Below are 130,283 nucleotides of genomic sequence, written 5' to 3'. Positions count from 1 at the left end.
ACCAGAGAGAGGAGAGAGAGAGTGGGGAGGACCAGAGAGAGGAGAGTGGGAGGACCCAGAGAGAGAGATGAGCGAGAGTGGGAGGACCAGAGAGAGAGAGAGAGAGAGTGGGAGGACCAGAGAGAGAGAGAGTGGGAGGACCAGAGAGAGGGACGAGAGAGAGTGGGAGGACCAGAGAGAGAGAGAGAGAGTGGGAGGACCGAGAGGAGAGAGAGAGAGTGGGAGGACCAGAGAGAGAGAGAGAGAGAGTGGGAGGACCAGAGAGAGAGAGAGAGAGTGGGAGGACCAGAGAGAGAGAGAGAGAGTGGGAGGACCAGAGAGAGAGAGAGAGAGAGTGGGAGGACCAGAAGAGAGAGAGAGAGAGAGTGGGAGGACCAGAGAGAGAGAGAGAGAGTGGGAGGACCAGAGAGAGAGAGAGAGAGTGGGAGGACCAGAGAGAGAGAGAGAGAGAGTGGGAGGACCAGAGAGAGAGAGAGAGTGGGAGGACCAGAGAGAGAGAGAGAGAGTGGGAGGACCAGAGAGAGAGACGAGAGAGAGTGGGAGGGACCAGAGAGAGAGAGAGAGTGGGAGGACAGAGAGAGAGAGAGAGAGTGGGAGGACCAGAGAGAGAGAGAGAGACAGAGTGGGAGGACCAGAGAGAGAGAGAGAGAGTGGGAGAACCAGGAGAGAGAGAGAGTGGGAGGACCAGAGAGAGAGAGAGAGAGAGTGGGAGGACCACTGAGAGAGAGAGAGAGTGGGGAGGACCAGAGAGAGAGAGAGAAAGTGGGAGGACCAGAGAGAGAGAGAGAGAGTGGGAGAACCAGGGAGAGAGAGAGAGTGGGAGCCCAGAGAGAGAGAGAGAGAGAGTGGGAGGACCAGAGAGAGAGAGAGAGGTGGGAGGACCAGAGAGAGAGAGAGAGAGTGGGAGGACCAGAGAGAGAGAGAGAGAGTGGGAGGACCAGAGAGAGAGAGAGAGTGGGAGGACCAGAGAGAGAGAGAGAGAGAGAGTGGGAGGTCCAGAGAGAGAGGGAGAGAGAGTGGGAGGACCAGAGAGAGAGAGGGAGAGAGTGGGAGGACCAGAGAGAGAGAGAGAGAGTGGGAGGACCAGAGAGAGAGAGAGAGAGAGTGGGAGGACCACTGAGAGAGAGAGAGAGAGTGGGAGGACCAGAGAGAGAGAGAGAGAGTGGGAGGACCAGAGAGAGAGAGAGAGAGAGTGGGGAGGACCAGTGAGAGAGAGAGAGTGGAGGACCAGAGAGAGAGAGAGAGAGTGGGAGGACCAGAGAGAGAGAGAGAGAGTGGGAGGACCAGAGAGAGATGGAGAGAGAGAGTGGGAGGTCCAGAGAGAGAGGGAGAGAGAGTGCGAGGACCAGAGAGAGAGAGGGAGAGAGTGGGAGGACCAGAGAGAGAGAGAGAGAGTGGGAGGACCAGAGAGAGAGAGAGAGAGAGTGGGAGGACCACTGAGAGAGAGAGAGAGTGGGAGGACCAGAGAGAGAGAGGAGAGAGTGGGAGGACCAGAGAGAGAGAGAGAGAGTGGGAGGACCAGAGAGAGAGAGAGAGAGTGGGAGGACCAGAGAGAGAGAGAGAGAGAGTGGGAGGACCAGAGAGAGAGAGAGAGAGAGTGGGAGGACCAGAGAGAGAGAGAGAGAGAGTGGGAGGACCAGAGAGAGAGAGAGAGAGTGGGAGGACCAGAGAGAGAGAGAGTGGGAGGACCAGAGAGAGAGAGAGAGAGTGGGAGGACCAGAGAGAGAGAGAGAGAGTGGGAGGACCAGAGAGAGAGAGAGAGAGTGGGAGACCAGAGAGAGAGAGAGAGAGAGTGGGAGGACCAGAGAGAGAGAGAGAGTGGGAGGACCAGAGAGAGAGAGAGAGAGTGGGAGGACCAGAGAGAGAGAGAGAGAGAGTGGGAGGACCAGAGAGAGAGAGAGAGAGTGGGAGGACCACAGAGAGAGAGAGAGAGAGTGGGAGGACCAGAGAGAGAGAGAGAGTGGGAGGACCAGAGAGAGAGCGAGAGAGAGTGGGAGGACCAGAGAGAGAGAGAGAGAGAGTGGGAGGACCAGAGAGAGAGAGAGAGAGTGGGAGGACCAGAGAGAGGGAGAGAGAGTGGGAGGACCCAGTGAGAGAGAGAGAGTGGGAGGACCAGAGAGAGAGAGTTAGAGTGGGAGCACCAGAGAGAGAGAGAGAGTGGGAGGACCAGAGAGAGAGAGAGAGAGTGGGAGAACCAGGGAGAGAGAGAGAGTGGGAGCCCCAGAGAGAGAGAGAGAGAGAGTGGGAGGACCAGAGAGAGAGAGAGAGAGTGGGAGGACCAGAGAGAGAGAGAGAGAGTGGGAGGACCAGAGAGAGAGAGAGAGAGTGGGAGGACCAGAGAGAGAGAGAGAGAGTGGGAGGACCAGAGAGAGAGAGAGAGAGAGAGTGGGAGGTCCAGAGAGAGAGGGAGAGAGAGTGGGAGGACCAGAGAGAGAGAGGGAGAGAGTGGGAGGACCAGAGAGAGAGAGAGAGAGTGGGAGGACCAGAGAGAGAGAGAGAGAGAGTGGGAGGACCACTGAGAGAGAGAGAGAGAGTGGGAGGACCAGAGAGAGAGAGAGAGAGTGGGAGGACCAGAGAGAGAGAGAGAGAGAGTGGGAGGACCAGTGAGAGAGAGAGAGTGGGAGGACCAGAGAGAGAGAGAGAGAGTGGGAGGACCAGAGAGAGAGAGAGAGAGTGGGAGGACCAGAGAGAGAGAGAGAGAGAGAGTGGGAGGTCCAGAGAGAGAGGGAGAGAGAGTGCGAGGACCAGAGAGAGAGAGGGAGAGAGTGGGAGGACCAGAGAGAGAGAGAGAGAGTGGGAGGACCAGAGAGAGAGAGAGAGAGAGTGGGAGGACCACTGAGAGAGAGAGAGAGTGGGAGGACCAGAGAGAGAGAGGAAGAGAGTGGGAGGACCAGAGAGAGAGAGAGAGTGGGAGGACCAGAGAGAGAGAGAGAGAGAGTGGGAGGACCAGAGAGAGAGAGAGAGAGAGTGGGAGGACCAGAGAGAGAGAGAGAGAGAGTGGGAGGACCAGAGAGAGAGAGAGAGAGTGGGAGGACAGAGAGAGAGAGAGTGGGAGGACCAGAGAGAGAGAGAGAGAGTGGGAGGACCAGAGAGAGAGAGAGAGAGAGTGGGAGGACCAGAGAGAGAGAGAGAGAGTGGGAGGACCAGAGAGAGAGAGAGAGAGAGTGGGAGGACCAGAGAGAGAGAGAGAGTGGGAGGACCAGAGAGAGAGAGAGAGAGTGGGAGGACCAGAGAGAGAGAGAGAGAGAGTGGGAGGACCAGAGAGAGAGAGAGAGAGTGGGAGGACCACAGAGAGAGAGAAAGAGAGTGGGAGGACCAGAGAGAGAGAGAGAGTGGGAGGACCAGAGAGAGAGAGAGAGAGAGTGGGAGGACCAGAGAGAGAGAGAGAGAGAGTGGGAGGACCAGAGAGAGAGAGAGAGAGTGGGAGGACCAGAGAGAGGAGAGAGAGTGGGAGGACCAGTGAGAGAGAGAGAGTGGGAGGACCAGAGAGAGAGAGAGAGAGTGGGAGGACCAGAGAGAGAGAGAGAGAGTGGGAGGACCAGAGAGAGAGAGAGAGAGTGGGAGGACCAGTGAGAGAGAGAGAGAGGGAGGACCAGAGAGAGAGCGAGAGAGAGTGGGAGGACCAGAGAGAGAGAGGGAGAGAGTGGGAGGACCAGAGAGAGAGAGTTAGAGTGGGACACCAGAGAGAGAGAGAGAGTGGGAGGACCAGAGAGAGAGAGACAGAGAGTGGGAGGAGCAGAGAGAGAGACAGTGGAGGACCAGAGAGAGAGAGAGTGGGAGGACCAGAGAGAGAGGGAGAGAGTGGGAGGACCAGAGAGAGAGAGCGAGAGAGTGGGAGGACCATTTAGAGAGAGACAGTGGGAGGACCAGAGAGAGAGAGAGAGAGTGGGAGGACCAGTGAGAGAGAGAGAGAGTGGGAGGACCAGACAGAATGAGAGAGAGAGTGGGAGGACCAGAGAGAGAGAGAGAGAGAGTGGGAGGACCAGAGAGAGAGAGAGAGAGAGTGGGAGGACCAGAGAGAGAGAGAGAGAGTGGGAGGACCAGAGAGAGAGAGAGAGAGAGTGGGAGGACCAGAGAGAGAGAGAGAGAGAGAGAGTGGGAGGACCAGAGAGAGAGAGAGAGAGTGGGAGGACCAGTGAGAGAGAGAGAGAGTGGGAGGGGCGGGGAGGGGGGGGGACAGGGGGAGGGGGGAGAAGAGGGAGGGGGAGAAGAGGGAGGGGGGAGGGGGACGTGAGGGAGGGTAGGGGATGGGGGGGAGGGGGAGGGGAGGGGGGGGGGAGGGGAGGGGGGGAGGGGGGAGGGGAGGGGGGGAGGGGGAGGGGAGGAGGGGGAGGGGGAGGAGGGGGGAGGGGAGGAGGGGGGAGAGGAGGAGGGGGGAGGGTGGGTGGAGGGTGGGGAGGGAGGCGAGGGGGGAGGAGGAAGGAGAGGGAGGGGGGAGGAGAAGGAGGGGGAGGGGGGAGGAGGGGCAGGGGGAGGAGGAGTGAGGGGGGAGAGGGTGGGGGGAGGGGGTGGGGGTAGGGGAGGGAGTATGGGGGGAGGGGGGAAGGATGGGAGGGGAGGGGGGTCAGGGAGGAGGGGGGTTGGTGTGGTGGGGGAGTGGGGATGGTGGAGGAGGAGGGGTGGAGGGAGAGGGGGGGGTGTAGGAGGAAGAGTGTGGGTGGAGGAGGAGGAGGGGGTGGAGGAAGAAGGGGGGTGAAGGAAGAGGGGGGTGGACGAGGGGGCTGGGAGGAGGAGGGGGCTGGAGGAGGAGGGGGCTGGAGGAGGAGGAGGGTGTGGAGGAGGATGGGGGGGTGGAGGAGGAGGGGGTGGAGGAGGAGGGGGTGGTGGAGGAGGAGGGGTTGGTGGAGGGGGTGGAGGAGGAGGAGGAGGTGGAGGAGGAGGGGGTGGAGGAACAGGGGCGTGGAGGAGGAGGGGGGTGGAGGGAGGAGGGGGGTGGAGGGAGGGGGGAGGTGGAGAAGGGGGTGGAGGAGGAGGACCGGGTGGAGGAGGAGGGAGTGGTGGAGGACGGGGTGGTAGGGTGGAGGAGGGGGCGGGGGGGTGGAGGAGGGCGCGGGGGGGTGGAGGAGGGGGCGGGGGGGTGGAGGAGGGGGCGGGGGGGGTGGAGGAGGGCGCGGGGGGGTGGAGGAGGGGGCGGGGGGGGTGGAGGAGGGGGCGGGGGGGTGGAGGAGGGGGCGGGGGGGTGGAGGAGGCGCGGGGGGGTGGAGGAGGGGTGCGTGTGTGGAGGGGCGAGGGTGTGTGTGGAGTGTGAGGGGGGCGGGGGGGAGGTAGGAGGGGGAGGGGAGGAGGGGAGGGGGGGGAGTGGTGGGGGGGGGGGGAAGAGTTGAGGCAGGGGTGGGAATGCTGGCTTATTGCTGAGTATCGAGAGGCTGATCACATCGATCGTTCGTCAGGATAGAATTCCAGCTGTCAGAAGTATATCAGTGAGCAACAAAATACCCTGACACCAATTGAACTGAATGATTGAAGCTGATTTGCTCTCCCTGCAGAGGCAATGCAATACATTTGGCAGAATATCCAAAAACCACTCAAACCATGATAGGCACCAAGCGTATGAGTGATTAATGATTTAATTTGATTGGATTTGATTTAATATTGTCACATGTATCAGTACACAGTGAAAAGTGTTGTTTCTTGCATGCTGTACAAACAATGCACACCGTACATAGGGAAGGAAGGAGAGACTGCAGAATATAATGTTACAGTTATAGCAAGGTGTAGAGAAAAGATCAACTTAATACGAGGTAGGTCCATTCAAAAGTCTGATGGCAGTCGGCAAGAAGCTGTTCTTGAGTCGGTTGGTACGTGACCTCAAACTTTGGCATCTTTTTCCTGACGGAAGAAGGTGGAAGAGAGTATGACCGGGGTGCGTGGGGTCCTTAATTATGCTGGCTGCCTTTCTGAGGCAGCGGGAATTATAGACAGAGTCAATGGATGGGAGGCTGGTTTGCATGATGGACTGGGCTACATTCACAACCTTTTGTAGTTTCCTGCGGTCTTGGGCAGAGCAGGCTCCATACCAGGCTGTGATAGAACCAGGAAGAATGCTTTCTATGGTGCATCTGTGGAAGTTGGTGAGGGTCGTAGCCGACATGCCAAATTTCCTCAGTCTTCTGAGAAAGTAGAGTTGTTGGTGGGCTTTCTTAACTATAGTGTCGGCATGGGGGGACCAGGACAGGCTGTTGGTGATCTGGACACCTAAAAACGTGAAGCTCTCGACACTTTCTCCTTCATTCCCATTGATGTAGACAGGGGCATGTTCTCCACTACGCTTCCTGAAGTCAATGACAATCTCCTTCATTTTGTTGACATTGAGGGAGAGATTATTGTCATCGCACCAGTTCACCAGATTCTCTATCTCATTCCTGTACTCTGTCTCGTCATTGTTTGAAACCCCATCCACTACGGTGGTGTCATCAGCAAATTTGAAAATCGAGTTGGAGGGGAATTTGGCCACACAGTCATAGGTGTATAAGGAGTATAGTAGGGGGGTGAGGACACAGCCTTGTGGGGCACCGGTGTTGAGGATGATCGTGGAGGAGGTGTTGAAATCAGCCATGATTGAATGGTGGAGTGGACTCGATGGGCCGAATGGCCTTACTTCCGCTCCTATGTCTTATGGTCTTATGGTTACCTGTCCTTACTGATTGTGGCCTGTGGGTTAGAAAGTTCAGGATCCAGTCGCAGAGGGAGGAGCCAAGGCCCAGGCCACTGAGTTTGGAGTTGAGTTTCGTAGGAATGATGGTGTTGAAGGCTGAGCTGTAGTCGATGAATAGGAGTCTGACATAGGTGTCTTTGTTATCTAGGTGTTCCAGGGTAGAGTGCAGGGCCATGGAGATGGCGTCTGCTGTGGACCTGTTGCAGCGGTAGGCGAACTGTAGTGGATCAAGGCAATCCACGAGGCTGGAGTTGATTTGTGCCATGACTAACCTTTCGAAGCACTTCATTCAATTGTAAGGGGAATAGACAGGCATTTCTGTGGACGCAAACGAGCATCCAGGTTGGTATGTTGCCTCCCTGGTGCAAGGGTCAAGGATGTCTCGGAGCGGCTGAAGGGCATTCTGGAGGGGGAGGGTGAACAGCCAGCTGTTGTGGTGCATATAGGCACCAACGATATAGGTAAAAAACGGGATGAGGTCCTACAAGCTGAATTTAGGGAGTTAGGAGTTAAACTAAAAAGTAGGACCTCAAAGGTAGTAATCTCAGGATTGCTACCAGTGCCACGTGATAGTCAGAGTAGGAATGACAGGATAGCTAGGATGAATACGTGGCTTGAGAGATGGTGCAAGAGGGAGGGTTTCAAATTCCTGGGACATTGGGACCGGTTCTGGGGGAGGTGGGACCTGTACAAATCGGACGGTCTGCATCTGGGTGGGACCGGAACCAATGTTCTCGGGGGGGTGTTTGCTAGTGCAGTTGGGGAGGGTTTAAACTAATGTGGCAGGGGGATGGGAACCGATGTAGGAAGTCAGTGGGGACAGAAACAAAAGGCAGGAAGGGAGAGTGTGTAAAGCATGACCTGAGAAAGCAGGGCAGAGAGCAAGGAAGGTCTACATTAAACTGCATTTATTTCAATGCAAGGGGCCTGACGGGCAAAGCGGATGAACTCAGGGCATGGACGGGCACATGGGACTGGGATATTATAGCTATGACTGAAACATGGCTAAGGGAGGGGCAGGACTGGCAGCTCAATGTTCCGGGGTACAGATGCTATAGAAAGGATAGAACAGGAGGTAAGAGAGGAGGGGGAGTGGCGTTTTTGATTAGGGAGAACATCACGGCAGTACTTAGAGGGGATATATCCGAGGGTTCGCCCACTGAGTCTATATGGGTGGAACTGAAAAATAAGAAGGGAGAGATCACCTTGGTAGGACTGTACTACAGGCCCCCAAATAGTCAGCGGGAAATTGAGGAGCAAATATGTAAGGAGATTACAGATAGCTGCAAGAATAATAGGGTGGTAGTAGTAGGGGACTTTAACTTTCCCAACATTGACTGGGACAGCCATAGCATTAGGGGCTTGGATGGAGGGAAATTTGTTGAGTGTATTCAGGAGGAATTTCTCATTCAGTATGTGGATGGACCGACTAGAGAGGGGGCAAAACTTGACCTCGTCTTGGGAAATAAGGAAGGGCAAGTGACAGACGTGCTAGTGAGAGATCACTTTGGGACAAGTGACCATAACTCCATTAGTTTTAAGATAGCTATGGAGAATGATAGGTCTGGCCCAAGAGTTAAAATTCTTAATTGGGGCAAGGCCAATTTTGATGGTATCAGACAGGAACTTTCAGAGGTAGATTGGGGGAGACTGTTGGCAGGCAAAGGGACGGCTGGTAAATGGGAGGCTTTTAAAAATGTGTTAACCAGGGTGCAGGGTAAGCACATTCCCTTTAGAGTGAAGGGTAAGGCTGGTAGAAGTAGGGAACCCTGGATGACTCGAGATATTGAGACTCTGGTCAAAAAGAAGAAGGAGGCACATGACGTACATAAGCAACTGGGATCAAGTGGATCCCTTGAAGAGTATAGAGATTGTCAAAATAGAGTTAAGAGGGAAATCAGGAGGGCAAAAAGGGGACATGAAATTGCTTTGGCAAATAATGCAAGGGAGAATCCAAAGAGATTCTACAAATACATAAAGGGGAAAAGAGTAACTAGGGACAGAGTAGGGCCTCTTAAGGATCAACAAGGGCATCTATGTGCAGAGTCACAAGAGTTGGGTGAGATCCTGAATGAATATTTCTCATCGGTATTCACGGTGGAGAAAGGCATGGATGTTAGGAAACTAAGGGAAATAAATAGTGATGTCTTGAGAAGTGTGCATATTACAGAGGAGGAGGTGCTGGAAGTCTTAAAGCGCATCAAGGTAGATAAATCCCCGGGACCTGATGAAATGTATCCCAGGGTGTTGTGGGAGGCTAGGGAGGAAATTGCGGGTCCCCTAACAGAGATATTTGAATCATCGGCAGCCACAGGTGAGGTGCCTGAAGATTGGAGAGTGGCGAATGTTGTGCCCTTGTTTAAGAAGGGCAGCAGGGAAAAGCCTGGGAACTACAGACCGGTGAGCCTAACGTCTGTAGTAGGTAAGTTGCTAGAAGGTATTCTGAGAGACAGGATCTACAAGCATTTAGAGAGGCAAGGACTGATTCGGGGCAGTAAGCATGGCTTTGTGCGTGGAAAATCATGTCTCACAAATTTGATTGAGTTTTTTGAGGGGGTGACCAAGAAGGTAGATGAGGGCAGTGCAGTAGACGTTGTCTACATGGACTTTAGCAAAGCCTTTGACAAGGTACCGCATAGTAGGTTGTTGCAGAAGGTTAAGGCTCACGGGATCCAGGGTGAGGTTGCCAATTGGATTCAAAATTGGCTGGACGACAGAAGGCAGAGGGTGGTTGTAGAGGGTTGTTTTTCAAACTGGAGGCCTGTGACCAGTGGTGTGCCTCAGGGATCGGTGCTGGGTCCATTGTTATTTGTGATTTATATTAATGATTTGGATGAGAATTTAGGATGCATGGTTAGTAAGTTTGCAGATGACACCAAGATTGGTGGCACAGTGGATAGTGAAGAAGGTTATCTAGGATTGCAACGGGGATCTTGATCAATAGGCAGTGGGCGCGACGAATGGGTGAGTTTAATTTGATAAATGTGAGGTGATGCATTTTGGCAGATGGATCAGGCCAGGTGGGGAGAGTTATAGAACAAGAGATCTAGGAGTACAGGTTCATAGCTCTTGAAGGTGGAGTCGCAGGTGGACAGGGTGGTGAGAGGCATTCGGCATGCTGGTTTCAAAGGTCAGAACATTGAAAGGACAGGAACTTGATCTTGTTGAAGTTGTACAAGACATTGGTACGGCCACACTGAACTGTGGATACTGTATGCAGTTCTGGTCACCCTATAAGGAAGGATATTATTTAAACTGGAAAGATGCAGGAGAAAGATTTGACTTGATGGTAGGACTATAGATGAGGTGGCTGGATAGACTGGGACTTTTTTCCTTGGAGCGTAGGAGGCTTAGGGGTGATCTTATAGAGGTCTATAAAATAATGAGGGGCATAGATAAGGTAGATAGCCAACATCTTTTCCCAAAGGTAGGGGAGTCTAAAACTAGAGGGCATAGGTTTAAGGTGAGAGGGGAGAGATTCAGAAGGGCCCAGAGGGGCAATTTCTTCACTCAGAGGGTAGTGAGTGTCTGGAATGGGCTGCCAGAGGTAGTAGTAGAGGCGGGTACAATTGTGTCTTTTAAAAAGCATTTAGATAGTTATATGGGTAAGATGGGTATAGAGGGTTATGGGCCAAGTGCGGGCAACTGGGACTAGCTTAATGGTAAAAACTGGGCGGCATGGACTGGTTGGGCCGAAGGGCCTGTTTCCATGCTGTAAAATTCTATGATTCTATGATTCCGATGGATATCAGAGCCACTGGACGATAGTCATTAAGGCACGCTGCTTGACTTTTTTTGTACAGGGACGATGGTTGTCTTCTTGAAGCAGATAGGGACCTCAGATTGTTGTAAAGAGGGGTTGAAGATGTCTGCGAATACCCCTGCCAGCTGATCCGCACAAGACCCGAGTGCTCGTCCGGGTACCCCATCCGGGCCAGTGGCTTTCCGAGGGTTGACCTTCGAGAAGGCTGCTCTGAGTCTGCAGTGGTGATCTCAGATACAAGTTCATCCGCAGCTTCTGGGGTGGAGGGCTCGCTCTCGCTGATCTCTTGCTCAAAGCGGGCATAGAATGCGTTGAGCTCATCAGGGAGGGGTGCGTTGGAGCCGACGATTTTACATGCCTTCATCTTGTAGCCCGTTATGTCTTGCAGACCTTGCCATAGACGGCAGGGATCCGTGTGGCTAGCCTGGGACTCGAGCTTGGTCCGGTACTGTCTTTTGTCATCTTTGATGGATTTCTTTGGATCATAAGAACTAGGAGCAGGAGTCGGCCACCTGGCCCCTCGAGCCTGCTCCACCATTCAATGAGATCATGGCTGATCTTTTGTGGACTCAGCTCCACTTTCCGGCCCGAACACCATAACCCTTAATCCCTTTGTTCTTCATATCTGGCTTTCTTGTCGAGGTCAGGGACGCCTGACTTGAACGCCTCAGACCGAGACTTCAAATGAGTTAATAACGTCCTCCCACACCCTGATAGCAGGAATGGGCAGCAGGAGTGAATCATTCGGGGAGTATGTACAGTGACAGTTATAAAGCAGTAAGGGCTCAGAGTATTACTGGAAGCTGCTCTTGAAGCTTCAGCGACTACTGTCGATTGTAAAATAAACTCTGCTTTTCAGCGGATTAGTAATGAAGATTAGTGTTCTCTTTGAGGAAACAAAGCAATCAATAGGCTACAAATAGTAATGTGATCCTGTCCAGTTAATATATTTCAGTGGTCGGATTTAAGGCATCCGGCCTCTGCCTGGGTAGCGTAGGCCTTGGATCTCTGCCTGCGGAGTGAGTGCCTCGGGTTTGGGTCTGGGCAATGTGGGCCTCAGATCCTGAGCTCTTCCGCCCCACCCCCCCTCCCATTCTACTGTATCTTATATAAATTTGACATGGTGATGTACGATTCATCAGGAGGGGCAGCAGAGCTTCCAGCAAAAGTGGAGCCCAGATTTGTGTCTCTAACTTCCGGTCCCTCTAAAACCTGACGTCTCTCTTGCACGCAAGCTGCTTCTCCATCTTGGGTCTGCCCCGCCAGGGGACCCAGTGAGTTGCAGGGAGTCCCCACGCTGGCTTCAGGTACAATGCCTGGGGAGAGGCAAGATGGAGGGCCAGAGGCCCACTGACACACGGGGCCTCCTCTCTCAGGCTCCACGCCCCCGGTATCCCCGTTGGGCGGCTCAGGGGGGTGCTCTCCACTTTGCAGGGTATTGGTCCTGATGTTCGCCGCTATCTTCTCCACAATGGGATCGGCCAATAGCAGCAGCTCCCTCTCGTTGATGATGCTGTTGCACTCTGCAGCGTCACTGGCTGCTGACAGGTTAAGGTGGCACATCCGGGCTCCTTTAACCTGAATCATATCCACTCTGCTCACCATCACATCCAGGAAGCTGGACGGGTTAAAGCTCACCTCCACCATCTGTAACATGGAGCACAGTACTCAGCACTTATACACATCATTACAACACAGAGAGCACAGGACAAACTACGGAGTCTGCTCAACCATTCCCAGGACAGGTACAGCATGGGGTTAGTCACAGAGTAAAGCTCCCTCTACACTGTCCCCATCAAACACTCCCAGGACAGGTACAGCATGGGGTTAGTCACAGAGTAAAGCTCCCTCTACACTGTCCCCATCAAACACTCCCAGGACTGGTACAGCACGGGGTTAGATACAGAGTAAAGCTCCCTCTACACTGTCCCCATCAAACACTCCCAGGACAGGTACAGCACGGGGTTAGATACAGAGTAAAGCTCCCTCTATACTGTCCCCATCAAACACTCCCAAGACAGGTACAGCACAGGGTTAGATACAGAGTAAAGCTCCCTCTACACTGCCCCCATCAAACTCTCCCAGGACAGGTACAGCATGGGGTTAGTCACAGAGTAAAGCTCCCTCTACACTGTCCCCATCAAACACTCCCAGGACAGGTACAGCACGGGGTTAGATACAGAGTAAAGCTCCCTCTACACTGTCCCCATCAAACACTCCCAGGACAGGGACAGCACGGGGTTAGATACAGAGTAAAGCTCCCTCTACACTGTCCCCATCACACACTCCCAGGACAGGTACAGCAGGGGGTTAGATACAGAGTAAAGCTCCCTCTACACTGTCCCCATCAAACACTCCCAGGACAGGTACAGCACGGGGTTAGATACAGAGTAAAGCTCCCTCTACACTGTCCCCATCAAACACTCCCAGGACAGGTACAGCACGGGGTTAGATACAGAGTAAAGCTCCCTCTAAACTGTCCCCATCAAACACTCCCAGGACAGGTACAGCACGGGGTTAGATACAGAGTAAAGCTCTCTCTACACTATCCCCATCAAACACTCCCAGGACAGGGACAGCACGGGGTTAGATACAGAGTAAATCTCCCTCTACACTGTCCCCTACAAACACTCCCAGGACAGGTACAGCACGGGGTTAGATACAGAGTAAAGCTCCCTCTACACTGTCCCCATCAAACACTCCCAGGACAGGTACAGCACGGGGTTAGATACAGAGTAAAGCTCCCTCTACACTATCCCCATCAAACACTCCCAGGACAGGGACAGCACAGGGTTAGATACAGAGTAAAGCTCCCTCTACACTGTCCCCATCAAACACTCCCAGGACAGGTACAGCACGGGGTTAGATACAGAGTAAAGCTCTCTCTACACTATCCCCATCAAACACTCCCAGGACAGGGACACACGGGGTTAGATACAGAGTAAATCTCCCTCTACACTGTCCCCTACAAACACTCCCAGGACAGGTACAGCACGGGGTTAGATACAGAGTAAAGCTCCCTCTACACTGTCCCCATCAAACACTCCCAGGACAGGTACAGCACGGGGTTAGATACAGAGTAAAGCTCCCTCTACACTATCCCCATCAAACACTCCCAGGACAGGGACAGCACAGGGTTAGATACAGAGTAAAGCTCCCTCTACACTGTCCCCATCAAACACTCCCAGGACAGGTACAGCACGGGGTTAGATACAGAGTAAGCTCCCTCTACACTGTCCCCATCAAACACTCCCAGGACAGGGACAGCACGGGGTTAGATACAGAGTAAAGCTCCCTCTACCCTGTCCCCATCAAACACTCCCAGGACAGGTACAGCATGGGGTTAGATAGAGTAAAGCTGCCTCTACACTGTCCCCATCAAACACTCCCAGGACAGGTACAGCACGGGGTTAGATACAGAGTAAAGCTCCCTCTACACTGACCCCATCAAAAACTCCCAGGGCAGGTACAGCACGAGGTTAGATACAAACAAACAAAGAACAAAGAAATGTACAGCACAGGAACAGGCCCTTCGGCCCTCCAAGCCCGTGCCGACCATACTGCCCGACTAAACTACAATCTTCTACACTTCCTGGGTCCGTATCCTTCTATTCCCATCCTATTCATATATTTGTCAAGATGCCCCTTAAATGTCCCTAGCGTCCCTGCCTCCACTACCTCCTCCGGTAGTGAGTTCCAGGCACCCACTACCCTCTGCGTAAAAAAACTTGCCTCGTACATCTACTCTAAACTTTGCCCCTCTCACCTTAAACCTATGCCCCCTAGTAATTGACCCCACTACCCTGGGGAAAAGCCTCTGACTATCCACTCTGTCTATGCCCCTCATAATTTTGTATACCTCTATCAGGTCGCCCCTCAACCTCCTTCGTTCCAGTGAGAACAAACCGAGTTTATTCAATCGCTCCTCATAGCTTATGCCCTCCATACCAGGCAACATTCTGGTAAATCTCTTCTGCACCCTCTCTAAAGCCTCCACATCCTTCTGGTAGTGTGGCGACCAGAATTGAACACTATACTCCAAGTGTGGCCTAACTAAGGTTCTATACAGCTGCAACATGACTTGCCAATTCTTATACTCAATGCCCCGGCCAATGAAGGCAAGCATGCCGTATGCCTTCTTGACTACCTTCTCCACCTGTGTAGCCCCTTTCAGTGATCTGTGGACCTGTACTCCTAGATCTCTTTGACTTTCAATACTCTTGAGGGTTCTACCATTCACTGTATATTCCCTACCTGCATTAGCCCTTCCAAAATGCATTACCTCACATTTGTCCAGGTTAAACTCCATCTGCCATCTCTCCGCCCAAGTCTCCAGACAATCTAAATCCTGCTGTATCCTCAGACAGTCCTCATCGCTATCCGCAATTCCACCAACCTTTGTGTCGTCTGCAAACTTACTAATCAGACCAGTTACATTTTCCTCCAAATCATTTATATATACTACAAAGAGCAAAGGTCCCAGCACTGATCCCTGTGGAACACCACTGGTCACAGCCCTCCAATTAGAAAAGCATCCCTCCATTGCTACCCTCTGCCTTCTATGGCCTAGCCAGTTCTGTATCCACCTTGCCAGTTCACCCCTGATCCCGTGTGACTTCACCTTTTGTACTAGTCTACCATGAGGGACCTTGTCAAAGGCCTTACTAAAGTCCATATAGACAACATCTACTGCCCTACCTGCATCAATCATCTTAGTGACCTCCTCGAAAAACTCTATCAAGTTAGTGAGACACGACCTCCCCTTCACAAAACCGTGCTGCCTCTCACTAATACGTCCATTTGCTTCCAAATGGGAGTAGATCCTGTCTCGAAGAATTCTCTCCAGTAATTTCCCTACCACTGAAGTAAGGCTCACCGGCCTGTAGTTCCCGGGATTATCCCTGCCACCCTTCTTAAACAGAGGAACAACATTGGCTATTCTCCAGTCCTCCGGGACATCCCCTGAAGACAGCGAGGATCCAAAGATTTCTGTCAAGGCCTCAGCAATTTCCTCTCCAGCCTCCTTCAGTATTCTGGGGTAGATCCCATCCGGCCCTGGGGACTTATCTACCTTAATATTTTTTAAGACACCCAACACCTCGTCTTTTTGGATCACAATGTGACCCAGGCTATCTACACCCCCTTCTCCAGACTCAACATCTACCAATTCCTTCTCTTTGGTGAATACTGATGCAAAGTATTCATTTAGTACCTCGCCCATTTCCTCTGGCTCCACACATAGATTCCCTTGCCTATCCTTCAGTGGGCCAACCCTTTCCCTGGCTACCCTCTTGCTTTTTATGTAAGTGTAAAAAGCCTTGGGATTTTCCTTAACCCTATTTGCCAATGACTGTTCATGACCCCTTCTAGCCCTCCTGACTCCTTGCTTAAGTTCCTTCCTACTTTCCTTATATGCCACACAGGCTTCGTCTGTTCCCAGCCTTTTCGCCCTGACAAATGCCTCCTTTTTCTTTTTGACGAGGCCTACAATATCACTCGTCATCCAAGGTTCCCGAAAATTGCCGTATTTATCTTTCTTCCTCACAGGAACATGCCTGTCCTGTATTCCTTTCAACTGACACTTGAAAGCCTCCCACATGTCAGATGTTGATTTGCCCTCAAACATCCGCCCCCAATCTATGTTCTTCAGTTCCCGCCTAATATTGTTATAATTAGCCTTCCCCCAATTTAGCACATTCATCCTCGGACCACTCTTATCCTTGTCCACCAGTACTTTAAAACTTCCTGAATTGTGGTCACTGTTACCGAAATGCTCCCCTACTGAAACATCTACCACCTGGCCGGGCTCATTCCCCAATACCAGGTCCAGTACCGCCCCTTCCCTAGTTGGACTGTTTACATATTGTTTTAAGAAGCCCTCCTGGATGCTCCTTACAAACTCTGCCCCGTCTAAGCCCCTGGCACTAAGTGAGTCCCAGTCAATATTGGGGAAGTTGAAGTCTCCCATCACCACAACCCTGTTGTTTTTACTCTTTTCCAAAATCTGTCTACCTATCTGCTCCTCTATCTCCTGCTGGCTGTTGGGAGGCCTGTAGTATACCCCCAACATTGTGACTGCACCCTTCTTATTCCTGATCTCTACCCATATAGCCTCACTGCCCTCTGAGGTGTCCTCTCGCTGTATAGCTGTGATACTCTCCTGAACAAGTAGCGCAACTCCGCCTCCCCTTTTACATCCCCCTCTATCCCGCCTGAAACATCTAAATCCTGGAACGTTTAGCTGCCAATCCTGCCCTTCCCTCAACCAGGTCTCTGTAATGGCAACAACATCATAGTTCCAAGTAGTAATCCAAGCTCTAAGTTCATCTGCCTTACCCGTAATGCTCCTTGCATTAAAACATATGCACGTCAGGCCACCAGACCCGCTGTGTTCAGCAACTTCTCCCCGTCTGCTCTGCCTCAGAGCCACACTGTCCCTATTCCCTAGTTCTCCCTCAATGCTCTCACCTTCTGACCTATTGCTCCCGTGCCCACCCCCCTGCCATACTAGTTTAAACCCTCCCGTGTGACACTAGCAAATCTCGCGGCCAGGATATTTATGCCTCTCCGGTTTAGATGCAACCCGTCCATCTTATACAGGTCACACCTGCCCCGGAAGAGCTCCCAGTGGTCCAGATAACAGAAACCCTCCCTCCTACACCAGCTGTTTAGCCACGTGTTTGTCTGCTCTATCTTCCTATTTCTAGCCTCACTGGCACATGGCACAGGGAGTAATCCCGAGATTACAACCCTCGAGGTCCTGTCTTTTAACTTTCTGCCTAGCTCCCTGAACTCCTGCTGCAGGACCTCATGCCCCTTCCTGCCTATGTCGTTAGTACCAATATGTACAACGACCTCTGCCTGTTTGCCCTCCCCCTTCAGGATTCCCTCTACCCGTTCGGAGACATCCTGGACCCTGGCACCAGGGAGGCAACATACCATCCTGGAGTCTCTTTCACGTCCACAGAAGCGCCTATCTGTGCCCCTGACTATAGAGTCCCCTATAACTATACAGAGTAAACTCCCTCTACACTGTCCCCATCAAACACTCCCAGGACAGGTACAGCACGGGGTTAGATACAGAGTAAAGCTCCCTCTACACTGTCCCCATCAAACACTCCCAGGACAGGTACAGCACGGGGTTGGATACAGAGTAAAGCTCTCTCTACACTATCCCCATCAAACACTCTCAGGACAGGGACAGCACGGGGTTAGATACAGAGTAAAGCTCCCTCTACACTGTCCCCATCAAACACTCCCAGGACAGGTACAGCACGGGGTTAGATACAGAGTAAAGCTCCCTCTACACTGTCCCCATCAAACACTCCCAGGACAGGGACAGCACGGGGTTAGGTACAGAGTAAAGCTCCCTCTACACTGTCCCTATCAAACACTACCAGGACAGGTACAGCAGGGGGTTAGATAGAGTAAAGCTGCCTCTACACTGTCCCCATCAAACACTCCCAGGACAGGTACAGCAAGTGGTTAGACACAGAGTAAAGCTCCCTCTACACTGTCCCCATCAAACACTCCCAGGATAGGGACAGCATGGGGTTAGACACAGAGTAAAGCTCCCTCTACACTGTCCCCGTCAAACACTCCCAGGACAGGTACAGCACGGGGTTAGATACAGAGTAAAGCTCCCTCTACACTGACCCCATCAAAAACTCCCAGGGCAGGTACAGCACGAGGTTAGATACAGAGTAAACTCCCTCTACACTGTCCCCATCAAACACTCCCAGGACAGGTACAGTACGGGGTTAGATACAGAGTAAAGCTCCCTCTACACTGTCCCCATCAAACACTCCCAGGACAGGTACAGCACGGGGTTGGATACAGAGTAAAGCTCTCTCTACACTATCCCCATCAAACACTCTCAGGACAGGGACAGCACGGGGTTAGATACAGAGTAAAGCTCCCTCTACACTGTCCCCATCAAACACTCCCAGGACAGGTACAGCACGGGGTTAGATACAGAGTAAAGCTCCCTCTACACTGTCCCCATCAAACACTCTCAGGACAGGGACAGCACGGGGTTAGGTACAGAGTAAAGCTCCCTCTACACTGTCCCCATCAAACACTACCAGGACAGGTACAGCAGGGGGTTAGATAGAGTAAAGCTGCCTCTACACTGTCCCCATCAAACACTCCCAGGACAGGTACAGCAAGTGGTTAGACACAGAGTAAAGCTCACTCTACACTGTCCCCATCAAACACTCCCAGGATAGGGACAGCATGGGGTTAGACACAGAGTAAAGCTCCCTCTACACTGTCCCCATCAAACACTCCCAGGACAGGTACAGCACGGGGTTAGGTACAGAGTAAAGCTCCCTCTACACTGTCCCCATCAAACACTCCCAGGACAGGAACTGCAGGGGGTTAGATAGAGTAAAGCTGGCTCTACACTGTCCCCATCAAACACTCCCAGGACAGGTACAGCACGGGGTTAGATACAGAGTAAAGCTCCCTCTACACTGCCCCCATCAAACTCTCCCAGGACAGGTACAGCATGGGGTTAGTCACAGAGTAAAGCTCCCTCTACACTGTCCCCATCAAACACTCCCAGGACAGGTACAGCACGGGGTTAGATACAGAGTAAAGCTCCCTCTACACTGTCCCCATCAAACACTCCCAGGACAGGGACAGCACGGGGTTAGATACAGAGCAAAGCTCCCTCTACACTGTCCCCATCAAACACTCCCAGGACAGGTACAGCACAGGGTTAGATACAGAGTAAAGCTCCCTCTACACTGTCCCCATCAAACACTCCCAGGACAGGTACAGCACAGGGTTAGATACAGAGTAAAGCTCCCTCTACACTGTCCCCATCAAACACTCCCAGGACAGGTACAGCATGGGGTTAGATACAGAGTAAAGCTCCCTCTACACTGTCCCCATCAAACACTCCCAGGACAGGTACAGCACGGGGTTAGATACAGAGTAAAGCTCCCTCGACACTGTCCCCATCAAACACTCCCAGGACAGGTACAGCACGGGGTTAGATACAGAGTAAAGCTCGCTCTACACTATCCCCATCAAACACTCCCAGGACAGGGACAGCACGGGGTTAGATACAGAGTAAATCTCCCTCTACACTGTCCCCTACAAACACTCCCAGGACAGGTACAGCACGGGGTTAGATACAGAGTAAAGCTCCCTCTACACTGTCCCCATCAAACACTCCCAGGACAGGTACAGCACGGGGTTAGATACAGAGTAAAGCTCCCTCTACACTATCCCCATCAAACACTCCCAGGACAGGGACAGCACAGGGTTAGATACAGAGTAAAGCTCCCTCTACACTGTCCCCATCAAACACTCCCAGTACAGGTACAGCACGGGGTTAGATACAGAGTAAAGCTCACTCTACACTGTCCCCATCAAACACTCCCAGGACAGGGACAGCACGGGGTTAGGTACAGAGTAAAGCTCCCTCTACCCTGTCCCCATCAAACACTCCCAGGACAGGTACAGCATGGGGTTAGATAGAGTAAAGCTGCCTCTACACTGTCCCCATCAAACACTCCCAGGACAGGTACAGCACGGGGTTAGATACAGAGTAAAGCTCCCTCTACACTGTCCCCATCAAACACTCCCAGGACAGGTACAGCACGGGGTTGGATACAGAGTAAAGCTCTCTCTACACTATCCCCATCAAACACTCTCAGGACAGGGACAGCACGGGGTTAGATACAGAGAAAACCTCCCTCTACACTGTCCCCATCAAACACTCCCAGGACAGGTACAGCACGGGGTTAGATACAGAGTAAAGCTCCCTCTACACTGTCCCCATCAAACACTCCCAGGACAGGTACAGCACGGGGTTAGGTACAGAGTAAAGCTCCCTCTACACTGTCCCTATCAAACACTACCAGGACAGGTACAGCAGGGGGTTAGATAGAGTAAAGCTGCCTCTACACTGTCCCCATCAAACACTCCCAGGACAGGTACAGCAAGTGGTTAGACACAGAGTAAAGCTCCCTCTACACTGACCCCATCAAACACTCCCAGAGCAGGTACAGCACGAGGTTAGATACAGAGTAAAGCTCCCTCTACACTGTCCCCATCAAACACTCCCAGGACAGGTACAGCACGGGGTTAGATACAGAGTAAAGCTCCCTCTACACTGTCCCCATCAAACACTCCCAGGACAGGTACAGCACGGGGTTAGATACAGAGTAAAGCTCCCGCTACACTGACCCCATCAAACACTCCCAGAGCAGGTACAGCACGAGGTTAGATACAGAGTAAAGCTCCCTCTACACTGTCCCCATCAAACACTCCCAGGACAGGTACAGCACGGGGTTAGATACAGAGTAAAGCTCCCTCTACACTGTCCCCATCAAACACTCCCAGGACAGGTATAGCACGGGGTTAGGTACAGAGTAAAGCTCCCTCTACACTGTCCCCATCAAACACTCCCAGGACAGGTACAGCACGGGGTTAGATACAGAGTAAAGCTCCCTCTACACTGTCCACATCAAACACTCCCAGGACAGGTACAGCACAGGGTTAGATACAGAGTAAAGCTCCCTCTACACTGTCCCCATCAAACACTCCCAGGACAGGAACTGCAGGGGGTTAGATAGAGTAAAGCTGGCTCTACACTGTCCCCATCAAACACTCCCAGGACAGGGACAGCACGGGGTTAGATACAGAGTAAAGCTCCCTCTACACTGCCCCCATCAAACTCTCCCAGGACAGGTACAGCATGGGGTTAGTCACAGAGTAAAGCTCCCTCTACACTGTCCCCATCAAACACTCCCAGGACAGGTACAGCACGGGGTTAGATACAGAGTAAAGCTCGCTCTACACTATCTCCATCAAACACTCCCAGGACAGGGACAGCACGGGGTTAGATACAGAGTAAATCTCCCTCTACACTGTCCCCTACAAACACTCCCAGGACAGGTACAGCACGGGGTTAGATAAAGAGTAAAGCTCCCTCTACACTGTCCCCATCAAACACTCCCAGGACAGGTACAGCACGGGGTTAGATACAGAGGAAAGCTCCCTCTACACTGTCCCCATCAAACACTCCCAGGACAGGTACAGCACGGGGTTAGATACAGTAAAGCTCCCTCTACACTGTCCCCATCAAACACTCCCAGGACAGGGACAGCACGGTGTTAGGTACAGAGTAAAGCTCCCTCTACCCTGTCCCCATCAAACACTCCCAGGACAGGTACAGCATGGGGTTAGATAGAGTAAAGCTGCCTCTACACTGTCCCCATCAAACACTCCCAGGACAGGTACAGCACGGGGTTAGATACAGAGTAAAGCTCCCTCTACACTGTCCCCATCAAACACTCCCAGGACAGGTACAGCACGGGGTTGGATACAGAGTAAACTCCCTCTACACTGTCCCCATCAAACACTCCCAGGACAGGTACAGCACGGGGTTGGATACAGAGTAAAGCTCTCTCTACACTATCCCCATCAAACACTCTCAGGACAGGGACAGCACGGGGTTAGATACAGAGTAAAGCTCCCTCTACACTGTCCCCATCAAACACTCCCAGGACAGGTACAGCACGGGGTTAGATACAGAGTAAAGCTCCCTCTACACTGTCCCCATCAAACACTCCCAGGACAGGGACAGCACGGGGTTAGGTACAGAGTAAAGCTCCCTCTACACTGTCCCCATCAAACACTACCAGGACAGGTACAGCAGGGGGTTAGATAGAGTAAAGCTGCCTCTACACTGTCCCCATCAAATACTCCCAGGACAGGTACAGCAAGTGGTTAGACACAGAGTAAAGCTCCCTCTACACTGTCCCCATCAAACACTCCCAGGATAGGGACAGCATGGGGTTAGACACAGAGTAAAGCTCCCTCTACACTGTCCCCATCAAACACTCCCAGGACAGGTACAGCATGGAGTTAGATACAGAGTAAAGCTCCCTCTACACTGTCCCCATCAAACACTCCCAGGACAGGTACAGCACGGGGTTAGATACAGAGTAAAGCTCCCTCTACACTGTCCCCATCAATCACTCCCAGGACAGGTACAGCACGGGGTTACATACAGAGTAAAGCTCGCTCTACACTATCCCCATCAAACACTCCCAGGACAGGTACAGCATGGGGTTAGATACAGAGTAAAGCTCCCTCTACACTGTCCCATCAAACACTCCCAGGACAGGTACAGCACGGGGTTAGATACAGAGTAAAGCTCCCTCTACACTGTCCCCATCAATCACTCCCAGGACAGGTACAGCACGGGGTTACATACAGAGTAAAGCTCGCTCTACACTATCCCCATCAAACACTCCCAGGACAGGGACAGCACGGGGTTAGATACAGAGTAAATCTCCCTCTACACTGTCCCCTACAAACACTCCCAGGACAGGTACAGCACGGGGTTAGATAAAGAGTAAAGCTCCCTCTACACTGTCCCCATCAAACACTCCCAGGACAGGTACAGCACGGGGTTAGATACAGAGTAAAGCTCCCTCTACACTATCCCCATCAAACACTCCCAGGACAGGGACAGCATGGGGTTAGATACAGAGGAAAGCTCCCTCTACACTGTCCCCATCAAACACTCCCAGGACAGGTACAGCACGGGGTTAGATACAGAGTAAAGCTCCCTCTACACTGTCCCCATCAAACACTCCCAGGACAGGGACAGCACGGGGTTAGGTACAGAGTAAAGCTCCCTCTACCCTGTCCCCATCAAACACTCCCAGGACAGGTACAGCATGGGGTTAGATAGAGTAAAGCTGCCTCTACACTGTCCCCATCAAACACTCCCAGGACAGGTACAGCACGGGGTTAGATACAGAGTAAAGCTCCCTCTACACTGTCCCCATCAAACACTCCCAGGACAGGTACAGCACGGGGTTGGATACAGAGTAAAGCTCTCTCTACACTATCCCCATCAAACACTCTCAGGACAGGGACAGCACGGGGTTAGATACAGAGTAAAGCTCCCTCTACACTGTCCCCATCAAACACCCCCAGGACAGGTACAGCACGGGGTTAGATACAGAGTAAAGCTCCCTCTACACTGTCCCCATCAAACACTCCCAGGACAGGGACAGCACGGGGTTAGGTACAGAGTAAAGCTCCCTCTACACTGTCCCCATCAAACACTCCCAGAGCAGGTACAGCACGAGGTTAGATACAGAGTAAAGCTCCCTCTACACTGTCCCCATCAAACACTCCCAGGACAGGTACAGCACGGGGTTAGGTACAGAGTAAAGCTCCCTCTACACTGTCCCCATCAAACACTCCCAGGACAGGAACTGCAGGGGGTTAGATAGAGTAAAGCTAGCTCTACACTGTCCCCATCAAACACTCCCAGGACAGGTACAGCACGGGGTTAGATACAGAGTAAAGCTCCCTCTACACTGCCCCCATCAAACTCTCCCAGGACAGGTACAGCATGGGGTTAGTCACAGAGTAAAGCTCCCTCTACACTGTCCCCATCAAACACTCCCAGGACAGGTACAGCACGGGGTTAGATACAGAGTAAAGCTCCCTCTAGACTGTCCCCATCAAACACTCCCAGGACAGGGACAGCACGGGGTTAGATACAGAGTAAAGCTCCCTCTACACTGTCCCCATCAAACACTCCCAGGACAGGTACAGCACAGGGTTAGATACAGAGTAAAGCTCCCTCTACACTGTCCCCCTCAAACACTCCCAGGACAGGTACAGCATGGGGTTAGATACAGAGTAAAGCTCCCTCTACACTGTCCCCATCAAACACTCCCAGGACAGGTACAGCACGGGGTTAGATACAGAGTAAAGCTCCCTCTACACTGTCCCCATCAAACACTCCCAGGACAGGTACAGCACGGGGTTAGATACAGAGTAAAGCTCGCTCTACACTATCCCCATCAAACACTCCCAGGACAGGGACAGCACGGGGTTAGATACAGAGTAAATCTCCCTCTACACTGTCCCCTACAAACACTCCCAGGACAGGTACAGCACGGGGTTAGATACAGAGTAAAGCTCCCTCTACACTGACCCCATCAAACACTCCCAGGACAGGTACAGCACGGGGTTAGATACAGAGTAAAGCTCCCTCTACACTATCCCCATCAAACACTCCCAGGACAGGGACAGCACGGGGTTAGATACAGAATAAAGCTCCCTCTACACTGTCCCCATCAAACACTCCCAGGACAGGTATAGCACGGGGTTAGATACAGAGTAAAGCTCCCTCTACACTGTCCCCATCAAACACTCCCAGGACAGGGACAGCACGGGGTTAGGTACAGAGTAAAGCTCCCTCTACCCTGTCCCCATCAAACACTCCCAGGACAGGTACAGCATGGGGTTAGATAGAGTAAAGCTGCCTCTACACTGTCCCCATCAAACACTCCCAGGACAGGTGCAGCACAGGGTTAGACACAGAGTAAAGCTCCCTCTACACTGTCCCCATCAAACACTCCCAGGACAGGTACAGCACGGGGTTGGATACAGAGTAAAGCTCTCTCTACACTATCCCCATCAAACACCCTCAGGACAGGGACAGCACGGGGTTAGATACAGAGTAAAGCTCCCTCTGCACTGTCCCCATCAAACACTCCCAGGACAGGTACAGCACAGGGTTAGATACAGAGTAAAGCTCCCTCTACACTGTCCCCATCAAACACTCCCAGGACAGGGACAGCACGGGGTTAGGTACAGAGTAAAGCTCCCTCTACACTGACCCCATCAAACACTACCAGGACAGGGACAGCAGGGGGTTAGATAGAGTAAAGCTGCCTCTACACTGTCCCCATCAAACACTCCCAGGACAGGTACAGCAAGTGGTTAGACACAGAGTAAAGCTCCCTCTACACTGTCCCCATCAAACACTCGCAGGAGAGGGACAGCATGGGGTTAGACACAGAGTAAAGCTCCCTCGACACTGTCCCCATCAAACACTCCCAGGACAGGTACAGCATGGGGTTAGATAGAGTAAAGCTGCCTCTACACTGTCCCCATCAAACACTCCCAGGATAGGGACAGCATGGGGTTAGACACAGAGTAAAGCTCCCTCGACACTGTCCCCATCAAACACTCCCAGGACAGGTACAGCATGGAGTTAGATACAGAGTAAAGCTCCCTCTACACTGTCCCCATCAAACACTCCCAGGACAGGTACAGCACGGGGTTAGATACAGAGTAAAGCTCCCTCTACACTGACCCCATCAAACACTCCCAGAGCAGGTACAGCACGAGGTTAGATACAGAGTAAAGCTCCCTCTCCACTGTCCCCATCAAACACTCCCAGGACAGGTACAGCACGGGGTTCGATACAGAGTAAAGCTCCCTCTGCACTGTCCCCATCAAACACTCCCAGGACAGGTACAGCATGGAGTTAGATACAGAGTAAAGCTCCCTCTACACTGTCCCCATCAAACACTCCCAGGACAGGTACAGCACTGGGTTAGATACAGAGTAAAGCTCCCTCTACACTGTCCCCATCAAACACTCCCAGGACAGGTACAGCAGGGGGTTAGATAGAGTAAAGCTGCCTCTACACTGTCCCCATCAAACACTCCCAGGACAGGTACAGCAAGTGGTTAGGCACAGAGTAAAGCTCCCTCTACACTGTCCCCATCAAACACTCCCAGGATAGGGACAGCATGGGGTTAGACACAGAGTAAAGCTCCCTCTACACTGTCCCCATCAAACACTCCCAGGACAGGTACAGCATGGAGTTAGATACAGAGTAAAGCTCCCTCTACACTGTCCCCATCAAACACTCCCAGGACAGGTACAGCACGGGGTTAGATACAGAGTAAAGCTCCCGCTACACTGACCCCATCAAACACTCCCAGAGCAGGTACAGCACGAGGTTAGATACAGAGTAAAGCTCCCTCTACACTGTCCCCATCAAACACTCCCAGGACAGGTACAGCACGGGGTTAGGTACAGAGTAAAGCTCCCTCTACACTGTCCCCATCAAACACTCCGAGGACAGGAACTGCAGGGGGTTAGATAGAGTAAAGCTAGCTCTACACTGTCCCCATCAAACACTCCCAGGACAGGTACAGCACGGGGTTAGATACAGAGTAAAGCTCCCTCTACACTGCCCCCATCAAACTCTCCCAGGACAGGTACAGCATGGGGTTAGTCACAGAGTAAAGCTCCCTCTACACTGTCCCCATCAAACACTCCCAGGACAGGTACAGCACGGGGTTAGATACAGAGTAAAGCTCCCTCTACACTGTCCCCATCAAACACTCCCAGGACAGGGACAGCACGGGGTTAGATACAGAGTAAAGCTCCCTCTACACTGTCCCCATCAAACACTCCCAGGACAGGTACAGCACAGGGTTAGATACAGAGAAAAGCTCCCTCTACACTGTCCCCCTCAAACACTCCCAGGACAGGTACAGCATGGGGTTAGATACAGAGTAAAGCTCCCTCTACACTGTCCCCATCAAACACTCCCAGGACAGGTACAGCACGGGGTTAGATACAGAGTAAAGCTCCCTCTACACTGTCCCCATCAAACACTCCCAGGACAGGTACAGCACGGGGTTAGATACAGAGTAAAGCTCGCTCTACACTATCCCCATCAAACACTCCCAGGACAGGGACAGCACGGGGTTAGATACAGAGTAAATCTCCCTCTACACTGTCCCCTACAAACACTCCCAGGACAGGTACAGCACGGGGTTAGATACAGAGTAAAGCTCCCTCTACACTGACCCCATCAAACACTCCCAGGACAGGTACAGCACGGGGTTAGATACAGAGTAAAGCTCCCTCTACACTATCCCCATCAAACACTCCCAGGACAGGGACAGCACGGGGTTAGATACAGAATAAAGCTCCCTCTACACTGTCCCCATCAAACACTCCCAGGACAGGTACAGCACGGGGTTAGATACAGAGTAAAGCTCCCTCTACACTGTCCCCATCAAACACTCCCAGGACAGGGACAGCACGGGGTTAGGTACAGAGTAAAGCTCCCTCTACCCTGTCCCCATCAAACACTCCCAGGACAGGTACAGCATGGGGTTAGATAGAGTAAAGCTGCCTCTACACTGTCCCCATCAAACACTCCCAGGACAGGTGCAGCACAGGGTTAGACACAGAGTAAAGCTCCCTCTACACTGTCCCCATCAAACACTCCCAGGACAGGTACAGCACGGGGTTGGATACAGAGTAAAGCTCTCTCTACACTATCCCCATCAAACACCCTCAGGACAGGGACAGCACGGGGTTAGATACAGAGTAAAGCTCCCTCTGCACTGTCCCCATCAAACACTCCCAGGACAGGTACAGCACAGGGTTAGATACAGAGTAAAGCTCCCTCTACACTGTCCCCATCAAACACTCCCAGGACAGGGACAGCACGGGGTTAGGTACAGAGTAAAGCTCCCTCTACACTGACCCCATCAAACACTACCAGGACAGGGACAGCAGGGGGTTAGATAGAGTAAAGCTGCCTCTACACTGTCCCCATCAAACACTCCCAGGACAGGTACAGCAAGTGGTTAGACACAGAGTAAAGCTCCCTCTACACTGTCCCCATCAAACACTCGCAGGAGAGGGACAGCATGGGGTTAGACACAGAGTAAAGCTCCCTCGACACTGTCCCCATCAAACACTCCCAGGACAGGTACAGCATGGAGTTAGATACAGAGTAAAGCTCCCTCTACACTGTCCCCATCAAACACTCCCAGGACAGGTACAGCACGGGGTTAGATACAGAGTAAAGCTCCCGCTACACTGACCCCATCAAACACTCCCAGAGCAGGTACAGCACGAGGTTAGATAAAGAGTAAAGCTCCCTCTACACTGTCCCCATCAAACACTCCCAGGACAGGTACAGCACGGGGTTCGATACAGAGTAAAGCTCCCTCTGCACTGTCCCCATCAAACACTCCCAGGACAGGTACAGCACGGGGTTCGATGCAGAGTAAAGCTCCCTCTGCACTGTCCCCATCAAACACTCCCAGGACAGGTACAGCACGGGGTTAGGTACAGAGTAAAGCTCCCTCTACACTGTCCCCATCAAACACTCCCAGGACAGGAACTGCAGGGGGTTAGATAGAGTAAAGCTCCCTCTACACTGTCCCCATCAAACACTCCCAGGACAGGTACAGCACGGGGTTAGATACAGAGTAAAGCTCCCTCTACACTGTCCCCATCAAACACTCCCAGGACAGGTACAGCACGGGGTTAGATACAGAGTAAAGCTCCCTCTACACTGACCCCATCAAACACTCCCAGGGCAGGTACAGCACGAGGTTAGATACAGAGTAAAGCTCCCTCTACACTGTCCCCATCAAACACTCCCAGGACAGGTACAGCACGGGGTTAGATACAGAGTAAAGCTCCCTCTACACTGTCCCCATCAAACACTCCCAGGACAGGTACAGCACGGGGTTAGATACAGAGTAAAGCTCCCTCCACACTGTCCCCATCAAACACTCCCAGGACAGGTACAGCACGGGGTTAGATACAGAGTAAAGCTCCCTCTACACTGTCCCCATCAAACACTCCCAGGACAGGTACAGCACGGGGTTAGATACAGAGTAAAGCTCCCTCTACACTGTCCCCATCAAACACTCCCAGGACAGGTACAGCACGGGGTTAGGTACAGAGTAAAGCTCCCTCTACACTGTCCCCATCAAACACTCCCAGGACAGGTACAGCACGGGGTTAGATACAGAGTAAAGCTGCCTCTACACTGTCCCCATCAAACACTCCCAGGACAGGTACAGCACGGGGTTAGACACAGAGTAAAGCTCCCTCTACACTGTCCCCATCAAACACTCCCAGGATAGGGACAGCATGGGGTTAGACACAGAGTAAAGCTCCCTCTACACTGTCCCCATCAAACACTCCCAGGACAGGTACAGCACGGGGTTAGATACAGAGTAAAGCTCCCTCTACACTGCCCCCATCAAACTCTCCCAGGACAGGTACAGCATGGGGTTAGTCACAGAGTAAAGCTCCCTCTACACTGTCCCCATCAAACACTCCCAGGACAGGTACAGCACGGGGTTAGATACAGAGTAAAGCTCCCTCTACACTGTCCCCATCAAACACTCCCAGGACAGGGACAGCACGGGGTTAGATACAGAGTAAAGCTCCCTCTACACTGTCCCCATCAAACACTCCCAGGACAGGTACAGCACAGGGTTAGATACAGAGTAAAGCTCCCTCTACACTGTCCCCCTCAAACACTCCCAGGACAGGTACAGCATGGGGTTAGATACAGAGTAAAGCTCCCTCTACACTGTCCCCATCAAACACTCCCAGGACAGGTACAGCATGGGGTTAGATACAGAGTAAAGCTCCCTCTACACTGTCCCCATCAAACACTCCCAGGACAGGTACAGCACGGGGTTAGATACAGAGTAAAGCTCGCTCTACACTATCCCCATCAAACACTCCCAGGACAGGGACAGCACGGGGTTAGATACAGAGTAAATCTCCCTCTACACTGTCCCCTACAAACACTCCCAGGACAGGTACAGCACGGGGTTAGATACAGAGTAAAGCTCCCTCTACACTGACCCCATCAAACACTCCCAGGACAGGTACAGCACGGGGTTAGATACAGAGTAAAGCTCCCTCTACACTATCCCCATCAAACACTCCCAGGACAGGGACAGCACGGGGTTAGATACAGAATAAAGCTCCCTCTACACTGTCCCCATCAAACACTCCCAGGACAGGTACAGCACGGGGTTAGATACAGAGTAAAGCTCCCTCTACACTGTCCCCATCAAACACTCCCAGGACAGGGACAGCACGGGGTTAGGTACAGAGTAAAGCTCCCTCTACCCTGTCCCCATCAAACACTCCCAGGACAGGTACAGCATGGGGTTAGATAGAGTAAAGCTGCCTCTACACTGTCCCCATCAAACACTCCCAGGACAGGTGCAGCACAGGGTTAGACACAGAGTAAAGCTCCCTCTACACTGTCCCCATCAAACACTCCCAGGACAGGTACAGCACGGGGTTGGATACAGAGTAAAGCTCTCTCTACACTATCCCCATCAAACACCCTCAGGACAGGGACAGCACGGGGTTAGATACAGAGTAAAGCTCCCTCTGCACTGTCCCCATCAAACACTCCCAGGACAGGTACAGCACAGGGTTAGATACAGAGTAAAGCTCCCTCTACACTGTCCCCATCAAACACTCCCAGGACAGGGACAGCACGGGGTTAGGTACAGAGTAAAGCTCCCTCTACACTGACCCCATCAAACACTACCAGGACAGGGACAGCAGGGGGTTAGATAGAGTAAAGCTGCCTCTACACTGTCCCCATCAAACACTCCCAGGACAGGTACAGCAAGTGGTTAGACACAGAGTAAAGCTCCCTCTACACTGTCCCCATCAAACACTCGCAGGAGAGGGACAGCATGGGGTTAAACACAGAGTAAAGCTCCCTCGACACTGTCCCCATCAAACACTCCCAGGACAGGTACAGCATGGAGTTAGATACAGAGTAAAGCTCCCTCTACACTGTACCCATCAAACACTCCCAGGACAGGTACAGAACGGGGTTAGATACAGAGTAAAGCTCCCGCTACACTGACCCCATCAAACACTCCCAGAGCAGGTACAGCACGAGGTTAGATAAAGAGTAAAGCTCCCTCTACACTGTCCCCATCAAACACTCCCAGGACAGGTACAGCACGGGGTTCGATACAGAGTAAAGCTCCCTCTGCACTGTCCCCATCAAACACTCCCAGGACAGGTACAGCACGGGGTTCGATACAGAGTAAAGCTCCCTCTGCACTGTCCCCATCAAACACTCCCAGGACAGGTACAGCACGGGGTTAGGTACAGAGTAAAGCTCCCTCTACACTGTCCCCATCAAACACTCCCAGGACAGGAACTGCAGGGGGTTAGATAGAGTAAAGCTCCCTCTACACTGTCCCCATCAAACACTCCCAGGACAGGTACAGCACGGGGTTAGATACAGAGTAAAGCTCCCTCTACACTGTCCCCATCAAACACTCCCAGGACAGGTACAGCACGGGGTTAGATACAGAGTAAAGCTCCCTCTACACTGACCCCATCAAACACTCCCAGGGCAGGTACAGCACGAGGTTAGATACAGAGTAAAGCTCCCTCTACACTGTCCCCATCAAACACTCCCAGGACAGGTACAGCACGGGGTTAGATACAGAGTAAAGCTCCCTCTACACTGTCCCCATCAAACACTCCCAGGACAGGTACAGCACGGGGTTAGATACAGAGTAAAGCTCCCTCCACACTGTCCCCATCAAACACTCCCAGGACAGGTACAGCACGGGGTTAGATACAGAGTAAAGCTCCCTCTACACTGTCCCCATCAAACACTCCCAGGACAGGTACAGCACGGGGTTAGATACAGAGTAAAGCTCCCTCTACACTGTCCCCATCAAACACTCCCAGGACAGGTACAGCACGGGGTTAGGTACAGAGTAAAGCTCCCTCTACACTGTCCCCATCAAACACTCCCAGGACAGGTACAGCACGGGGTTAGATACAGAGTAAAGCTGCCTCTACACTGTCCCCATCAAACACTCCCAGGACAGGTACAGCACGGGGTTAGACACAGAGTAAAGCTCCCTCTACACTGTCCCCATCAAACACTCCCAGGATAGGGACAGCATGGGGTTAGACACAGAGTAAAGCTCCCTCTACACTGTCCCCATCAAACACTCCCAGGACAGGTACAGCATGGGGTTAGATACAGAGTAAAGCTCCCTCTATACTGTCCCCATCAAACACTCCCAGGACAGGTACAGCACGGGGTTAGATACAGAGTAAAGCACCCTCTACACTGTCCCCATCAAACACTCCCAGGACAGGTACAGCAGGGGGTTAGATAGAGTAAAGCTGCCTCTACACTGACCCATCAAACACTCCCAGGACAGGTACAGCATGGGGTTAGACACATAGTAAAGCTCCCTCTACACTGTCCCCATCAAACACTCCCAGAATAGGGACAGCATGGGGTTAGACACAGAGTAAAGCTCCCTCTACACTGTCCCCATCAAACACTCCCAGGACAGGTACAGCATGGGGTTAGATACAGAGTAAAGCTCCCTCTACACTGTCCCCATCAAACACTCACAGGACAGGTACAGCACGGGGTTAGATACAGAGTAAACTCCCTCTACACTGTCCCCATCAAACACTCCGAGGGTAGGTACAGCACAGGGTTAGATACAGAGTAAAGCTCCCTCTACACTGTCCCCATCAAACACTCCCAGGACAGGTACAGCACGGGGTTAGATACAGAGTAAAGCTCCCTCTGCACTGTCCCCATCAAACACTCCCAGGACAGGTACAGCACGGGGTTAGATACAGAGTAAAGCTCCCTCTGCACTGCCTCATCAAACTCCCTTCCCCCCCTGTATGCTCAGCCTTACCTTGTTTGGTTTCACATGGAGCTGTTCGAGGGCACATTTCGGGTTGGGGATTTTGGGCCAAATGTGAGGTTTGATCCTGTAGGGAGAACAATTTCATCAATTCCTTGGCCACTGTAAGAGGGCAGTTCAATATCTGAAAGTAATAAGTTCACATTCTCTGTCCCCCTGAGGCCACGCACTCCACATTCATTGGGATGCGTTGTCACGCGCAGGGTGATATCGGGATGGCGTTGTCACGCGCAGGGTGATATCTGGATGGCGTTGTCACGCCCTGGGTGATATCAGGATGGCGTTGTCACGCCCTGGGTGATATCGGGATGGCGTTGTCACGCGCTGGGTGATATCGGGATGGCGTTGTCACGCGCTGGGTGATATCAGGATGGCGTTGTCACGCGCTGGGTGATATCGGGATGGCGTTGTCACGCGCTGGGTGATATCGGGATGGCGTTGTCACGCGCTGGGTGATATCGGGATGGCGTTGCCACGCGCTGGGTGATATCGGGATGGCGTTGTCACGCGCAGGGTGATATCGGGATGGCGTTGTCACGCGCTGGGCGATATCGGGATGGCGTTGTCACGCGCTGGGTGATATCGGGATGGCGTTGTCACGCGCTGGGTGATATCGGGATGGCGTTGTCACGCGCAGGGTGATATCGGGATTGCGTTGTCACGCGCAGGGTGATATCAGGATGGCGTTGTCACGCGCTGGGTGATATCGGGATGGCGTTGCCACGCGCTGGGTGATATCAGGATGGCGTTGTCACGCGCTGGGTGATATCGGGATGGCGTTGCCACGCGCTGGGTGATATCAGGATGGCGTTGTCACGCGCTGGGTGATATCGGGATGGCGTTGTCACGCGCTGGGTGATATCGGGATGGGGTTGTCACGCGCTGGGTGATATCGGGATGGCGTTGTCACGCGCTGGGTGATATCGGGATGGCGTCACGCGCAGGGTGATATCGGGATGGCGTTGTCACGCGCTGGGTGATATCCGGATGGCGTTGTCACGCGCAGGGTGATATCAGGATGGCGTTGCCAAGTGCTGGGTGATATGAGGATGGCGTTGTCACGCGCTGGGTGATATCGGGATGGCGTTGCCACGCGCTGGGTGATATCGGGATGGGGTTGTCACGCGCTGGGTGATATCGGGATGGCGTTGTCACGCGCAGGGTGATATCGGGATGGCGTTGTCAAACGCAGGGTGATATCAGGATGGCGTTGTCACGCGCTGGGTGATATCGGGATGGCGTTGTCACGCGCTGGGTGATATCGGGATGGCGTTGTCACGCGCAGGGTGATATCGGGATGGGGTTGTCACGCGCTGGGTGATATCAGGATGGCGTTGTCACGCGCTGGGTGATATCGGGATGGCGTTGCCATGCGCTGGGCGATATCGGGATGGCGTTGTCACGCGCTGGGTGATATCGGGATGGCGTTGTCACGCGCAGGGTGATATCGGGATGGCGTTGCCACGCGCTGGGTGATATCGGGATGGCATTGTCACGCGCTGGGTGATATCGGGATGGCGTTGTCACGCGCTGGGTGATATCGGGATGGCGTTGTCACGCGCAGGGTGATATCGGGATTGCGTTGTCACGCGCAGGGTGATATCAGGATGGCGTTGTCACGCGCTGGGTGATATCGGGATGGCGTTGCCACGCGCTGGGTGATATCAGGATGGCGTTGTCACGCGCTGGGTGATATCGGGATGGCGTTGCCACGCGCTGGGTGATATCAGGATGGCGTTGTCACGCGCTGGGTGATATCGGGATGGCGTTGTCACGCGCTGGGTGATATCGGGATGGGGTTGTCACGCGCTGGGTGATATCGGGATGGCGTTGTCACGCGCTGGGTGATATCGGGATGGCGTCACGCGCAGGGTGATATCGGGATGGCGTTGTCACGCGCTGGGTGATATCCGGATGGCGTTGTCACGCGCAGGGTGATATCAGGATGGCGTTGCCAAGCGCTGGGTGATATGAGGATGGCGTTGTCACGCGCTTGGTGATATCGGGATGGCGTTGCCACGCGCTGGGTGATATCGGGATGGGGTTGTCACGCGCTGGGTGATATCGGGATGGCGTTGTCACGCGCAGGGTGATATCGGGATGGCGTTGCCACGCGCTGGGTGATATCAGGATGGCGTTGTCACGCGCTGGGTGATATCGGGATGGCGTTGTCAAACGCAGGGTGATATCAGGATGGCGTTGTCACGCGCTGGGTGATATCGGGATGGCGTTGTCACGTGCTGGGTGATATCGGGATGGCGTTGTCACGCGCAGGGTGATATCGGGATGGGGTTGTCACGCGCAGGGTGATATCGGGATGGGGTTGTCACGCGCTGGGTGATATCAGGATGGCGTTGTCACGCGCAGGGTGATATCGGGATGGCGTTGTCACGCGCTGGGTGATATCAGGGTTGCATTGTCACGCGCTGGGTGATATCGGGATGGTGTTGTCACGCGCTGGGTGATATCGGGATGGGGTTGTCACGCGCAGGGTGATATCGGGATGGCGTTGCCACGCGCTGGGTGATATCGGGATGGCGTTGCCACGCGCTGGGTGATATCAGGATGGCGTTGCCACGCGCTGGGTGATATCGGGATGGCGTTGCCACGCGCTGGGTGATATCAGGATGGCGTTGTCACGCGCTGGGTGATATCGGGATGGCGTTGCCACGCGCTGGGTGATATCAGGATGGCGTTGTCACGCGCTGGGTGATATCAGGATGGCGTTGTCACGCGCTGGGTGATATCGGGATGGGGTTGTCACGCGCAGGGTGATATCGGGATGGCGTTGTCACGCGCTGGGTGATATCGGGATGGTGTTGTCACGCGCTGGGTGATATCGGGATGGCGTTGTCACGCGCAGGGTGATATCAGGATGGCGTTGCCACGCGCTGGGTGATATCAGGATGGCGTTGTCACGCGCAGGGTGATATCGGGATGGCTTTGTCACGCGCAGGGTGATATCGGGATGGCGTTGTCACGCGCTGGGTGATATCGGGATGGCGTGGTCACGCGCAGGGAGATATCGGGATGGCGTTGTCACGCACTGGGTGATATCGGGATGTCGTTGTCACGCGCGGGGTGATATCGGGATGGCGTTGTCACGTGCAGGGTGATATCGGGATGGCGTTGTCACGCACTGGGTGATATCGGGATGGCATTGTCACGCGCTGGGTGATATCGGGATTGCGTTACCACGCGCTGGGTGATATCAGGATTGCATTATCACGCGCTGGGTGATATCGGGATGGCATTGTCACGCGCAGGGTGATATCGGGATGGCGTTGTCACGCGCAGGGTGATATCGGGATGGGGTTGTCGCGCGCTGGGTGATATTCGGATGGCGTGTCACGCGCTGGGTGATATCAGGATGGCGTTGTCACGCGCTGGGTGATATCGGGATGGCGTTGTCACGCGCAGGGTGATATCGGGATGGGGTTGTCACGCGCTGGGTGATATCAGGATGGCGTTGTCACGCGCTTGGTGATATCGGGATGGCGTTGTCACGCGCAGGGTGATACCGGGATTGCATTGTCACGCGCAGGGTGATATAAGGATGGCGTTGTCACGCGCTGGGTGATATCAGGATGGCGTTGTCACGCGCTGGGTGATATCGGGATGGCGTTGTCACGCGCTGGGTGATATCAGGGTTGCATTGTCACGCGCTGGGTGATATCGGGATGGCGTTGTCACGCGCTGGGTGATATCGGGATGGGGTTGTCACGCGCTGGGTGATATCGGGATGGCGTTGTCACGCGCTGGGTGATATCGGGATGGGGTTGTCACGCGCTGGGTGATATCGGGATGGCGTTGTCACGCGCAGGGTGATATCGGGATGGCGTTGTCACGCGCTGGGTGATATCGGGATGGCGTTGTCACGCGCAGGATCATATCAGGATGGCGTTGTCACGCGCTGGGTGATATCCGGATGGCGTTGTCACGCGCTGGGTGATATCGGGATGGCGTTGTCACGCGCTGGGTGATATCGGGATGGCGATGTCACGCGCTGGGCGATATCAGGATGGCGTTGTCACGCGCTGGGTGATATCGGGATGGCGTTGTCACGCGCTGGGTGATATCAGGATGGCGTTGTCACGCGCTGGGTGATATCGGGATGGCATTGTCACGCGCTGGGTGATATCGGGATGGGGTTGTCACGCGCAGGGTGATATCGGGATGGCGTTGTCAAACGCAGGGTGATATCAGGATGGCGTTGTCATGCGCTGGGTGATATCGGGATGGCGTTGTCACGCGCTGGGTGATATCGGGATGGTGTTGTCACGCGCTGGGTGATATCGGGATGGCGTTGTCACGCGCTGGGTGATATCGGGATGGGGTTGTCACGCGCAGGGTGATATCGGGATGGCGTTGTCACACGCAGGGTGATATCAGGATGGCGTTGTCACACGCTGGGTGATATCGGGATGGCGTTGTCACGCGCTGGGTGATATCAGGATGGCGTTGTCACGCGCTGGGTGATATCGGGATGGCGTTGTCACGCGCTGGGTGATATCGGGATGGGGTTGTCACGCGCAGGGTGATATCGGGATGGCGTTGTCAAACGCAGGGTGATATCAGGATGGCGTTGTCATGCGCTGGGTGATATCGGGATGGCGTTGTCACGCGCTGGGTGATATCGGGATGGCGTTGTCACGCGCTGGGTGATATCGGGATGGCGTTGTCACGCGCTGGGTGATATCGGGATGGGGTTGTCACGCGCAGGGTGATATCGGGATGGCGTTGTCACACGCAGGGTGATATCAGGATGGCGTTGTCACACGCTGGGTGATATCGGGATGGCGTTGTCACGCGCTGGGTGATATCAGGATGGCGTTGTCACGCGCTGGGTGATATCGGGATGGCGTTGTCACGCGCTGGGTGATATCGGGATGGCCTTGTCACGCGCTGGGTGATATCAGGATGGCGTTGTCACGCGCTGGGTGATATCGGGATGGCGTTGTCACGCGCTGGGTGATATCGGGATGGCGTTGTCACGCGCTGGGTGATATCGGGATGGCATTGTCACGCGCTTGGTGATATCGGGATTGCGTTACCACGCGCTGGGTGATATCAGGATGGCGTTGTCATGCGCTGGGTGATATCGGGATGGCGTTGTCACGCGCTGGGTGATATCGGGATGGCGTTGTCACGCGCTGGGTGATATCGGGATGGCGTTGTCACGCGCTGGGTGATATCGGGATGGGGTTGTCACGCGCAGGGTGATATCGGGATGGCGTTGTCACACGCAGGGTGATATCAGGATGGCGTTGTCACACGCTGGGTGATATCGGGATGGCGTTGTCACGCGCTGGGTGATATCAGGATGGCGTTGTCACGCGCTGGGTGATATCGGGATGGCGTTGTCACGCGCTGGGTGATATCGGGATGGCCTTGTCACGCGCTGGGTGATATCAGGATGGCGTTGTCACGCGCTGGGTGATATCGGGATGGCGTTGTCACGCGCTGGGTGATATCAGGATGGCGTTGTCACGTGCTGGGTGATATCGGGATGGCTTTGTCATACGCAGGGTGATATCGGGATGGCGTTGTCACGCGCAGGGTGATATCGGGATGGCTTTGTCATACGCAGGGTGATATCGGGATGGCGTTGTCACGCGCAGGGTGATATCGGGATGGCGTTGTCACGCACTGGGTGATATCGGGATGGCGTTGTCACGCGCTGGGTGATATCGGGATGGCATTGTCACGCGCTTGGTGATATCGGGATTGCGTTACCATGCGCTGGGTGATATCAGGATTGCATTGTCACGCGCTGGGTGATATCGGGATGGCGTCACGCGCAGGGTGATATCGGGATGGCTTTGTCACGCGCAGGGTGATATCGGGATGGCGTTGTCACGCGCTGGGTGATATCAGGATGGCGTTGTCACGCGCAGGGTGATATCGGGATGGCTTTGTCACGCGCAGGGTGATATCGGGATGGCGTTGTCACGCGCAGGGTGATATCGGGATGGCGTTGTCACGCACTGGGTGATATCGGGATGGCGTTGTCACGCGCTGGGTGATATCGGGATGGCGTTGTGACGCGCTGGGTGATATCAGGATGACATTGTCACGCGCTGGGTGATATCGGGATGGCGTTGTCACGCGCTCGGTGATATCGGGATGGCGTTGTGACGCACTGGGTGATATCAGGATGACATTGTCACGCGCTGGGTGATATCGGGAATGCGTTACCACGCGCTGGGTGATATCAGGATTGCATTGTCACGCGCTGGGTGATATCGGGATGGGGTTGTCATGCGCAGGGTGATATCGGGATGGGGTTGTCACGCGCTGGGTGATATCGGGATTGTGTTGTCATGCGCAGGGTGATATCGGGATGGGGTTGTCACACGCTGGGTGATATCGGGATTGTGTTGTCATGCGCTGGGTGATATCGGGATGGGGTTGTCACGCGCTGGGTGATATCAGGATGGCGTTGTCACGCGCTGGGTGATATCGGGATGGCGTTGTCATGCGCAGGGTGATATCGGGATGGCATTGTCACGCGCTGGGTGATATCAGGGTTGCATTGTCACGCGCTGGGTGATATCGGGATGGTGTTGTCACGCGCTGGGTGATATCGGGATGGGGTTGTCACGCGCAGGGTGATATCGGGATGGCGTTGCCACGCGCTGGGTGATATCGGGATGGCGTTGCCACGCGCTGGGTGATATCAGGATGGCTTTGCCACGCGCTGGGTGATATCGGGATGGCGTTGCCACGCGCTGGGTGATATCAGGATGGCGTTGTCACGCGCTGGGTGATATCGGGATGGCGTTGCCACGCGCTGGGTGATATCAGGATGGCGTTGTCACGCGCTGGGTGATATCAGGATGGCGTTGTCACGCGCTGGGTGATATCGGGATGGGGTTGTCACGCGCAGGGTGATATCGGGATGGCGTTGTCACGCGCTGGGTGATATCGGGATGGTGTTGTCACGCGCTGGGTGATATCGGGATGGCGTTGTCACGCGCAGGGTGATATCAGGATGGCGTTGCCACGCGCTGGGTGATATCAGGATGGCGTTGTCACGCGCAGGGTGATATCGGGATGGCTTTGTCACGCGCAGGGTGATATCGGGATGGCGTTGTCACGCGCTGGGTGATATCGGGATGGCGTGGTCACGCGCAGGGTGATATCGGGATGGCGTTGTCACGCACTGGGTGATATCGGGATGTCGTTGTCACGCGCGGGGTGATATCGGGATGGCGTTGTCACGTGCAGGGTGATATCGGGATGGCGTTGTCACGCACTGGGTGATATCGGGATGGCATTGTCACGCGCTGGGTGATATCGGGATTGCGTTACCACGCGCTGGGTGATATCAGGATTGCATTATCACGCGCTGGGTGATATCGGGATGGCATTGTCACGCGCAGGGTGATATCGGGATGGCGTTGTCACGCGCAGGGTGATATCGGGATGGGGTTGTCGCGCGCTGGGTGATATTCGGATGGCGTGTCACGCGCTGGGTGATATCAGGATGGCGTTGTCACGCGCTGGGTGATATCGGGATGGCGTTGTCACGCGCAGGGTGATATCGGGATGGGGTTGTCACGCGCTGGGTGATATCAGGATGGCGTTGTCACGCGCTGGGTGATATCGGGATGGCGTTGTCACGCGCAGGGTGATACCGGGATTGCATTGTCACGCGCAGGGTGATATAAGGATGGCGTTGTCACGCGCTGGGTGATATCAGGATGGCGTTGTCACGCGCTGGGTGATATCGGGATGGCGTTGTCACGCGCTGGGTGATATCAGGGTTGCATTGTCACGCGCTGGGTGATATCGGGATGGCGTTGTCACGCGCTGGGTGATATCGGGATGGGGTTGTCACGCGCTGGGTGATATCGGGATGGCGTTGTCACGCGCTGGGTGATATCGGGATGGGGTTGTCACGCGCTGGGTGATATCGGGATGGCGTTGTCACGCGCAGGGTGATATCGGGATGGCGTTGTCACGCGCTGGGTGATATCGGGATGGCGTTGTCACGCGCAGGATCATATCAGGATGGCGTTGTCACGCGCTGGGTGATATCCGGATGGCGTTGTCACGCGCTGGGTGATATCGGGATGGCGTTGTCACGTGCTGGGTGATATCGGGATGGCGATGTCACGCGCTGGGTGATATCAGGATGGCGTTGTCACGCGCTGGGTGATATCGGGATGGCGTTGTCACGCGCTGGGTGATATCAGGATGGCGTTGTCACGCGCTGGGTGATATCGGGATGGCATTGTCACGCGCTGGGTGATATCGGGATGGGGTTGTCACGCGCAGGGTGATATCGGGATGGCGTTGTCAAACGCAGGGTGATATCAGGATGGCGTTGTCATGCGCTGGGTGATATCGGGATGGCGTTGTCACGCGCTGGGTGATATCGGGATGGTGTTGTCACGCGCTGGGTGATATCGGGATGGCGTTGTCACGCGCTGGGTGATATCGGGATGGGGTTGTCACGCGCAGGGTGATATCGGGATGGCGTTGTCACACGCAGGGTGATATCAGGATGGCGTTGTCACACGCTGGGTGATATCGGGATGGCGTTGTCACGCGCTGGGTGATATCAGGATGGCGTTGTCACGCGCTGGGTGATATCGGGATGGCGTTGTCACGCGCTGGGTGATATCGGGATGGGGTTGTCACGCGCAGGGTGATATCGGGATGGCGTTGTCAAACGCAGGGTGATATCAGGATGGCGTTGTCATGCGCTGGGTGATATCGGGATGGCGTTGTCACGCGCTGGGTGATATCGGGATGGCGTTGTCACGCGCTGGGTGATATCGGGATGGCGTTGTCACGCGCTGGGTGATATCGGGATGGGGTTGTCACGCGCAGGGTGATATCGGGATGGCGTTGTCACACGCAGGGTGATATCAGGATGGCGTTGTCACACGCTGGGTGATATCGGGATGGCGTTGTCACGCGCTGGGTGATATCAGGATGGCGTTGTCACGCGCTGGGTGATATCGGGATGGCGTTGTCACGCGCTGGGTGATATCGGGATGGCCTTGTCACGCGCTGGGTGATATCAGGATGGCGTTGTCACGCGCTGGGTGATATCGGGATGGCGTTGTCACGCGCTGGGTGATATCAGGATGGCGTTGTCACGTGCTGGGTGATATCGGGATGGCTTTGTCATACGCAGGGTGATATCGGGATGGCGTTGTCACGCGCAGGGTGATATCGGGATGGCTTTGTCATACGCAGGGTGATATCGGGATGGCGTTGTCACGCGCAGGGTGATATCGGGATGGCGTTGTCACGCACTGGGTGATATCGGGATGGCGTTGTCACGCGCTGGGTGATATCGGGATGGCATTGTCACGCGCTTGGTGATATCGGGATTGCGTTACCACGCGCTGGGTGATATCAGGATGGCGTTGTCATGCGCTGGGTGATATCGGGATGGCGTTGTCACGCGCTGGGTGATATCGGGATGGCGTTGTCACGCGCTGGGTGATATCGGGATGGCGTTGTCACGCGCTGGGTGATATCGGGATGGGGTTGTCACGCGCAGGGTGATATCGGGATGGCGTTGTCACGCGCTGGGTGATATCGGGATGGCGTTGTCACGCGCTGGGTGATATCGGGATGGCGTTGTCACGCGCTGGGTGATATCGGGATGGCGTTGTCACGCGCAGGGTGATATCAGGATGGCGTTGTCACGCGCTGGGTGATATCAGGATGGCGTTGTCACACGCAGGGTGATATCAGGATGGCGTTGTCACACGCTGGGTGATATCGGGATGGCGTTGTCACGCGCTGGGTGATATCAGGATGGCGTTGTCACGCGCTGGGTGATATCGGGATGGCGTTGTCACGCGCTGGGTGATATCGGGATGGCCTTGTCACGCGCTGGGTGATATCAGGATGGCGTTGTCACGCGCTGGGTGATATCGGGATGGCGTTGTCACGCGCTGGGTGATATCGGGATGGGGTTGTCACGCGCTGGGTGATATCAGGATGGCGTTGTCACGCGCAGGGTGATATCGGGATGGCTTTGTCATACGCAGGGTGATATCGGGATGGCGTTGTCACGCGCAGGGTGATATCGGGATGGCGTTGTCACGCACTGGGTGATATCGGGATGGCGTTGTCACGCGCTGGGTGATATCGGGATGGCATTGTCACGCGCTTGGTGATATCGGGATTGCGTTACCACGCGCTGGGTGATATCAGGATTGCATTGTCACGCGCTGGGTGATATCGGGATGGCGTCACGCGCAGGGTGATATCGGGATGGATTTGTCACGCGCAGGGTGATATCGGGATGGCGTTGTCACGCGCTGGGTGATATCAGGATGGCGTTGTCACGCGCAGGGTGATATCGGGATGGCTTTGTCACGCGCAGGGTGATATCGGGATGGCGTTGTCACGCGCAGGGTGATATCGGGATGGCGTTGTCACGCACTGGGTGATATCGGGATGGCGTTGTCACGCGCTGGGTGATATCGGGATGGCGTTGTGACGCGCTGGGTGATATCAGGATGACATTGTCACGCGCTGGGTGATATCGGGATGGCGTTGTCACGCGCTGGGTGATATCGGGATGGCGTTGTGACGCACTGGGTGATATCAGGATGACATTGTCACGCGCTGGGTGATATCGGGAATGCGTTACCACGCGCTGGGTGATATCAGGATTGCATTGTCACGCGCTGGGTGATATCGGGATGGGGTTGTCATGCGCAGGGTGATATCGGGATGGGGTTGTCACGCGCTGGGTGATATCGGGATTGTGTTGTCATGCGCAGGGTGATATCGGGATGGGGTTGTCACACGCTGGGTGATATCGGGATTGTGTTGTCATGCGCTGGGTGATATCGGGATGGGGTTGTCACTCGCTGGGTGATATCAGGATGGCGTTGTCACGCGCTGGGTGATATCGGGATGGCGTTGTCATGCGCAGGGTGATATCGGGATGGCATTGTCACGCGCTGGGTGATATCAGGATGGCGTTGTCACGTGCAGGGTGATATCGGGATGGCGTTGTCACGTGCAGGGTGATATCAGGATGGCGTTGTCACGCGCTGGGTGATATCGGAATGGCGTTGTCACGCGCTGGGTGAGATCAGGATGGCGTTGTCATGCGCAGGGTGATATCGGGATGGCGTTGTCACGCGCTGGGTGATATCGGGATGGCGTTGTCACGTGCAGGGTGATATCGGGATGGCGTAGTCACGTACTGCGTGATATCAGGATGGCGTTGTCACGTGCAGGGTGATATCAGGATGGCGTTGTCACGTGCAGGGTGATATCAGGATGGCGTTGTCACGCGCAGGGTGATATCGGGATGGCGTTGTCACGCGCTGGGTGATATCGGGATGGCGTTGTCACGCGCAGGGTGATATCGGGATGGCGTTGTCACGCGCTGGGTGATATCGGGATTGTGTTGTCACGCGCTGGGTGATATCGGGATGGGGTTGTCACACGCTGGGTGATATCGGGATTGTGTTGTCGCGCACTGGGTGATATCAAGATGGCGTTGTCATGTGCAGGGTGATATCGGGATGGTGTTGTCACGTGCAGGGTGATATCAAGATGGCGTTGTCACGTGCAGGGTGATATCGGGATGATGTTGTCACGTGCTGGGTGATATCAAGATGGCGTTGTCACGTGCAGGGTGATATCGGGATTGCGTTGTCACGTGCTGGGTGATATCAAGATGGCGTTGTCATGTGCAGGGTGATATCGGGATGGTGTTGTCACGTGCAGGGTGATATCGGGATGATGTTGTCACGTGCTGGGTGATATCAAGATGGCGTTGTCACGTGCAGGGTGATATCGGGATGGTGTTGTCACGTGCTGGGTGATATCGGGATGGCGTTGTCACGCGCTGGGCGATATCGGGATGGCGTTGTCACGCGCTGGGTGATATCGGGATTGCGCTGTCACGTGCTGGGTGATATCAAGATGGCGTTGTCATGTGCAGGGTGATATCGGGATGGTGTTGTCACGTGCAGGGTGATATCGGGATGATGTTGTCACGTGCTGGGTGATATCAAGATGGCGTTGTCACGTGCAGGGTGATATCGGGATTGCGCTGTCACGTGCTGGGTGATATCGGGATGGCGTTGTCACGCGCTGGGCGATATCGGGATGGCGTTGTCACGCGCTGGGTGATATCGGGATGGCGTTGTCACGCGCAGGGTGATATCAGGATGGCGTTGTCACGCGCTGGGTGATATCAGGATGGCGTTGCCACGCGCTGGGTGATATCGGGATGGCGTTGTCATGCGCAGGGTGATATCGGGATGGCGTTGTCACGCGCTGGGTGATATCAGGATGGCGTTGTCACGCGCAGGGTGATATCGGGATGGCTTTGTCACGCGCAGGGTGATATCGGGATGGCGTTGTCACGCGCAGGGTGATATCGGGATGGCGTTGTCACGCACTGGGTGATATCGGGATGCCGTTGTCACGCGCTGGGTGATATCGGGATGGCGTTGTGACGCGCTGGGTGATATCAGGATGACGTTGTCACGCGCTGGGTGATATCGGGATAGCGTTGTCACGCGCTGGGTGATATCGGGATGGCGTTGTGACGCGCTGGGTGATATCAGGATGACATTGTCACGCGCTGGGTGATATCGGGATTGCGTTACCACGCGCTGGGTGATATCAGGATTGCATTGTCACGCGCTGGGTGATATCGGGATGGGGTTGTCATGCGCAGGGTGATATCGGGATGGGGTTGTCACGCGCTGGGTGATATCGGGATTGTGTTGTCATGCGCAGGGTGATATCGGGATGGCATTGTTACGCGCTGGGTGATATCAGGATGGCGTTGTCACGTGCAGGGTGATATCGGGATGGCGTTGTCACGCGCAGGGTGATATCGGGATGGCGTTGTCACGCGCAGGGTGATATCAGGATGGCGTTGTCACGCGCTGGGTGATATCGGAATGGCGTTGTCACGCGCTGGGTGAGATCAGGATGGCGTTGTCATGCGCAGGGTGATATCGGGATGGCGTTGTCACGCGCTGGGTGATATCGGGATGGCGTTGTCACGTGCAGGGTGATATCGGGATGGCGTAGTCACGCACTGCGTGATATCAGGATGGCGTTGTCACGTGCAGGGTGATATCAGGATGGCGTTGTCACGTGCAGGGTGATATCAGGATGGCGTTGTCACGCGCAGGGTGATATCGGGATGGCGTTGTCACGCGCTGGGTGATATCGGGATGGCGTTGTCACGCGCAGGATGATATCGGGATGGCGTTGTCACGCGCTGGGTGATATCGGGATTGTGTTGTCACGCGCTGGGTGATATCGGGATGGGGTTGTCACGCGCTGGGTGATATCGGGATGGCGTTGTCGCGCACTGGGTGATATCAAGATTGCGTTGTCACGCGCTGGGTGATATCGGGATGGCGTTGTCACGTGCTGGGTGATATCAAGATGGCGTTGTCACACGCTGGGTGATATCAAGATGGTGTTGTCACGTGCAGGGTGATATCGGGATGATGTTGTCACGTGCTGGGTGATATCGGGATGATGTTGTCACGTGCTGGGTGATATCGGGATGATGTTGTCACGTGCTGGGTGATATCGGGATGGCGTTGTCACGTGCTGGGTGATATCAAGATGGCGTTGTCACACGCTGGGTGATATCAAGATGGCGTTGTCATGTGCAGCGTGATATCGGGATGATGTTGTCACGTGCTGGGTGATATCAAGATGGGGTTGTCACGTGCTGGGTGATATCGGGATGATGTTGTCACGTGCAGGGTGATATCAAGATGGCGTTGTCACGTGCAGGGTGATATCGGGATGGCGTTGTCATGTGCAGGGTGATATCGGGATGGCGTTGTCACACGCTGGGTGATATCAAGATGGCGTTGTCACGTGCAGGGTGATATCAAGATGGCGTTGTCACGTGCTGGGTGATATCGGGATTGCGCTGTCACGTGCTGGGTGATATCGGGATTGCGCTGTCACGTGCTGGGTGATATCAAGATGGCGTTGTCACGTGCTGGGTGATATCGGGATTGCGTTGTCACGTGCTGGGTGATATCAAGATGGCGTTGTCACGTGCAGGGTGATATCAGGATGGCGTTGTCACGTGCAGGGTGATATCAGGATGGCGTTGTCACGCGCAGGGTGATATCGGGATGGCGTTGTCACGCGCTGGGTGATATCGGGATGGCGTTGTCACGCGCTGGGTGATATCGGGATGGCGTTGTCACGCGCTGGGTGATATCGGGATTGTGTTGTCACGCGCTGGGTGATATCGGGATGGGGTTGTCACACGCTGGGTGATATCGGGATTGTGTTGTCGCGCGCTGGGTGATATCAAGATGGTGTTGTCACGTGCAGGGTGATATCAAGATGGCGTTGTCACGTGCAGGGTGATATCGGGATGGCGTTGTCACGTGCTGGGTGATATCGGGATTGCGTTGTCACACGCTGGGTGATATCGGGATTGCGTTGTCACGTGCTGGGTGATATCAGGATGGCGTTGTCACGTGCTGGGTGATATCAGAATGGCGTTGTCACGCGCTGGGTGATACCGGGATGGGGTTGTCACGCGCTGGGTGATATCGGGATGGCGTTGTCACGCGCTGGGGGTTATCGGGATTGTGTTGTCACACGCTGGGTGATATCAGGATGGCGTTGCCACGCGCTGGGTGATATCAGGATGGCGTTGTCACGCGCTGGGTGATATCAGGATGGCGTTGTCACGCGCTGGGTGATATCGGGATTGCGTTGTCACGCGCTGGGTGATATCAGGATGGCGTTGCCACGCGCTGGGTGATATCAGGATGGCGTTGTCACGCGCTGGGTGATATCAGGATGGCGTTGTCACGCGCTGGGTGATATCGGGATTGCGTTGTCACGCGCTGGGTGATATCAGGATGGCGTTGCCACGCGCTGGGTGATATCAGGATGGCGTTGTCACGCGCTGGGTGATATCGGGATTGCGTTGTCACGCGCTGGGTGATATCGGGATGGGGTTGTCACGCGCAGGGTGATATCAGGATGGCGTTGTCACGCGCTGGGTGATATCAGGATGGCGTTGTCACGCGCTGGGTGATATCGGGATGGCGTTGTCCGGCGCTGGGTGATATCGGGATTGCGTTGTCACGTGCAGGGTGATATCGGGATTGCGTTGTCATGCGCTGCGTGATATCGGGATTGCGTTGTCAGGCGCTGGGTGATACCGGGATTGCGTTGTCATGCGCTGGGTGATATCGGGATTGCGTTGTCACGCGCTGCGTGATATCGGGATTGCGTTGTCAGGCGCTGGGTGATATCAGGATTGTGTTGTCATGCGCTGCGTGATATCGGGATTGCGTTGTCAGGCGCTGGGTGATACCGGGATTGCGTTGTCACGTGCTGGGTGATATCGGGATTGCGTTGTCAGGCGCTGCGTGATATCGGGATTGCGTTGTCAGGCGCTGCGTGATATCGGGATTGCGTTGTCAGGCGCTGCGTGATATCGGGCTTGCGTTGTCAGGCGCTGGGTGATACCGGGATTGCGTTGTCACGTGCTGGGTGATACCGGGATTGCGTTGTCACGCGCTGGGTGATATCGGGATTGCGATGTCACGCGTTGGATGATATTGGGATGGTGTTGTCACGTGCTGGGTGAGATCGGGATTGTGTTGTCACGCGCTGGGTGATATCGGGATTGCGTTATCACGTGCTGGGTGATATCGGGATGCTGTTGTCACGTGCTGGGTGATATCGGGATTGTGTTGTCACGCGCTGGGTGATATCGGGATTGTGTTGTCACGTGCTGGGTGATATCGGGATTGTGTTGTCACGCGCTGGGGGATATCCGGATTGTGTTGTCACGCGCTGGGCGATATCGGGATGGCGTTGTCACGCGCTGGGTGATATCGGGATGGCGTTGTCACGCGCAGGGTGATATCAGGATGGCGTTGTCACGCGCTGGGTGATATCAGGATGGCGTTGCCACGCGCTGGGTGATATCGGGATGGCGTTGTCATGCGCAGGGTGATATCGGGATGGCGTTGTCACGCGCTGGGTGATATCAGGATGGCGTTGTCACGCGCAGGGTGATATCGGGATGGCTTTGTCACGCGCAGGGTGATATCGGGATGGCGTTGTCACGCGCAGGGTGATATCGGGATGGCGTTGTCACGCACTGGGTGATATCGGGATGCCGTTGTCACGCGCTGGGTGATATCGGGATGGCGTTGTGACGCGCTGGGTGATATCAGGATGACGTTGTCACGCGCTGGGTGATATCGGGATGGCGTTGTCACGCGCTGGGTGATATCGGGATGGCGTTGTGACGCGCTGGGTGATATCAGGATGACATTGTCACGCGCTGGGTGATATCGGGATTGCGTTACCACGCGCTGGGTGATATCAGGATTGCATTGTCACGCGCTGGGTGATATCGGGATGGGGTTGTCATGCGCAGGGTGATATCGGGATGGGGTTGTCACGCGCTGGGTGATATCGGGATTGTGTTGTCATGCGCAGGGTGATATCGGGATGGGGTTGTCACGCGCTGGGTGATATCAGGATGGCGTTGTCACGCGCTGGGTGATATCGGGATGGCGTTGTCATGCGCAGGGTGATATCGGGATGGCATTGTCACGCGCTGGGTGATATCAGGATGGCGTTGTCACGTGCAGGGTGATATCGGGATGGCGTTGTCACGCGCAGGGTGATATCGGGATGGCGTTGTCACGCGCAGGGTGATATCAGGATGGCGTTGTCACGCGCTGGGTGATATCGGAATGGCGTTGTCACGCGCTGGGTGAGATCAGGATGGCGTTGTCATGCGCAGGGTGATATCGGGATGGCGTTGTCACGCGCTGGGTGATATCGGGATGGCGTTGTCACGTGCAGGGTGATATCGGGATGGCGTTGTCACGTGCAGGGTGATATCAGGATGGCGTTGTCACGTGCAGGGTGATATCAGGATGGCGTTGTCACGCGCAGGGTGATATCGGGATGGCGTTGTCACGCGCTGGGTGATATCGGGATGGCGTTGTCACGCGCAGGGTGATATCGGGATGGCGTTGTCACGCGCTGGGTGATATCGGGATTGTGTTGTCACGCGCTGGGTGATATCGGGATGGGGTTGTCACGCGCTGGGTGATATCGGGATTGTGTTGTCGCGCACTGGGTGATATCAAGATTGCGTTGTCACGCGCTCGGTGATATCGGGATGGCGTTGTCACGTGCTGGGTGATATCAAGATGGCGTTGTCACACGCTGGGTGATATCAAGATGGCGTTGTCATGTGCAGGGTGATATCGGGATGGTGTTGTCACGTGCAGCGTGATATCGGGATGATGTTGTCACGTGCTGGGTGATATCAAGATGGGGTTGTCACGTGCTGGGTGATATCGGGATGATGTTGTCACGTGCAGGGTGATATCAAGATGGCGTTGTCATGTGCAGGGTGATATCGGGATGGCGTTGTCACACGCTGGGTGATATCAAGATGGCGTTGTCACGTGCAGGGTGATATCAAGATGGCGTTGTCACGTGCTGGGTGATATCGGGATTGCGCTGTCACGTGCTGGGTGATATCGGGATTGTGCTGTCACGTGCTGGGTGATATCAAGATGGCGTTGTCACGTGCTGGGTGATATCGGGATTGCGTTGTCACGTGCTGGGTGATATCAAGATGGCGTTGTCACGTGCAGGGTGATATCAGGATGGCGTTGTCACTTGCAGGGTGATATCAGGATGGCGTTGTCACGCGCAGGGTGATATCGGGATGGCGTTGTCACGCGCTGGGTGATATCGGGATGGCGTTGTCACGCGCTGGGTGATATCGGGATGGCGTTGTCACGCGCTGGGTGATATCGGGATTGTGTTGTCACGCGCTGGGTGATATCGGGATGGGGTTGTCACACGCTGGGTGATATCGGGATTGTGTTGTCGCGCGCTGGGTGATATCAAGATGGCGTTGTCATGTGCAGGGTGATATCGGGATGGTGTTGTCACGTGCAGGGTGATATCAAGATGGCGTTGTCACGTGCAGGGTGATATCGGGATGGCGTTGTCACGTGCTGGGTGATATCGGGATTGCGTTGTCACACGCTGGGTGATATCGGGATTGCGTTGTCACGTGCTGGGTGATATCAGGATGGCGTTGTCACGTGCTGGGTGATATCAGAATGGCGTTGTCACGCGCTGGGTGATACCGGGATGGGGTTGTCACGCGCTGGGTGATATCGGGATGGCGTTGTCACGCGCTGGGGGTTATCGGGATTGTGTTGTCACACGCTGGGGGATATCGGGATTGTGTTGTCACACGCTGGGTGATATCAGGATGGCATTGTCACGTGCTGGGTGATATCGGGATGGGGTTGTCACGCGCTGGGTGATATCAGGATGGCGTTGCCACGCGCTGGGTGATATCAGGATGGCGTTGTCACGCGCTGGGTGATATCAGGATGGCGTTGTCACGCGCTGGGTGATATCGGGATTGCGTTGTCACGCGCTGGGTGATATCAGGATGGCGTTGCCACGCGCTGGGTGATATCAGGATGGCGTTGTCACGCGCTGGGTGATATCAGGATGGCGTTGTCACGCGCTGGGTGATATCGGGATTGCGTTGTCACGCGCTGGGTGATATCAGGATGGCGTTGCCACGCGCTGGGTGATATCAGGATGGCGTTGTCACGCGCTGGGTGATATCGGGATTGCGTTGTCACGCGCTGGGTGATATCGGGATGGGGTTGTCACGCGCAGGGTGATATCAGGATGGCGTTGTCACGCGCTGGGTGATATCAGGATGGCGTTGTCACGCTCTGGGTGATATCGGGATGGCGTTGTCACGCGCTGGGTGATATCGGGATTGCGTTGTCACGTGCAGGGTGATATCGGGATTGCGTTGTCATGCGCTGCGTGATATCGGGATTGCGTTGTCAGGCGCTGGGTGATACCGGGATTGCGTTGTCATGCGCTGGGTGATATCGGGATTGCGTTGTCACGCGCTGCGTGATATCGGGATTGCGTTGTCAGGCGCTGGGTGATATCAGGATTGTGTTGTCATGCGCTGCGTGATATCGGGATTGCGTTGTCAGGCGCTGGGTGATACCGGGATTGCGTTGTCATGTGCTGGGTGATATCGGGATTGCGTTGTCAGGCGCTGCGTGATATCGGGATTGCGTTGTCAGGCGCTGCGTGATATCGGGATTGCGTTGTCAGGCGCTGCGTGATATCGGGCTTGCGTTGTCAGGCGCTGGGTGATACCGGGATTGCGTTGTCACGTGCTGGGTGATACCGGGATTGCGTTGTCACGCGCTGGGTGATATCGGGATTGCGTTGTCACGCGTTGGATGATATTGGGATGGTGTTGTCACGTGCTGGGTGAGATCGGGATTGTGTTGTCACGCGCTGGGTGATATCGGGATTGCGTTATCACGTGCTGGGTGATATCGGGATGCTGTTGTCACGTGCTGGGTGATATCGGGATTGTGTTGTCACGCGCTGGGTGATATCGGGATTGTGTTGTCACGTGCTGGGTGATATCGGGATTGTGTTGTCACGCGCTGGGGGATATCCGGATTGTGTTGTCACGCGCTGGGTGATATCGGGATGGCGTTGTCACGTGCTGGGTGATATCAGGATTGCGTTGTCATGCGCTGCGTGATATCGGGATTGCGTTATCAAGTGTTGGGTGATATCGGTATTGCGTTGCGATCTGCCGCCACCACACTCTCAGACTGAACATTCCGGATCCTAACCACTCGCTGTGTGAATCTGTCTGTCTCACTGTCAGACAGAACATTCCGGATCCTAACCACTCGCTGTGAGAATCTGTCTCTCTCATTCTCAGACAGAACATTCCGGATCCTAACCACTCGCTGTGTGAATCTGTCTCTCTCACTCTCAGACAGAACATTCCGGATCCTAACCGTTCGCTGTGTGAATCTGTCTCTCTCTCAGACAGAACATTCCGGATCCTAACCACTCGCTGTGTGAATCTGTCTCTCTCACTCTCAGACAGAACATTCCGGATCCTAACCACTCGCTGTGTGAATCTGTCTCTCTCACTCTCAAACAGAACATTCCGGATCCTAACACCTCGCTGTGTGAATCTGTCTCTCTCACTCTCAGACAGAACATTCCGGATCCTAACCACTTGCTGTGTGAATCTGTCTCTCTCACTCTCAGACAGAACATTCCGGATCCTAACCGTTCGTTATGTGAATCTGTCTCTCTCTCAGACAGAACATTCCGGATCCTAACCACTCGCTGTGTGAATCTGTCTCTCTCACTCTCAGACAGAACATTCCGGATCCTAACCACTCGCTGTGTGAATCTGTCTCTCTCTCAGACAGAACATTCCGGATCCTAACCACTCGCTGTGTGAATCTGTCTCTCTCACTCTCAGACAGAACATTCCGGATCCTAACACCTCGCTGTGTGAATCTGTCTCTCTCACTCTCAGACTGAACATTCCGGATCCTAACCACTCGCTGTGTGAATCTGTCTCTCTCACTCTCAGACAGAACATTCCGGATCCTAACCACTCGCTGTGTGAATCTGTCTCTCTCACTCTCAGACTGAACATTCCGGATCCTAACCACTCGCTGTGTGAATCTGTCTCTCTCACTCTCAGACTGAACATTCCGGATCCTAACCACTCGCTGTGTGAATCTGTCTCTCTCACTCTCAGACTGAACATTCCGGATCCTAACCACTCGCTGTGTGAATCTGTCTCTCTCACTCTCAGACAGAACATTCCGGATCCTAACCACTCGCTGTGTGAATCTGTCTCTCTCACTCTCAGACTGAACATTCCGGATCCTAACCACTCGCTGTGTGAATCTGTCTCTCTCACTCTCAGACAGAACATTCCGGATCCTAACCTCTCGCTGTGTGAATCTGTCTCCCTCTCAGACAGAACATTCCGGATCCTAACCACTCGCTGTGTGAATCTGTCTCTCTCACTCTCAGACAGAACATTCCGGATCCTAACCGCTCGCTGTGTGAATCTGTCTCTCTCACTCTCAGACAGAACATTCCGGATCCTAACCACTCGCTGTGTGAATCTGTCTCTCTCACTCTCAGACAGAACATTGCAGATCCTAACCACTCGCTGTGTGAATCTGTCTCTCTCACTCTCAGACAGAACATTCCGGATCCTAACCACTCGCTGTCTGAATCTGTCTCTCTCACTCTCAGACAGAACATTCCGGATCCTAACCACTCGCTGTGTGAATCAGTCTCTCTCTCAGACAGAACATTCCGGATCCTAACCACTTGCTGTGTGAATCTGTCTCTCTCGCTCTCAGACAGAACATTCCGGATCCTAACCGCTCGCTGTGTGAATCTGTCTCTCTCACTCTCAGACAGAACATTCCGGATCCTAACCACTCGCTGTGTGAATCTGTCTCTCTCGCTCTCAGACAGAACATTCCGGATCCTAACCACTCGCTGTGTGAATCTGTCTCTCTCACTCTCAGACAGAACATTCCGGATCCTAACCACTCGCTGTGTGAATTTGTCTCCCTCACTCTCAGACAGAACATTCCGGATCCTAACCACTCGCTGTGTGAATCTGTCTCTCTCTCAGACAGAACATTCCGGATCCTAACCACTCGCTGTGTGAATCTGTCTCTCTCACTCTCAGACAGAACATTCCGGATCCTAACCACTCGCTGTGTGAATCTGTTTCTCTCACTCTCAGACAGAACATTCCGGATCCTAACCACTCGCTGTGTGAATTTGTCTCTCTCTCAGACAGAACATTCCGGATCCTAACCACTCGCTGTGTGAATCTGTCTCTCTCTCAGACAGAACATTCCGGATCCTAACCACTCGCTGTGTGAATCTGTCTCTCTCACTCTCAGACAGAACATTCCGGATCCTAACCACTCGCTGTGTGAATCTGTCTCTCTCACTCTCAGACAGAACATTCCGGATCCTAACCACTCGCTGTGTGAATCTGTCTCTCTCACTCTCAGACAGAACATTCCGGATCCTAACCGCTCGCTGTGTGAATCTGTCTCTCTCACTCTCAGACAGAACATTCCGGATCCTAACCTCTCGCTGTGTGAATCTGTCTCTCTCACTCTCAGACAGAACATTCCGGATCCTAACCACTCGCTGTGTGAATCTGTCTGTCTCTCAGACAGAACATTCCGGATCCTAACCACTCGCTGTGTGAATCTGTCTCTCTCTCAGACAGAACATTCCGGATCCTAACCACTTGCTGTGTGAATCTGTCTCTCTCTCAGACAGAACATTCCAGAACCTAACCACTCGCTGTGTGAATCTGTCTCTCTCACTCTCAGACAGAACATTCCGGATCCTAACCACTCGCTGTGTGAATCTGTCTCCCTCTCAGACAGAACATTCCAGATCCTAACCACTCGCTGTGTGAATCTGTCTCTCTCACTCTCAGACAGAACATTCCGGATCCTAACCACTCGCTGTGTGAATCTGTCTCTCTCACTCTCAGACAGAACATTGCAGATCCTAACCACTCGCTGTGTGAAACTGTCTCTCTCACTCTCAGACAGAACATTCCGGATCCTAACCACTCGCTGTCTGAATCTGTCTCTCTCACTCTCAGACAGAACATTCCGGATCCTAACCACTCGCTGTGTGAATCAGTCTCTCTCTCAGACAGAACATTCCGGATCCTAACCACTCGCTGTCTGAATCTGTCTCTCTCACTCTCAGACAGAACATTCCGGATCCTAACCACTCGCTGTGTGAATCTGTCTCTCTCGCTCTCAGACAGGACATTCCGGATCCTAACCACTCGCTGTGTGAATCTGTCTCTCTCGCTCTCAGACAGAACATTCCGGATCCTAACCGCTCGCTGTGTGAATCTGTCTCTCTCACTCTCAGACAGAACATTCCGGATCCTAACCACTCGCTGTGTGAATCTGTCTCTCTCGCTCTCAGACAGAACATTCCGGATCCTAACCCCTCGCTGTGTGAATCTGTCTCTCTCACTCTCAGACAGAACATTCCGGATCCTAACCACTCGCTGTGTGAATTTGTCTCCCACACTCTCAGACAGAACATTCCGGATCCTAACCACTCGCTGTGTGAATCTGTCTCTCTCTCAGACAGAACATTCCGGATCCTAACCACTCGCTGTGTGAATCTGTCTCTCTCACTCTCAGACAGAACATTCCGGATCCTAACCACTCGCTGTGTGAATCTGTCTCTCTCACTCTCAGACAGAACATTCCGGATCCTAACCACTCGCTGTGTGAATTTGTCTCTCTCTCAGACAGAACATTCCGGATCCTAACCACTCGCTGTGTGAATCTGTCTCTCTCTCAGACAGAACATTCCGGATCCTAACCACTCGCTGTGTGAATCTGTCTCTCTCACTCTCAGACAGAACATTCCGGATCCTAACCACTCGCTGTGTGAATCTGTCTCTCTCACTCTCAGACAGAACATTCCGGATCCTAACCACTCGCTGTGTGAATCTGTCTCTCTCACTCTCAGACAGAACATTCCGGATCCCAACCACTCGCTGTGTGAATCTGTCTCTCTCACTCTCAGACAGAACATTCCGTATCCTAACCACTCGCTGTGTGAATCTGTCTCTCTCACTCTCAGACAGAACATTCCGGATCCTAACCACTCGCTGTGTGAATCTGTCTCTCACACTCTCAGACAGAACATTCCGGATCCTAACCACTCGCTGTGTGAATCTGTCTCTCTCACTCTCAGACAGAACATTCCGGATCCTAACACCTCGCTGTGTGAATCTGTCTCTCTCACTCTCAGACAGAACATTCCGGATCCTAAACACTCGCTGTGTGAATCTGTCTCTCTCGCTCTCAGACAGAACATTCCGGATCCTAACCACTCGCTGTGTGAATCTGTCTCTCACACTCTCAGACAGAACATTCCGGATCCTAACCACTCGCTGTGTGAATCTGTCTCACTCTCAGACAGAACATTCCGGATCCTAAACACTCGCTGTGTGAATCTGTCTCTCTCGCTCTCAGACAGAACATTCCGGATCCTAACCACTCGCTGTGTGAATCTGTCTCTCTCACTCTCAGACAGAACATTCGGGATCCTAACCACTCGCTGTGTGAATCTGTCTCTCACACTCTCAGACAGAACATTCCGGATCCTAAACACTCGCTGTGTGAATCTGTCTCTCACACTCTCAGACAGAACATTCCGGATCCTAACCACTCGCTGTGTGAATCTGTCTCACTCTCAGACAGAACATTCCGGATCCTAAACACTCGCTGTGTGAATCTGTCTCTCTCGCTCTCAGACAGAACATTCCGGATCCTAACCACTCGCTGTGTGAATCTGTCTCTCTCACTCTCAGACAGAACATTCCGGATCCTAACCACTCGCTGTGTGAATCTGTCTCTCTCACTCTCAGACAGAACATTCCGGATCCTAACCACTCGCTGTGTGAATTTGTCTCCCTCACTCTCAGACAGAACATTCCGGATCCTAACCACTCGCTGTGTGAATCTGTCTCTCTCTCAGACAGAACATTCCGGATCCTAACCACTCGCTGTGTGAATCTGTCTCTCTCACTCTCAGACAGAACATTCCGGATCCTAACCACTCGCTGTGTGAATTTGTCTCTCTCTCAGACAGAACATTCCGGATCCTAACCACTCGCTGTGTGAATCTGTCTCTCTCTCAGACAGAACATTCCGGATCCTAACCACTCGCTGTGTGAATCTGTCTCTCTCACTCTCAGACAGAACATTCGGGATCCTAACCACTCGCTGTGTGAATCTGTCTCTCTCACTCTCAGAAAGAACATTCCAGACCCTAACCACTCGCTGTGTGAATCTGTCCCTCTCACTCTCAGACAGAACATTCCGGATCCTAACCACTCGCTGTGTGAATCTGTCTCTCTCACTCTCAGACAGAACATTCCGGATCCTAACCACTCGCTGTGTGAATCTGTCTCTCTCGCTCTCAGACAGAACATTCCAGATCCTAACCACTCGCTGTGTGAATCTGTCTCTCTCTCAGACAGAACATTCCGGATCCTAACCACTCGCTCTGTGAATCTGTCTCTCTCACTCTCAGACAGAACATTCCGGATCCTAACCACTCGCTGTGTGAATCTGTCTGTCTCTCACTCTCAGACAGAACATTCCGGATCCTAACCACTCGCTGTGTGAATCTGTCTCTCTCACTCTCAGACAGAACATTCCGGATCCTAACCACTCGCTGTGTGAATCTGTCTCTCTCTCTCTCTCAGACAGAATATTCCGGATCCTAACCACTCGCTGTGTGAATCTGTCTCTCACTCTCAGACAGAACATTCCGGATCCTAACCGCTCGCTGTGTGAATCTGTCTCTCTCACTCTCAGACAGAACATTCCGGATCCTAACCACTCGCTGTGTGAATCTGTCTCTCACTCTCAGACAGAACATTCCGGATCCTAACCACTCGCTGTGTGAATCTGTCTCTCACTCTCAGACAGAACATTCCGGATTCTAACCGCTCGCTGTGTGAATCTGTCTGTCTCACTCTCAGACAGAACATTCCGGATCCTAACCACTCGCTGTGTGAATCTGTCTCTCTCACTCTCAGACAGAACATTCCGGATCCTAACCACTCGCTGTGTGAATCTGTTTCTCTCACTCTCAGACAGAACATTCCGGATCCTAACCACTCGCTGTGTGAATCTGTCTCTCTCTCAGACAGAACATTTCGGATCCTAACCACTCGCTGTGTGATGTGGAGATGCCGGCGTTGGACTGGGGTGAGCACAGTACGAAGTCTTACAACACCAGGTTAAAGTCCAACAGGTTTGTTTCGATGTCACTAGCTTTCGGAGCGCTGCTCCTTCCTCAGGTGAATGAAGAGGTATGTTCCAGAAACACATATAGAGACAAATTCAAAGATGCCAGACAATGCTAGGAATGCGAGCATTAGCAGGTGATTAAATCTTTACAGATCCAGAGATGGGGTAACCCCAGGTTAAAGAGGTGTGAATTGTATCAAGCCAGGACAGTTGGTAGGATTTCGCAGGCCAGATGGTGGGGGATGAATGTAATGCGACATGAATCCCAGGTCCCGGTTGAGGCCGCACTCATGTGTGCGGAACTTGGCTATAAGTTTCTGCTCGGCGATTCTGCGTTGTTGCGCGTCCTGAAGGCCGCCTTGGAGAACGCTTACCCGGAGATCAGAGGCTGAATGCCCTTGACTGCTGAAGTGTTCCCCGACTGGAAGGGAACATTCCTGCCTGGTGATTGTCGCGCGATGTCCGTTCATTCGTTGTCGCAGCGTCTGCATGGTCTCGCCAATGTACCACGCTTCGGGACATCCTTTCCTGCAGCGTATGAGGTAGACAACGTTGGCCGAGTCGCACGAGTATGTACCGCGTACCTGGTGGGTGGTGTTCTCACGTGTAATAGTGGTATCCATGTCAATGATCTGGCACGTCTTGCAGAGATTGCCATGACAGGGTTGTGTGGTGTCGTGGTCACTGTTCTGAAGACTGGGTAGTTTGCTGCAAACAATGGTTCGTTTGAGGTTGCGCGGTTGTTTGAAGGCAAGTAGTGGGGGTGTGGGGATGACCTTGGCAAGATGTGCTTCGTCATCAATGACGTGTTGAAGGCTGTGAAGAAGATGACGTAGTTTCTCCGCTCCGGGGAAGTACTGGACGACGAAGGGTATTCTGTCAGTTGTGTCCCATGTTTGTCTTCTGAGGAGGTTGGTCCGGTTTTTCGCTGTGGCACGTTGGAACTGTCGATCGATGAGTCGAGTGCCATATCCCGTTCGTACGAGGGCATCTTTCAACGTCTGTAGATGTCTGTTACGCTCCTCCCCGTCTGAGCAGATCCTGTGTATACGGAGCGCTTGTCCATAGGGGATGGCTTCTTTAATGTGTTTAGGGTGGAAGCTGGAGAAGTGGAGCATCATGAGGTTATCCGTGGGTTTGCGGTAAAGCAAAGTGCTGAGGTGACCGTCCTTGATGGAGACGAGTGTGTCCAAGAATGCAACTGATTTTGGAGAGTAGTCCATGGTGAGTCTGATGGTTGGATGGAACTTATTAATGTCATCGTGTAGTCGTTTCAGTGATTCTTCGCCGTGGGTCCAAAGGAAAAAAATGTCAAAGAACAAAGAACAAAGAACAAAGAAATGTACAGCACAGGAACAGGCCCTTCGGCCCTCCAAGCCCGCGCCGACCATACTGCCCGACTAAACTACAATCTTCTACACTTCCTGGGTCCGTATCCTTCTATTCCCATCCTATTCATATATTTGTCAAGATGCCCCTTAAATGTCCCTATCGTCCCTGCCTCCACTACCTCCTCCGGTAGTGAGTTCCAGGCACCCACTACCCTCTGCGTAAAAAACTTGCCTCGTACATCTACTCTAAACTTTGCCCCTCTCACCTTAAACCTATGCCCCCTAGTAATTGACCCCTCTACCCTGGGGAAAAGCCTCTGACTATCCACTCTGTCTATGCCCCTCATAATTTTGTATACCTCTATCAGGTCGCCCCTCAACCTCCTTCGTTCCAGTGAGAACAAACCGAGTTTATTCAATCGCTCCTCATAGCTTATGCCCTCCATACCAGGCAACATTCTGGTAAATCTCTTCTGCACCCTCTCTAAAGCCTCCACATCCTTCTGGTAGTGTGGCGACCAGAATTGAACACTATACTCCAAGTGTGGCCTAACTAAGGTTCTATACAGCTGCAACATGACTTGCCAATTCTTATACTCAATGCCCCGGCCAATGAAGGCAAGCATGCCGTATGCCTTCTTGACTACCTTCTCCACCTGTGTAGCCCCTTTCAGTGATCTGTGGACCTGTACTCCTAGATCTCTTTGACTTTCAATACTCTTGAGGGTTCTACCATTCACCGTATATTCCCTACCTGCATTAGCCCTTCCAAAATGCATTACCTCACATTTGTCCAGGTTAAACTCCATCTGCCATCTCTCCGCCCAAGTCTCCAGACAATCTAAATCCTGCTGTATCCTCAGACAGTCCTCATCGCTATCCGCAATTCCACCAACCTTTGTGTCGTCTGCAAACTTACTAATCAGACCAGTTACATTTTCCTCCAAATCATTTATATATACTACAAACAGCAAAGGTCCCAGCACTGATCCCTGTGGAACACCACTGGTCACAGCCCTCCAATTAGAAAAGCATCCCTCCATTGCTACCCTCTGCCTTCTATGGCCTAGCCAGTTCTGTATCCACCTTGCCAGTTCACCCCTGATCCCGTGTGACTCCACCTTTTGTACTAGTCTACCATGAGGGACCTTGTCAAAGGCCTTACTGAAGTCCATATAGACAACATCTACTGCCCTACCTGCATCAATCATCTTAGTGACCTCCTCGAAAAACTCTATCAAGTTAGTGAGACACGACCTCCCCTTCACAAAACCGTGCTGCCTCTCACTAATACGTCCATTTGCTTCCAAATGGGAGTAGATCCTGTCTCGAAGAATTCTCTCCAGTAATTTCCCTACCACTGAAGTAAGGCTCACCGGCCTGTAGTTCCCGGGATTATCCCTGCCACCCTTCTTAAACAGAGGAACAACATTGGCTATTCTCCAGTCCTCCGGGACATCCCCTGAAGACAGCGAGGATCCAAAGATTTCTGTCAAGGCCTCAGCAATTTCCTCTCCAGCCTCCTTCAGTATTCTGGGGTAGATCCCATCCGGCCCTGGGGACTTATCTACCTTAATATTTTTTAAGACACCCAACACCTCGTCTTTTTGGATCACAATGTGACCCAGGCTATCTACACCCCCTTCTCCAGACTCAACATCTACCAATTCCTTCTCTTTGGTGAATACTGATGCAAAGTATTCATTTAGTACCTCGCCCATTTCCTCTGGCTCCACACATAGATTCCCTTGCCTATCCTTCAGTGGGCCAACCCTTTCCCTGGCTACCCTCTTGCTTTTTATGTAAGTGTAAAAAGCCTTGGGATTTTCCTTAACCCTATTTGCCAATGACTTTTCATGACCCCTTCTAGCCCTCCTGACTCCCTGCTTAAGTTCCTTCCTACTTTCCTTATATGCCACACAGGCTTCGTCTGTTCCCAGCCTTTTAGCCCTGACAAATGCCTCCTTTTTCTTTTTGACGAGGCCTACAATATCATTCGTCATCCAAGGTTCCCGAAAATTGCCGTATTTGTCTTTCTTCCTCACAGGAACATGCCTGTCCTGTATTCCTATCAACTGACACTTGAAAGCCTCCCACATGTCAGATGTTGATTTGCCCTCAAACATCCGCCCCCAATCTATGCTCTTCAGTTCCCGCCTAATATTGTTATAATTAGCCTTCCCCCAATTTAGCACATTCATCCTCGGACCACTCTTATCCTTGTCCACTAGTACTTTAAAACTTACTGAATTGTGGTCACTGTTACCGAAATGCTCCCCTACTGAAACATCTACCACCTGGCCGGGCTCATTCCCCAATACCAGGTCCAGTACCGCCTCTTCCCTAGTTGGACTGTTTACATATTGTTTTAAGAAGCCCTCCTGGATGCTCCTTACAAACTCTGCCCCGTCTAAGCCCCTGGCACTAAGTGAGTCCCAGTCAATATTGGGGAAGTTGAAGTCTCCCATCACCACAACCCTGTTGTTTTTACTCTTTTCCAAAATCTGTCTACCTATCTGCTCCTCTATCTCCCGCTGGCTGTTGGGAGGCCTGTAGTATACCCCCAACATTGTGACTGCACCCTTCTTATTCCTGATCTCTACCCATATAGCCTCACTGCCCTCTGAGGTGTCCTCTCGCTGTATAGCTGTGATACTCTCCTGAACAAGTAGCGCAACTCCGCCTCCCCTTTTACATCCCCCTCTATCCCGCCTGAAACATCTAAAACCTGGAACGTTTAGCTGCCAATCCTGCCCTTCCCTCAACCAGGTCTCTGTAATGGCAACAACATCATAGTTCCAAGTAGTAATCCAAGCTCTAAGTTCATCTGCCTTACCCGTAATGCTCCTTGCATTAAAACATATGCACTTCAGGCCACCAGACCCGCTGTGTTCAGCAACTTCTCCCCGTCTGCTCTGCCTCAGAGCCACACTGTCCATATTCCCTAGTTCTCCCTCAACGCTCTCACCTTCTGACCTATTGCTCCCGTGCCCACCCCCCTGCCATACTAGTTTAAACCCTCCCATGTCATCGATGTATCTGGTGTATAACGTCGGTTGAAGGTCCTGTGCGGTGAGTAGGTCCTGTTCAAACTTGTGCATGAAGATGTTGGCGTATTGTGGTGCGAATTTGGTCCCCATGGCTGTTCCGTGCGTCTGGATGAAGAACTTGTTGTCGAAGGTGAAGGCTTTGTGATCCAGAATGAAGCGGATGAGTTGCAGAATTGCGTCTGGAGATTGGCAGTTGTCAGTGTTGCATACTGAGGCTGTTGCAGCAATGCTGTCGTCATGGGGGATGCTGGTGTAGAGTGCCGAGACGTCCATTGTGACGAGGAATGTTCCTAGTTCAACTGGTCCATGGGTGCTGAGTTTCTGCAGGAAGTCCGTCGTGTCGCGACAGAAGCTGGGCGTACCTTGTACGATGGGTTTCAAGGTGCCCTCGATGTAGCCAGAGAGGTCCTCACACAAGGTCCCATTGCCTGAAACGATGGGGCGGCCTGGTGTGTTGGCCTTATGTATTTTTGGGAGGCAGTAGAGATCTCCAATGCGGAGAGTACGTGGGATGAGAGCACGTAGGGTGCTCTGAAGATCTGGATCCAAGGTCTTGATCAGTATGTTAAGTTGGCGGATGTGTTCCTTGGTCGGATCAGCGGGTAACTGTCTGTAGTGTTCTTGGTTGTTCAGTTGTCGGTATACTTCTTTGCAGTAGTCCGTTCTGTTCAGTACGACAGTGGCCCCTCCTTTGTCTGCTGGTTTGATGACGATGCTGCGGTTGGTCTTGAGAGCGCGGATGGCATTGCGTTGTGCTTGGGTGACGTTCGGGGCTGTCTTGTGAATGCGACTGATGAATCTGGCATTGACGCGACTCCTGACGGCTTGAGCATACATGTCGAGTCTAAGGCAGCGGCCTTCCGGAGGGGTCCAATTCGACTCTTTCCTCTTCGGTTGCCGCACCGCAGATCTCTCGGTCTGCTGTTCTGGTTCATTGATAGTCTGCTTGGGTTCGCTGTTGGCCTCTTGGGGTCTGTGGAAGAATTCCCGGAGCCTCATTCGCCTGATGAATTCCTCCGTGTCTGCCGCGAGACTGATGGGGTCCATTTTGGTGGTGGTGCAGAAATTGAACCCTCTGCTGAGGACTTTGATTTCGTCTGGTTGAAGGGTGTAGTCTGACAAGTTGACAGTAGATTTCCCTGTATTGTTTTCTACTGTGACACCGGGGGTGGCTTGGTTGCTGCCGGTGGTGATGCCAAGTTTCTCAAGCTTTCTGTTCTTGGTGTGCATATAGGTGGCATAGTATTGTTGTCTCATCTGTTTGACGGTGTTCCGCAGCTGGTCTGCTGCATCCTGAGCGCAAGTTGAGAATATGGCCTCTATCTTGGTTTCCAGGTTGCGTCGTCTGCTGTAGAGCTGGCGGACGAGGTGGTTGAGGAGTGTGAGAGAGGTGCGACGGCAGAGTCTCTCAGCGTAGTCTGTGTTGTAGGTCGACTGGAGTGGGTTTGTGATCTGTAGCCCTTTCGGGATCTTGTCTGCTTTCTTGCATCTTTGTAGAAACTTAATGTCAGTGTCTATATGCGCGATCTTCCTGGAGATCCTCTCCACTTTGAGCCGGCAGTTTGCGGTGTGGATGGTAGCCATGATGTGGAGATGTGGAGATTCGCTGTGTGAATCTGTCTCTCTCTCTCTCAGACAGAACATTCCGGATCCTAACCACTCGCTGTGTGAATCTCTCTCACTCTCAGACAGAACATTCCGGATCCTAACCACTCGCTGTGTGAATCTGTCTCTCTCACTCTCAGACAGAACATTCCGGATCCTAACCACTCGCTGTGTGAATCTGTGTCTCTCGCTCTCAGACAGAACATTCCGGATCCTAACCACTCGCTGTGTGAATCTGTCTCTCTCACTCTCAGACAGAACATTCCGGATCCTAACCACTCGCTGTGTGAATCTGTCTCTCTCACTCTCAGACAGAACATTCCGGATCCTAACCACTCGCTGTGTGAATCTGTCTCTCTCACTCTCAGACAGAACATTCCGGATCCTAACCACTCGCTGTGTGAATCTGTCTCTCTCACTCTCAGACAGAACATTCCGGATCCTAACCACTCGCTGTGTGAATCTGTCTCTCTCACTCTCAGACAGAACATTCCGGATCCTAATCACTCGCTGTGTGAATCTGTCTCTCTCACTCTCAGACAGAACATTCCGGATCCTAACCACTCGCTGTGTGAATCTGTCTCTCTCACTCTCAGACAGAACATTCCGGATCCTAACCACTCGCTGTGTGAATCTGTGTCTCTCGCTCTCAGACAGAACATTCCATTTCCTAACCACTCGCTGTGTGAATCTGTCTCTCTCACTCTCAGACAGAACATTCCGGATCCTAACCACTCGCTGTGTGAATTTGTCTCTCTCACTCTCAGACAGAACATTCCGGATCCTAACCACTCGCTGTGTGAATCTGTCTCCACCACACTCTCAGACAGAACATTCCGGATCCTAACCACTCGCTGTGTGAATCTGTCTCTCTCACTCTCAGACAGAACATTCCGGATCCTAACCACTCGCTGTGTGAATCTGTCTCTCTCACTCTCAGACAGAACATTCCGGATCCTAACCACTCGCTGTGTGAATCTGTCTCTCTCACTCTCAGACAGAACATTCCGGATCCTAACCACTCGCTGTGTGAATCTGTCTCTCTCACTCTCAGACAGAACATTCCGGATCCTAACCACTCGCTGTGTGAATCTGTCTCTCTCTCTCAGACAGAACATTCCGGATCCTAACCACTCGCTGTGTGAATCTGTCTCTCTCACTCTCAGACAGAACATTCCGGATCCTAACCACTCGCTGTGTGAATCTGTCTCTCTCACTCTCAGACAGAACATTCCGGATCCTAACCACTCGCTGTGTGAATCTGTCTCTCTCACTCTCAGACAGAACATTCCAGATCCTAACCACTCGCTGTGTGAATTCATGGGGGAGCGGGGTAGGTGAGGGTATAATGGCAGAGTGAGGGTAGGCGAGGGTACGATGGTGGAGTGGGGGTAGGCGAGGGTACAATGGTGGGGTGAGGGTAGGTGGGGTTACGATGGCGGAGTGTGGGTAGGCGAGGGTACGATGGTGGGGTTAGGGTAGGTGGGGTTACGATGGCGGAGTGGGGGTAAGCGAGGGCACGATAGTGTAGTAAGGGTAGGCGAGGGTACGATGTTGGGGTGAGGGTTCGATGTTGGGGCGAGGGTAGGTGAGGGTTCGATGGTGGGGTAGGGTAGATGGAGTTACGATGGCAGAGTGGGGGTAGGCGAGGGTACGATGGTAGGGTTAGGGTAGGTGGGGTTACGATGGCGGAGTGGGTGTTGGTGAGGGTACGATGGTGGAGTGGGGGTAGGTGAGGCTACGATGGTGGGTTTAGGGTAGGTGGGGTTACGATGGCGGAGTGGGGGTAGGCGAGGGTACGATGGCGGAGTGGGGGTAGGCAAGGGTACGATGGTGGGGTTAGGGTAGGTGGGGTTACGATGGCGGAGTGGGGGTAAGTGAGGGCACGATAGTGTAGTAAGGGTCGGCGAGGGTACGATGTTGGGGCGAGGGTAGGTGAAGGTTCGGTGGTGGGGTAGGGTAGGTGGGGTTACGATGGCGGAGTGGGGGTAGGCGAGGGTGCGATGGCGGAATGGGGGTAGACGAGGGTACGATGGCGGAGTGGGGGTTGGCGAGGGTACGATGGCGGAGTGGGGGTAGGTGAGGGTACGATGGCGGAGTGGGGGTAGGCGAGTGTACGACGGTGGAGTAAGTGTGGCGAGGGTACGATGGCGGAGTGAGGGTAGGCGAGGGTACGATGGCGGAATGGGGGTAGGCGAGGGTACGATGGTGGGGTTAGGTAGGTGGAGTGGGGGTAGGCGAGGGTACGATGGTGGAGTGGGGGTAGGCGAGGGTACGATGGTGGGGTTAGGTAGGTGGCGTTACGATGGCGGAGTGGGGGTAGGCGTGGGTACGATAGCGGAGTAAGGGTAGGTGAGGGTACGATGGCGGAGTGAGGGTAGGTGAGGGTACGATGGCGGAGTGAGGGTAGGCGAGGGTACGATGGCGGAATGGGGGTAGGCGAGGGTACGATGGCGGAGTGGGGGTAGGCGAGGGTACGATGGCGGAGTGGTGGTAGGTTGGGTTACGATGGCGGAGTGGGGGTAGGCGAGGGTACGATGGCGGAGTGGGGGTAGGCGAGGGTACGATGGCGGAGTGGGGGTAGGTGGGGTTATGATGGCAGAGTGGGGGTAGGTGGGGTTACGATGGCGGAGTGGGGGTAGGTGAGTGTACGATGGCGGAGTGGGGGTAGGTGGGGTTACGATGGCGGAGTGGGGGTTGGTGGGGTTACGATGGCGGAATGGGGGTAGGTGAGAGTACGATGGCGGAGTGGGGGCAGATTGGGTTACGATGGCGGAGTGGGGGTAGGCGAGGGTACGATGGCGGAGTGGGGGTAGGCAAGGGTACGATGGTGGGGTTAGGGTAGGTGGGGTTACGATGGCGGAGTGGGGGTAAGTGAGGGCACGATAGTGTAGTAAGGGTCGGCGAGGGTACGATGTTGGGGCACTTCTCTTTGCACTTCTCTTTGCAGGGGCAGGCCAGTCGATTTCGGTGGCGTGAGAGCAGCTGGTTAGTCAGTTTCAGCGGGAGCATTGCGGAAGGAGGGTGCTGGGAGGTAAGTCAACCTTTAAAAGCACTTCTCTTTGCAGGGGCAGGCCAGTCGATTTCGGCGGCGTGAGAACAGCTGGTTAGTCAGTTTCAGCGGGAGCATTGCGGAAGGAGGGTGCTGGGAGGTAAGTCAACCTTTAAAAGCACTTCTCTTTGCAGGGGCAGCCCAGGCGATTTCGGTGGCGTGAGAGCAGCTGGTTAGTCAGTTTCAGCGGGAGCATTGCGGAAGGAGGGTGCTGGGAGGTAAGTCAACCTTTAAAAGCACTTCTCTTTGCAGGGGCAGGCCAGTCGATTTCGGCGGCGTGAGAACAGCTGGTTAGTCAGTTTCAGCGGGAGCATTGCGGAAGGAGGGTGCTGGGAGGTAAGTCAACCTTTAAAAGCACTTCTCTTTGCAGGGGCAGGCCAGTCGATTTCGGCGGGAGAACAGCTGGTGAGTCAGTTTCAGCGGGAGCATTGCGGAAGGAGGTTGCTGGGAGGTAAGTCAACCTTTAAAAGCACTTCTCTTTGCAGGGGCAGGCCAGTCGATTTCGGCGGCGTGAGAGCAGCTGGTGAGTGGTGAGTCAGTTTCAGCAGGAGCTGAGACTTTTTCTCTTTTCTTTAAATTAGTTTTTTAGGCGGGATCAGGAAGTCGACCCGCGGACGTCTGGGAAGACCCTCACCAATAAATTCTGGTGGAGAGGAAACCCGAGACACTACACGTGTAGTGTCTCCCACCCGCCCTCCTCCTCTAACCTAATAATAAAACCCATTGGTCTGAGGTAAGTACCATATTTTTATTATATTATTATTATTTTTTATAAAAATTTAATTTAGTTGTTAGCTAGATCTTGGTAGAAAGTTAGAGGAATGGCAGGGAAGGGAGTACAATGTTCCTCCTGCAGGATGTTTGAGGTGAGGGATGCAGTTAGTGTCCCTGCTGATTTTACCTGCAGGAAGTGCTGCCATCTCCAGCTCCTCCAAGACCGAGTTAGGGAACTGGAGCTAGAGTTGGAAGAACTTTGGATCATTCGGGAGGCAGAAGGGGTCATAGATAGCAGCTTCAGGGAATTAGTTACACCAAAGATTGGAGATAGGTGGGTAACTGTAAGAGGGACTGGGAAAAAACAGTCAGTGCAGGGATCCCCTGCGGTCGTTCCCCTGAGAAACAAGTATACCGCTTTGGATACTTGTGGGGGGGACGACTTACCAGGGGTAAGCCATGGGGTACGGGCCTCTGGCACGGAGTCTGTCCCTGTTGCTCAGAAGGGAAGGGGGGAGAGGAGCAGAGCATTAGTAATTGGGGACTCTATAGTCAGGGGCACAGATAGGAGATTTTGTGGGAGCGTGAGAGACTCACGTTTGGTATGTTGCCTCCCAGGTGCAAGGGTACGTGATGTCTCGGATCGTGTTTTCCGGGTCCTTAGAGGGGAGGGGGAGCAGCCCCAAGTCGTGGTCCACATTGGCACCAACGACATAGGTAGGAAAGGGGACAAGGATGTCAGGCAGGCTTTCAGGGAGCTAGGATGGAAACTCAGAACTAGAACAAACAGAGTTGTTATCTCTGGGTTGTTGCCCGTGCCACGTGATAGTGAGATGAGGAATAGGGAGAGAGAGCATTTAAACACGTGGCTACAGGGATGGTGCAGGCGGGAGGGTTTCAGATTTTTGGATAACTGGGGCTCTTTCTGGGGAAGGTGGGACCTCTACAGACAGGATGGTCTACATCTGAACCTGAGGGGCACAAATATCCTGGGGGGGAGATTTGTTAGTGCTCTTTGGGGGGGTTTAAACTAATGCAGCAGGGGCATGGGAACCTGGATTGTAGTTTTAGGGTAAGGGAGAATGAGAGTATAGAGGTCAGGAGCACAGATTTGACGTCGCAGGAGGGGGCCAGCGTTCAGGTAGGTGGTTTGAAGTGTGTCTACTTCAATGCCAGGAGTATACGAAACAAGGTAGGGGAACTGGCAGCGTGGGTTGGTACCTGGGACTTCGATGTTGTGGCCATTTCGGAGACATGGATAGAGCAGGGACAGGAATGGATGTTGCAGGTTCCGGGGTTTAGGTGTTTTAGTAAGCTCAGAGAAGGAGGCAAAAGAGGGGGAGGTGTGGCGCTGCTAGTCAAGAGCAGTATTACGGTGGCGGAGAGGATGCTAGATGGGGACTCTTCTGCCGAGGTAGTATGGGCTGAAGTTAGAAACAGGAAAGGAGAGGTCACCCTGTTGGGAGTTTTTTATAGGCCTCCTAATAGTTCTAGGGATGTAGAGGAAAGGATGGCGAAGATGATTCTGGATATGAGCGAAAGTAACAGGGTAGTTATTATGGGAGATTTTAACTTTCCAAATATTGACTGGAAAAGATATAGTTCGAGTACAATAGATGGGTCGTTTTTTGTACAGTGTGTGCAGGAGGGTTTCCTGAAACAATATGTTGACAGGCCAACAAGAGGCGAGGCCACGTTGGATTTGGTTTTGGGTAATGAACCAGGCCAGGTGTTGGATTTGGAGGTAGGAGAGCACTTTGGGGACAGTGACCACAATTCGGTGACGTTTACGTTAATGATGGAAAGGGATAAGTATACACCGCAGGGCAAGAGTTATAGCTGGGGGAAGGGCAATTATGATGCCATTAGACGTGACTTGGGGGGGATAAGGTGGAGAAGTAGGCTGCAAGTGTTGGGCACACTGGATAAGTGGGGCTTGTTCAAGGATCAGCTACTGCGTGTTCTTGATAAGTATGTACCGGTCAGACAGGGAGGAAGGCGTCGAGTGAGGGAACCGTGGTTTACCAGGGAAGTGGAATCTCTTGTTAAGAGGAAGAAGGAGGCCTATGTGAAGATGAAGTGTGAAGTTTCGGTTGGGGCGATGGATAGTTACAAGGTAGCGAGGAAGGATCTAAAGAGAGAGCTAAGACGAGCAAGGAGGGGACATGAGAAGTATTTGGCAGGAAGGATCAAGGAAAACCCAAAAGCTTTCTATAGGTATGTCAGGAATAAGCGAATGACTAGGGAAAGAGTAGGACCAGTCAAGGACAGGGATGGGAAATTGTGTGTGGAGTCTGAAGAGATAGGCGAGATACTAAATGAATATTTTTCATCAGTATTCACTCAGGAAAAAGATAATGTTGTGGAGGAAAATGCTGAGCCCCAGGCTAATAGAATAGATGGCATTGAGGTACGTAGGGAAGAGGCGTTGGCAATTCTGGACAGGCTGAAAATAGATAAGTCCCCGGGACCTGATGGGATTTATCCTAGGATTCTATGGGAGGCCAGGGAAGAGATTGCTGGACCTTTGGCTTTGATTTTTATGTCATCATTGGCTACAGGAATAGTGCCAGAGGACTGGAGGACAGCAAATGTGGTCCCTTTGTTCAAAAAGGGGAGCAGAGACAACCCCGGCAACTATAGACCGGTGAGCCTCACGTCTGTAGTGGGTAAAGTCTTGGAGGGGATTATAAGGGACAAGATTTATAATCATCTAGATAGGAATGATATGATCAGGGATAGTCAGCATGGCTTTGTGAAGGGTAGGTCATGCCTCACAAACCTTATTGAGTTCTTTGAGAAGGTGACTGAACAGGTAGACGAGGGTAGAGCAGTTGATGTGGTGTATATGGATTTCAGCAAAGCATTTGATAAGGTTCCCCACGGTAGGCTATTGCAAAAAATACGGAGGCTGGGGATTAAGGGTGATTTAGAGATGTGGATCAGAAATTGGCTAGCTGAAAGAAGACAGAGGGTGGTGGTTGATGGGAAATGTTCAGAATGGAGTACAGTCACAAGTGGAGTACCACAAGGATCTGTTCTGGGGCCGTTGCTGTTTGTCATTTTTATCAATGACCTAGAGGAAGGCACAGAAGGGTGGGTGAGTAAATTTGCAGATGATACTAAAGTCGGTGGTGTTGTCGATAGTGTGGAAGGATGTAGCAGGTTACAGAGGGATATAGATAAGCTGCAGAGCTGGGCTGAGAGGTGGCAAATGGAGTTTAATGTAGAGAAGTGTGAGGTGATTCACTTTGGAAGGAATAACAGGAATGCGGAATATTTGGCTAATGGTAAAGTTCTTGAAAGTGTGGCTGAGCAGAGGGATCTAGGTGTCCATGTACATAGATCCCTGAAAGTTGCCACCCAGGTTGATAGGGTTGTGAAGAAGGCCTATGGAGTGCTGGCCTTTATTGGTAGAGGGATTGAGTTCCGGAGTCGGGAGGTCATGTTGCAGCTGTACAGAACTCTGGTCCGGCCGCATTTGGAGTATTGCGTACAGTTCTGGTCACCGCATTATAGGAAGGACGTGGAGGCTTTGGAGCGGGTGCAGAGGAGATTTACCAGGATGTTGCCTGGTATGGAGGGAAAATCTTATGAGGAAAGGCTGACGGACTTGAGGTTGTTTTCGTTGGAGAGAAGAAGGTTAAGAGGAGACTTAATAGAGGCATACAAAATGATCAGGGGGTTGGATAGGGTGGACAGTGAGAGCCTTCTCCCGCGGATGGATATGGCTGGCACGAGGGGACATAACTTTAAACTGAGGGGTAATAGATATAGGACAGAGGTCAGAGGTAGGTTCTTTACGCAAAGAGTAGTGAGGCCGTGGAATGCCCTACCTGCTACAGTAGTGAACTCGCCAACATTGAGGGCATTTAAAAGTTTATTGGATAAACATATGGATGATAATGGCATAGTGTAGGTTAGATGGCTTTTGTTTCGGTGCAACATCGTGGGCCGAAGGGCCTGTACTGCGCTGTATTGTTCTATGTTCTATGTTCTATGTTCTATGAGGGTAGGTGAGGGTTCGGTGGTGGGGTAGGGTAGGTGGGGTTACGATGGCGGAGTGGGGGTAGGCGAGGGTGCGATGGCGGAATGGGGGTAGACGAGGGTACGATGGCGGAGTGGGGGTTGGCGAGGGTACGATGGCGGAGTGGGGGTAGGTGAGGGTACGATGGCGGAGTGGGGGTCGGCGAGGGTACGATGGCGGAATGGGGGTAGGTGGCGTTACGATGGCGGAGTGGAGGTAGGCGAGGGTACGATAGTGTAGTAAGGTTAGGCGAGGGTGCGATGTTGGGGTGAGGGTAGGTGAGGGTTCGATGGTGGGGTTCGGGTAGGTGGGGTTACGATGGCGGAGTGGGGGTAGGTGAGGGTACGATGGCGGAGTGGGGGTAGGCGAGTGTACGATGGTGGGGTTAGGGTAGGTGGGGTTACGATGGTGGAGTGGGGGTAGGTGAGGGTACAATGGCGGAGTGGGGGTAGGCGTGTGTACGACGGTGGGGTTAGGGTAGGTGGGGTTACGATGGTGGAGTGGGGGTAGGCGAGGGTACGATGGCGGAGTGGGGGTAGGCGAGTGTACGATGGTGGGGTTAGGGTAGGTGGGGTTACGATGGTGGAGTGGGGGTAGGTGAGGGTACGATGGCGGAGTGGGGGTAGGCGAGGGTACGATGTTGGGGTTAGGGTAGGTGGGGTTACGATGGCGGAGTGGGGGTAGACGAGGGTACGATGGCAGAATGGGGGTAGGCGAGGGTACGATGGTGGGGTTAGGTAGGTGGCGTTACGATGGCGGAGTGGGGATAGGCGAGGGTACGATGGTGGGGTTAGGGTAGGTGGGGTTACGATGGCGGTGTGGGAGTAGGCGAGGGTACGATGGTGGAGTGGGGGTAGGCGAGGGTACGATGGTGGGGTTAGGTAGGTGGCGTTACGATGGCGGAGTGGGGATAGGCGAGGGTACGATGGTGGGGTTAGGGTAGGTGGGGTTACGATGGCGGTGTGGGGGTAGGCAAGGGTACGATGGGGGAGTGGGGGTAGGCGAGGGTATCCGATGGCGGGGTGGGGGTAGGCGAGGGTACGATGGTGGGGTTAGGGTTGGTGGGGTTACGATGGCGGAGTGGGGGTAGGCGTGGGTACGATAGTGGAGTAAGGGTAGGTGGAGTTACGATGGCGGAGTGAGGGTAGGCGAGAGTACGATGGCGGAGTGAGGGTAGGCGAGGGTACGATGCCGGAGTGGGGGTGGGTGGGGTTACGATGGCGGAGTGGGGGTAGGTGAGGGTACGATGGCGGAGTGAGGGTAGGCGAGGGTACGATGGCGGAATGGGGGTAGGCGAGGGTACGATGGCGGAGTGGGGGTAGGTGGGGTTACGATGGCGGAGTGGGGGTAGGTGGGGTTACGATGGCGGAGTGGGGGTAGGTTGGGTTACGATGGCGGAGTGGGGGTAGGCGAGGGTACGATGGCGGAGTGGGGGTAGGCGAGGGTACGATGGCGGAGTGGGGGTAGGTGGGGTTACGATGGCGGAGTGGGGGAGGGGGGGTTACGATGGCGGAGTGGGGGTAGGCGAGGGTACGATGGCGGAGTGGGGGTAGGCGAGGGTACGATGGCGGAGTGGGGGTAGGCGAGGGTACGATGGCGGAGTGAGGGTAGGTGAGTGTACGATGGCGGAGTGGGGGTAGGCGAGAGTACGATGGCGGAATGGGGGTAGGCGAGGGCACGATGGCGGAATGGGGGTAGGCGAGGGTACGATGGCGGAATGGGGGTAGGCGAGGGTACGATGGCGGAGTGGGGGTAGGCGAGGGTACGATGGCGGAATGGGGGTAGGTGGGGTTAGGGTAGGTGGGGTTACGATGGCGGAGTGGGGGCCGGTGGGGTTACGATGGCGGAATGGGGGTAGGCGAGAGTACGATGGCGGAGTGGGGGCAGGTTGGGTTACGATGGCGGAGTGGGGGTAGGCGAGGGTACGATGGCGGAGTGAGGGTAGGCGAGGGTACGATGGCGGAATGGGGGTAGGCGAGGGTACGATGGCGGAGTGGGGGCAGGTTGGGTTACGATGGCGGAGTGGGGGTAGGCGAGAGTACGATGGCGGAGTGGGGGTAGGCGAGGGTACGATGGCGGAGTGGGGGTAGGCGAGGGTACGATGGCGGAATGGGGGTAGGCGAGGGTACGATGGCGGAGTGGGGGTAGGCGAGGGTACGATGGCGGAGTGGGGGCAGGCGAGGGTACGATGGCGGAGTGGGGGTAGGCGAGGGTACGATGGCGGAATGGGGGTAGGCGAGGGTACGATGGCGGAGTGGGGGCAGGCGAGGGTACGATGGCGGAGTGGGGGTAGGCGAGGGTACGATGGCGGAGTGGGGGTAGGCGAGGGTACGATGGCGGAATGGGGGTAGGTGGGGTTACGATGGCGGAGTGGGGGTAGGCGAGGGTACGATGGCGGAGTGGGGGTAGGCGAGGGTACGATGGCGGAATGGGGGTAGGCGAGGGTACGATGGCGGACTGGAGGTAGGTGGGGTTACGATGGCGGAGTGGGGGTAGGCGAGAGTACGATGGCGGAGTGGGGGTAGGCGAGGGTACGATGGCGGAGTGGGGGCAGGTTGGGTTATGATGGCGGAGTGGGGGTAGGTGGGGTTACGATGGCGGTGTGGGGGTAGGCGAGGGTACGATGGCGGAGTGGGGGTAGGCGAGGGTACGATGGCGGAATGGGGGTAGGCGAGGGTACGATGGCGGAGTGGGGGTAGGCGAGGGTACGATGGCGGAGTGGGGGTAGGTGGGGTTACGATGGCGGAGTGGGGGTAGGTGGGGTTACGATGGCGGAGTCGGGGTAGGCGAGGGTACGATGGCGGAGTGGGGGTAGGCGAGGGTACGATGGCGGAATGGGGGTAGGCGAGGGTACGATGGCGGAGTGGGGGTAGGTGGGGTTACGATGGCGGAGTGGGGGTAGGTGGGGTTACGATGGCGGAGTGGGGGTAGGCGAGGGTACGATGGCGGAGTGGGGGTAGGCGAGGGTACGATGGCGGAATGGGGGTAGGCGAGGGTACGATGGCGGAGTGGGGGCAGGTTGGGTTATGATGGCTGAGTGGGGGTAGGTGGGGTTACGATGGCGGAATGGGGGTAGGCGAGAGTACGATGGCGGAGTGGGGGCAGGTTGGGTTATGATGGCGGAGTGGGGGCAGGTTGGGTTACGATGGCGGAGTGGGGGTAGGCGAGGGTACGATGGCGGAGTGGGGGTAGGCGAGGGTACGATGGCGGAGTGGGGGTAGGCGAGGGTACGATGGCGGAATGGGGGTAGGCGAGGGTACGATGGCGGAGTGGGGGTAGGTGGGGTTACGATGGCGGAGTGGGGGTAGGCGAGAGTACGATGGCGGAGTGGGGGTAGGTGGGGTTACGATGGCGGAGTGGGGGTAGGTGGGGTTATGATGGCGGAATGGGGGTAGGCGAGAGTACGATGGCGGAATGGGGATAGGCGAGGGTACAATGGCGGAATGGGGGTAGGTGGGGTTACGATGGCGGAGTGGGGGTAGGTGGGGTTACGATGGCGGAGTGGGGGTAGGTGGGGTTACGATGGCGGAGTGGGGGTAGGTGGGGTTACGATGGCGGAGTGGGGGCAGGTTGGGTTATGATGGCGGAGTGGGGGCAGGTTGGGTTACGATGGCGGAGTGGGGGTAGGCGAGGGTACGATGGAGGAGTGGGGGTAGGCGAGGGTACGATGGCGGAATGGGGGTAGGCGAGAGTGCGATGGCGGAGTGGGGGTAGGCGAGGCTACGATGGCGGAGTGGGGGTAGGCGAGGGTACGATGGCGGAGTGGGGGTAGGCGAGAGTACGATGGCGGAGTGGGGGTAGGCGAGGGTACGATGGCGGAGTGGGGGTAGGCGAGGGTACGATGGCGGAGTGGGGGTAGGCGAGGGTACGATGGCGGAATGGGGGTAGGCGAGAGTACGATGGCGGAGTGGGGGTAGGCGAGGGTACGATGGCGGAGTGGGGGTAGGCGAGGGTACGATGGCGGAGTGGGGGTAGGCGAGAGTACGATCGCGGAGTGGGGGTAGGCGAGGGTACGATGGCGGAGTGGGGGTAGGTTGGGTTACGAATGTGGAGTGGGGGTAGGCGAGGGTACGATGGCGGAGTGGGGGTAGGCGAGGGTACGATGGCGGAGTGGGGGTAGGCGAGGGTACAATGGCGGAGTGTGGGTAGGCGAGGGTACGATGGCGGAGTGGGGGTAGGGGAGTGTACGATGGCGGAGTGGGGGTAGGCGAGGGTACGATGGCGGAGTGGGGGTAGGCGGGGTTACGATGGTGGAATGGGGGTAGGCGAGGGTACGATGGCGGAATGGGGTAGGCGAGGGTACGATGGCGGAGTGGGGGTAGGCGAGGGTACGATGGCGGAATGGGGGTAGGCGAGAGTACGATGGCGAAGTGGGGGTAGGCGAGGGTACGATGGCGGAGTGGGGGTAGGCGAGGGTACGATGGCGGAGTGGAGGTAGGCGAGAGTACGATGGCGGAGTGGGGGTAGGCGAGGGTACGATGGCGGAGTGGGGGTAGGCGAGGGTACGATGGCGGAGTGGGGGTAGGCGATGGTACGATGGCGGAGTGGGGGTAGGCGAGGGTATGATGGCGGAGTGGGGGTAGGCGAGGGTACGATGGCGGAGTGGGGGTAGGCGAGAGTACGATGGCGGAGTGGGGGTAGGCGAGGGTACGATGGCGAGTGGGGGTAGGCGAGGGTACGATGGCGGAGTGGGAGTAGGCGAGGGTACGATGGCGGAGTGGGGGTAGGTGGGGTTACGATGGCGGAGTGGGGGTAGGCGAGGGTACGATGGCGGAGTGGGGGTAGGCGAGGGTACAGTGGGGGAGTGGGGGTAGGCGAGGGTACGGTGGCGGAGTGGGGGTAGGCGAGGGTACGGTGGCGGAGTGGGGGTAGGCGAGGGTACGATGGCGGAGTGGGGGTAGGCGAGGGTACGATGGCGGAGTGGGGGTAGGCGAGGGTACGGTGGCGGAGTGGGGGTAGGCGAGGGTACGGTGGCGGAGTGGGGGTAGGCGAGGGTACGATGGCGGAGTGGGGGCAGGTGAGGGTACGATGGCGGAATGGGGGTAGGCGAGGGTACGATGGCGGAGTGGGGGTAGGCGAGGGTACGATGGCGGAGTGGGGGTAGGTGGGGTTACGATGGCGGAATGGGGGTAGGCGAGGGTACGATGGCGGAGTGGGGGTAGGCGAGGGTACGATGGCAGAATGGGGGTAGGTGGGGTTACGATGGCGGAATGGGGGTAGGCGAGGGTACGATGGCGGAATGGGGGTAGGCGAGGGTACGATGGCGGAGTGGGGGTAGGCGAGGGTACGATGGCGGAGTGGGGGTAGGTGGGGTTACGATGGCGGAATGGGGGTAGGCGAGGGTACGATGGCGGAGTGGGGGTAGGCGAGGGTACGATGGCGGAATGGGGGTAGGTGGGGTTTCGATGGCGGAGTGGGGGTAGGCGAGGGTACGATGGCGGAGTGGGGGCAGGTTGGGTTACGATGGCGGAGTGGGGGTAGGTGAGGGTACGATGGCGGAGTGGGGGTAGGGGAGGGTACGATGGCGGAATGGGGGTAGGCGAGGGTACGATGGCGGAGTGGGGGTAGGGGAGTGTACGATGGCGGAGTGGGGGTAGGTGGGGTTACGATGGCGGAATGGGGGCAGGTTGGGTTACGATGGCGGAGTGGGGGTAGGCGAGGGTACAATGGCGGAGTGGGGGTAGGTGAGGGTACGATGGCGGAGTGGGGGTAGGTGGGGTTACGATGGCGGAATGGGGGCAGGTTGGGTTACGATGGCGGAGTGGGGGTAGGCGAGGGTACGATGGCGGAGTGGGGGTAGGCGAGGGTACGATGGCGGAGTGGGGGTAGGCGAGGGTACGATGGCGGAGTGGGGGTAGGCGAGGGTACGATGGCGGAGTGAGGGTAGGCGAGGGTACGATGGCGGAGTGGGGGTAGGCGAGGGTACGATGGCGGAGTGGGGGTAGGCGAGGGTACGATGGCGGAGTGGGGGTAGGCGAGAGTACGATGGCGGAGTGGGGGTAGGTGGGGTTATGATGGCGGAGTGGGGGCAGGTGAGGGTACGATGGCAGAGTGGGGGTAGGTGGGGTTACGATGGCGGAGTGGGGGTAGGTGGGGTTATGATGGCGGAGTGTGGGCAGGTTGGGTTACGATGGCGGAGTGGGGGTAGGTGGGGTTATGATGGCGGAGTGGGGGCAGGTTGGGTTACGATGGCGGAGTGGGGGTAGGCGAGGGTACGATGGCGGAGTGGGGGTAGGTGAGGGTACGATAGCGGAGTGGGGGCAGGTGAGGGTACGATGGCAGAGTGGGGGTAGGCGAGAGTACGATGGCGGAGTGGGGGTAGGCGAGGGTACGATGGCGGAGTGGGGGCAGGTTGGGTTACGATGGCGGAGTGGGGGTAGGCGAGGGTACGATGGCGGAGTGGGGGTAGGCGAGGGTACGATGGCGGAGTGGGGGCAGGTTGGGTTACGATGGCAGAATGGGGGTAGGCGTGGGTACGATGGCGGAGTGGGGGTAGGCGAGGGTACGATGGCGGAGTGGGGGTAGGTGGGGTTATGATGGCGGAGTGGGGGTAGGCGAGGGTACGATGACGGAGTTGGGGCAGGTTGGGTTACGATGGCGGAGTGGGGGTAGGCGAGGGTATGATGGCGGAGTGGGGGCAGGTTGGGTTACGATGGCGGAGTGGGGGTAGGCGTGGGTACGATGGCGGAGTGGGGGTAGGCGAGGGTACGATGGCGGAGTGGGGGTAGGCGAGGGTACGATGGCGGAGTGGGGGTAGGCGATGGCACGATACCACCATGATTTTCTTATCTTTGGGCACGTTGATTTACATTATCTGCAGAAACAATGTTGTTTCTTCATATTCAACCCACATCCCTCTCTATCTCTGTAACCTCCTCCAGCTCCTACAACCTCCCTATCTCTGTAATCGCCTCCATCCCCAACAATCCTCCCTATCTCTATAACCTCCATCAGCCCTCACAACCCTCCCTATCTGTAATTTCCTGCAGCCTGGACAACCCTCCCTTTCTCTGTGACCTCCCCAGCCTGGACAACCCTCCCTATCTCCGTGACCTCCCCAGCCTGGACAACCCTCTCTTTCTCTGTGACCTCCCAGGCCTGGTCAACCCTCCCTATCTCCGTGACCTCCCCAGCCTGGACAACCCTCCCTTTCTCTGTGACCTCCCCAGCCTGGCCAACCCTCCCTATCTCCGTGACCTCCCCAGCCTGGACAACCCTCTCTTTCTCTGTGACCTCCCAGGCCTGGTCAACCCTCCCTATCTCTGTGACCTCCCCAGCCTGGACAACCCTCTCTTTCTCCGTGACCTCCCCAGCCTGGTCAACCCTCCCATCTCTGTGACCTCTCCAGCCTGGACAACCCTCCCTTTCTCTGTGACCTCCCAGGCCTGGACAACCCTCCCTTTCTCTGTGACCTCCCAGGCCTGGACAACCCTCCCTATCTCTGTGACCTCCCCAGCCTGGACAACCCTCCCTTTCTCTGTGACCTCCCAGGCCTGGACAACCCTCCCTTTTTCTGTGACCTCCCCAGCCTGGACAACCCTCCCCTTCTCTGTGACCTCCCCAGCCTGGACAACCCTCCCTTTCTCTGTGACCTCCCCAGCCTGGTCAACCCTCCCTATCTCTGTGACCTCCCCAGCCTGGACAACCCTCTTAATCTCTGTGACCTCCCAGGCCTGGTCAACCCTCCCATCTCTGTGACCTCCCCAGCCTGGACAACCCTCCCTTTCTCTGTGACCTCCCCAGCCTGGACAACCCTCCCTTTCTCTGTGACCTCCCCAGCCTGGACAACCCTCTTAATCTCTGTGACCTCCCAGGCCTGGTCAACCCTCCCATCTCTGTGACCTCCCCAGCCTGGACAACCCTCCCTTTCTCTGTGACCTCCCCAGCCTGGACAACCCTCCCTTTCTCTGTGACCTCCCCAGCCTGGACAACCCTCCCTTTCTCTGTGACCTCCCCAGCCTGGACAACCCTCTTAATCTCTGTGACCTCCCCAGCCTGGACAACCCTCCCCTTCTCTGTGACCTCCCCAGCCTGGACAACCCTCCATTTTTCTGTGACCTCCCCAGCCTGGACAACCCTCCCTTTCTCTGTGACCTCCCCAGCCTGGTCAACCCTCCCTATCTCTGTGACCTCCCCAGCCTGGACAACCCTCTTAATCTCTGTGACCTCCCAGGCCTGGTCAACCCTCTTAATCTCTGTGACCTCCCCAGCCTGGACAACCCTCCCTTTCTCTGTGACCTCCCCAGCCTGGACAACCCTCTCTATCTCTGTGACCTGCCCAGCCTGGACAACCCTCTCTTTCTCTGTGACCTCCCCAGCCTGGTCAACCTTCCCTATCTCTGTGAACCCCCCAGGCCTGCTCAATCTTCCCTATCTCTGTGACCTCCCCAGCCTGGACAACCCTCCCTATATCTGTGACCTCCCCAGCCTGGACAACCCTCCCTTTTTCTGTGACCTCCCCAGCCTGGACAACCCTCCCTTTCTCTGTGACCTCCCCAGCCTGGTCAACCCTCCCTATCTCTGTGACCTCCCCAGCCTGGACAACCCTCTTAATCTCTGTGACCTCCCAGGCCTGGTCAACCCTCCCATCTCTGTGACCTCCCCAGCCTGGACAACCCTCCCTTTCTCTGTGACCTCCCCAGCCTGGACAATCCTCTTTATCTCTGTTACCTCCCAGCATGGACAACCCTCTTTATCTCTGTGACCACCCCAGCCTGGTCAACCCTCTCTATCTCTGTGACCTCCCCAGGCCTGCTCAATCCTCCCTATCTCTGTGACCTCCCCAGCCTGGACAATCCTCTTTATCTCTGTGACCTCCCAGTCTGGACAACCCTCCCTATCTCTGTGACCCCCCAGGCCTGCTCAATCCTCTTTATCTCTGTGACCTCTCCAGCCTGCTCAATCCTCTTTATCTCTGTGACCTCCCCAGCCTGGTCAACCCTCCCATCTCTGTGACCTCCCCAGCCTGGACAACCCTCCCTATCTCTGTGACCTCCCCAGCTTGGACAACCCTCCCTATCTCTGTGACCTCCCCAGCTTGGACAACCCTCCCTATCTCTGTGACCTCCCCAGCCTGGACAACCCTCCCTATCTCTGTGACCTCCCCAGCCTGGACAGCCCTCTCTATCTCTGTGACCCCCCAGGCCTGCTCAATCCTCTCTATCTCTGTGACCTCCCCAGCCTGGTCAACTCTCTTTATCTCTGTGACCCCCCAGGCCTGCTCAATCCTCCCTATCTCTGTGACCCCCCAGGCCTGCTCAATCCTCTTTATCTCTGTGACCTCTCCAGCTTGGACAACCCTCCCTATCTCTGTGACCTCCCAGGCCTGGTCAACCCTCCTATCTCTGTGACCTCCCCAGCCTGGACAACCCTCCCTATCTCTGTGACCTCCCCAGCCTGGACAACCCTCCCTATCTCTGTGACCTCCCCAGCCTGGACAACCCTCCCTTTCTCTGTGACCTCCCCAGCCTGGACAATCCTCTTTATCTCTGTTACCTCCCAGCATGGACAACCCTCTTTATCTCTGTGACCTCCCCAGCATGGACAACCCGCTTTATCTCTGTGACCTCCCCAGCCTGGTCAACCCTCTCTATCTCTGTGACCTCCCCAGGCCTGCTTAATCCTCCCTATCTCTGTGACCTCCCCAGCTTGGACAACCCTCTTTATCTCTGTGACCTCCCCAGGCCTGCTTAATCCTCCCTATCTCTGTGACCTCCCCAGCCTGGACAACCCTCCCTATCTCTGTGACCTCCCCAGCCTGGACAATCCTCTTTATCTCTGTTACCTCCCAGCCTGGACAATCCTCTTTATCTCTGTGACCTCCCAGTCTGGACAACCCTCCCTATCTCTGTGACCCCCCAGGCCTGCTCATTCCTCTTTATCTCTGTGACCTCTCCAGCCTGCTCAATCCTCTCTATCTCTGTGACCTCCCCAGCCTGGACACCCCTCTCTATCTGTGACCTCTCCAGCCTGGACAGCCCTCCCTATCTCTGTGACCCCCCAGGCCTGCTCAATCCTCTCTATCTCTGTGACCTCCCCAGCCTGGTCAACCCTCTTTATCTCTGTGACCCCCCAGCCCTGCTCAATCCTCCCTATCTCTGTGACCCCCCAGGCCTGCTCAATCCTCTTTATCTCTGTGACCTCTCCAGCCTGGTCAACCCTCCCATCTCTGTGACCTCCCCAGCCTGGACAACCCTCACTATCTCTGTGACCTCCCCAGCCTGGACAGCCCTCCCTATCTCTGTGACCTCCCAGTCTGGACAACCCTCCCTATCTCTGTGACCTCCCCAGCTTGGACAACCCTCTCTATCTGTGACCTCCCCAGCCTGGTCAACCCTCCCATCTCCGTGACCTCTCCAGCCTGGACAGCCCTCTCTATCTGTGACCTCTCCAGCCGGGACAGCCCTCTGTATCTCCGTGATCCCCCAGGCCTGCTCAATCCTCTCTATCTCTGTGACCCCCCAGGCCTGCTCAATCCTCTTTATCTCTGTGACCTCTCCAGCTTGGACAACCCTCCCTATCTCTGTGACCTCCCAGGCCTGGTCAACCCTCCCTTTCTCTGTGACCTCCCCAGCCTGGTCAACCTTCCCTATCTCTGTGACCCCCCAGGCCTGCTCAATCCTCCCATCTCCGTGACCTCCCCAGCCTGGACAACCCTCTTAATCTCTGTGACCTCCCAGGCCTGGTCAACCCTCCCATCTCTGTGACCTCCCCAGCCTGGACAACCCTCCCTTTCTCTGTGACCTCCCCAGCCTGGACAACCCTCTCTATCTCTGTGACCTCCCCAGCCTGGACAGTCCTCTCTATCTGTGACCTCCTCAGCCTAGTCAACCCTCCCTATCTCTGTGACCTCCCATGCCTGGACAACCCTCTCTATCTCTGTAACCTCCTCCAACTCTGACAACCGTTCCAATCTCCACAACTTCCTCCAGCCCCAAAACTATCTCTAACTCTGTGACCTCCTCCAGCCCCAACAGCTCTCCCTATCTCTGAAGTCTCCTCTAGCCCTGAAAACCCTCCTTATATCTGAAATCGCTTCCAGTCCCGACAACCTTCCCTGTCTCTGTCCCCTCCTCCAGCCCACAACACTCCTTCTTCCCGCAACCTCCTTCAGCCTCCCAAAACCCTCCCTTTTTCTGTAACCTCCTCTAATCCCTACAACATTCACTATCTCTGTAATCTCCTCCAACCCCCAAACCCTCCCTTTTTCTGTAATCTCCTCTAATCCCTACAACATTCCCTACCTCTGTAATCTCCTCCAGCCCAGACAACCCTCCCAATCTCTGTAACCTCTTCAGCCCCAATATTCTCCCTAGCTCTGTAACCTCCTTTAATCCCTACAATATTCACTATCGCACTAACTTCCTCCTGTAACACAAAGTCAGTTTGCAGGTACAGCGCGTAATTAAAAAGCAAATGGAATGTTAGCGTTTATTGCGAAAGGACTGGAGAATAAAAGTAGAGAAGTGTTGTTGCAATTGTACAGGGTGTTGGTGAGACCACATCTGGAGTATTGTGTCCAGTTTGGGTCTCCTTATCTGGGGAAGGATGTGGGACATTGGAGGCAGTTCAGAGGAGGGTCACCAGATTGATTCCGGGGGTGAAAGGGTTGACGTGTGAGGAGAGATTGAACAGTTTGGGGTTTATACTCGCTGGAGTTTAGAAGGATGAGAGGGGATCTGATCGAGGTGTATAAAATACTAAAGGGATTAATGAAGTAAACGTAGATCAAATATTCCCCTTTGTGGGATAATCTAGAACGAGAGGTCACGGATATGAAATGAAATGAAAAATGAAAATCGCTTATTGTCACAAGTAGGCTTCAAATGAAGTTACTGTGAAAAGCCCCTAGTCGCCACATTCCGGCGCCTGTTCGGGGAGGCTGTTACGGGAATCGAACCGTGCTGCTGGCCTGCCTTGGTCTGCTTTCAAAGCCAGCGATTTAGCCCTGTGTGAGAGGCGGTGGATTTAGAACTGAGATGAGGAGGAACTACTTCTCGCAGAGAGTGGTGAATCTGTGGAACTTGCTGCCCCATAGTGCGGTGGATGGTCATTAGATGGTTTCAACTACAGATAGATGTATTTCTGATAAAAAGGGTTAAAGGGATTTGGGGAACAAAGAACAAAGAAAATTACAGCACAGGAACAGGCCCTTCGGCCCTCCCAGCCTGCGCCGATCCAGATCCTTTATCTAAACCTGTCGCCTATTTTCCAAGGATCTACTTCCCTCTGTTCCCCGCCCGTTCATATATCTGTCTGGATGCATCTTAAATGATGCTATCGTGCCCGCCTCTACCACCTCCGCTGGCAAAGCGTTCCAGGCACCCACCACCCTCTGCGTAAAAAGCTTTCCACGCACATCTCCCTTAAACTTATCCCCTCTCACCTTGAAATCGTGACCCCCTTGTAATTGACACCCCCACTCTTGGAAAAAGCTTGTTGCTATCCACCCTGTCCATACCTCTCATAATTTTGTAGACCTCAATCAGATCCCCCCTCAACCTCCGTCTTTCCAACGAAAACAATCCTAATCTACTCAACCTTTATTCATAGCTAGCACCCTCCATACCAGGCAACATCTTGGTGAACCTCCTCTGCACCCTCTCTAAAACATCCACATCCTTTTGGTAATGTGGCGACCAGAACTGCTCGCGGTATTCCAAATGTGGCCTAACCAAAGTCCTATACAACTGTAACATGACCTGCTGACTCTTGTACTCAATACCCCGTCCGATGAAGACAAGCATGCTGTATGCCTTCTTGACCACTCTATCAACCTGCGTTGCCACCTTCAGGGTACAATGGACCTGAACTCACAGATCTCTCTTCATCAATTTTCCCCAGAACACTTCCATTGACCGTATAGTCCGCTCTTGAATTAGATCTTCCAAAATGCATCACCTCGCATTTGCCTGGATTGAACTCCATCTGCCATTTCTCTGCCCAACTCTCCAATCTATCTATATTTTGCTGTATTCTCTGACAGTCCTCCTCGCTATCTGCAACTCCACCAATCTTAGTATCTATATTAAATTTGCTAATCAGACAACCTATACCTTCGTCCAGATCATTTATGTCTATCACAAACAACAGTGGTCCGAGCACAGATCCCTGTGGAACACCACTAGTCACCTTTCTCCATTTTGAGACACTCACTTCCACCTCTCTGTCTCCTGTTGCCCAGCCAGTTCTTTATCCATCTAGCTAGTACACCCTGAACCCCATTCGACTTCACTTTTTACATCAACCTGCCATGGGACACTTTATCAAACGCCTTACTGAAGTCCATGTATATGACATTGTGGTAGTATGCATTAGGGGTCATGTGGGACTGTGAAGCCGTGATGTCATTGGCTGACAGATCCCGGGTCCTGGTTGGCTGTTGACCTCTAGCTCCGCCCTGAAGGCGGAGTATAAGAACCAGGAGTTCTCCCCCGCAGGCCAGTCTGTTACTGAACTGCGGGGAACAAGTCACGCTTAATAAAGCCTCATCGACTTCATCTCTATTCGTCTCTCGTGAGTCTTTGTGCGCTACAATTTATTAAGCGTGCTTAAAGGACTATGGAGCTCAGGATCATCCCGGAATGCCTGAGGATCAGCCCCAACGCAGTGAACTCAGCAGCAGTTTTCAAACACTGGCAGACTTGTTTCGAGGCCTACCTCAGAACGGCCCCCGGCCGGATCACAGAAGACCAGAAACTACAGGTCCTGCACTCGAGGGTAAGCCCGGAAATTTTCCCTCTCATCGAAGACGCAGAGGATTTCCAGACGGCGTTCGCAGCACTAAAGAGGATCTATGTTCGCCCAGTGAACCAGATCTACACACGCTACCAACTCGCAACGAGACGGCAAAGTCCCGGAGAATCGCTGGACGAATTCTACGCCGCGCTGCTAATTTTGGGATGGGCCTGCAGCTGCCCGCCGGTAAACGCAATTGAACACATGGACATGTTGATGCGCAATGCTTTTGTCGCAGGTATGAACTCTCCCCAAATCCGCCAAAGACTTTTGGAAAAAGAGTCGCTGGGACTCTCAGAGGCACGGGCCCTTGCAGCCTCCCTGGATGTGGCCGCGCGAAACGCCCGCGCGTACGTTCCCGACCGCGCGGCAGCCCCTTGGGCTCCGTGGACCCCCCCCACCCCACCCCACAGGCTTGCGCGGTTCAGACTCCAAGTCGTCCCGGGGAGCCCGCTGCTATTTCTGCGGCCAGGCGAAACACCCCCGGCAGCGCTGCCCGGCCCGCGCAGCGATTTGCAAGAGCTGCGGGAAAAAGGGCCATTTCGCGGCTGTGTGCCGGTCCCGGGAGGTCGCTGCTGTCCCCGGAGAAGAAGCAGTCCTGCGCGTTTCTAACGCTCCCCAACCCCCCCAGCGCCCCATGTGCGACCCGCAGGCGCCGCCATTTTGGGTCCCGGCCACCACGAGGGGAGGAGGGGCGCCGCCATCTTGGGACCCCCAGCCCTGTGCGACGCATGGGGGCGGCCATTTTGTCCACCCCCGCCGCCATCTTGGACGGCAACAACGGACCCCAGTGTCGACGGCTCCACAGGGTTCGAGGAAGACGCTCAAGCACTACGATCACGTCTGGCCTCAATGACGCTGGACCAAGCACGGCCCCGGACGCTCCAGACGACGACAACAACGGTGCTGATAAACAGCTACGAGACATCATGCCTGCTCGACTCTGGGAGCACAGAAAGCTTCATCCACCCCGACACGGTCAGACGCTGTTTTTTGACCATTGGTCCCAGTGTGCAAAAGATTTCCCTAGCTGCAGGATCCCACTCCATACAGATCAAAGGGTTCTGCATCGTGACCCTAACGGTGCAAGGGAGGGAGTTTAAAAACTACAGGCTCTACGTCCTTCCCCAACTCTGCGCGCCCACATTACTGGGATTAGATTTCCAGTGCAACCTGCAGAGCCTCACCTTCCAATTCGGCGGCCCAATACCCCCACTCACTATCTGCGGCCTCGCAACCCTCAAAGTTGAACCACCATCCTTGTTTGCAAACCTCACCCCGGATTGCAAACCCGTCGCCACTAGGAGCAGACGGTACAGCGCCCAGGACCGGACATTCATTCGGTCCGAAGTCCAGCGGCTACTGAAGGAAGGCATAATCCAGGCCAGCAATAGTCCCTGGAGAGCACAGGTGGTAGTAGTAAAGACAGGGGAGAAGCAAAGGATGGTCATAGACTATAGCCAGACCATCAACAGGTACACACAACTAGATGTGTACCCTCTCCCCCGCATATCCGACATGGTCAATCGGATTGCCCAATATAAGGTCTTCTCCACCGTGGACCTCAAGTCCGCCTACCATCAGCTCCCCATCCGCCCAAGTGACCGCAAGTACACAGCCTTCGAGGCAGACGGGCGATTATACCACTTCCTAAGGGTCCCATTTGGCGTCACAAACGGGGTCTCGGTCTTCCAACGAGAGATGGACCGAATGGTTGATCAACACGGGTTGCAGGCCACGTTCCCGTATCTCGACAATGTAACCATCTGCGGCCACGATCAGCAGGACCACGACGCCAACCTCCAAAAATTCCTCCAGACCGCCAAAGCCTTGAACCTCACGTACAACGAGGACAAGTGCGTTTTTAGCACCAATCGGCTAGCCATCCTGGGCTACGCAGTGCGCAATGGGATAATAGGCCCCGACCCCGAACGTATGCGCCCACTCATGGAATTTCCCCTCCCTCACTGCCCAAAAGCCCTAAAACGCTGCCTGGGGTTCTTTTCATATTACGCCCAGTGGGTCCCCCAGTACACAGACAAGGCCCGCCCCCTAATACAGTCCACGACCTTCCCTCTGTCGACAGAGGCTTGCCAGGCCTTCAGCCGCATCAAAGCGGATATCGCAAAGGCCACGATGCGCGCCATCGACGAGTCCCTCCCCTTCCAGGTCGAGAGCGACGCCTCCGATGTAGCTCTAGCGGCCACCCTCAACCAAGCGGGCAGACCAGTGGCCTTCTTCTCCCGAACCCTCCACGCTTCAGAAATCCGCCACTCCTCAGTGGAAAAGGAAGCCCAAGCCATAGTGGAAGCTGTGCGACATTGGAGGCATTACCTGGCCGGCAGGAGATTCACTCTCCTCACGTACCAACGGTCGGTAGCCTTCATGTTCGATAATGCACAGCGGGGCAAAATTAAAAACGACAAGATCTTAAGGTGGAGGATCGAGCTCTCCACCTTCAACTACGAGATCTTGTACCGTCCCGGAAAGCTGAACGAGCCGTCCGATGCCCTATCCCGCGGCACATGTGCCAACGCACAAATTAACCGCCTCCAAACCCTCCACGAGGACCTCTGCCACCCGGGGGTCACTCGGTTCTACCACTTTATAAAGTCCCGCAACCTCCCCTACTCTGTGGAGGAGGTCCGTACAGTCACAAGGAACTGCCACATCTGAGCAGAGTGCAAACCACACTTTTTCAGGCCGGATGGTGCGCACCTGATCAAGGCTTCCCGTCCCTTTGAACACCTTAGTCTGGATTTCAAAGGGCCCCTCCCCTCCACCGACCGCAACACATACTTCCTGAATGTGGTGGACGAGTACTCCCGTTTCCCCTTCGCCATCCCCTGCCCTGACATGACAGCGGCCACAGTCATTAAAGCCCTGAACACCATATTCACACTGTTCGGTTGCCCCACATACGTCCACAGCGACAGGGGGTCCTCCTTCATGAGTGACGAGCTGCGCCAGTCCCTGCTCAACAACGGTATAGCCTCGAGCAGGACGACCAGCTACAATCCCCGGGGGAACGGGCAAGTAGAGAGGGAGAACGGCACGGTCTGGAAGACCGTCCTACTGGCCCTACGGTCCAGGGACCTCCCAGTTTCACGGTGGCAGGAGGTCCTCCCAGACGCTCTCCACTCCATCCGGTCGCTACTGTGTACTAGCACTAACCAAACGCCTCATGAGCGCCTCCTTGTCTTCCCCAGGAAGTCCTCCTCTGGAACGTCGCTGCCGACCTGGCTGGCGGCCCCAGGACCCACCTTGCTCCGAAAACATGTGCGGGCGCACAAGTCGGACCCGTTGGTCGAGAGGGTTCGCCTCCTTCACGTGAACCCGCAGTATGCCTACGTGGAGTACCCCGACGGCCGACAGGACACGGTCTCCCTGCGAGATCTGGCGCCCGCCGGCAACACGCACACCCCCCCGACACCAATCACCCCCTCCCTGCCACCGGCGCACCCCGCCACCGCCCCCTTCCCGGGAGGATCGGTCCTCCTCCCAGGTCCAACCAGAAGTGAAGCTGAAGCAGAAACCGTGAGGCTCCCGGAGACGACAACACAGGAACAAGCACCACCACCGGGGCCGAGGCAATCGACAAGGATGACCAGACCGCCCGACCGACTCGTGGCGTCGATGTAACACTACAATGTTGTGGACTTTAACGAGAACTTTTTTCTTTTCCCCCTTACGACCACTGTAAATAGTGCAAAACAAAAAAAAAAAAACCCTGTACATACTGTAATAACATGCAAATGTTTTCCTCCCAGGACCAGCCTTGTAAACCCTTACCACCATGCGAAGCACCACCCCGCCGGGTTCATTTTTAACAAGGGGTGAATGTGGTAGTATGCATTAGGGGTCATGTGGGACTGTGAAGCCGTGATGTCATTGGCTGACAGATCCCGGGTCCTGGTTGGCTGTTGACCTCTAGCTCCGCCCTGAAGGCGGAGTATAAGAACCAGGAGTTCTCCCCGCAGGCCAGTCTGTTGCATAACTGCGGGGAAAAAGTCACGCTTAATAAAGCCTCATCGACTTCATCTCTATTCGTCTCTCGTGAGTCTTTGTGCGCTACAGACATCAACAGCCCTTCCCTCATCAATTAACTTTGTCACTTCCTCAAAAAATTCTATTAGGTTTGTAAGACATGACCTTCCCTGCACAAAACCATGCAGCCTATCACTGATAAGTCTATGTCCTTCCAATTGTGAATAGATCCTATCCCTCAGTATCTTCTCCAACAGTTTGCCTACCACTGACGTCAAGCTCACAGGTCTATAATTCCCTGGATTATCCCTGCTACCCTTCTTAAACAAAGGGACAACATTAGCAATTCTCCAGTCCTCCGGGACCTCACCCGTGCTCAAGGATGCTGCAAAGATATCTGTTAAGGCCCCAGCTATTTGTCCCTCGCTTCCCTCAGTAGCCTGGGATAGATCCCATCCGGATCTGGGGACTTGTCCACCTTAATGCCTTTTAGAATACCCAAAACTTTCCCCTTCCTTATGCCGACTTGACCTAGAGTATTTAAACACCCATCCCCAGCCTCAACATCCGTCATGTCCCTCTCCTTGGTGAATACTGATGCAAAGTACTCATTAAGAATCTCACCCATTTAAGGTCGTTGATCTCTAGGGTGGAAGAAGCTGAGTACTCAGCCATAGCGGTTTTGGATCATGCCCCACATTGGGTGGACCTGGGATTAGGAGAGGAAAGGGAGCAGAAAACACTCTGGCGATTAGATGTGGGACTGATGGCGGATGAGGGAGTGTGTGCAAGAGTGCGGGGGTGTATTGAGAGATATCTGGAGGTCAATGACGACGGCGAGGTCCCTGTGGGAGTGGTATGGGAAGCACTAAAAGCGGTGGTCAGAGGAGAGCTGATCTCCATTGGGGCCCACAAAAGGAAAACAGAGGCCAAGGAAAGGGAAAGATTACTGGGGGAGATTTTAAGGGTGGATAGGGAATTTGCAGAGGACCCGGAGGAGGAATTGTACAGGGAGAGGAGACGACTCCAGACGGAATTTGACCTTCTGACCACCAGAAAGGCGGAGGTACTGTGGAGGAAGGCACAGGGGAGGAGGTATGAATATGGGGAAAAGGCGAGTCGCCTGTTGGCTCATCAATTGCGAAAGAGGGCAGCAGCGAGGGAGATAGGAGGAATTAGAGACGAAAGGGGAGACACGGTGCGAAGGGCAGGAAAGATAAATGAGGTGTTCAAGACCTTCTATGAGGAACTGTATAGGTCTCAACCCCCAGAGGGAGAGGAGGGGATGCGGCAGTTCCTGGACCAATTGAGGTTCCCGAAAGTGGAGGAGTGGGGGGTGGTAGGCCTGGGGGCACCGATTGGGGTGGACGAGGTTATTAAGGGACTGGGAAGCATGCAAGCAGGGAAGGCCCCAGGACCAGACGGGTTCCCGGTGGAGTATTACAGAAAATATGTGGACTTGTTGGCCCCATTGATGGTGAGGACGTTCAATGAGGCCAGGAAAGGGGGGACTCTACCCCCGACGATGTCGGAGGCGACGATATCGTTAATTTTGAAGAGGGATAAAGATCCGTTGCAGTGCGGGTCCTATAGACCCATTTCATTGTTGAACATGGACGCCAAATTGTTGGCATCGAGGATAGAGGACTGTGTCCCGGGGGTGGTGCACGAAGACCAGACAGGGTTCGTAAAAGGGAGACAACTGAATGTTAACGTGCGACGACTATTAGGGGTGATAATGATGCCCCCAGTGGAGGGGGAGGCAGAGATAGTGGCGGCAATGGACGCAGAGAAGGCATTTGATAGGGTGGAGTGGGAGTATTTATGGGAAGTGTTAAGGAGGTTTGGGTTTGGGAACGGGTTTATTGGCTGGGTTAGACTTCTTTATGGGGCTCCAACGGCAAGCGTAGTTACAGGTCGACATAGATCGGAGTATTTCCGACTATATAGGGGAACAAGACAGGGATGCCCGCTGTCTCCATTGTTGTTCGCGTTGGCAATTGAACCTCTGGCCATGGCGTTGAGAGACTCCAGGAAATGGAGAGGGGTGATTAGAGGGGGAGAAGAACACCGAGTCTCGTTATATGCGGATGACCTATTGTTATACGTGTCGGACCCAGCGGGGGGAATGATAGAGGTTATGCGAATTTTGAGGGGGTTCGGGGATTTCTCGGGGTATAGGCTAAACATGGGGAAGAGTGAATTATTTGTGATACATCCAGGGGACCAGAGTAGAGAGATAGAAGGCTTGCCTCTAAGGAAAGTGGAAAGAAACTTCCGATACCTGGGGATTCAGATCGCTAGGAGCTGGGGAACCTTGCACAGACTTAATCTGACACGGTTGGTAGAACAAATGGAGGAAGACTTCAAGAGGTGGGACATGCAGCCTCTATCGCTGGCGGGCAGGGTGCAAGCAATTAAGATGATGGTCCTCCCGAGGTTCTTATTTGTATTTCAATGTCTCCCTATACTAATCACTAAGACCTTTTTTAATAAAATAGACAGGAGCATCACGAGCTTCGTGTGGGCAGGGAAAGTTCCGAGAGTAAGGAGGGGGTTCCTTCAGCGTAGTAGGGACAGAGGAGGATTGGCACTACTGAACTTGGGCGATTACTATTGGGCCGCCAATGTGGCAATGATACGTAAATGGATGATGGAGGGTGAGGGAGCGGCGTGGGAAAGACTGGAGAGAAAGTCCTGTAAAGGGACGAGTTTAGAGGCGCTGGTGACGGCGCCGCTACCGATCTCACCTAAAAAGTTTACCACGAACCCGGTGGTGGCGGCAACATTGAATATCTGGGGACAGTGGAGGCGACAGAGAGGGGTGCGGGGAGCCCTGGTGGGGTCCCCAATCAGGAACAACCATAGGTTCGCCCCAGGAAGAATGGATGGAGGATTTCAGAGCTGGTTCCAGTTGGGAATTAGGAGGGTGGGAGATTTATTTATAGATGGGACTTTTGCGAGCTTGGGAGCATTGGAGGAAAAGTATAAGTTGCCCCGGGGAAATTTCTTGAGATATATGCAGGTAAGGGCATTTACTAGACAACAGGTGAGGGAATTTCCGTTGCTCCCGACACAGGGGATACAGGACAGGGTGCTTTCAGGGGTGTGGGTCGGAGAGGGCAAGGTGTCAGAGATTTACCGAGAGATGAGGGAAGAGGGGGAGGAGTCGGTGGGTGAACTAAAAGGAAAGTGGGAAGAAGAACTAGGGGAGGAGATAGAGGAGGGTATGTGGGCTGATGCCCTAAGCAGGGTAAATTCCTCTTCCTCATGCGCCAGGCTTAGCCTGATTCAATTTAAGGTGCTACATAGAGCACACATAACGGGAGCAAGATTGAGCAGGTTCTTTGGAGTGGAGGACAAATGTGGGAGGTGTGGCGGGAGCCCGGCAAACCACGCACATATGTTTTGGGCATGCCCGGCACTGGAAGGGTATTGGAAGGGAGTGACGGGAGTGATTTCGCGGGTGGTGAAGGCCCGGGTCAAACCAGGCTGGGGGTTAGCTCTATTTGGAGTTGCGGAAGAGCCGGGAGTGCAGGAGGCGAAAGAGGCCGACGTTGTGGCCTTTGCGTCCCTAGTAGCCCGGCGCAGGATCCTACTCATGTGGAAGGAGGCGAAACCCCCCGGACTGGAGGCCTGGGTAAATGATATGGCGGGGTTCATTAAACTGGAGCAGATAAAGTTTGCCCTGAGAGGATCGGCTCAAGGGTTCACCAGGCTGTGGCAGCCATTTCTCGACTACCTAGGGGAACGTTAGAGGGAAGACAGATGACCAGCAGCAGCAACCCAGGGGGAGGGGGGGGGGGGGGGGGTTAGTTTAGGTCAAAGATAAAGGGGTTTTGTTACTTGTGTATTGTTTAAAATTTCTGTATTGTTATTGTTGCGTTTGCTTTGTAAGAGGGGAAAAATTGTTGTTTGGGAAAAAATTTTCAATAAAACATTTATAAAAAAAAAAAAGAATCTCACCCATTTCCTCTGACTCCACGCATAAATTCCCTCTTTTGTCTTTGAGTGGGCCAATCCTTTCTCTAGTTACCCTCTTGCTCCTTACATACGAATAAAAGGCTTTGGGATTTTCCTTAACCCTGTTTGCCAAAGATATTTCATGACCCCTTTTAGCCCTCTTTATTGCGCGTTTGAGATTTGTCCTACTTTCCCGATATTCCTCCAAAGCTTCATCAGTTTCAAGTCGCCTAGATCTTATGTATGCTTCCTTTTTCATCTTAGCTAGTCTCACAATTCCACACGTCATCCATGGTTCCCTAATCTTGCCATTTCTATCCCTCATTTTCACAGGGACATGTCTGTCCTGCACTCTAATCAACCTTTCCCTAAAAGACTCCCATATTTCAAATGTGGATTTGCCCTTAAACAGCTGCTCCCAATCCACATTCCCTAGCTCCTGCCGAATTTTGGTATAGTTGGCCTTTCCCCAATTTAGCACTCTTCCTTTAGGACCACTCTCGTCTTTGTCCATGAGTATTCTAAAACTTACGGAATTGTGATCGCTATTCCCAAAGTAATCGCCGACTGAAACTTCAACCACCTGGCCGGGATCATTCCCCAATACCAGGTCCAGTATGGCCCCTTCCCGAGTTGGACTATTTACATGCTGCTCTAAAAAAACTCTCCTGGATGCTCCTTACAAATTCTGCTCCAAGCCTCCAACACTACATGAGTCCCATTCAATGTTGGGGAAGTTAAAATCTCCCATCACGACCACCCTATTGCTGCTACATTTTTCTATAATCTGTCTACATATTTGTACCTCTACTTCACGCTCGCTTTTGGGAGGCCTGTAGTAAAGTTCCAACAATGTTACTGCACCCTTCCTATTTCTTAGCTCTACCCATATTGCCTCAGTGCTCGAATCCTCCATCGTGCCCTCCTTAATCATAGCTGTGATATCATCTCTGACCAGTAATGTAACTCCTCCACCCCTTTTACCTCCCTCTCTATCCCTCCTGAAGCATCTATACTCTGGGATATTTAGTTGCCAGTCTTGCCCTTCCCTCAACCAAGTCTCAGTAATACCAATAACATCATATTCCCAGGTACTAATCCAAGCCCTAAGCTCATCTGCCTTACCTGCTACACTTCTCGCATTGAAACAAATGCACCTCAGACCACCTGTCCCTTTGCGTTCAGCATCTCTTCCCTGTCTACTCTTCCCCTTAGTCACATTGAGTTTATTATCTAGTACCTTACTGGCTTTAGTTGCTGCCGCTTTACTGACCTCTAACTTCCTAATCTGGTTCCCATCCCCCTGCCACATTAATTAAAAACCTCCCCAATAGTGTGAGCAAAAGCACGGTGGGGAGGTGGGTTTGAGACCAGGAGGAGATCAGCCAGGATCTGATTGAATGGCGGAGCGGGCTCGAGGGGCTGAATTGCCGACTTCTGCTCCTCATTCCTGTGTTCCTATGTCCCCAGAAGCCTCACCACTAAAAGCTCTGAAGTTTCACCCGTGTCCAATAGCCTGAATGCTGGGAATGAGCAAGAGGCAGAATGAAGGGGTATGAGCTGTGAGAGATGGAATGATTTGAGCCGGATTAATTGGAAGTTGCTGGATTGGATTTCCACAATGTCGATGATGCTTTCAGCAACTACAGATTCTGATAAAATTAAACAAGTTCGTCAGGACCAGTAGATTGGGATGTAGGATTGGGAATGGGATTTTTCCGGTCCCAAATTAACCAGAGAGCCCCAAACCTGGACAATTATGACAGAAATAATACATTCAATCCAGGAAACACCAAGATAATCACCTTCACTCACACTGCGGGGGGTGGGGGGTTTACCAGTACATGGCTATCAAACAATTAGGTTCATAATAGGGGAGAGTGTACATGGGGAGAGTGTACATGGGGAGACTGTACATGGGGATGTGGGAGGGGATTAAATGGGTGGGTAGAGTCAGTGATAGGGGAGAGTGTACATGGGGAGAGTGTACATGGGGATGTGGGAGGGGATTAAATGGGTGGGTAGAGTCAGTGATAGGGAGAGTGTACATGGGGGTGTGGGAGGGGATTAAATGGGTGGGTAGAGTCAGTGATAGGGGAGAGTGTACATGGGGAGAGTGTGCATGGGGAGAGTGTACATGGGGATGTGGGAGGGGATTAAATGGGTGGGTAGAGTCAGTGATAGGGGAGAGTGTACATGGGGGTGTGGGTAGAGTCAGTGATAGGGGAGAGTGTACATGGGGAGAGTGTACATGGGGATGTGGGAGGGGAGTGAATGGGGGGGTAGAGTCAGTGATAGGGGAGAGTGTGCATGGGGAGAGTGTACATGGGGATGTGGGAGGGGAGTGAATGGGGGGGTAGAGTCAGTGATAGGGGAGAGTGTACATGGGGAGAGTGTACATGGGGAGAGTGTACATGGGGATGTGGGAGGGGATTAAATGGGTGGGTAGAGTCAGTGATAGGGGAGAGTGTACATGGGGAGAGTGTACATGGGGAGAGTGTACATGGGGAGAGTGTACATGGGGAGAGTGTACATGGGGAGAGTGTACATGGGGATGTGGGAGGGGATTAAATGGGTGGGTAGAGTCAGTGATAGGGGAGAGTGTACATGGGGAGAGTGTACATGGGGAGAGTGTACATGGGGAGAGTGTACATGGGGAGAGTGTACATGGGGGTGTGGGAGGGGATTGTGGCCCAGACTGCAATGGGTGATGATGGATGTGGATTGATTGATACAGACCTGTTCTCCCAGAGCAGTGCACTCAGGCCAAACAGGAAGATCAAAAGCAGGATCAGTAAGGAGATTGTTAGCTTCATACCTGAAAACAAAAACCAGAAATGAACACGTATCACATCTGTCTGATGTTCCTGTCCAGTTTACATTACAGCAAACACCACACGCTTCACTGCTCGATGCTGTGCTCCTTCATGGAGTTGTCTGTGTTGTATGTTGGAACTGACCACAGCACCATAGCAGAGAGGGGCATTCAGGTTGTGAGAATTAAAATGAATGTAATTGGGGGTAGTATAGTCAGGGGATAGATATGGTTCTCTGCAGCCGACAGTGTGAGTCCCAAAGACTGTGTTGCCTGCCCAGTGCCAGAGTTAAATTAATCTGTGGGCTGGAGATGAACTTGCAGTGGGAGGGGAATGATCCACTTGTCCTGCTCCCTATGGGCACAATGACATGAGTAGAACAAGGAAAGAGGTTCTGCTGGGGAGTATGAGCAGCTAAGGACTAAATTAAAAAGTAGAACCTCAAAGATAATCTTTGCATTACTGCCTGAGCCAAGCACCAATTGTCATTGGGTAAATAAAGCAAAAAGTACAATCTGTGGCTTCAGATTGGTGTGAGAGAAATGGAATTTCATTCATCGGACGCTGACCCCAGTCCCAAAGGATTTCACCTGAACCAATGTCTTTGTGAATTGTATAAAAAGGGGCTGGAGAGGGTTTATTAGGGATGGGCAGTAAATGCTGGCCTAACCAGCGACGCCTGTAAATGAATAAAATAAATGTGGGTGAATCTCACGTTGTGTGCCAAACAGTGTATCTGAGCATTTTATATCCACATAGACACAAACCCACAAGAGGGTTGGTTTACCTGTGCTGAACGTATATGCGCTTGGTGGGGTTTTAAAATTCACAGTTTGACTCCAATCACTCCACATTCCTCTGAAATATATCTGATCAGGAAGTGAACGTATCCGAACGATATAATCGGAGTTTGGGATCAAATTCTTCATCAAAAGTCTCACGGAGCAGTCAGTCACATTCAGATGCTGCTTGTGCAGAGGAAGAGAAAGGAATGGAGCATGAGTTGCCTGCATTGACTCGAGGCAGAGATTATACCCTTGGCAGGAACCTTACGAAAGGATGATGCTACCGCCCCCCTCACCACGGAGCTTCCTCACCTGCCTCTACCCTATCGATTATATCTCAGAATGTGACAGCGCTGGTGTGGTTCACAAGGGTTAGACCTCCATCCATTCCTCTGCCAATTCCTTCTCTTCTAATCATCTCTGCTTGTTCCCCCCACCCCACAATGTGATTGTCTGGAGCTAAGATCCAGTGGAATATTCTGCCCCTCTTACCTCCCACTCAGACTCTGGGCTCCGGTAGGATAACTGGTGAACGAGGCCTTTGGTTAGCTCAGTAAACCTGACACTGGGAGTGTCCCACACCAGTTCAATCTCCTCAGCTTCCATCAGAATGGCAACAGTCACATTGAAAGGAGGTCCAGGTTTCACTGTATGGAGAGACAACACTCTGACATCACCTCACACATTCACACACACGCCACAGGCCACCCCTGCCGCACACTGTCAGCTGGGGGTGGCCGGGGCTCCACAGGTGGGTGAGGGGGGGAGAGGGGCTGAGGTGGCTGACGCAGGGGGAGGGGACAGGGCGGGACACGAGAGGCAAGTGGGCAAGCCAAGAAGACAAAGTGTGAAGGGATGGCCAGTGGGAGGCAGAGTTGAGCGGGGGAGGCGGGGGGGGGGGTGGTAATGATGGGATGGAGGGGGAGTGAGAGATGAAGTTGCACAATGTAGAGGAGGGGGAGGGTGGAGGGATTGAGTGTGGCGATGGGAAGCATGGGGAATAGAGAGGAGTGAGGAAGAGAGTGAGGGCGGCAAGAGGAAGGGAGTAGAGGGTGAGGAAGTGAGGGGTGAAGGGTGTAATATTCAGCATGGGACCTGAATGGAGCAGAGGGAAAAGGAGCAGGGTTGGTGGAGCAAAGGAGGGGGGAGGGGGGAGAGGGGGGGGGGGGGGAGGCAAGAGGCGATGAGATAAAGGAGAAAAAGTGGCCCAGTGTCTCTCAGTGTCTCTCTCAGTGTCTCTCAGTGTCTCTCTCAGTGTCTCTCAGTCTCTCTCTCAGTGTCTCTCAGTCTCTCTCTCAGTGTCTCTCAGTGTCGCTCAGTGTCTCTCTCAGTGACTCTCTCAGTGTCTCTCTCAGTGTCTCTCTCAGTGTCTCTCAGTCTCTGTCTCAGTGTCTCTCTCAGTGTCTCTCTCAGTGTCGCTCAGTGTCTCTCTCAGTGTCTCTCTGTGTCTCGCTCAGTGTCTCTCTCAGTGTCTCTCAGTGTCTCTCTCAGTGTCTCTCTCTGTGTCTCTCAGTGACTCTCTGTGTCTCTCTGTGTCTCTCAGTGACTCTCAGTGTCTCTCTCAGTGACTCTCAGTGTCTCTCTCTGTGTCTCTCAGTGTCTCTCTCAGTGTCTCTCTCAGTGTCTCTCAGTGACTCTCAGTGTCTCTCTCAGTCTCTCTCTCTGTGTCTCTCTCTGTGTCTCTCAGTGTCTCTCTGTGTCTCTCTCAGTGTCTCTCTCTCAATCTCTCTCTCAGTGTCTCTCTCTGTGTCTCTCTCTGTGTCTCTCTCTGTGTCTCTCTCAGTGTCTCTCTCTGTGTCTCTGCGTGTCTCTGCGTGTCTCTCAGTGTCTCTCTCAGTGTCTCTCTCTGTGTGTCTCTCTGTGTCTCTCTCAGTGTCTCTCTCAGTGTCTCTCTCTGTGTCTCTCAGTGTCTCTCTCAGTGTCTCTCTCTGTGTGTCTCTCTGTGTCTCTCTCAGTGTCTCTCTCAGTGTCTCTCTCTGTGTCTCTCTCAGTGTCTCTCTCAGTGTCTCTCTGTCTCTCTCAGTGTCTCTCTCAGTGTCTCTCAGTGTCTCTCTCAGTGTCTCTCTCAGTGTCTCTCTGTCTCTCTCAGTGTCTCTCTCTGTCTCTCTCAGTGTCTCTCTCAGTGTCTCTCAGTGTCTCTCTCAGTGTCTCTCTCAGTGTCTCTCTGTGTCTCTCTCTGTGTCTCTCAGTGTCTCTCTGTGTCTCTCTCAGTGTCTCTCTCTCAATCTCTCTCTCAGTGTCTCTCTCTGTGTCTCTCTCTGTGTCTCTCTCTGTGTCTCTCTCAGTGTCTCTCTCTGTGTCTCTGCGTGTCTCTCAGTGTCTCTCTCAGTGTCTCTCTCTGTGTGTCTCTCTGTGTCTCTCTCAGTGTCTCTCTCAGTGTCTCTCTCTGTGTCTCTCTGTGTCTCTCTGTGTCTCTCAGTGTCTCTCTCAGTGTCTCTCTCAGTGTCTCTCAGTGACTCTCAGTGTCTCTCTCAGTGTCTCTCTGTCTCTCTCAGTGTCTCTCTCAGTGTCTCTCAGTGTCTCTCTCAGTGTCTCTCTCAGTGTCTCTCTGTCTCTCTCAGTGTCTCTCTCTGTCTCTCTCAGTGTCTCTCTCAGTGTCTCTCAGTGTCTCTCTCAGTGTCTCTCTCAGTGTCTCTCAGTGTCTCTCTCAGTGTCTCCGTGTCTCTCAGTGTCTCTCAGTGTCTCTCTCAGTGTCTCTCGGTGTCTCTCTCCGTGTCTCTCAGTGTCTCTCAGTGTCTCTCAGTGTCTCTCTCAGTGTCTCTCAGTGTCTCTCTCCGTGTCTCTCTCCGTGTCTCTCTCAGTGTCTCTCTCAGTGTCTCTCTCAGTGTCTCTCTCCGTGTCTCTCAGTGTCTCTCAGTGTCTCTCTCAGTGTCTCTCAGTGTCTCTCTCAGTGTCTCTCTCAGTGTCTCTCTCAGTGTCTCTCTCAGTGTCTCTCAGTGTCTCTCTCAGTGTCTCTCAGTGTCTCTCTCAGTGTCTCTCTCTGTCTCTCTCAGTGTCTCTCTCAGTGTCTCTCAGTGTCTCTCTCAGTGTCTCTCTCAGTGTCTCTCTGTGTCTCTCTCTGTGTCTCTCAGTGTCTCTCTGTGTCTCTCTCAGTGTCTCTCTCTCAATCTCTCTCTCAGTGTCTCTCTCTGTGTCTCTCTCTGTGTCTCTCTCTGTGTCTCTCTCAGTGTCTCTCTCTGTGTCTCTGCGTGTCTCTCAGTGTCTCTCTCAGTGTCTCTCTCTGTGTGTCTCTCTGTGTCTCTCTCAGTGTCTCTCTCAGTGTCTCTCTCTGTGTCTCTCTGTGTCTCTCTGTGTCTCTCAGTGTCTCTCTCAGTGTCTCTCTCAGTGTCTCTCAGTGACTCTCAGTGTCTCTCTCAGTGTCTCTCTGTCTCTCTCAGTGTCTCTCTCAGTGTCTCTCAGTGTCTCTCTCAGTGTCTCTCTCAGTGTCTCTCTGTCTCTCTCAGTGTCTCTCTCTGTCTCTCTCAGTGTCTCTCTCAGTGTCTCTCAGTGTCTCTCTCAGTGTCTCTCTCAGTGTCTCTCAGTGTCTCTCTCAGTGTCTCCGTGTCTCTCAGTGTCTCTCAGTGTCTCTCTCAGTGTCTCTCGGTGTCTCTCTCCGTGTCTCTCAGTGTCTCTCAGTGTCTCTCAGTGTCTCTCTCAGTGTCTCTCAGTGTCTCTCTCCGTGTCTCTCTCCGTGTCTCTCTCAGTGTCTCTCTCAGTGTCTCTCTCCGTGTCTCTCAGTGTCTCTCAGTGTCTCTCTCAGTGTCTCTCAGTGTCTCTCTCAGTGTCTCTCTCAGTGTCTCTCTCAGTGTCTCTCTCAGTGTCTCTCAGTGTCTCTCTCAGTGTCTCTCAGTGTCTCTCTCAGTGTCTCTCTCCGTGTCTCTCAGTGTCTCTCAGTGTCTCTCTCAGTGTCTCTCAGTGTCTCTCTCTGCGTCTCTCAGTGTCTCTCTCTGCGTCTCTCCGTGTCTCTCAGTGTCTCTCTCAGTGTCTCTCTCAGTGTCTCTCGGTGTCTCTCTCCGTGTCTCTCAGTGTCTCTCTCAGTGTCTCTCTCAGTGTCTCTCAGTGTCTCTCTCTGCGTCTCTCAGTGTCTCTCTCTGCGTCTCTCCGTGTCTCTCAGTGTCTCTCTCAGTGTCTCTCTCAGTGTCTCTCAGTGTCTCTCAGTGTCTCTCAGTGTCTCTCTCAGTGTCTCTCAGTGTCTCTCTCAGTGTCTCTCTCCGTGTCTCTCAGTGTCTCTCTCAGTGTCTCTCTCAGTGACTCTCAGTGTCTCTCTCAGTGTCTCTCTGTCTCTCTCAGTGTCTCTCTCAGTGTCTCTCTCTGCGTCTCTCTCAGTGTCTCTCTCTGTGTCTCTGCGTGTCTCTCAGTGTCTCTCTCAGTGTCTCTCTCTGTGTGTCTCTCTGTGTCTCTCTCAGTGTCTCTCTCAGTGTCTCTCTCTGTGTCTCTCTGTGTCTCTCTGTGTCTCTCAGTGTCTCTCTCAGTGTCTCTCTCAGTGTCTCTCAGTGACTCTCAGTGTCTCTCTCAGTGTCTCTCTGTCTCTCTCAGTGTCTCTCTCAGTGTCTCTCTCAGTGTCTCTCTGTCTCTCTCAGTGTCTCTCTCTGTCTCTCTCAGAGTCTCTCTCAGTGTCTCTCTCAGTGTCTCTCTCAGTGTCTCTCTCAGTGTCTCTCTCAGTGTCTCTCAGTGTCTCTCTCAGTGTCTCCGTGTCTCTCAGTGTCTCTCAGTGTCTCTCTCAGTGTCTCTCGGTGTCTCTCTCCGTGTCTCTCAGTGTGTCTCTCAGTGTCTCTCAGTGTCTCTCTCAGTGTCTCTCAGTGTCTCTCCGTGTCTCTCTCCGTGTCTCTCTCCGTGTCTCTCTCAGTGTCTCTCTCAGTGTCTCTCTCAGTGTCTCTCAGTGTCTCTCTCAGTGTCTCTCTCCGTGTCTCTCAGTGTCTCTCAGTGTCTCTCTCAGTGTCTCTCAGTGTCTCTCTCAGTGTCTCTCTCAGTGTCTCTCAGTGTCTCTCTCAGTGTCTCTCAGTGTCTCTCTCAGTGTCTCTCTCCGTGTCTCTCAGTGTCTCTCAGTGTCTCTCTCAGTGTCTCTCAGTGTCTCTCTCTGCGTCTCTCAGTGTCTCTCTCTGCGTCTCTCCGTGTCTCTCAGTGTCTCTCTCAGTGTCTCTCTCAGTGTCTCTCTCAGTGTCTCTCAGTGTCTCTCCGTGTCTCTCTCCGTGTCTCTCTCAGTGTCTCTCTCAGTGTCTCTCTCAGTGTCTCTCAGTGTCTCTCTCAGTGTCTCTCTCCGTGTCTCTCAGTGTCTCTCAGTGTCTCTCTCAGTGTCTCTCAGTGTCTCTCTCAGTGTCTCTCTCAGTGTCTCTCAGTGTCTCTCTCAGTGTCTCTCAGTGTCTCTCTCAGTGTCTCTCTCCGTGTCTCTCAGTGTCTCTCAGTGTCTCTCTCAGTGTCTCTCAGTGTCTCTCTCTGCGTCTCTCAGTGTCTCTCTCTGCGTCTCTCCGTGTCTCTCAGTGTCTCTCTCAGTGTCTCTCTCAGTGTCTCTCGGTGTCTCTCTCCGTGTCTCTCAGTGTCTCTCTCAGTGTCTCTCTCAGTGTCTCTCAGTGTCTCTCTCTGCGTCTCTCAGTGTCTCTCTCAGTGTCTCTCCGTGTCTCTCAGTGTCTCTCTCAGTGTCTCTCTCAGTGTCTCTCAGTGTCTCTCTCCGTGTCTCTCAGTGTCTCTCTCCGTGTCTCTCAGTGTCTCTCAGTGTCTCTCTCAGTGTCTCTCTCAGTGTCTCTCTCTGCGTCTCTCAGTGTCTCTCTCTGCGTCTCTCCGTGTCTCTCAGTGTCTCTCTCAGTGTCTCTCTCAGTGTCTCTCAGTGTCTCTCTCCGTGTCTCTCAGTGTCTCTCAGTGCGTCTCTCAGTGTCTCTCTCTGTGTCTCTCTCTGCGTCTCTCAGTGTCTCTCTCAGTGTCTCTCTCAGTCTCTCTCAGTGTCTCTCAGTGTCTCTCTCAGTGTCTCTCTCTGCGTCTCTCAGTGTCTCTCTCAGTGTCTCTGTGTCTCTCAGTGTCTCTCTCAGTGTCTCTCTCTGTGTGTCTCTCTGTGTCTCTGTGTCTCTCAGTGTCTCTCTCAGTGTCTCTCTCTGCGTCTCTCAGTGTCTCTGTGTCTCTCAGTGTCTCTCTCAGTGTCTCTCTCCGTGTCTCTCAGTGTCTCTCAGTGTCTCTCTCAGTGTCTCTCTCCGTGTCTCTCAGTGTCTCTCTCAGTGTCTCTCTCAGTGTCTCTCAGTGTCTCTCAGTGTCTCTCTCAGTGTCTCTCTCTGCGTCTCTCAGTGTCTCTCTCTGCGTCTCTCAGTGTCTCTCTCTGCGTCTCTCAGTGTCTCTCGGTGTCTCTCTCAGTGTCTCTCAGTGTCTCTACGTCTCTCAGTGTCTCTCTCCGTGTCTCTCAGTGTCTCTCTCTGCGTCTCTCAGTGTCTCTCAGTGTCTCTCTCAGTGTCTCTCTGTGCGTCTCAGTCTCTCCTCCGAGTACACAATGTCAGTTGTCTCCATGGTGATTTGCTGAACCCGTTCTGCGATATCTCACCCATGTGAATTGTTTGCTTGTTGTAGACACAAGGGCTCAGTTCCTGGGAGTCTGCCCTGCTCACCCGGATACAGCACGGGGAAAACAAGGTGAATGTGCGAATGGTCACACTGCAGCTGGGACTGACTCTCGGGTTAATCTCACAGCGTTCCCTTTTCTCCTCCTCACTGCAAGTGAACAGACAGAGATTATTGACAGCAGTTCAGAACGGCCCCTGTCCCACCATACTTGTAATGATATTCAAACACACATCACAACACACACATCACGATAGACAGACCAACAGACCAATTAGCACACATAACACGACAGCCAATCACAGACAAGGGCAGACACAGTATAAGACAAGAAACACGACACCTCCTGGTCAGTCCATCTGGAGACAAGGACAAGGCCAGGACCTCATTAACAAGACACTCACACAGTCACCACGTGCTGAGTACCAAGTCAGATGTGTAAATAACTAGTTGGAATAAAACTGCGTTGTACCAATCGCAACCGTGTTGGTTCGTCTGTACCTCAGAGCGCCCAACACCACAATACTGACTGCAGCCAGACTCCAGATTAACTCTCGCCATGTCCTCCTCCCTCGCCATGTCCTCCTCCCTCGCCATGTCCTCCTCCCTCGCCATGTCCTCCTCACTCCCTCGCCATGTCCTCCTCCCTCGCCATGTCCTCCTCACTCCCTCACCATGTCCTCCTCCCTCGCCATGTCCTCCTCACTCCCTCGCCATGTCCTCCTCCCCCCTCGCCATGTCCTCCTCACTCCCTCGCCATGTCCTCCTCCCTCGCCATGTCCTCCTCCCTCCCTCGCCATGTCCTCCTCCCTCGCCATGTCCTCCTCACTCCCTCGTCATGTCGTCCTCACACCCTCGCCATGTCCTCCTCCCACTCTTGCTCTCTCCCCCTCTGGGACCCTGCTCCCAACGGATTGTCTCAGAGCGTCTGACAGTCACTGGACAGGTGAGGGCAGGTCATATCCACCTTGTGCGTAGGCCTAGATAGGAGGTGACATTTGACTATTTGACTTTCAGAGTCATCTGTGTCACAGCCAATCCTGTCCTGAGTTATGGTCAGCTTCCATATCATTGTCTGGCCATCAGGAGTAAGTGTTTGTCTTGGTTCAGCTTTAAGACATGACCATGGAGAGTCGGAGCCAGCTTTGCAGTTCAAAGACACTTGGGACGTTTTCTGAGGATACCTCTTGTTGTCATGGGAGTGTCTCTTTAAGAAATGTTTATGTCTTATCACATGGCCTCAGTGATGTCATTGTGTGGGTGGAGTTGGGCTGTGGCTCTGGGAGTTGGTTTTACTTTTGCTTTGAGTTGGAGCTGGTTTGGTTCTGCGCAGCTTGGAAGAAGGTTTTTTCTTGATTTGCATGTTAAAAGCTGTGACCAGACTGCTCGATAACTTGAAAAGAAATAACTGTTTTCTGGAAGAAATTCAAACCTGCTCTTTTGGAAAGGAAACAGGAGCATCCATACCAGGTCTGAGTGCCGTGTGCTGGGCCACACCTTAGAAAAGGGACTTCTGGGGCGAAATTCTCCGGTATCGGCGCGATGTCCGCCGACCGGCGCCAAAAACGGCACAAATCAGTCCGGCATCGCGCCACCCCAAAGGTGCGGAATCCTCCGCCCCTTGACCGGCCGAGTCCTAACCTTGAGGAGCTAGGCCCGCGCCGGACTGATTTCCGCCCCGCCAGCTGGCGGAAGTGTCCCGCCAGCTGGTGCGGAAATTACATTGCCGGGCGGCGCATGCGCGGGAGCGTTAGCGGCCGCTCACGGCATCCCCGCGCATGCGCTGTGGAGGGAGTCTCTTCCGCCTCCGCCATGGTGGAGACCGTGGCGAAGGCGGAACGAAAAGAGTGCCCCCACGGCACAGGCCCGCCCGTGGATCGGTGGGCACCGATCGCGGGCCAGGCCACTGTGGGGGCACCCCCTGGGGCCAGATCGCCCCCCCCAGGACCCCGTAGCCCGCCCGCCCCGCTTTGTCCCGCCGGTGAGAGAGGTGGTTTAATCCACGCCGGCGGGACAGGCATTGTAGCAGCGGGACTTCGGCCCATACGGGCCGGAGAATCGCGGGGGGGGGGGCCCGCCAACCGGCACGGCGCGATTCCCGCCCACGCCGAATCTCCGGTGCCGGAGAATTCGGCAACCGGCGGGGGCGGGATTCACGCCAGCCCCCGGCGATTCTCCGACCCGGCGGGGGGTCGGAGAATCTCGCCCCTGGTTTCTACTTGGATCTTGTTGTTTCGTTGGAACAGTTAAAGGGGGGAATTTATTCAGGGTTATACATAGATTATTGTAGCTGTGTGGGGTATCTATGTTTGTAGTTGATAAAAAGTCTTGCTGTGTGTGTTTATAAAATGTTAACTTAATTCATAGAATAAATTTTGTTTTGATGAAAAGTGCTTAAGGCCTCGATTGAATAACAGCTGAAAGTCAGGCCCTTGTGCTCAGCGTAGCCAACATCAACAAACAGTTATCGGTCAGGTGAACACCATGATATACTTTGGCGTTTTCCAAACCCTGGCCCATAACACTTTACATTCCCAGATCTTTAACTCTAATGCTATTGGTCAATCAGCCTTCGCCCCAATTAATGGGCTTTCCAACACGGACGCTCTGGCAAGATTTGCTCATTGGATGAGGCCCGATGGTCAGGCTGTGCTCACCCACCCCCCCCCCCCCTCCCAACCCATCCAGTCACCTGGGTGGAAGGAGGGGAGAGACCCTGTAGCGGGGATGCTGCAACATGAGGGGCAGCACGGTAGCACAATGGTTAGCACAGTTGCTTCACAGCTCCAGGGTCCTGGGTTCGATTCCCGGCTGGGGTCACTGTCTGTGCGGAGTCTGCACGTTCTCCCCGTGTCTGCGTGGGTTTCCTCCGGGTGCTCCGGTTTCCTCCCACAGTCCAACGATGTGCAGGTTAGGTGGATTGGCCATGCTAAATTGCCCTGAGTGTCCAAAAAGATTAAGTGGGGGTTACTGGGTTACGGGGATAGGGCGGAGGTGTGGGCTTAAGTAGTGTGCTCTTTGTAAGGGCTGGTGCAGACTCGATGGGCCGAAAGGTCTCCTTCTGCACTGTAAATTCTATGATTTATATGAGGGGGTAAATCAAGTGCTCCACGGGGGCATCAGGATGAACAATAGTAGGGTTAAGCTGGGGGCAGCCCCTCCCGCTAAGCACCCGCTGAACCCCGAAAAACCAAGGTAAATACCCAACACTGATGTATAAATGTAAATATTCAGTAGCATTGGTGCCTCAGTCCCGGTAACAGTGCCAGCAAGGGTCTCAAATCCTCTTGTTCCTCTTGTTGGTTATTATTACTATTATGGCCCAGGGTTTAGAGAACCCCAAAGTGTATCATGGAGTTCACCTGACCCACAACTTTTACTAGATTGTGGTATGGGGAGCACACGGCCCACTCTACAGGTGTGGGACAGCAGAAATGGAAAAGTATTTTTTTAAAGCAAAACTGTGTTTATTCTATGAACTCAAGTTAACCTTTTTAAAACATACAGTGAACATCTTAGCAACCATCAATTCAAATACAACCCCCAAAGACTACAACACTAAGTAATCCTTTGAGCTTTCCTTTTAACATCCATAAGACTTAAAACACCTTTTACCAGAAGCACATCAGGTTAAAGTCACTACTGTTATTAATTTTAAATCACCAGGATCGATTTATAGTCTTTAGATTACAGAGAGAGACTCTAATACACCTTCTGGCTGTGACTGCAGCTATCCAGCTCTGAAAACGAAACTAAAACACACCCTGCAGCAAACAGCCTGAAACGAAAGTAAAAAGCTGACAGACAGCCCAGCTCCACCCACTCTCTGACATCACTGATAAACACCCATTTCTTAAAGGTACTCTCACATGACACCTTCCCCCAAGAAAAATAAAATAAACCATCAACTTCAAGATGGTTTCATTTTTCACCTTTTCACTTTCCTTTAAGAAATGCACACAGTAAATATACTTTTTCGTTTCAAAAAACAACACATGCAAACAGGTATAATAATATACTCCATTTTTTTTCCCGTTCTTCTTCCTCCAACTGAAATCCCTCTCGATTGACAGTCTCTTTGAACAAGAAGGTCTCTGCACGATCCGTCCATTTCTCTACACCTCGGCACTTCTCTTTAAAGTCAGATACTTAGTTCAATCTGATCGCAGAGTCCCTTGTAATTCTCCAACACAGGAGCATTGGTTATCACAGCTTTCTGGCTGTCAAATGCCTGTTGAAAGTCCGCTGACCACTGAAATGTTCGACGTTTCTTCAACAAGTCCATCAGTGGAGCAATCACGCTACAAAACATTTACACAAATGTCCGGTAGAATCCACTCATGCCAAGAAATCGCATTATTTCCCTTTGTGTTCAGGGTATTGAAAACTCCTCAATAACCTTTTTTTTCACATCCCGTGGGACCATTCGACCCTGTCCGATTGTATGGCCAAGGAAAGTGACTTGGGCTTTTCCAAACTCACTTTTGGCTAGGTTTATCACCAAATCCGCCTCCTGAAGTCGATCGAATTACTCCATCAGATGTTTCAAATGTTCTTTCCACGTCTGGCTGAAAATTACCAGATCGTCGATGTATACCGCACAATTGGGTAATCATGAAACAACTGTATTAGTTAACCGTTGAAATGTGGCTGGGGCGTTTTTCCTCTCAAATGGCATAACTTTGAATTGGTCTATACCATCTGGAGTCACAAAAGCTGAAATCTCCTTCGCCCTTTCGGATAAAGGTACCTGCCAGTAACCTTTAAGTAAATCCAGTTTGGAAATAAAAGCAGATTGTCCCACTTTCTCAATGCAATCCTCCAAACGCGGGATAGGATAAGAGTCCATTTTTGTAACTGCATTAACCTTTCTTTAGTCCACACACAACCGTTGGGTACTGTCTGGTTCAGGTACTATCACTATTGATGAGATCCATTGGCTGCAACCCACTTCAATTATGCCATTTTAAAGCATACTCTCAATCTCTCTGTTAACCTGTGCCAAATTTAAAGGGTTAAGTCGATATGGATGTTGTTTGATAGGAACAGCATTTCCCACATCTACATCATGTATAGCCATTTTAGTACTTCCCAATTTATCTCTACAAACTTGCCCATGTGATATCAATAACTCTTTTGGGTCAGTTCATTTTTCCTCTGGAAGGTAACAACAATTTATCCCAATTTTTAAGAACATCCTCATTTTTCAATTTAATTTGAGGTATGTCAAATTCCAAGTCATCTGGATTTGGTTCGTCACTTTGAGTTAGAATCATTAAAACCTCCTTTTTCTCTCCTTCCCTTTCAAAGTACCTTTCAAGCATATTCACATGACACTCTCGGTGAGTTTTCCTTCTATCCGATGTCTTTACCACATAATTCACCTCACTTAATTTCCTTTCAATCTGATAAGGTCCACAAAACCTTGCTTTTAAAGGTTCACCTACCACTGGTAACAACACTAAAACTTTATCCCCACTGGCAAAACTACAAACTTTGGATTTCTTGTCCGCTACATTTCATCACATTTTGTGCAAATTTTAAATGTTGTCTAGCCAATTCACCTGCTCTATTTAATCGTTCCCTAAAATTTGACACGTAATCCAATTGTGTAATTTCCGATTTATCACCCACCAATTTTTCCTTAATCAATTTAAATGGTCCTCTTACCGCATGACCAAAAATTAGTTCAAAAGGACTAAATTTGGTAGACTCATTAGGTGCATCCCTAATTGCAAATAATACAAATGGGATTCCTTTATCCCAATCCTCTGGATAATCTTGACAATACGCCCTCAACATTGTCATTAATGTCAGATGCCACCTTTCTAACGCTCCCTGTGATTCTGGATGGTACGCAGTTGATTTAAATTGTTTCATTCCTAAGCTCTCCATAACTTCTTTGAATAACCTTGAGGTAAAATTTGATCCTTGATCCGATTGTATTTCTGTGGGTAATCCATATCTAGTAAAGAATTTAAGTAACTCCTCCACAATCTTTTTAGCTGTAATATTACGTACTGGAATGGCCTCTGGAAACCTAGTAGACACATCCATTACAGTCAAAAGATATTGATTCCCACTTTTCGTTTTAGGTAACGGTCCATCGCAATCAATTAGGACCCTTGTAAAAGGTTCCTCAAATGCTGGAATGGGTACTAAAGGTGCTGATTTTATCACTGCTTGAGGTTTCCCTATCACTTGACATGTGCAACATGATTGACAAAATTTTACTTAATCTTTATGTAGTCCAGGCCAATAAAAATGTTTTTGTATTTTCGCTTGAGTTTTCCTTAGTCCCAAATGACCTCCCACTGGGGGCTGGTTTAGCACACAGGGCTAAATTGCTGGCTTTTAAAGCCGACCAAGGCAGGCCAGCAGCACGGTTCAATTCCCATACCAGCCTCCACGAACAGGCGTCGGAATGTGGCGACTAGGGGCTTTTCACAGTAACTTCATTGAAGCCTACTTGTGACAAAAAGCGATTTTCATTTTCATTTTCACTGGTACCTCATGTGCGACTCGCAACACCTCCTGTCTATACCCTACCGGCAATACTACTTGATGAACTTCTGCCCACTTTTCATCCGCCTGCATATGTTACGGTAATAACATTCTGGTATACACTCAGATTCCTCTTCCGTATATTCTTTCTGATACATCCGTTTTATTTCTACATCTTTCTGTTGTAACTCCACCAATTTTCTTGAACTAAAAATACCCACCTCATCCTCCACCTGTTCTTTTTCAACCATCTGATCAAAAATCGTTTCTGATAATTGCACTTCAACTTCATCTTCACTCTTTGATTCCTCCTCTTGTCTTGACCTGTGACTTTGCGACCTTGTTACTACACAATCCGGAAAAATCCCAGGGTATTCGTCCTTCAACACTTCAGTTGTCTGATTTTCAACTGGCTGATCAACCACAGTAGGAATCACTCCCACCTGCGATCCAGCTATGTCATTACCCAAGATAAACTGTATTCCTGGACAAGATAGTTTCTCTATTACTCCTACTACCACTTCACCACTCTTCACTACTTTCCAACTTTATCTTATATAATGTAACATTACTCCTCTCACCCTGAATTCCACATATTACCACCTTTTCTGGCAACATTCTTTCCAGACTACATAACTCCTCATCTCTTCCCATTAAAGATTGACTAGCTCCCATATCTCTTAAAATTGTGACTTCTTTACCTACTCCTCCTGATACACATGAGTAAACTTTACCCACACAAGTAAATTCTTTAAAGACACCTGGCACCTTCTTATCAGTCACCTCTTGATCAGGCTGTACAATCGTTTGCACCTCCTTCGCTTCCCTTGGGCTTTCCTTTACCACTCTAACAAACCCCACTGTCTTATCCTGTTTTACCACATCAGCCTTCCCAGTGCTTTTCTTCAACCACCAACACTGTGACTTTACATGGCCTAGTTTATTACAGTGAAAACATTTGAAACTTTTCATGTCTCAAGGAGGGTGTTCATGAGAAGGGGTGGTTGGTTGGTGGGATGTGGGGGTGGGATGGGATGTCCATCCGCTGGCCAGGTCCTCTAGTCGGTGAACCTTGAGGCGATCATGGTGTCCCGGGCGCGCTGATACTGGAGCACACATTGTGCGGCCTCCTGTGCCTGCCTGGGCCCCATGTCCTACCCAACCTCCCCCCTCCCCCACGTCCTCCTCATTGAACGAGGCCTGGTGTCCATCCTCCTCCACTAGCACGTCGTCCCTCTGCTGTTCGATGTTGGGGTGGACGTAGCAGGCTTACACGATGTGGGCGACCCTCTCAGCCTCGTACTGGAGGGTCCCTCCAGGGCGGTCCAGGCACCTGACCCGTATCTTCAGGAGGCCGAAGCGCCGTTCGATCACGCCCCTGGTCGCTGTCTGGGCGTTGTTGTAGCGGGTCTCTGCGTTGGTTTATGCCCTGTGCCGCGGGGGCACTCTTTCCCTCCGTGCCGGCCGGTGTAATGGTCCGCCGTGGCCGGCACGGAGAAGAACCCCCCTGCGCATGCGCTGGGATGACGCCAGCACGCGCCGGTGCTCCTGCGCATGCGCCAACTCATGCCGGCCGGCAGAGGTCCTTCTGCGCCGGGTGGCGCGGCACCAAGCTCTTCGGCACCGGCTGGCACGGTGCCAACACCGCCGCCGGCGGCCTAGCCCCTGAAGGTGCGGAGGATTCCGCACCTTCCGGGCGGCCTGATGCCGGAGTGGTTCACGCCACCCCTCAACGCCAGTACGGCCTGCCCCGCCGGTTCGCGGAGAATCCCGCCCCTGATTCCAGTAACCTGACTTGTTTCAATCTCAGTGATGGACAGGAACAAGCAGCTGGACAGGCTGCAAAACTGGAAATGGCAACGAAAAGGACTGAAATTGTAAAATGATTCTTCAACGTCAGTGACCAGACACTGAGTTAAAGGAACTGACATGGGAGTGTCCCTTTAAGAAATGTTTTTGTCTTATCTGAGGTTTTACTTTCGTTTTCACAGTTGGCTGCTGTGGACTCAGACAGAGAAGTATTTTGGCCTCTCTCTCTATTTTCAATTTTAAAGAGTTGTTCTCAAGGAGACACCCAATGATTATAGTTACCTGCTGTTTTGGTAAAAAGGGGTTTTTGGTTCATGGCATTTGTTATTGAATTAGAACAGTTAAAGGGGGAATTCATTAAGGGTTATACATAGAGTACTGCAGCTGTGTGGGGTCTTTATGTTTGTAGTTGATAAAAATTCTCGCTGTGTATTTGTAAAATGTGAACTAAATTCGTAGAATAAAGCTTGTACTTTGATTAAAAGTTCTTAAGGCCTCGATTGAATAACAGCTGAAAATCAGGCCCTTGTGCTCAGTGTAACCAACATCAACAAACAGTTATCGGTCAGGTGAAATCCATGATATACTTTGGAGTTTTCTAAACCCTGGCCCATAGCAGAACTTTCTGGTGATAATAAAGAAGGTGCAGCCGCTGGAGGCCGGGAAGTGGACAGATTGTAAAAGACCCAACCTGCCGAGGACGGGACTGACCGACAATAAAATAAACACAAGGGGTTGAGCATCGGAACACAGTTTTCCACCTCCTCCCCACTCCCTACACCCTACACCCCCTCACACCACCCAGCACCCCCTCCCCCCCACCCCCCCAACACACCCCACCCCCACTACCACCCCACCCCCTCACACCACCCAGCACCCCCCACACATCCCACCCCCACTACCACCCCCACCCCCTCCCCCACCACATCCCACCTCCACTACCATCCCACCCCCTAACACCACCCAGCACCCCCTCCCCCCCACCCCCCCAACCCCCCCCACACACCCCACCCCCACTACCACCCCACCCCCTCACACCACCCAGCACCCCCTCCCCCCCACCCCCCCAACCCCCCCCACACACCCCACCCCCACTACCACCCCACCCCCTCACACCACCCAGCACCCCCTTCCCCCCACCTCCCAACCCCCTCCCACACCCCCACCCCCACTACCACCCCCACCCCCTCACACGACCCAGCACCCCCTCCCCCAACCCCCCCACACACCCCACCGCCACTACCACCCCCCACACCCCCCACCCCCACTACCACCCCCACCCCCTCACAACACCCAGCACCCCCTCCCCCCCACCCCCCCAAACCCCCCCCACACACCCCACCCCCACTACCACCTCCCCACACATCCCACCCCCTCACACCCCACCCTTTCCCCCTTCCACACACCACCTCCGCACGTCCCACTCCCACCCACCCACCTCCCCGCATACCCTCACCCCACCTCCCTCACAACCCCCTGCACACACACCCATGGCCCCCCCACCCCATCGCCCCCGCCACCCCCCCCTCCCCCCAAACCCCTTGTAGCTCATTTCCTGCCTGAAAGTCAAGTTGAACGGCTCGCTGTCAGTGATTGGTTCAGTCAGTTCACAGATAATCCTGTCGTCTTGACCACTCTGGGTCAGGTTGCTGTAGCAAGTGATCCTGGGCAGGTCTGGCTCCTCGTCAACATCTAAAAACACAAAGGTACAATCAAATAGACACACTGGAATTCTGTGGGTTAGTGGGTAATGCTGAGACCCACAAGGAGCTGTGGGGGACAGAGGGAGGGCAATGTTTGGATGATGTGACCGAACCCACTGACAGCTCCTTCCTGGTTACTCAGTCACCGTCACAACAACTAAACTGGCTGCAGCAACATTTCCTCACCTCCGCCCTCATTCCTCTGCCAGTTATCTGAACTCTGTGTCCTCTCATTGCTGACCCTCCTGACACTGGAAACAAACCATTGTGATTTTGCCCATGTTATAGCCCCGTGGACCCCTGGGGATCCTCCCGATCGATCTCCCCACAGCCCGGCGAGGACCAGTGTATTGCAGTTAAGTTGTATCGCCGCGTCACAAGTGCCCCCGTCAAAGTCGCCATCCAGGTGAATGGTCACTCAGTAGAAATGGAACCAGACACGGGGGCTACGGACTCTGTGATAGGACGGCAGACGTCCCTGAAGGTCAGGAAGGGAATCTAGCATTTGGACCAGTGATGTGCGTTTGAGAACATACACAGGAAAAGCATTGTCCACCGTGGGCACGGCACTGACCCCAGCTGCCCAAGGAGAGCAGTCCGTCCACTTGCCCTTGATAGTAGTCCAGGGACCCGGCCCGAGTCTGCTGGGCTGTGATTGGCTGCGGAGGCTTTGTTTGGATTGGCAGCAGATTTTCCGAACAGGCACTAGGGGATTGTCCGAGGTCCTGGGGGAGTATCTGGAAGTCTTTCAGGAGGGCCTGGGTTAGATCAAAGGTGTTGTGGCCAAGATTCATGTCGATTCTGAGGAATGGAGAAACGCCCGGGCCCGGCCATTCCCTCGGCATTGCTGTGAAAGCTGGGGGATGGGTTCAGCCGGTTGGTGACCATGAAGAGAGTGAAGCAGGTATTGGGAGGCTGGGGGATCTGTTTACTACTGGGAGCTTTCCCGGTTTGGATGATTTGGAGGAGGAGTTCGAATTGCCGAATGGGAATGGGTTTCGCTATCTGCAGGCGAGGGACTTTGTGCGAAGGGCAGGTTTCGACCTTGTCATGATACGCAAACATGCAGCTAATGAACACATGGAATAGGACGCGACCAATGAGCAGTCAGGACACTCAGGGGTGCTATCTCACTATAAAAGGGATGAGGCACTCACACCCCGCCTCTTTCCACAGACCAACATCTACAGAGTGAGACAGGGTGTGTCCTCAGCATCACCCCCCAGCACGTGGCTTAGAGCAAGGCTGGTTCAGTCAGACTGAGTTATTACAGTTAGATTAGCAGAGAGTCAAACTCATTGAGAACTGGGCTAATAGTTCAATAAAACACATTGAACTCACTTCAAAGTCTGGAGCATCTTTTACTCAAAACTGCATCAAGTGGCAGCTTGTGTTATTCCAAATGACATAACACAACATGATACCAGGAGTCTGTTCAATCTAGTTCGTTCAACTCCGCAAGATCCGTGACGACCAGCAAATGTATCCCGGCACAATGGAGAAGATTCCGGCTCCTCACCAGCCCGGGACCTCCGGCAATCTCAGTGCCAACGGGCGGACATTCAAGCAGAAATTTCAGCTTTACTTCGAAGCATCAGACCTCAATGGTGCGCCTGATGCACGGAAGATAGATCTGTTCCTCACCACTGCGGGTGATCACGCCTTGGAAATATTCAACTCCTTTCGCCGAAGACAAGACAAAGTTTCAGACCATCCTGGACAAGTTTGACAGCCACTGCGAGGTGGACACCAACAAAATCTTCGAGCGCTACATATTCACGCAGCGATTGCTAGGTAAAGATGAATTCTTCAACTCATATTTAACTAACCTTAGACTGTTAGCGCAATCCTGCAACTTCGGTGATATCACTGGCTCCATGATCAGAGACCAAATCGTTTTTGGAGTTCACTCTGATCCTCTGAGAGAGCAGTTACTGAAGATCAAGCATATGACCCTGCCAGTGGCGATTGAAACATGCACAGTGCATGAGCACGCTAAAAATCACTATTCCCAGTACAAAACGGCAGAAAATGATAGACTAGCCTCCTCGAGGCGGAGAGTGTGCAGGCCATCTCCCGGATGCAGCGCCTCAACATTGGCAAAAGTGACCATTTCACGCGCTCTTCCCGGGGCCCGACGCATGCGCGATGCGAACGGGAAAATGAAGCGGCCGAAACCCGCGCTGTGCAGGTGCAGACGTCTGAGAACCGCACTGCGCATGTGCAACGACGCACGGAGCGACAGGACGCCGACGTCATTGCGTGTTCGAACTGTGGCACCGCCCATTTAAAGAAACACTGCCCTGCAAGAGGCAGACGCTGTTTAAACTGCGGGAAGCCCGGCCACTATGCAGCCCTGTGCAGATCTGCACCGCCAGTCAGGAGCCAGCGCTCCCAATTCCGACAGCGGCGTATCCGGAGTGTGCAACAATGCCGACAGGATTCTGATCCCGGCAGTGCAACGGATCCAGATGCTGAATGCCTGGACAACGCGCACCGTGTGGGCATTATTACAACGTGTGAATATGCCACACCAGACACATCGCAAGTCCAGTCGATCCCAGCTGTGGATCCCGAGGACGAATGGCGAGCAGTGATGAAGACCAACCACTGCCCCATCCAGTTCAGGCTGGACACAGGTGCCTCTGCCAACCTCCTCTCACAGGCAGACTTCAGACGCATTAAGAAGCCCCCACGGTCCTTCCAGCTGCCTGCAAGCTCCTGGATTACAACGGGAATGCCATCACGGCAGTGGGATCCTGCCGTCTGCACGTATCCAACCGACACACACAAGCACGGTTAAGCTTTGAAATTGTTAAGCCGGACAGGGCATCCCTACTAGCAGCTGAACCTCATTCAAAGGGTTTACACCACAACATCGTCCCATGTGGATCTTCAGGCCGGCATCGACGGCATCCTCGCCCAGTATCCAGATGTGTTCGACGGGATGGGCACACTGCCATATCGAGACAAGATTCTGCTACGACCTGATGCCAAGCCAGTGGTCCACACACCTCGCCGGGTCCCGGCTCCGCTGAGGGAGCGCCTGAAGGAACAGCTCAAGGATCTTCAGCAACAAGGCATCATATCCAAGGTCACCGAACCGACTGACTGGGTCAGCGCGATGGTGTGCGTAAAGAAGCCTCCGGGGGACATATGCATCTGCATTGATCCCAAGGATCTCAATAAGAATATCAAGCGGGAACACTACCCCATCCCGAAGCGGAAGGAACTCACGAGTGAGATGGCACACCCGCGCTTCTTCACCAAATTGGATGCATCACAAGGATTTTGGCAAATCCATCTGGAAGAGTCCAGCAGAAGGCTCTGCACCTTCAACACACCGTTTGACAGATACTGCTACAACCGCATGCCGTTTGCATTGTCTCGGCATCGGAGATATTCCATCGCATCATGGAGCAGATGATGGAAGGCATTGAAGGGGTTCATGTGTACGTGGACGACATCATCATATGGTCCACGACCCCTGAAGAACATGTGACCCGTCTCCAGAAGGTATTCCGCCGTGTACCTGCCAACGGCCTGAAGTTAAACAGGTCCAAATGTTGTTTTGGCACCTCGACGCTCAAGTTCCTAGGCGACCAGATCTCCCAGCATGGTGTGCGCCCGGACACAGACAAAATCAAGGCCATCGAGGCGATGAAGGTCCCTGAGGACAAAAAGGCGGTGCTGCGCTTCTTGGGTATGGTCAATTTTCTGGGCCAGTTCATTCCAAACATGGCCACGCACACCACAGCCCTACGCAACCTGGTGAAAAAGTCAACTGCCTTTGAGTGGAAGGCGGCACACCAGACCGAGAGGCTGGAGCTGAAAGCCAAGCTCATCACTGCACCAGTCCTGGCATTCTTCGACCCGGACCGGGAGACAAAGATATCCACAGATGCGAGTCAGGATGACATCGGTGCGGTGTTGCTTCAACGAGATGATACATCATCCTGGGCACCAGTAGCCTACGCATCAAGGGCGATGACGCCCACTGAAACCAGATATGCTCAGATTGAGAAGGAGTGCTCGGGTCTTCTCACCGACATCCTCACATTTCATGATTATGTCTACGGCCTCCCGACATTCACTGTCGAGACAGTTCATAGGCCTCTGGTCCACATCATCCACAAGGACCTGAACGACATGACGCCTCGGTTGCGGAGAATCCTGCTTAAACTTAGGAGGTATGACTTCACCTTGGTGTACACACCTGGCAAGGAGCTCATCATCGCTCATACATTGTCCCGTTCCGTCACCTCACCCAGTGAGCCGCTGGAGATCATCCAGCACATCGAATCGCAGGTGCAGCTGTGTGCTAGCACTCTCCCGGCGACAGATGAGAAGGTAGTTCTATCCGTGATGAGACAGCCAAGGACCCCCTCTTGCAGCGCGTCATCCACAACCTCGCCAATGGCTGGCAGAAAGGGTAGTGCCCACAATTTTACAATGTGAAGGATGACCTGACGGTGATTGATGGTATCCTCCTCAAGCTGGACAGGGTTGTCATTCCGCTCAGTCTCCAGAGCTTGGTGCTGCGCCAGATTCATGAGGGACACCTGGGCGTCGAGAAGTGCAGACGCAGAGCCCGGCAAGCTGTCTACTGGCCCGGAATCAGCCAGGACATCACGAACATGGTCCTGAACTGTGCTACCTGTCAGCGGTTCCAGCCAGCGCAGAGCAAGGAGACGCTCCAACAGCATGACATAGTGACCTCTCCGTGGTCCAAGGTTGGCATCGACCTCTTTCATGAGAATGGTCGCGACTCCGTATTGATCATCGACTATTTCTCGAATTACCCTGAGGTGTTGAAGCTCCCGGACCTCACCTCTCGGACCGGCATCAAAGCCTGTAAGGAAACGTTCCCAAGGCATGGCATCCCAATCACCGTCATGAGCGACAATGGCCCGTGCTTCAACAGTCGAGAATGGTCCACGTTTGCCAGGTCATACAATTTCCAGCATGTCACCTCCAGTCTGCACTATCCGCAGTCCAATGGAAAAGTTGAGAAAGGGGTGCACATTGTGAAACAGCTGATCTGCAAGGCCGCGGACTCTGCTTTCCACATACACCTTGCATTGCTCGCGTACAGGGCGACCCCATTGCCCACTGGCATGTCGCCGGCTCAACTCCTGATGAACAGGGGCCTGCGGACGACGCTTCCAGCCATACACCTGCCCAACCTGGATCACCTCCCGGTGCTGCAGAAGGTGCAGCAACTCAGAGACCGTCAAAAGCAGGGCTATGATGCCCAGGCCACCGATCTGGCCGTGCTATCCCCGGCAGACGCTGTCCGGATGGTGGGTGGTCTGCCCTGGCTGTCGTTGTTCGACAGGCCGCGCCCCGCTCCTATGTTGTACGTATGGCTAATGGCTCCATTGTGCGAAGGAATCGACGGGCACTGCGCAATGTTGCCTGCCCGCAACCACTTTCTCCTCCATTTCCACATGTTGAATTGCCACCTCCTGATACCTCGCACCACGAGACCACCAGTCAGGACCTGTCAAGGCGCCGTCAATCCCTCCGCCACCTCTCCGGCGGTCGACCAAGATCAGACGCAAGCCTCAGAGACTGGACTTGTGAACGTTTGTTTTGTTTGCTCTGTTCTGTTGTCCTCCGTCAGTCCCGTTAGACAGACTCATTCACATGTAAATACATTCACAGACGCCAACAAAACATAAAAAAGGGGAGATGTCATGATATGCAAACATGCAGCTAATGAACACATAGAATAGGACATGACCAATGAGCAGTCAGGACACTCAGGGGTGGTATCTCACTATAAAAGGGATGAGGCCCTCACACCCCTCCTCTTTCCACAGACCAACATCTACAGAGTGAGACAGGGTGTGTCCTCAGCATCACACCCCAGCACGTGGCTTAGAGCAAGGCTGGTTCAGTTCGACTGATTGATGCACAATCAATTACTCTCGAGACAAAGGTAATCAGTAACTGAGGCTTTAATGCACTAGAACCTTACCCCAGCAGCTTCGGTACAGAAAGTGAAGGCTGCTGGGACAGCACTGTCTCTTATTCCCCGCCTTCAGGGCTGAGCTACGTCATACAGCCAATGGTAGACTCCAGGGTCTCAACCAATGGTGTCAGCCTCTCAGGTACCGCAATACCTGGTACTACCACACTGAGTTACTACATTTAGATTAGCAGAGAGTCGAATTCATTGAAAACTGTGCTAATAGTTCAATAAAACACATTGAACTCACTTCAAAGTCTGGAGCATCTTTTACTCAAAACTGCATCAAGTGGCAGCTTGTGTTATTCCAAATGACATAACACAACAGCCCTTTCTGCTTGTACCGTGACAGGGTATACAGGATGCGGTAGTCTCTAAAACGGGGATGGATGAGGGACAGGCATCGGAAATTTATAACACATCCTCATCTGCCAGGCTCAGCCTGATACAATTCAAGGTGGTTCACCGGGAACACATGACAGGGGCCCGGATGAGCAGGTTTTTTGGGGTGGAGGACAGGTGCGTAATGTGTGCGGGAGGACCAGCGAACCATGTCCACATGTTCTGGACATGTCCGAAGCTTTGGGGATTCTGGCAGGGGTTTGCGGATGTCATGTCCACGGTGTTAAAAACAAGGGTGGCACCGAGACCGGAGGTGGCGATTTTTGGAGTGTCAAAAGACTCGGGTGCCCAGGGGGCGAGAGAGGCTGACGTTTTGGCCTTTGCCTCCTTGGTAGCCCGGAGACGGATCTTATTGGCGTGGAGGGACTCGGAGCTCCCGAAATCGGGGGTATGAATGAATGAAATGAAAATCGCTTATTGTCACAAGTAGGCTTCAAATGAAGTTACTGTGAAAAGCCCCTGGGTTAGTGACATGGCCAGGTTTCTCAGGCTTGAGAAAATTAAGTTCGCCCTACGCGGATCAATGTTAAGGTTTGTCGTTTTTTGACTTTTCGGGGGAAACTAAACTGTCAGCAGTTACTACAAGTGGGGGGGGGGGAGGGGTGGTGAAGGAATACGGGGGTGGGAGTTAGTTTAGTTTAGTTTAGGATTAGCGAGAGGAGATGGAGGACTTGGGAATTGTGTGTATAAGCTTTGTTGGTGGGGTATGGTTGTTGGTTGGGGGGGTGTTACGTACTGAATTATGTTTACATTTGTATTTGTATCTTTTGTTGTTATAAAACCATAAATGCCTTAATTAAATGCTTATTAAAAAAAAGTCTGGGAATCATTCAGCCAGTACAATTTGCGGAGTGGGCAGCGCCTGTAGTCCCTGTGTTAAAGCTGGATAGAACCGTTCACCTGTGTGGGGATTACAAGCTAACAATGAACAGGGTCTCTTGTTTGGACAGATACCTGACGCCACTCATGGAGGACCGCTACACAAAGCTGGCTGGAGGACACACTTCTTCTAAACTCAACATGAGTCACGCATACCTCCAGGTGGAGCTAGACACGACTTCCAGATGTGCGTGACCAATAATAGGTAAGGTGAAGTCGCCATAGTCCCAGATAACCACAGGCTGCTTTCCCCTTTAAGGAGTGGGGGGGGGGGGGGGGGGGAGTGAGGGGGTGGGGGAGCTGATTGGTGGTTATTTAACCTGAGGATCACCACATCTCAGACGAGAAGGCCTGGATAATCATGGATAACCAATAGAACACAGAGCATTACAGCGCAGTACAGGCCCTTCGGCCTTCGATGTTGCGCCGACCTGTGAAACCACTCTAAAGCCCATCTACACTATTCCCTTATCGTCCATATGTCTATCCAATAACCATTTGAATGCCCTTGGTGTTGGCGAGTCCACTACTGTTGCAGGCAGGGCATTCCACGCCCTTACTACTCTCTGAGTAAAGAACCTACCTCTGACATCTGTCCTATATCTATCTCCCCTCAATTTAAAGTTATGTCCCCTCGTGCTAGACATCACCATCCGAGGAAAAAGGCTCTCACTGTCCACCCTGTCCAATCCACTGATCATCTTGTATGCCTCAATTAAGTCACCTCTTAACCTTCTTCTCTCTAACGAAAACAGCCTCAAGTCCCTCAGCCTTTCCTCATAAGATCTTCCCTCCATACCAGGCAACATTCTGGTAAATCTCCTCTGCACCCTTTCCAATGCTTCCACATCCTTCCTATAATGCGGCGACCAGAATTGCACGCAATACTCCAAATGCGGCCACACCAGAGTTTTGTACAGCTGCAACATGACCTCATGGCTCCGAAACTCAATCCCTCTACCAATAAAAGCTAACACACCGTACGCCTTCTTAACAACCCTCTTAACCTGGGTGGCAACTTTCAGGGATCTATGTACATGGACACCGAGATCTCTCTGCTCATCCACACTGCCAAGAATCTTACCATTAGCCCAGTACTCTGTCTTCCTGTTATTCCTTCCAAAATGAATCACCTCACACTTTTCTGCATTAACCTCCATTTGCCACCTCTCAGCCCAGCGCTGCAGCTTATCTATGTCCCTCTGTAACTTGTAACATCCTTCCGCACTGTCCACAACTCCACCGACTTCAGTGTCATCTGCAAATTTACTCACCCATCCTTCTACGCCCTCCTCCAGGTCATTTATAAAAATGACAAACAGCAGTGGCCCCAAAACAGATCCTTGTGGTACACCACTAGTAACTGGACTCCAGTCTGAACATTTCCCATCAACCACCACCCTTTATCTTCTTCCAGCTAGCCAATTTCTGCTCCAAACTGCTAAATCACCCTCAATCCCCAGCCTCCGTATTTTCTGTAGTAGCCTACCGTGGGGAACCTTAACAAACGCTTTACTGAAATCCATATACACCACATCAACTGCTCTACCCTCGTCTACCTGTTCAGTCACCTTCTCAAAGAACTCAATAAGGTTTGTGAGGCATGACCTACCCTTCACAAAACCGTGTTGACTATCTCTAATCAAATTATTCCTTTCCAGATGATTATACATCCTATCTCTTATAAACCTTTCCAAGATTTTGCCCACAAAAGAAGTAAGGCTCATTGGTCTATAGTTACCTGGGTTGTCTCTACTCCCCTTCTTGAACAAGGGGACAACATTTGCTATCCTCCAGTCTTCTGGCACTATTCCTGTAGACAAAGATGACTTAAAGATCAAAGCCAAAGGCTCAGCAATCTCCTCCCTAGCTTCCCAGAGAATCCTAGGATCAATCCCATCTGGCCCAGGGGACTTATCTATTTTCACACTTACCAGATTTGCTAACACCTCCTCCTTATGAACCTCAAGCCCTTCCAGTCTAGTAGCCTGAATCTCAGTATTCTCCTCGACAACACTATCTTTTTCCTGTGTGAATACTGATGAAAAATATACATTTAGCACCTCTCCTATCTCCTCGGACTCCAAGCACAACTTCCCACTTCTGTCCTTGACTGGCCCTACTCTTACCCTAGTCATTTGTTTATTCCTGACATATCTATAGAAAGCTTTAGGGTTATCCTTGATCCTACCTGCCAAAGACTTCTCATGTCCCCTCCTGGCTCTTCTTAGCTCTCTCTTTCGGTCCTTCCTAGCTAACTTGTAACTCTCGAGCGCCCTAACTGAACCTTCCGTGTCTCATCTTTACATAAGCCGCCTCCTTCTTCCTCTTGACAAGTGTTTTGACTGCTTTAGTAAACCCCGGTTCCCTTGCTCGCCCACTTCCTCCCTGCCTGACAGGTACATACTTATCAAGGACACGCAGTAGCTGTTCCTTCAACAAGCTCCATATTTCCATTGTGCCCATCCCCTGCAGTTTTCCTCTCCATCCGATGCATCCTAAGTCTTGCCTCATCGCATCATAATTGCCTTTCCCCCAGATATAACTCTTGCCCTGCGGTATATACCTATCCCTTTCCATCACTAAAGTAAACGTAATCAAATTGTGATCACGATCACCAAAGTGCTCACCTACCTCCAAATCTAACACCTGTCCTGGTTCATTACCCAGTACCAAATCCAATATGGCCTCGCCTCTCGTTGGCCTATCTACATACTGTGTCAGGAAACCCTCCTGCACACATTGGACAAAAACGGACCCATCTAAAGTACTAAAACTATAGCGTTTCCAGTCAATATTTGGAAAGTTAAACTACCCTGTTGCTTTCGCTCCAATCCAGAATCATCTTTGCAATCCTTTCCTCTACATCTCTGGAACTTTTCGGAGGCCTATAGAAAACCCCTATCAGGTTGACCTCTCCTTTCCTGTTTCTAACCTCAGCCCATACTACCTCAGTAGACGAGTCCTCATCAAACGTCCTTTCTACCATCGTAATACTTTCCTTGACTAACAATGCCACCCCTCCCCCTCTTTTACCACCTTCCCTGAGCTTACTGAAATATCTAAAATGAGGATCCCCTGTCGCTGTGGACATAGGCGGGGAAGCCGAACAGAGCGAAGATGGTGTTGAGGGCTTTGATGACGGTGGCAGATGTCATATCAGGGCATGGGATGGCGAAGGGGAATCTGGAATATTCATCGACCACACTGAGGAGGTACGTGTTATGGTCGGTGGAGGGGGGGGCCCTCTGAAGTCCACGCTGAGGCATTCAAAGGGGCGGGAGGCCTTCACCAGGCGCACACGGTCTGGCCGGTAGAAGTGTGGTTTGCACTCCGCACAGACCTGGCAGTCTCTGGTGATAGCCCTGACTTCCTCGACGGAGTAGGGCAGATTGCGGGCCTTGATGAAGTGGTACAAACGTGTGACTCCCGGGTGACAAAGGTTGTCGTGCAGGGTCCGGAGTTGGTCCACCTGTGCGCTGGCACATGTACCTCGGGATAGGGCATCGGGGGGCTCGTTGAGCTTACCGGGGCGATACAATATGGTGGAACTTAAAATACAGATGGAGGGTGAGAAGGTAAAATCAAGCACTAGTGTTTTGCGCTTAAACAAAGGAGATTACAATGGGATGAGAGAAGAACTAGCTAAGGTAGACTGGGAGCAAAGACTTTATGGTGAAACAGTTGAGGAACAGTGGAGAACCTTCCAAGTGATTTTTCACAGTGCCCAGCAAAGGTTTATACCAACAAAAAGGAAGGACGGTAAAAAGAGGGAAAATCGACCGTGGATATCTAAGGAAATAAGGGAGAGTATCAAATTGAGGGAAAAAGCATACAGAGTAGCAAAGGTCAGTGGGAGACTAGAGGACTGGGAAATCTTTAGCGGGCAACAGAAAGCTACTAAAAAAGCTATAAAGAAGAGTAAGATAGATTATGAGAGTAAACTTGCTCAGAATATAAAAACAGATTGTAAAAATTTCTACAAATACATAAAACAAAAAAGAGTGGCTAAGGTAAATATTGGTCCTTTAGAGGATGAGAAGGGAGATTTAATAATGGGAGATGACGAAATGGCTGAGGAACTGAACAGGTTTTTTGGGTCGGTCTTCACAGTGGAAGACACAATTAACATGCCAGTGACTGATGGAAATGAGGCTATGACAGGTGAGGACCTTGAGAGGATTGTTATCACCAAGGAGGTAGTGATGGGCAAGCTAATGGGGCTAAAGGTAGACAAGTCTCCTGGCCCTGATAGAAAGCATCCCAGAGTGCTAAAAGAGATGGCTAGGGAAATTGCAAATGCACTAGTGATAATTTACCAAAATTCACTAGACTCTGGGGTGGTCCCGGCGGATTGGAAATTAGCAAACGTGACACCACTGTTTAAAAAAGGAGGTAGGCAGAAAGCGGCTAATTATAGGCCAGTGAGCTTAACTTCGGTCGTAGGGAAGATGCTGGAATCTATCATCAAGGAAGAAGTAGCAAGGCATTTGGATGGAAATTGTCCCATTGGACAGACGCAGCATGGGTTCATAAAGGGCAGGTCGTGCCTAACTAATTTAGTGTAATTTTTTGAGGACATTAACAGTGCGGTAGATAACGGGGAGCCAATGGATGTGGTATATCTGGATTTCCAGAAAGCCTTTGACAAGGTGCCACACAAAAGGTTGTTGCATAAGATAAAGATGCATGGCATTAAGGGGAAAGTAGTAGCATGGATAGAGGATTGGTTAATTAATAGAAAGCAAAGAGTGGGGATTAATGGGTGTTTCTCTGGTTGGCAATCAGTAGCTAGTGGTGTCCCTCAGGGATCAGTGTTGGGCTCACAACTGTTCACAATTTACATAGATGATTTGGAGTTGGGGACCAAGGGCAATGTGTCCAAGTTTGCAGACGACACTAAAATGAGTGGTAAAGCAAAAAGCGCAGAGGATACTGGAAGTCTGCAGAGGGATTTGGATAGGCTAAGTGAATGGGCTAGGGTCTGGCAGATGGAATACAATGTTGACAAATGTGAGGTTATCCATTTTGGTAGGAATAACAGCAAAAGGGATTATTATTTAAATGATAAAATATTAAAACATGCTGCTGTGCAGAGAGACCTGGGTGTGCTAGTGCATGAGTCGCAAAAAGTTGGTTTACAGGTGCAACAGGTGATTAAGAAGGCAAATGGAATTTTGTTCATTGCTAGAGGGATGGAGTTTAAGACTAGGGAGGTTCTGTTGCAATTGTATAAGGTGTTAGTGAGGCCACACCTGGAGTATTATGTTCAGTTTTGGTCTCCTTACTTGAGAAAGGATGTACTGGCACTGGAAGGTGTGCAGAGGAGATTCACTAGGTTAATCCCAGAGCTGAAGGGGTTAGATTACGAGGAGAGGTTGCGTAGACTGGGACTGTACTCGTTGGAATTTAGAAGGATGAGGGGGGATCTTATAGAAACATATAAGATTATGAAGGGAATAGATAGGATAGATATGGGCAGGTTGTTTCCACTGGCGGGTGAAAGCAGAACTAGGGGGCATAGCCTCAAAATAAGGGGAAGTAGATTTAGGACTGAGTTTAGGAGGAACTTCTTCACCCAAAGGGTTGTGAATCTCTGGAATTCCTTGCCCAGTGAAGCAGTAGAGGCTCCTTCATTAAATGTTTTAAAGATAAAGATAGATAGTTTTTTGAAGAATAAAGGGATTAAGGGTTATGGTGTTCGGGCCGGAAAGTGGAGCTGAGTCCACAAAAGATCAGCCATGATCTCATTGAATGGTGGAGCAGGCTCGAGGGGCCAGATGGCCGACTCCTGCTCCTAGTTGTTATGTTCTAAAATCTCGTAGTTGTAGGTGGAGAGCTCGATCCTCCACCTCAAAATATTATCGTTTTTGATCTTGCCCCGCTGTGTGTTGAAAGCTACCGACCGTTGGTCAGTGAGGAGAGTGAATCTCCTGCTGGCCAGGTAATGCCTCCAATGTCGCACAGCTTCAATGATGGCTTGGGCCTCCTTTTCGATGGAGGAGTGCTGAATTTCGGAGGCATGAAGGGTTCGTGAAAAGAATGCCACGGGCCTGCCTGGTTGAGGGTGGCGGCCAGAGCGACGTCTGATGCATCGCTCTCGACTTGGAAGGCGAGCGTCTCGTCGACTGCGTGCATCGCGGCCTTGGCGATGTTGGGCTTAATACGGTTGAAGGCCTGGTGAGCCTCGGCCGTTAGGGGAAAAAGAGTGGATTGGATGAGTGGACGGGCCTTGTCTGCATAGTTTGGGGCCCACTGGGCGTAGTGATAAAAGAACCCCAGGCAACACTTGAGGGCCTTGGGGCAGTGGGGGAGGGGGAGTTCCATGAAGGGGCGCATGCGGTCGGGATCGGGCCCCAGAACTCCGTTCTGGACCACATAGCCGAGGATGGCTAAGCGGTTCGTGCTGAACACGCACTTCTCCTTGTTGTAGGTTAGGTTGAGCAGAGTGGCGGTGTGGAGAAATTTGGCAAGGTTGGCGTCATGGTCCTGCTGATCGTGGCCGCAGATGGTGACATTGTCCAGGTACGGGAAAGTGGCCCTCAGCCCGTACCGGTCAACCATTCGGTCCATCTCCCGTTGGAAAACCGAGACCCCGTTGGTGACGCTGAAAGGAACCCTGTGATAGTGGTAAAGGCGGCCGTCTGCCTCGAAGGCAGTGTATGGGCGGTCCACCTTACGGATAGGGAGCTGGTGGTAGGCGGATTTAAGGTCCACAGTTGAAGACCCGGTACTGTGCAATCTGATTGACCATATCAGATATGGGTGGGAGGGGGTACGCGTCGAGCTGCGTGTACCGATTGATGGTCTGACTGTAGTCCACGACCATTCTGTGTTTCTCCCCAGTTTTCACAACTACCACTTGGGCTCTCCAGGGGCTGTTGCTGGCCTCGATGATGCCTTCCCGCAGCAGCCGCTGGACCTCGGACCTGATGAAGGTCCTGTCCTGGGCGCTGTACCGTCTGCTCCTGGTGGCGACGGGTTTGCAATCTGGGGTTACGTTTGCAAATAGGGAAGGTGGGTCGACCTTTAGGGTCGCGAGGCCGCACACGGTAAGGGGTGGTAGGGGCCCGCCGAATTTCAGTGTTAGGCTCTGGGGGCTGCACTGGAAGTCCAGGCCGAGTAGCAAGGCAGCGCAGAGGTTGGGGAGGACGCATGGCGGAAGCCGGTAAACTCTACGCCCTGGACGGTGAGAGTGGTGATGCAGTACCCCCGATCACCACGGAGTGGGACCCGGAGGCCAGGGAGATTCTCTGATTGGCGGTGTGTACCGCGAGGGAGCAGCGCCTGACCGTATCGGGGTGAATGAAGCTCTCAGTGCTCCCGGAGTCCAACAGACAGGAGATCTCGTGCCCATCGATTTTCACGTTTTGTAGAGGCGGTTGCTGGGTTGTGTGGGCGAGACTGGTCAATCGTGACCGAGGCGAGACGCGGCTGATCGTCGATGGTGGCAGACGATGGGGTGCCCAGGGGGCATGGGTCCTGGTACGATGGCGGCGCCCACGGGCCGCACGTTCTGTGGGGGAGACAAGATGGCAGCGCATGATGTTCCTGGGGAGGACAAGATGGCGGCGCCCACGGGCCACACATGGTCCGAGGAGGGGAAGATGGCGGTGCCCATTGGCCATACAGGGGGTCGGAACAATAGCGGCAACTGAACGGGCCTGGCACACCGCAGCGAAGTGCCCCTTCTTGCCGCAGGCCTTGTGAAGGGCGCTCCGGGCTGGGCGGCGTTGTCGGGGGTGTTTTGGTGCCCCCGGGGATGGCTGGCTGCCGCGTGGCACAGGCGTGGGGTTGGCTGAGTGGGGTCCCCGATGGGGCGGCCGTCTGGGGAGTCCACATTGCGTAGGAGGGGTGGGCCGCGCGGCCAGAGGTTTTGGCCTGGATGTTGAGCGAGGTGACCGTCAGCGAGATCGCTAGCTTTTTGGTTGCCGCGAGGTCGAGCTTGGCCCCTTATAAAAGGCTTTGCCGGGTGTAATCCGACCCTATCCCCGTAACAAAAGCGTCTCTCATAAGCAAAGAACAAAGAACAAAGAAAAGTACAGCACTGGAACAGGCCCTTCGGCCCTCCAAGCCCGTGCCGACCATGAACTAAAATCTTCTACACTTCCTGGGTCCGTATCCCTCTATTCCCATCCTATTCATGTATTTGTCAAGATGCCCCTTAAATGTCCCTATCGTCCCTGCTTCCACCACCACCTCCGGTAGCGAGTTCCAGGCACCCACTACCCTCTGCGTAAAAAACTTGCCTCGTACATCTACTCTAAACCTTGCCCCTCTCACCTTAAACCTATGCCCCCTAGTAATTGACCCCTCTACCCCGGGGAAAAGCCTCTGACTATCCACTCTGTCTATGCCCCTCATAATTTTGTAGATCTCCATCAGGTCGCCCCTCAACCTCCGCCGTTCCAGTGAGAAAAAACCGAGTTCATTCAACCTATCCTCATAGCTAATGCCCTCCATACCAGGCAACATCCTGGTAAATCTCTTCTGCACCCTCTCTAATGCCTCCACATCCTTCTGGTAGTGTGGCGACCAGAATTGAACACTATACTCCAAGTGTGGCCTAACTAACGTTCTATACAGCTGCAACATGACTTGCCAATTCTTATACTCAATGCCCCGGCCAATGAAGGCAAGCATGCCGTATGTCTTCTTGACTACCTTCTCCACCTGTGTTGCCTCTTTCAGTGACCTGTGGACCTGTACACCTAGATCTCTTTGACTTTCAATACTCTTGAGGGTTCTACCATTCACTGTATATTCCCTACCTGCATTAGACCTTCCAAAATGCATTACCTCACATTTGTCCGGATTAAACTCCATCTGCCATCTCTCCGCCCAAGTCTCCAAACAATCTAAATCCTGCTGTATCCTCTGACAGTCCTCATCGCTATCCGCAATTCCACCATCCTTTGTGTCGTCTGCAAACTTA

General features: G+C 53.3%; 1 protein-coding gene across 1 annotated transcript; it reads right to left on the bottom strand.

The window, feature by feature from the left end:
• Positions 1 to 9,995: 9,995 nt before the first annotated feature.
• il7r (interleukin 7 receptor) lies at positions 9,996 to 104,335 on the bottom strand. Its single transcript, XM_072517555.1, has 6 exons — positions 104,061 to 104,335; positions 98,054 to 98,208; positions 97,564 to 97,741; positions 96,700 to 96,778; positions 32,762 to 32,837; positions 9,996 to 12,065 (listed from the first exon to the last, which is right to left on the bottom strand). Exons 1-6 carry the CDS (start codon positions 104,062 to 104,064, stop codon positions 11,514 to 11,516), a joined length of 1,044 nt encoding a protein of 347 aa, XP_072373656.1. The 5' UTR covers positions 104,065 to 104,335; the 3' UTR covers positions 9,996 to 11,513.
• Between the last annotated feature and the right edge of the window lie 25,948 nt (positions 104,336 to 130,283).

This window comes from Scyliorhinus torazame, chromosome 9, assembly GCF_047496885.1.
Source record: "Scyliorhinus torazame isolate Kashiwa2021f chromosome 9, sScyTor2.1, whole genome shotgun sequence".
In the NCBI taxonomy this organism is placed as follows: domain Eukaryota; kingdom Metazoa; phylum Chordata; class Chondrichthyes; order Carcharhiniformes; family Scyliorhinidae; genus Scyliorhinus; species Scyliorhinus torazame.
This window is presented reverse-complemented; position numbering and strand designations above follow the sequence as displayed.

Bases quoted from the DNA above. Each gene is read 5' to 3' on its own strand.
- il7r (XM_072517555.1), bottom strand. The intron at 97,742-98,053 runs GTAAGAGGGGCA...CTGCACAAGCAG, and splicing joins GCCCAGAGTCTGAGTGGGAG to CATCTGAATGTGACTGACTG. The intron at 12,066-32,761 runs GTAAGGCTGAGC...TCCATGTTACAG, and splicing joins TCCATGTGAAACCAAACAAG to ATGGTGGAGGTGAGCTTTAA.